We start from the raw sequence: 144,179 nt of genomic DNA on the forward strand, positions 1-144,179 counted from the left end.
CAACTCATTCAGAGTCAGGGGTGTAAACTTTTGAACAGGATGATTGGTGGACATTGATCTTATTTTATTTAAAGATTTTGTTCTGGGTGGTTGCTAGGCGGTTGCTGGGGTATTCTGGGTGGTTGATAGGGGGTTGCTAGGCTGTTGCTAAGGTATTCTGGGTGGTTGCTAGGGCATTGCTAGGTGGTTGCTAAGGTGTTCTTGGTGGTTGCTAGGGCGTTGCTAGGCGGTTGCTACGGTATTCTGGGTGGTTGCTAGGGCGTTGCTAGGCAGTTGCTAAGGTATTCTGGGTGGTTACTGGGGCATTGCTAGGTGGTTGCTAAGGTGTTCTGGGTGGTTGCTAGGGCGTTGCTAGGTGGTTGCTAAGGTGTTCTGGGTGGTTGCTAGGGCGTTGCTAGGCGGTTGCTAAGGTATTCTGGGTGGTTACTAGGATGTTGCTAGGTGGATGCTAGGGCATTGCTAGGCGGTTGCTAAGGTATTCTGAGTGGTTACTAGGGCGTTGCTAGGCGGTTGCTAAGGTATTCTGGGTGGTTGCTAGGGCATTGCTAGGCAGTTGCTAAGGTGTTCTGGGTGGTTGCTAGGCGGTTGCTAAGGTTTTCTGGGTGGTTGCTAGGGTGTTGTTAGGCGGTTGCTAAGGTGTTCTGGGTGGTTGCTAGGGCTTTGCTAGCCAGTTGCTAAGGTGTTCTGGGTGGTTGCTAAGGTATTCTGGGTGTTTGCTATTGTGTTGCTAGGCGGTTGCTAGGGTATTCTGGGTGGTTGCTAGGGTGTTGCTAGGCAGTTGCTATGATATTCTTGGTGGTTGCTAGGGTGTTGCTAGGCAGTTGCTAGGGTATTCTGGGTAGTTGCTAGACGGTTGCTAAGGTATTCTGGGTGGTTGATATGGTGTTGCTAGTCAGTTGGTAGTTGTCACAGATGGTTACTATGGAGTTTTTATAGAGTTCTTAGCATGTTCTTAGCCTGATTTAACACTTAGCTAATCACTATTAGCATGTAGCTATTTACTGCTAGCATGTGTAGCATGTTGGAAGTGCTGTTTGCTAACATGACTCAAAAGACCCAACCGCTATTTCTCTATGATGTTCTGATGCAGAGATGTAGTTCTTGCTAAACGGTTGCTAGGGTACTCTGTTTGGTTGCTATGGAGTGGCTTGGCCGCATCCAATGATGAAACTCCAAAACCTCCTTGTCAGTATGAATGATATAAACCAACCCCCATGCCTCTATGACATTCAGATGTGAAGATATCCCTCTGTGGATTTGGGTTGCTAGGGTGCTCGACAATGGTTGCTAGGGCGTGGCTAGGAAGTGTTGAAGGTGATTTGTGATTGGCTGTTGATGCCCTAAGTCACACAAACCCACCCTCATATTTTTATGACACTTCTATCAAAAGATATCCCTTTGATCTCTTTGAATGGAAGTCTATGGAACGTGTTGCTAAGGAGCTGTAAATGGTTGCTAGGGCGTGGCTTGATAGCTTTATGATGATTATGAGATAGTGATTGGTTGCCTGAGTAAATTGAGCCCACCCCCTTGTCTCTGAGAAACTGTGATCCAGAGCCCACCAGTCTTTTTCGAAAGAGGCGTCTGTGCCATTGTTGTTGTGCAATGAGGACTGTGAAACCGTTAATCTTCTCGGGTCCAAGACTGCAGTTCACAAGTTAGGATTGATATATTTCATCCTGAAGAGTTTGCCACCAGATCTCCTGTCCAATTTACAGTCACACTTCCGGCTAGCAGTTTATAAATCCGACGCCGCAAAGACCTCCGGCATTGATGCAGTGTTGCGCCCAATCGTGGATGAATTAAAGTGTCTCCAGAAGGATGGCATCCCTGTTAACACCCGAGACTTTCAAGGAGTAGTGAAATTCACAGTTGTCCAGGTCGTCGGGGACAATTTGTGTATAAATGCTATTGTTGGGTGTAGTGAGAGTGTCAGTGGAGATCATGTGTGTGGGCTGTGTAGAGCACTCAGAGATGTCCTGAGAGCACAGACACAGGAAGATCTTGCCCTTTTGCCTGATGCCAATACTCACAGGGCAGATTTGGAGACAGGCAACCCCTCTAAGACAGGCTAATTCTAATTACTTCTTTGCAGAAGGCAAACATGGGTTCTTCAAACGTGTAACTGCGACTTCCTAAACATCTGAACAAAACAAACTGTTTACTTATTCATTTTGCACTACCACACCGTAACTGGATTATGCTCATTTGCACTGCCGACTGTTTTTACAGTACCAACTGTTTACATTTGTATTTTGCACCGTACTTCTAACTGTAATATGCAATCACTTTCCACTGCACTTTTACACTTTCTCGGATAGCTTCTGTCCATAATTTATTGCACTACCTTAATCCACTGCCATATTCCTCATTTTAGCCTAACATATCATTGTATACCTCTATCTTTAAAATTCTGTTTATAGTAATAGACATCTGTATATTATATTATATTCATAGTACATATCCACCTGTAAATTCTGTTTATGGTAATAGCCATCTGTATATTATATTATATTCATAGTACATATCCACCTGTAAATTCTGTTTATAGTAATAACCATCTCTCTATTTATAGATATATTTATATATATTCAGTACATATCCATGTCCTGCACTTATGCAAACGTTGTATATCCTGCACTTGCTGCTATTGCACTTCTGGTTAGACCTAAACTGCATTTCGTTGCCTTGTACTTGTACTTGTGTAATGACAATAAAGTTGAATCTAATCTAATCTGTAAAACAATGGGATTTTTTTTTTTACTAAGATGTGAATGCACTTAATAAGTAATGGTGTCTAATGAGATGAGGGGGTCATACAAGACATAATATATTGTATGTGTACATGTATCATTTTCGTTCATTTTGCTTTTAACCCTTGTTTCTCTTAATTGTTCCTTATCTGTTCCTGATGTGTGTTATTTGTTCCTGATGTGTGTTATCTGTTTATATCAGTGTCATATAAGAGCATCAGCAGGAAGGGACGGGTAATGAGTGTGTGTTTGGATCTAATGATCAGTCCTGGAGTTTGATCTGCACTCCTGACAGTTACTCATTCACACACAATGACACTGAAAGCCCATCAGCACTAACACAAAAGTACACGTGTTTATATATGAGTTTTATTTCAAGAGAAGAGTAGGAGTGTGTGTGGATCCCAGTGCAGGAACTCTGTCCTTCTACAGCGTCTCTGGAGACACAATGAGCCTCATCCACACAGTCCAGACCAGATTCACTCACACACTCTACCCTGGGTTTGGGGTTAGTTCTGCATCATCAGTGGAACTGTGTTGAGGAATCAGGATAGACTGAAGAGAGATTCTATCCATAATGCTTTGAGCTCATGATAAATCAATGACAGTGAGTGTTATAGAGTCTCTTCATAACATTAATACTACAGCTGAAATCCTGTCACTGAAACAACATGTGTGTGTGTGTGTGTGTGTGTGTGTGTGTGTGTGTGTGTGTGTGTGTGTGTGTGTGTGTGTGTGTGTGAGTGTGTGTGTGTGTGTGTGTGTAATAAATGCTCATATAGACAATAAGAACTGTGTGTGTGTGTGTGTGTGTGTGTGTGTGTGTGTGTGTGTGTGTGTGTGCTTTTCTCAATGTATCTGTTTGTGTTGATGGAGATCAGCCTCATTTAGTATCATTGTTTTAAGTATAATTTATGTATGTAGAATTGTGATTTATTAAACATATTTTAATCAAAAGTGTGTTTTAGGGGTTCAAGCACTGAAGCTGCTGCAACATTAGAGTGCTTGTGCTGTTTTGTCTATTATTATTTTCAATAAATATATAAATAAAACTGATTGATCTAATCCCTGTGAAGACATGAACGGTCAGGCATCACACGTTTATGTGTTGACCTGTATCTGCTGATCAAACCTAATGAATTCTGATACACACAGATGACGGATAATCTGAGGAGAGACACCAACAAGATGCTCAAGTCCGGCTTTAGGGGGCGCTACAGCTGAACAACACCACAGATCTGTCGAGTTAAACATTTATATTCATCTTCTGTGGGTCAAATGATAACACATTCTCAAATTGTTGTAAATTGACCCATTTGTTTCCTTTTCCCCCCTTTATTTATCTTTGTACTATGTTTCTCACAAATCCTGGCAATTTACATTAACATATGATGTACTACATTACCCATAATCCCCTGATCAAGGTCTATCAATAGACCTCACTTCCTTCCTTTGTTCTTTTGCATTGGTGAGATGTGCGTGTTTGAATGGACACCCAACCATGTCCTTTGAGTAGTGATGGGCAGACCGAGGCTTCGTGAAGCACTGAAACAGTTGAAGCAAATGAGCCATATTGTGTCGAAGCTTGAATCAATCCCACACCGTCTCTACGGCGACACCTAGTGGTCAGTTGTGGGACCGGTCTGGATCTTCGCTCTGCGTTGGGTTGGCAATAAGGCAAACCGGACAACAGAAACTCCGCAGAACACTTTTTATTCTGGGTGAATAAAAAAAGGACTATTTATGAGAAAGAGGCCTTTCTTCACAGTTTTGCCATTGGCCTGTCAGTCAAAACTGATCATTTTAGCCACAGATCTTGGTTAACAAACACTCTCAAAACGAATACATACTTTGTGCTCCATTACCCTTCAATAAGATTCAACTACATTTTTAACACAAAAATAGATATTTAATGGCAAGAAACTAACTCATATTGAGCTTTTTAGAGAGAGAGAGAGAGAGAGAGAGAGAGCAAACCTCACCTTTCCCGTGCAGCGCTTACCGCGAACTGAAGGAAAGCAACTGGAACGTATTTCTTAACACACTATTTCAACCGCTGGTCATGATAAGACGTTCCCATATGCAGACTTCATGCAGCATTGAGTGTAGTTTTGGAAAGGGAACAGTGGCAGTCTTACCTCTGTTCCTCTGAGAGACTCATCTTAGAGAGAGCGTCCTTTCCTCGCTCCTCTGACATTACTGCAGAGAAACTGCCACTGAAAACAGCTCAGCGCTGGGATCTTTGTGTGGCTGAAGACCATCAGATGCTCAACATGACCTGGACATGACAATGAGTCAGTGAGATTAATATCATGAGAGTTCAGAGCAGGGGCGATTCTAGGGTCAGAGCTTTAGGGGTGCTGAGCACCCAATGAGCCTCACTGCCACCACCCACCCTCTTTCACACAAAAACAAAAAATTACAGATTCTAAGGATATGATCAAAAGGCACACAGAGGCGTGTCATTTTAAATGTCTTTATTATTATTATTATAATTGGGCTTAGAAACTTTTTAAATGACAAATTCATTTCACAAGAGAAGCTTGTGAGTTTGACCATTGCCTAGATAAGTAATTTGATACAACTACAGCTGGTTTGCATTATCTGTTACTCTAGCTTAACACTTTTCAGAAGAACAAAAAACAAACAAAAAAAAAAAAAAAAACAAGACAGAGGTCATTATGGACTGTCCCTAGTCTCTCACCTGAATCTGTCTTTTTTCTTTTAAAGAATTGTCGTATGTCCATTGCTCACTGCCAGGCCACAGACACACACAGAGAGAGAGAGAGAGAGAGAGAGAGAGAGAGAGAGAGAGAGAGAGAGAGAGAGAGAGAGAGAGAGAGAGAGTTATGCTAGGAGTTCAGGAGTTAAGCCTGGTTCAGGTTAAATCCTGTGTGTGATGAATGAATAAATACAGCAAAAGAAAAACATGAAACTTTCTTTTATTGTCTAGTTTGATTGTCAGCCACAACTGAAAAATAACATATAAATCTAGGAATTAATAACAATTCATTTAAAAAGCCACAGTGAGTGTTTTCAGTGATACGTCGTTTGTTTTCACTCCAAACGCCAGGGCTTCATGTTTCCGTGACGACTGACCAGAAAAGACGCACGTGACGTCATGTTTACATGACTCTCGATTGTTAAAATGAGTATCAAAATAACGATAAACTACTTACTTCTCTCCGTTTATGACTATCAGGGCTCGACATTAAGCATGTTCACATGCTTGTCCTTCGGACAAGTAAATCTGTCATCCACTTGTCCGAGCAAAAAATGTGCTTGTCCGAAAAAATAAACAAATAATTTGTGTGTGTTGTAAATAAAATGTATTCTGAGGCAATATTCTCACCAGTGTTCAATCAGCCTTGACATATGCATGAAAAGATTGAAAATAATCAAAGATATTTGATATTTGAAATCCAACAAAGAAATTTGCTTTACTGGTGTCAACACTAGGGTTGGGAATCGTGAGAAATTTTCCGGTTCCGCTTCTGGTTCCGGTTCCGCCTAACGATTCCGGTTCCGATTCTGGTTCCATTAAAATTATTAAACAAATAGTGGTAAAGGAAAAAGGCTCAAAACGCAACTCAAACAATCCATTTTGTGTTTATTACTTGCTCTAAAATTTATTTACAGGTTGGCAATGTCAAAAAAGTCCTGTACTGTACATATATTACAGTATTAATTAAGCCATTCTTGCAACACATTTTTTTTCAAATGAACACCTCTGAAATTGTCTTGTTACATTTTATCTCTCTGTCTCTGAATAAAACCAAGTTATAAATTATATTTATTAGTTATATTTATTTATTAATTAGTTGTATATTAATTTAATAGTAATTCAGTTATTCAGTGAACTTGTAAATAATAAATTGCAATTCAGCATTACAAAAGGTAATTGTGCCTAAACGCTTACCTAAACCATGGTGACTCAACGGTTGACAAATATAAATATATATATATATATATATATATATATATATATATATATATATATATATATATATATATATATATAGATCTTTCACTATAAATCTGGTATAAGCCCTGAGGCACTCTGTGCTGTAGCAAATGTTTTGTCAAATTGCTAGTGCAGCCTCCTTTGCATGTTATTAACTTTTCACATGTGTTACATTTTGCTTCATTATCATTAATTCTTTGGAAATTAATCCATACTTGTGACTTTCTCTTCGCCATGCTGGTGGTCAACGAGAAAATATCTGACGCAAAACCATAAATGTGTAGCGCGAGGGCTTTCAGGCTGAACTGCGTTGCACTCCTGGAAGCGGCAGGCAACGTAATTAATATTCATGATGAGGTGAGCCAGGGTTGCCAGGTTTTCACAACAAAACCTGCACAATCGATTCAACCCGCGGACATGAAACACAGCCCGCGGCAACAGTGTTTAAGATTCCGCGGGAAAACCACGGACTTGGCAACACTGGCTGTCACTCGCTATTAAAGGATACGCTTCCAGCGCTTCGCACACACATTGCACCAGAACCGTTTTCGGAACCGAAACTTAGGAATTTCGCGCGGTTCTGGTATTTTTCAAAAATCAGTTTCGGTTCTGCATAAGAACCGGTTCTCGGTTCCCAACCCTAGTCAACACATTTGCTTATCAGAAGGACCTGGAAGACAAAAGGCAGGCCTGTAGGCCACATGAGGTGCCCCACCTTTATGTGTGACAGTGGGGGAAGTATGGTCTGATTGTTCAGTTTGAATGTTATGTGTGAGTTTGGTCTGATTGGTCAGTTTAAAAGAATGCATTTGGTTTCAGTCACATGGTCAAGGAATAGATAAAAGAGGAATTGGAACAGTGGCTCTCTCTCTTTTCCTGTGGCTCTTGAAGTCATCTGGGCTTCTCTTCACTCTCTCCCCCTCTCTCTCTCTCTCTCTCTCTCTCTCTCTCTCTCTCTCTCTCTCTCTCCGCTCTCTCTCTCTCTCTCCCCCTCTCTCTCTCTCTCTCTCTCTCTCTCTCTCTCTCTCTCAGGTAACATTGTATTCATGCTGTGTACGGTTAATGGTATAAGTTTATCATCTCATTCATCCATTTTGAAACTATTTTAAAGCAGCACTAGGTAACTTTTGCTCTCGGGGTCCCCCTACAGTTGGGAAACAGTATTGTCCTCTACTACTGTCGTAAACTGTCATTCTACATCAGCGGATGCATCGCACGTGCATTTGTTGACATGACAGCTATGATAGCCCTGAACACTGCAGGAGTTCACATGTCTATGGAGTTCACATGCAGGTGTTCTGCTTGCGTCGCGTGTGAAATGTCTTCATCCCAGGTACAGTGGCATATGTTTCAGCATGTCATATGAATATAATTTCATGGGTTTTATTTTTTTCAAACGCCAAATGATCGCGATGCTCACGTTTACAAGCCAGCGTCATTATAGTAGCCTAGTCTATTGGTTCCCGTTTTACAGAATCTATATGATACTTCAATTCAATGTTTGAGTGGTAGGTAATAACCATATATCGTCAATATTATAATATCAAGCTACCCTAGATGAATCTGCAAATTTGAAAAATCGATTTGCATTATAGCTTGAGGAAAGACAAATAAACCAATACCACAGACATGTTAGGTATCCTAAAATATGATTTTGTACGTCTTATGTATTTACTTGCAAGAATGGAGCCCCTCCTCCTTCAGCTCACGCCAACGAGCAAACGCTGCCCAATGTTGATCCTCGTCCTGCCTTTAATCCGACCACTTTCTCGTTTCCTCTTTTTGCTTTCCTCCGACAAAACCTTTGCTTTCTTATTTTTCTGTGCTGCTTCGGCCATGACTATAACATTTGGCAAACAATTATAGTTTTTCTCGCACGTCCGAATTTAAGGAAGTGGGGATGGGGGTGGAAGTGACGTATATGCTGTAAAGCAGTCGAATTTTGTAGTTCTTTTTTTTCTCGGGTTACTACCCGAAACCCGAAGTTTAAAAGTACGATTAAAAACGATACAGACCCCGTCAGGCTATGGCAGACGTGTCATTCAACCTATTGTAAGTCGATGTATCATCACAAGAGTTTTGAAAATATATTATGAAGGTTGAAAAGTTACCTAGTGCTGCTTTAAGTGTAACCATAACCAGATTTTGTCATTAAATCCTTTCTATTACAAATACTCTGCTAACTAGTTTTGATTTAGTATTGACTTTGAAGTGCTCCCTATTGCAATACAATATAGTCATATTATAGCAACGCTCTCCCACATATTTTGCTATTGTAACTGCGCTCATCTCCGTCGTTGGTATGAGTTGCAGTGGGTGGAAATAGACAAGAAATGTACAGTTTTCTTCCATCTTTCTGATAACGTTTTTTAGTCTAATGGCAACCCTGTAGATTGAACCATCTACAGGAGTCCACTCTTACATGCATATTTGTGATATTTTTACCTTTTATAAAGGGCATTTTCCCCTAATCTTATTAAATATAGGCTATGATTCAGATTTCCTTTTATATTCTTAAATTGGATCAATAAATTAAATTAGAAGACAACATGGCTGTTACCAGTCAAATTAAATAATTTACACTGAAAAATTACAACTGCATTAAATAATGTTATGAGATTGTTTTAAATATTTTTTGAATATACAAATAAGAAATGTTGGAAAGATGAAACTAAACCACCAGTAGGTGGCAGCATGTGACCGTCTGAATGAGCGAGTCATTGAGTCGATTCGTTCAAACGCTGATTCATTCAAGAATAAGGCGGTCGTTTATGAATAGTTCATTGAATCTTTGATTCTATCGATTCATTCAAAACGCTGAATCATTCACTAACACGTTGTTGCTGTGACACTCGTTCTGCTGTGATCTTTTCGAACTATTTTCGCTGCTGAAATAGAACAAAAACACTCAATATTGCATCAAAATGTAAGTGACTTAATGTTAATAATTGTTTATGGAGCTGTCATTTGAAATCAGTGTCCTTTTCAGTCGTGATGTTATTATTCAGGAAAACAGCACTCTTGGTAATGTGATGTTGCAACTGTATCATGTTATAAATATAAATAAACTCCACATTTCTACATTTTTACGGCAGTGTGTTAACTGAGTTTCTCTGTGTGAGCGGTGCACATTTGTCTCGATTTCTCCTCGAGAGGCTGCGCGAGCGTCAACAGTGGGTTAGTTACCATCAGTTCATTATACATTATTATCATTCACTGTCAATCGCCACTTACAGTAATGAATGCAGAATCATTCTTGCATTTGGGTGATTCCCTAGTTATTTTTGTTAATGACGTTTTATCAGGATACTTGTCCGTCGGGCAAGTAAAATTCTCTTTCACTTGCCCCTTCAAAAAATCCACTGGTCCCGGACAAGTGGACAAGCGTTAATGTCGAGCCCTGACTATGGACGAGTCACCCAGGTCCTGTGCTACTTCACAGCGGCGGCGACCCGCCGGACTAAAAAGTCAGAGAATAAACACTTATTAGGTGTACCACCATGGTGATTCAGGATACTGACTCCAGTAACGTTACTCACCGATATGGTTTCGAAATCGGAACAACTCTTGGTAAAAGGAAAGAAGTGTCAGACACCGCTTTCAACCGATCACAACACTACTGCACGTGTTCTCACTCTGCGTGTGTTTCACGCTGGATGACGGTCGTGCTGAGCGGTGCAGGTACAGAGGAGTAAAAGACTAACAAAAATTTTAAATAACACAATTTCTTACTCCAAGTTTCAGGGGTGCTGAGCTCCTTTTAAAAAGAGGCTAGCCTCGCCCATGGTTCAGAGGGAGAAATGAGGAGGAAAAATAACAACTAATGACCAATGCTCAGCTAAACAATAAGACAAAGAAAATATACTACAACTATGTTAAATATTAATATATGATGTTATTTATGTCTTCAAAGTGACCATAAACTGTCATTCAATTCTTTGGTTTTAGTGAGAAACAGCAACAGTGGATATGAGATAAAATGTTCAAAACACTAAATCACAAACTCTAGTTCATAAGTATGGTTAAAATATGAAGATGTTTTTGTTGCTTTGTCGTGGTGTCCACTTTAGTGGACATGTTTAAAAGGGACCTTCGGGACAAATGTGGGCAAAATCTTATTTTTTTTATTTTAAAAATTCTTCCCTTAATCTGGGGTGCGTTTCCCAAAAGCATCGTTAGCCAACTATGGTCGCAAGTTCGGTCGTTATCAACATAGTTCAACCAGTCGGTGTTTCCCGAAACCGTCATTCCAACGAACGTTCGTATACAGCGTCGCAAACTTGTGTGGTTGGAACGACAGCTCTCCACCTGTGGTTAGAAGCAGAGTTTCTTGTTTGCATGACATGTGGACTTAATAAATCCTTACCTTGAGCAAAATAAGCTAGCTGACACTCAGTACAACCAATATCTTTTATTTAGAATACATAAAAATGTCATTTATGTCTTTTAGTTTGTCAAGAGATTTTAAGCACCGTTTTTGAAGAGTGCGCATGTGCGGACGTGTTTTAGTGTGTAAAATCGAGCTTGTGATTGAATCTGAAAATAAAGCAAAATAACTGAGAAAAATGAGAATTAATCCTCAGATGCCATGTCTGTAATATATAGCAAAAAGTCTAGCATTAATTTGATCTCAAACTAATTAAATACAATAAGTTAATACTCCACCACCTGCGTGACATCATTAACCAACGTGGTTGAACGACAGATTTGCGACAATACGGTTTCGGGAAACAGTCGTGACTAGCTAGTTGATTTCTTCAACGATGCATCGTAACATGGTAGTTAAGCAGTGAGTTACATCGTTGTACGGGAAATGCACCCCTGAGCGGTACAAGGCTTGGCTACTTTTTCTAAGTTTGCCACCTGAACACACAAAAAAAATTGACTCGATTTTACAATGTTAAGTGGTTGAAAAAAAAAAACCCCTCCTTAATTGGGCCTTGGTGGACAAAAATGGGCCCCCATAGGAATTAATGGGAATTTAATAGATTTCAGAGATTTTGTTGTTTTATTTGTCCAAAAAATTAAATAAATCCAACACAATGCAGATCATACATACACATAAATGAAGGGGTGAGTCTGTACAACATTCTGAATGTGGCAAACACTCACACACACACACACACACACACACACACACACACACACACACACACACACACAAACATTCAATGAGGCTATAACAAAGGTTTCTTTTATTCACTGTGTCACTCACACATACAAAAACAAAGAATTGAATGAGCCAATGACAGAGAGCATTTTTTTTTGTGAATGTGCCAATCAGCCACTGTGAGTGTGCGTGCACACCCGAGGTGGACAGTAACGAAGTACATTTATTTGAGTACTGTACTTAAGTACATTTTTTGAGTATCTATACTTTACTGAAGTATTTTTTTTAGGGAAACTTTTACTTTAACTTCACTACATTTGAAAGACAAATATCATACTTTTTACTCCACTACATTTCTATCAAGGTCCTCGAAGTCGAAGGTCATTTCTGTAGCAGCTTTGCAAGTCAGTGGATGAATTTTAAAATGTTTTTTTTTTTTTGTGCAGACAGCCTATAAGTAATCCCTTTTTTAGGGTCATATGAAGTTTCCCAACATTTTTTGAACACTGATCAGTTTATGGCAAAATGAAAGAAGACAGTTCCTCTGCACAGTGTGTCCATACTTAAAAAGTAATTTTCAGTTTTCTGAAAAGATTAAAGATTAGTTTTGTTGGCATACACTTGATGGATGTCTCATAAAATGTTCAAAAATGTAAATGAAGAATTGACATATGGATGAATCTGAAAAAGTAGTATTATTAGGCAAGACGCTACAGGTGAATAGGGTTTACTATGTATTTTCCTCCGTATAATAATCACAGTATATTAAAATGGTTCACTATTTTTTTGTTGTTGCAATAAAATGTTATAAATCAGGCAAATGTTAAACGAACAAAGCGGGGCGCATAACCCTTATCTGCCTGTGGGGGGGCGACGACTTGTTCATCATCATATTGCTGATGCTAAACTACACTCATGGTAAACTGAGCTCAGTTTCAGGTGCTGACATGCTCCTCGGCTGAGGCCATCTCTTCTTTACCCTCTCACACTGGGAATGATCGTCTGGATCTGGTTCTAATGGATCATGACCCTGAGCTTTACCTTCAAGACCTGCTGGCCTTACAGAGAGGGAATCTGCTCTCTACCTCCTGTGTTGTGTTGATCAACAGAGCTCTGACGCCTGGAGCTCGAGACCTTCTGGAGTATGTGACGGCCAGACCGCAGAGCTTCAGTGTGGGCAGACACATCGATGGACTGATGGAGATACTCGTCCATACGGCTGTCTGACCTCAGGCGTCTGAGAGCTGCAGGAATGAGTCCTGAAACCCAGAACTGAGAGAGCATTTGACCACTTCTGGCTCCATCGTCCTGAAGTCAATGGGTTTTGGTTAAATCCCTGAAATATGGTGTGGTTAAAATGCTTGTTTATTTATTTAATTGTGTCTTCTGATATGATCTTGCAGATGTCTTCCAAGTCGAGTCTCAGGACTAAAAAGTAGTGATGTTAATTCTGTTCAACTAATATTTATTGCCCTATTGTTGCACTTTACAGTGTATTTACCTATTTGGCTGTTCATTATATAAATAAAATTTATAAATAAAAATCGACTACCATTTTGTCAAGAAAGTATAACTACAATGAATAATTTAAGTGGAGACTGAAATTTTACTTATAGAGGTAAATGGGAATATTTGAAATTTAACCCAGATAGCAAGCAATTACTGAAACATGTTGAGTCAATGTTGAGGCGTCAGTGCTAGTTGCATTGAATTAATGTTGAATGCTGAAACAATGTCAAGTCAAGTCAAGTCAACTTTATTTATATAGCGCTTTTCACAAAGTTGATTGTTTCAAAGCAGCTTTACAGTGTTAAACAGGAAAATAATGCAGCATAATTTTATTCAGCTGTATAGCCATTCTGGAAAAAACGCTGATGTCATCAGTTCATTTCAATTATCATACAGTGACAGTGTGGGCTTTAGATCAATAATTCGATCAGTAATTTAGTTTATTATTTAGATTTATTTCGATGTTTAGTTGAAAAATTTAGTGTCCCCAACTGAGCATGCCAAGCCAGAGGCAACAGTGGCAAGGAAACCAAAACCCCATTAGGTGACCTAATGGAGAAAAATAAACCTTGGGAGAAACCAGGCTCAGTCGGGGTGCCAGTTCTCCTCTGGCCAATTAACAAACAGCGTATGATTATTATTATTATTCTGGCAGCTTTACAGCTCAGAGGTCATAATAGATCAGAATATTCGAGGGACTGGGGGCAACATGCTGGAGACGGGTTTATTGAGATGCCGTGTCGATGAGGCAGTTGCAGGGGGAGTCTAATCACGGTCTCTGCAGACACTTCAGGGTCATGTATTGGTCTTCTCTGGGCGCAGGTCCACCATCTGATCTGGATACGGCCCGGATCCAGCTGACTTTTGGACCAGCTGGAGTTTATTTATTAAGCGAGCAGGGCAACCACCCAGTAGAGCATTACAATAATCTAGCCTTGAGGTCATGAACGCATGAACTAACTGTTCAGCATTTTGCATTGAGAGCATGTGCCGTAATTTAGATATATTTTTAAGATGGTAGAAAGCAGTTTTACAGATGCTAGAAACGTGGCTTTCAAACGAAAGATTGGTATCAAAGAGCACACCCAGGTTCCTCACTGACGACGAGGACTTGACAGAACAGCCATCAAGTGTTAGACAGTGTTCTAGGCTACTACTTGTGGAGCTTTTTTGTCCAATAATTAAAAATTCAGTTTTTTCTGAATTGAGTTGCAAGAAATTACCGGTCATCCAATGTTTTATATCAGCTATGCAATCCGTTAATCTTGTGAATTGGTAAGTTTCTTCAGGGCGTGAAGAAATATAGAGCTGAGTATCGTCAGCATAACAATGAAAACTAACGCCATGCTTCCTAATGATATCTCCCAGTGGTAGCATGTACAGGGTGAAGAGTAGCGGTCCTAGCACTGAGCCTTGTGGTACTCCATACTGAACTTGCGATCGGTGTGACATATCTTCATTTACTACTACAAACTGATAACGGTCGCATAGGTATGATTTAAACCATGATAAAGCAATTCCACTAATACCTACATTATTTTCGAGTCTATTCAAAAGAATGTTGTGGTCGATAGTATCAAATGCAGCGCTAAGATCGAGTAACACTAATAGAGAGATACAGCCACGATCAGATGATAAGAGTAAATCATTTGTAACTGATGAGAGCAGTCTCAGTGCTATGATACGGTCTAAATCCTGACTGGAAATCCTCACAGATACCATTTCTTTCTAAAAAGGAACATAATTGTGAAGACACTGCCTTTTCAAGTATTTTTGACAGAAAGGGTAGATTTGAGATTGGTCTATAATTGACTAAATCTGTAGGATCAAGTTGCGTTTTTTTAATAAGTGGTTTAATAATAGCCAACTTAAAAGTTTTCAGTACATATCCTAATGACAAAGATGAATTAATGATATTAAGAAGAGGATCTATAACCTCTGGTAGCATCTCTCTTAATAGCCTAGTCGGTATAGGGTCGAGCATACATGTTGTCGATTTTGACGATTTAACGAATTTAGCCAATTCTTCTTCTCCTATAGCAGTGAATGAGTGTAATTTTTCCTCAGTGACACTACAATGCTCTGTCTGATGTGATGCTGTAGTAGACGGCTGCATGGTTAAAAAATTGTTCCTAATATTATCAATCTTACATGTGAAGAAGTTCATAAAGTCATTACTGCTGTGCTGTTTACAATCATCAGAAGTTGAAGCTTTATTTTTGGTTAATTTAGCCACTGTATCGAATAAATACCTTGGGTTGTGTTTGTTTTCTTCCAAGAGAGTTGAGAAATAAGCAGATCTAGCAGTTTTTACGGCCTTTCTGTATGTGATCATGTGCTCTTTCCACGAATTACGAAATACCTCTAATTTTGTTTTCTTCCAGCTGCGCTCCATTTTTATGGCTGCTGTTTTAAGGGCCCGGGTGTGCTCGTTGTACCACGGCGTTGGACTATTTTCTTTAATTTTCTTTAAGTGCAGAGGAGCAACTGTGTCTAAAGTACTGGAAAAGAGAGAGTCAATAGTTTCTGTTGCAGCATCGAGTTCTTCTTTACTATCTGGGATGCTGAGGAGATGATACTGATGAGGGAGAATATTTAAAAAGCAATCTTTAGTAGCGGCAGTGATTGTCCTGCCATTTTTGAAGCGAGGGGGCGGCTTTGCAACCTTAGCTAAATTAAGTATACATGATACTAAGTAATGATCTGAGATGTCATCGCTCTGCTGCAGAATTTCAACGGTATCAACATTTATTCCATGTGACAATATTAGGTCTAAAGTATGATTATGGCGATGAGTGGCTCCTGACACGTGTTGCCTAACTCCAATAGAGTTTAGTGTGTCTTTAAATGCTAATCCCAATACGTCTTTTCCGTTGTCTACATGGATATTAAAATCACCAACAATTAGTACTTTATCTACGGCCAGTACTAACTCTGATAGAAAATCAGCAAATTCTTTGATAAAGTCTGTATTATGCCCTGGTGGCCTGTATACAGTAGCTAACACTAATGTTGAACGGGTTTTATCATGTACACTACATAGCATTACATAAAGCACCAAAACTTCGAAGGAATTATATTTGAAACTAGACTTCTGAGTAATACTGAAGATATTATTATAAATTACAGCAACTCCTCCCCCTTTACCTTTCAGACGCGGCTCATGTTTATAACAGTAATCTTGGGGGGTGGACTCATTTAAGGTAATGTAGTCGTCAGGTTTTAGCCAGGTTTCTGTCAAACAGAGCACATCTAGATTATTATCTGTAATAATATCATTAACAATAAGCGCTTTTGGGGAAAGGGATCTAATATTCAGCAACCCAAGCTTTATCAATTGTTCATCTGTATTATATCTTTTGTTTATTTGTTGGACGTCAATTAAATTTTTACTGTTGAATGGTTTTGATGTTTTTTTGTATTTACTAATTCGGGGAACAGACACAGTCTCTATATGATAATATCTAGGTGAAAGAGTCTCTATGTGCTGGGATTTGTCTGACTCCGGTAACGTGAGACAGCTAGCAGACGGTCGGTTTAGCCAGTTTGTCTGCTTCCTGACCTGGGCCCTAGTGAGTCAAGGTGAGATTTCAACAAAAAAGTAAATGAAAATGTAATTAAATCTACATTGAAATTAACAAAAAGAATAATATTGTGTGATCAATGTTACAAATGGATAAGCAGCTTGAATATCTGATTTCTACATGGGTGGGAATGAAATGCCCCTTTCCACCGATTGGTCAACCAAACTCTAAACCCTGTCATCATCAGGGAGCGCCTTGGGCGTGACCAATCCTGGAAGCACCAATTACACCACATCAGTTGACAGACCAATCACAACAGTGTCTCCTCATAAATATTGCTGTAAGCGGCCCCCACTTCACTCCTTTTTCTCCAGAGGGAATATTCACTGTCAAAGTGAATATTTTTTCTTCTGCTGTCTTTAGCGGAAACTAACGCGTTTAGTTGAGTTCTATGTTTCCCCCAAAGACTCTCATCTTCTATGCATTGTGTGTCGGGGGGTTAGACACACGCAGGCCGTTCTCACTGATCCCGAGTGCTGCCCGCACAGCTCTCTTTTCCCGTTAAGGGTATTCGAGAATAGAATGTCATGGGGAAGATCCAAGCTTTTCTGCACCATTTGCAGAGAAAGACGGACCTGCTCAGCAAACCCAGTAAAGCTGGAGAGTTAATGGATGAAATCTCTCCCCAACTTCCCCTTCTCTTTGAATCAGACCCTTTGGCAGAGGATAAAGAGGAGGAGGAAGCTGATGAGATGATTGCTCATCTCTTGGAAATGCAGATGCAATTCTCCCTCCTAATCTCTCCTCCAGACCCAGCAGTGCGACAGGTGAGTCTGTCTGTTTGGGAGAGTTGAGAGAATCGGGGCGTGAGACGGTGAGTTTATGTACACACTCAGACATGAGGTCAGGTGCTGGGGTATTACCGAAAGCCATCAGAGGCAGACGGTGGGTGATAACTCCACTCCATTAAGGGTTTGGAGGAACACTGGAACCCAACGGTGGCAGAGGCAAAAATATATGTTTTTGCAAATGGAATTTTTTTTGTAATGATAGTAGTTTATTTGAGTTTTTATGACCAAATAAGGCATCAATGCTGTGCTGGGTGTAACTCATTCTTGCTATAAATTGAGAAGCTTATGACTGTTCAAGGCCGAACCTCGAGGTGAAGACTTTTAGTTTTTATGTTGATTTTTTTATTCTGAAACTTTGTTATTAAAATTAAGTGAGTCGTATACCTCTCTAAACAAGTCTTCGAGTAATTTTTCTTCATGTCTATTATCTGAACCCGAATTTTAAAACACATCGAGCTTGGCACAGACTCCCCTGAAATCTCTAACCAACAAACAGCACTCTCAACTTGCAGGTAAGGACAGATATTTTGATTTAAATGAGTTATAGAGATGTGTGTTGGGGTACTTAGTTATTTTAGGGGAGCATAAATATAACATACACAAGATATTCCGACAAGGAGTTGGGAAACCCAAGGAGAAAATGACCCATGGGAACAATCAGAGAGGGGTTCACAACCCAAAGAGAGGAGGACGAATAAACTCTAGAACCAAGTGCTCTGCCACCTGATAACCCGAAAGCACAAGTGATGAATCCTCGTAAGGGACCAAATTGTTACAAACAGAGTTAGACACGGATAACAGAGGCAGGTGAAAGCAGAGTTTATTTCGGAACCAGGAAGTGAGCAGCTGCGGTGAGAGTCTGAGTGAGAGTATCTGGTAATGCTGGATAGGTTGGTAATACAATACGTCTTGGGATCTTGAACACAGGAACAATGGATCGAAGGAGACGAGGACCAGGAGACAGGACGAGACGAGGAGACACTCAGGGTTCGTTTGGGGATCAGGTAAGTAGTCAGGTGAGTCCAAGGAAGCAAGCATGTAGGGTCATGTGCAAACGATACCGGACAGTGACTGAGTGTGAGCGTGGGGCTTAAGTGCAGGTGGTGATTGCAGTGATGATGATGTGCAGGTGTGTGTGCTCAGTATTCAGGTGACAGGGATCGTTGTGGTAGTGAGGGGGTGGAGCCTGGCGTGCATGTAACATTACCCCCCCCTCCACGGTGGTCGACCTCTACCCCGTGGTGCTGGTCGATCAGGGCGGGTAGCGTGGAATGTCTCTAGTAGATTCGGATCAAGGATGTCATGCCTGGGTACCCATGATCTTTCTTCAGGGCCGTACCCCTCCCAGTCTACCAGGTATTGTAGTTGACCACCACGACGCCGGGAGTCCAAGATGTCCTGGACCTGATATGCTGCGCCGTCGTCAACGAGAAGTGGAGGGGGAGGCTCCGGAGTAACGCCAGGCTCTGGGGAAACAGAAACAGAGGGGTAGTGAGGTGTCAGGAGAGACAAGTGGAAAGTGGGGTGAATCCGGTACTGAGGTGGTAGTTGGAGTCTATACGTCACCGGATTGATCTGCTGCAGGATCTCGAAGGGGCCTATAACTGTTACCCCTTGTCGGCTTATGTTATATAACAGAGTAGGGATGGCAAGGCTCGATATTAACTAAGGTATAGGTAAAGAAACTAGTTAGCTTTGGTTTGCTCAATTATAATTCTGAAGGATCAGACTCAAACTGTACATTACACAAAATCAACAAAAACAAAACAATAAACAAAGGTAGAAAACATCAGTGACACCAGGCATCAAACAGGAAAAGTTCAGTGTTTGGTGAATCTTGACTGTTAAAGCAAATGTCAACACTTAGCTGATGGTGGAGCTGACCAGGTTTGATAGTAGTGGAAATGTCCTTGCAAAAGTCCACTCTTTTAGGTAACCCAGATCACTCAGAGATACTTCCAATGCTGAAGAAAGGAAAGGAGTCTTTCGGCCTTCTTTCCACCCGTACAATTCAAACCCTTGTTGCTCTCGTTAACCGTCCAAGCGTCGTGATCCAAGCAACAAACACAAAGTAGACTTAGCTGACGCAATCTTAAGCAACTACTTTCCCCTCATGAAAGAAAGCACAGGAACAAAAAGGTCCATCTAAGTAGAAGACAGTCACAATTAGCCTGAATGGCTCCTTTCTCAACACACCCAAAATCATAATTATACATTACATACATGCTCTGGTTTAGATAACTGTTGAAAAATAAAACATAACTTACTGATTGACCAAAAAGGAAACACATTCCTCAATCATAGGACCTTGTAAAATCAGACGGAATAGCCCAGGAAAGCCATTGCTTCCTCTATCCACATGCTGGTCTACTTCTTCAGGTATAGTACCTGGCTAAATACTCATCTATTAAGATGATTAGCGCCCCCTAATGGTGTGGGAAAATATAACCACTAAGGTAACAGAGTTAAAGCTGTTACATACCCCCTCGCTCAGAGGAAAATTGGTCATAACCATGGCAAATTTTAAGATTTTGGATATGATAGGTGTCACACTTATCAGGGTCTGAGATAAAAACAACTGCATAGTTTACAGGTCCCAACTTTTTCTTAACTCTGGCCGGACCTTTCCACTTGGCAGATAATTTAGCCATTACACCTTCCTCAGCTCTAGATAGGGGATGAGCCCGTACCCAAACCACATCCCCTTCCTGGAAATGAGCTGGTTTTCGACGCTGGTCATAGTACTTCTTCTGTTTTGCCTGAGCTCGTTCCACATTACACTTGACAATGTTAAGAAGCTCCCTTTGTTTGTCCAGTGTGGTATAGGCAGGGTGACTAGGATCGGGTGGTCTCTGAAACATGCGCTCCATTGGGCCTTTAAGTTTCCTTCCTAGTGCTACTTCCGCAGGAGTGAATCCAGTGCTTTCATGAAAGGCGGTATTGAGGGCAAACCTGAATTCAGGAATCCATCTGTCCCACAATCTGTGATGGTCACCTACATAGGAGGCAATCATTGTCTTCAGATTTCTGTTAACACGCTCAGTAAGATTAGTCTGGGGATGGTAAGCGGTTGTTAATTTTTGAACAACACCCCACTGTTTGCACACAAAACTGAGGAGTTGAGAAGTAAACTGTGTTCCCCGATCAGACACTAGATATGCTGGTGTCCCCCATCGAGTAAAAATCTCTTCCACCAAAATCCTTGCAATCTGCGGAGTTTTCGCTGATCTAAGTGGGAACATCTCCACCCACTTAGAACAGTAATCTACAATTACCATAAGATACTCATTTTGTTTGCTGCTTTTAGGGAAAGGACCCATTAGGTCAACCCCTAGCATGAAACCCGGTTCGACTACAGGTGTAGATTGTAGCTGACCAGAGAGTTTAGAAAGTGTGGGTTTGTATCGCTGACATACCTGGCATTCTTTGCAATAATTCCATACATCTTTCCTTATGGTCGGCCAGTAAACTGTTTCCAAAAGCCGGAGAAGAGTTTTAAGTTTACCAAGATGCCCACTAAGCGGGTTATCATGAGCATACTGGATGAAAGCTTGACGATGTATTGGTGGGATAATGAGTTGAAGCTTCTGCCTGTTTTGTCCATCAGGAATACTTCTGAAAAGAAATCCATTTTCAATAATATGATGCACTCTAGAAGTATCAGGAGGCTGGGACCGATCACGGATGGCAGAAACTATGTCTTGTATGTCTTGATCCTTATTTTGGGCAACAGCAATCTGCGTTAGATCGACTGGCATGCTGGCAGACGGAGGTACTTGATTAAGGGCAATGAGATTAGGTGAGCCGTCACAGTTTGGAATTCTGGAAAGCACATCAGGAACTATGTTACATTGGCCCTTTCGGTACTTGACCACAAAGTGGAACCCTTGGAGGCGAATGGTCCACCGGACCAGTCGTGATGACGGCTTGGGATGGTGAAAGGCCCACGTCAAAGCTGCATGATCGGTAATAATTTCAAATAGGCTGCCCTCTAAATAGGGGCGCCACTTTTCCACCGCCCAAACAACTGCCAAGCACTCTTTTTCTGACACTGAATAGGCTCTTTCTGCCCCCCTCAATAACCGGGATGCATAGGCAATGACACGCTCAATTCCTTCTGTTTCCTGGGTAAGTACAGCTCCTAAGCCCACTTCACTCGCATCTGTCTGGACTCTAAAAGGTTTCTCGAGATCAGGTGCTGCCAAAATGGGTGCATTGGTTAAATCCATCTTGAGTAGATCCAACGATTGCTGACACTGGTCTGACCAAATCCAGGTGGTATTTTTTTGTTTTAGTGCATGAAGGGGTGCTGCCTTTTCTGAGAAGTTGGGGATAAATCTATGATACCAACCAGCTAATCCCAAGAATCTTTGTACTTCTTTCAAGGATTGAGGAGTGGGAAACAATCGAATGGCTGAAACTTTGTCCGGATCAGTTCTTATTCCGTCTCCAGACACTAGATGACCGAGAAACTTAAGGGATTTCTGAATGAAATTGCATTTTTTCATGTTGAGGGTGAGCCCAGCTTTGGATAGGCAATTGAATACCTGTTGGAGGTGCTTGAAGTGCTCTTGTTCGTCTTTGGAGTAGATCACCACATCGTCAATGTATACCATACAACACTTCCCCTTCAGACCTCTTAATACATGCTCCATTAATCTTTGGAAAGACGCTGCGGCATTTTTCAGGCCGAAAGGTAAACGTTGGAATTCAAATAACCCTGAAGAAGTCACAAAGGCTGTTTTATGAATGCTGTCATGATCCATGTCTAGTTGCCAATACCCGCTTTTCAGATCAAGGGTACTGAATACTGATGCACCATGCATAGACTCCAAAATGTCTTGAATTTGTGGCATTGGGTACGCATCCAAAGGTGTCTTGGCATTAAGACCCCGATAGTCCACACAAAAACGCGTCCCACCATCTTTCTTTGGTACCACAACTACCGGTGAAGCCCAAGATGAGGTAGATGGACGTATGATATGTTTATCTAACATCTCTTTTACCTGTTCATCAATGAAATCTTGCTTCATCTTTGACACTCGGTAAGCTCTTTTTCTTACAGGCACCTCATCAGTGGTAAGGATTCGATGTTTAACCAATGTTGTATGACCGATGTCATGAGTACAAACTGTAGGCCAACCCAACATCAGCCCTTCCAACTGAATCTGCCCCTGTATGCTAGTGTCTGCTTTGGCAGTCAGACTATGGATAGCCTGAAGATCCTCTTCATTGCGTGGTGGTAAAGCCAGGGCAAGGTAGAAATGGACAGTATGTGTCATCGGAATGGTATCCTGCCAGATAAAGGGACGAGTAACTACCTCTTCCCCTTTTGTGGGGAAGGTATACTGAAAAAGCTGAAAGTCTATCACCATTCCTGACTTCAACAAAAAATCCATTCCCAATATAACAGGTACCGCCAGGTCAGAATCATTCATTATGTAGAATTCAACCACCACTGGAACATCATGCACTTTTGTTATCCAGACTACTTTCCCTACTGCAGCTTGATGATGGCCATTGGCCAGAAGAAATGTTTGTCCTCCGCTTGACAACAAGACTTCCTCCTTACACAACTGTTTCCAAAGGGACTTTTGCATTAAAGATAACGTACTACCAGTATCAACGAGTGCAGCTATCTGTTTACCTTGAATGTTAAGCGGAATGGTGAGGTTTCTGGGACTAGGCTGCAAATCCTCTTTAATGTTTTGCACAACTCTCGTATAGGATGGAGTGTTTCTTCTTTGTGACTCCTGACTCATGACATTCTTCTTCCGCTGCTCATCAGCGTTCATCATGTTCCAGTACTTCTTTGACTCACTAATGTCTCTTTCAACCTGCATTCCAACCCGAACCAGTTCGTGGACTGACTGCATGTTCCCTCTTAAAAGACTGGCAAGCCGAGGGTTGCAGTTCCTCAATATGGCCTGAATCATCTCCTTTTCAGCCATTCCCTTTTTCCACCTTAAACACAAGGCACGGTAATGGAAAGCGTAGTCCCTAAAACTTTCATTTACCCCTTGCCTCCTTTCCATTAGCTTTCTCATGGCCACTACTTCATAGTCTTCATTTAAGAAGGCTTGAAGGAAAGATTCTTTAAACTGCTGCCAATTACGGACCCTCTTCTTCTCCGCAGTCCACCAATCTTTGGCCGTGTGACTCAAAACAGCAGTAAGGGAAGCTATTGTTTCTTCGTCTGTTAACGGGCGGACAGCGAAATACTCCTCACAGCGTTCAATGAAGGCAAGTGGGTCTTCCTCTGGGTGATTACTGAATTTAGGGAATTCAAGCTTGACAGGCGGATTAAACTGGCTTCCTGACATACTGTCAGCAGTACAGTAGGTATTAGAATGAAAGTCTTTAGCAGGTTTGTGTACCACAGGTCTACTCGTGGTTTGATGAGGGGTTGAACTTGTTGGGTGGTTCATCTGTAGTTTATAATCTATCTGCTTGTCTCGCCTTTTTAGACAATCCACCATAGATTTACCCAGATCTAGCACCATCATCTCTAGGTATTTTTTTACCCGTTCACATTCACGATCAACATGATAGGACACTTTTTCTTCCGTGGCTCTACACAGTTCCTCACAATCCTGTACGGATATTTGGTCTCTCACCTGTTGTCGAAGGTTACAGAAATTTTTTTCCAGAGCATCAAGGCGGTTGCTAAGCTCATTAGTTATGGTTGATTTAAACTCTGGTTCTGTAGTCTCAGGACCTTCATAGACCTCTGGGGGTGGAGGAGGAGGTGGTAGTTGAAAACCTTCCTCAGGATCCTCCACACCAGCTCCATCTTCCTCATCTGAAATATATAAATCGCTAAAAGTATTGATCAGCTCCTTTAATGGCTCTCGATGTGCTCTAAACGGCGATGTGGAAAAGTCTGGGTCGGGTACAGGAACATCCCCGTCGCAAGCCTTTGAACTAGACATGACTTAACTGAAACCAATCTGTAGCAAACACATACCTTAAAGCCTTCCCAGTCCCTGTTCGGGCGCCATTTTATATAACTGTTACCCCTTGTCGGCTTATGTTATATAACAGAGTAGGGATGGCAAGGCTCGATATTAACTAAGGGATAGGTAAAGAAACTAGTTAGCTTTGGTTTGCTCAATTATAATTCTGAAGGATCAGACTCAAACTGTACATTACACAAAATCAACAAAAACAAAACAATAAACAAAGGTAGAAAACATCAGTGACACCAGGCATCAAACAGGAAAAGTTCAGTGTTTGGTGAATCTTGACTGTTAAAGCAAATGTCAACACTTAGCTGATGGTGGAGCTGACCAGGTTTGATAGTAGTGGAAATGTCCTTGCAAAAGTCCACTCTTTTAGGTAACCCAGATCACTCAGAGATACTTCCAATGCTGAAGAAAGGAAAGGAGTCTTTCGGCCTTCTTTCCACCCGTACAATTCAAACCCTTGTTGCTCTCGTTAACCGTCCAAGCGTCGTGATCCAAGCAACAAACACAAAGTAGACTTAGCTGACGCAATCTTAAGCAACTACTTTCCCCTCATGAAAGAAAGCACAGGAACAAAAAGGTCCATCTAAGTAGAAGACAGTCACAATTAGCCTGAATGGCTCCTTTCTCAACACACCCAAAATCATAATTATACATTACATACATGCTCTGGTTTAGATAACTGTTGAAAAATAAAACATAACTTACTGATTGACCAAAAAGGAAACACATTCCTCAATCATAGGACCTTGTAAAATCAGACGGAATAGCCCAGGAAAGCCATTGCTTCCTCTATCCACATGCTGGTCTACTTCTTCAGGTATAGTACCTGGCTAAATACTCATCTATTAAGATGATTAGCGCCCCCTAATGGTGTGGGAAAATATAACCACTAAGGTAACAGAGTTAAAGCTGTTACAGGCCAATGAACCTGGGACTCAACTTCTTGCACTGCAGATGCAGTCTGATTTCCCGGGTGGACAGCCAGACCTTCTGCCCCACCTGGAATGTTGGAGCGTCGGAGCGGTGAAGGTCGGCTGTCAACCTGCGTCTGCAGAGTGCCCGTTGTAGTTGGTGATGGGCTGAGTCCCAGACCCTCTCACTCTCCCGGAACCAGTAGTCAACCGCAGGAACGTCGGAGGGTTCCCCAGACCAGGGGAAGAGGGGCGGTTGATAGCCGAGTACGCACTGGAAAGGTGTCAGGCCGGTGGTGGATTGTCGAAGTGAGTTCTGTGCGTACTCTGCCCATCCTAGGAACTGGTTCCAGGAGTCCTGGTGGCCGTGACAGAAGGTACGGAGGAAACGGCCAATCTCCTGGATCTTTCTTTCCGTCTGCCCGTTCGTCTGAGGATGGTATCCGGACGTGAGGCTGACGGTCACACCTAGGAGTGCAAAGAAGGCCTTCCATACCTTAGAAATGAATTGAGGACCTCTGTCAGATACGATATCTTCGGGAATGCCATAATACCGGAAGACGTGGTTAAACATGGCTTCCGCGGTCTCTAGGGCTGTGGGAAGTCCTCGTAGTGGGAGCAGCCGGCAGGACTTCGAGAAGCGATCAACCACTACGAGGATAGAGGTGCAGTTCTCTGAATTGGGCAGGTCTGTGATGAAATCCACCCCTAGGTGTGACCACGGACGGTTGGGAACGGGCAGAGGCAGGAGTTTCCCAGCTGGCAGGTGTCGAGGGCTTTTGGCCATGGCGCATTCCCGGCATCCCCTCACGTACCTTCTGACATCAGCTGGCATGTGTGGCCACCAGAAGCGCTGGCGTAGCAGCGAGAGGGTTTCATTGACCCCAGGGTGACCAGTGCCCAGTGATGTATGTGAGGAGTGAATCAGAGGGATGCGTTGTGCTCGAGTGATATATTGCAAGCCCGGAGGACAGCCCGGCGGCACGTTGGTGGAGGCATTGGTAGAGGACAGGGTCTCTTCTGACCATGTGATGGGACTGAGGAAGAGCTTCGTGGGGAGAATGGGTTCCTCTTATTCCTCGGAACGTTCCTCTGGGCCATGGATGCGGGAAAGGGCATCCGCCTTGATGTTCTTGGCCCCAGGTCGGTAGGATATGTGGAAGTCGAACCTCGTGAAGAAGAGTGCCCAGCGAGCCTGTCAGGGGTTGAGTCGTCTTGCCTCTCGGAGATACCCCAGGTTCTTATGGTCAGTCAGGACCAGGAACAGATGTTTGGAGCCCTCTAGCCAGTGCCTCCACTCCTCCAGTGCGAGCTTGATGGCAAGGAGCTCTCGGTTGCCGATGTCATAGTTAACCTCCGCCGGGCTGAGCTTGCGGGAGAAGAAGGCACATGGATGGACACGGCTGGGGTTCCCCTGCTGCTGAGAAAGGACCCCACCCACCCCGGTGGTAGAGGCGTCCACCTCCACGACAAAGGGAAGCTCAGGATCAGGATGGACCAGGAGGGGAGCTGTCGTGAAGGTGTCCTTCAGGGTCTGGAATGCTTGGGTGGCGACTGGGGTCCAGGAGAGAGACTTGGGCTTGTTGCGGAGCAGGCTGGTGAGGGGACTGGCGATGGAGCTGTAGTTTTGTATGAAGCGTCGATAGAAATTTGCGAAACCCAGGAAGTGTTGTAGTTCCTTCACAGAGGTGGGAGTTGGCAAAGACCGGATGGCTTCCACCTTCCTCTCATCCATCCGGATGCCACTGTGATCTATGTTGTACCCGAGGAACTGCACAGTGAGCTTGTGGAATGAGCACTTCTTGGCCTTGAGGTAGAGCTGGTAGTTCCTTAGGCGTTGTAGGACCTCCGCAACGTGACGGCGATGGTCGGCCATGCTCCGGGAGCAGATCAAGATGTCATCTATGTAGACCAGCACGAACCTGTGGAGACACTCCCGGAGCACCTCGTGGATGAAGTCCTGGAATACGGAGGGGGCGTTGGTGAGTCCATAGGGCATCACTAAATACTCGTAGTGACCAGTGGGCATGACAAAGGCGGTCTTCCACTCGTCCCCCTCACGTATCCGGATGAGGTTGTAAGCGCTGCGGAGGTCCAACTTCGTGAACACAGTGGCACCACGGAGATGTTCCAGGGCAGCTGGGACGAGAGGAAGGGGGTAACGGAACTTGACGGTGATGTTATTTAATGACCGGTAGTCGATACAAGGCCGCAAGCCTCCGTCCTTCTTTGCCACGAAGAAGAAGCTCGAAGCAGCAGGGGAGGTAGATGGACGGATGTAGCCTTGCTCCAGCGCCTCCTTGATGTACTCCTCCATGGCCTTCTCCTCCGGGAGAGAGAGGGGATAGATTTTCCCACTGGTTCACCTGGCAGCAGATCGATGGCGCAGTCCCATGGCCGATAGGGAGGCAGCTTGGAGGCCCGTTGGGGACAGAAGACGTCTCTGAAGGGGGCGTAACAGGAGGGGACATCCACCGATCGTCTCTCTACCGGACTCTCAAAGGACGTGGCACAGACGGGGAGATCTTGGGGACGCGGAGAGGGACGAATCGGTGGAGATGGGAAGCAGTCCGGGAAGTAGCTGTAGCCCCACTTCAGGACCTCTCCTGTCTTCCAGGAGATGACGGGGTTGTGCTGCTCTAACCACGGGCGCCCTAGGAGAATGTCAGCGGTGGATTCCTCCAGAACCAGCAGGTGTAGTCGCTCCATGTGGAGGATTCCGACTTGCACTCCGATGGGGCCCACGGAGCGACTAACCTGCCTCCGACTGAGTGGTCTGCCCGTTACCGTCTGGACCTGGTAGATCGTCGAAGTTGCAGACGTGCGGAGCTTGAGCTGGCGGCAGAGGGTTCCCGAGATGAAGTTCCCGGCTGACCCAGAATCGAGGAGGGCAGTAACTGAAAGGGAGATTCCAGCAGCAGTAAGGTTCACAGTTGTGGTGAGTGGCTTCATTTTAGAGAGTGACGGAATGATAGCACTCACCGTGGGTCGAGGAGGACGGACTGGGCATTCTGAGATGTAATGCCCAGGTAGACCGCAGTAGAGACAGAGATTCTGGGTCAGCCATCTCTGCCGTTCAGCTGACGTCAGTCGGGAGTTCTCCAGTTGCATGGGCTCGGGGTTGGGTTCTGGAGTGCTGACATCACCTGGTCGGCGGAGGAACAATGACGACTGGCCCTGGTGCTCTTCGATGCACGACTGCATATGAGAGGCGAAGCGGATGGAGAGTTGGATGAAGCGTTCTAGCCCGATGGTATCCTCGTATGCAGCGAGATACAGCCGCACCCGAGGATCCAGACCCTGTCGGTAGGTCGTAAGCAAGGACTGCTCATTCCATCCACTAGCAGCAGCGAGGGTTCGAAACTGTAGAGCATACTCATTAACTGTGGAGGTACCTTGTTTCAGATGGTATAACTGTTCTCCGATCGCCGAATCCCATGATGGTTTCCCAAAGACCTCCTTAAAGTGAGACAGGAACCCCGACAGGGTCTGGATCACTGGACTGTCTGTGGACCACATAGATTCCGCCCAACGGAGCGCTTTACCGGAGAGTTGAGATGTGATGAACGCTACCTTAGCGCGATCGTTGGGGTACAGACGCGGCTGCATCTCCAGGACCAGAGAACATTGCAGAAGGAATCCGTTGCAATCCTCCACCGAACCAGAGAAGGGCGCCGGTCTGGCCATGGGACTGGCGTACTCGGGGGGCGAAGAAGTGGTTGTGTGGATCCCGGAAGTGCTCGCCGGTGAAGGTGCAGGTGAGCTGGTGGGAAGAGCTCGCCGAACGGCGTCGACGAGCTCTTGGAATGGATCCGGGGTGCTCATCCTGGTGCGCTGTGTTGGTCCGGTATTCTGTTACAAACAGAGTTAGACACGGATAACAGAGGCAGGTGAAAGCAGGTGGAACCAGGAAGTGAGCAGGTGCGGTGAGAGTCTGAGTGAGAGTATCTGGTAATGCTGGATAGGTTGGTAATGCAATACGTCTTGGGATCTTGAACACAGGAACAATGGATCGAAGGAGACGAGGACCAGGAGACAGAACGAGACGAGGAGACACTCAGGGTTCGTTGGGGATCAGGTAAGTAGTCAGGTGAGTCCGAGGAAGCAAGCATGTAGGGTCATGTGCAAACGATACCGGACAGTGACTGAGTGTGAGCGTGGGGCTTAAGTGCAGGGGGTGATTGCAGTGATGATGACGTGCAGGAGTATTCAGGTGACAGGGATCGTTGTGGTAGTGAGGGGGTGGAGCCTGGCGTGCATGTAACACAAATGTAATTATCCTGAAACAAGGGCGTTTAAAGAGGGAGGAAGAAGCAGATGTATTAGTCAATGTGGCTGTGGCAAGCAGCGAGGCTGAGGGACTGAGAGAACGGACGAGGCCAGTCGGGAGTGATAATGTCTCATGGAGGAGCTCGGACACATAAAAAGAGGAGCGACAACAGTGAAGGACAAAAGAGGCCTGGACTTTATGTTGTGTTTTATTATTGTGTGTGTGAGGCAGTCATCCGTGAGGGGCTGACACTTTTACTTTCAGTTTATTTGTTTTGTTTATTAAAGTCTTGTTGAACACAGGGGGTATGCCATAGGGCATGAAAAAGGTGAAGGCCATGACTTGAGCGAGGAGTTAAAAACCATAATGATCCTAGACACATTAATAAATAAAATCAGTGTCTCTGCTAAAGACAACAAATATCACGCAGTGGCTATGCCAATAATTTCAGGAGGGGAGTTTGGATTTAATGAAGTCAAAATATGGGCATCCATTATAGCCGAACAAAGACAATATACTGTATATCTGAGCATTAGCAACAGACACAGAGCTAACTTAATATACAATACAACAGAAAACAAATATATTCTGTGCATACAATGTAAGAGATCATGTAAAAATATTGCATTCAAATATCACATTGTAGACTTTTTATCATATGATACATTTATGTGCTATACTTGGCAATCACATTTATGATTAGAAACATTTAAATCATTATGGATGAGTTCAGTCAAACATTATTATATTTGTAGGCCTGATACTGAAGAGCCTGAAGATTTCTGCTGACAGACTCATCTGAGCTCTTCCTCTGTTCCTCCTTTACATAAAACAAAACCATCATTTGGTTGAACACTAAACCAACATTAATCCTCAATATCACATGTTTCTGATACGCATGCTAACACACACGCTGCTTTATTTAACTGTAAAGTCTGAGTCTCTTCCAGCTGTATGAGACACATTTACACATTAATCACACATTTATTTCTCCTCATAGACACAGTAGTGAGGCTCTTCTGTGATCACCTGATGCTTTCTGATCCTCTCATGACCGTTTCACAGATTTAAACCATGATCTAATTGATCTATCAGGGACGTTTGGTGATTGATCTTCATCTCTGTAAGGAGGAACCAGAAGAGAAAACAATCAGTGTTCAGTTATTAAATTATATTTCAATGACTGTTTTTGAGTAAAAAGAAGTGACATTAAATTTCTGTAATCAGATTAATTACTGACTTTACATTATCCTGCAGAGATATTCCTAAAACAATATTTGTGTATTAAATACTCTAGATTTAAAATATGAATGGCATTCATATGTGTGTGTGTGTGTGTGTGTGTGTGTGTGTGTTGGTGTGACTGCAGAAGGACCTGCGACTCCTATTGAGTCACTGTAAAGGAGAAACACATGCTAATGAGTGTACGGCGTATGGAATAAACCACAGCGAGCAAACACAAATGTTATCTTCAGTTCAAACCTGTCAGTTAAACTTCCACTAGTTAAAGCCGTTTGCCCTCTAGTCTACACATGTTTGTAGGGCTCTTAGTAAATCACTGACAGTAAAGTGAGTGTAAAGTAGTGTGACGTGTTGCTTGTCACAGTAAAAACACACTCGAGACAGAGACATTTCTCATGTGCGGCTGGACGGCTGTGAGCTGAAGCTGAACTGATTTTAGCAGCGTTTTCCTACAATCTGACCAAGTCTATTTTCAAACTGAAATGATTCTCTATTACTGACACAGTTAATAAAGCAGGTGTTGCTGTGTAAAGCTGTGACTGTGTGCTTTTGTTCTCTTTCCTCCTTTGTGTTAAACATTTTAATCAACTTTACATTTTGTTCTCACACAAACCCTTTGTTGCAATAAAGCTCAATGATAATTTCCTTTCATGAATATTTGAAAGGTTTGTTCTCATATCAGAGGTAAATGAAGCTCTCTTTAATATCACAGTGATGTTTCCTCACCTCAGGACACAGTTTGAGTCTCGTAGCTCGTCTCTGAGCCGCTGCTTTGAGTCTCCGATATTATTGCGTCTCAGATCAAGCTCTTTTAAAAACTGTAGCGCTTTTGAGTTAGTTAAAGACTGAGTTAAAGAAGAAACATCTGTAATGCCACAGGCCTGTAGACTAGAAAGACACAAACAGAGGAAGAGAGATTATCTCACAAACAAATCATTAAGATGAAGAATTTTACACAAATATAATGTGAACTCAGGCTCTTCATGAGATATTGAGTATAAAGTGTTTTAGTTTAACCTGTTAAAGTGATTTTAAGCATTTTGATTCTTGTTTGTGAATGTGACTGACCTCAATCTCTCCAGTTTACAGTGTGAATCCTTCAGTGCGTCACATAAGGGCTTCACTCCTGTGTTTTCTAGTTTATTCCCGCTCAGGTCCAGCTCTCTCAGGTGTGATGGGTTTGATTTCAGAGCTGAAGTCAGGATGAGACACTGTTTCTCTGTAATACTGCATCCACTCAGACTGAAGACAGAAAGAGAAAATGACTCAGATCTGTGACGATCATCTTATTGAAGAGCTACAGCATATAGTCTGTCATTTAGTCTATAGTTTCCATATTCAGCTTGTAATCGTGTCACATTAGTTCTGTTTGCTGGAAACTGTTGTTTCTTCTTTCATTTTGTAAACAATATTGTTTTAATCTCTGTTGTTTATTGTAGCAGCAGATGCAGATCTCATGATATTTCTGCAGAACAACATGTAGGGGAAGATGGGGAAGATGCCCCCCTTCAGAACAATGTGGATTTACTGTTAAACTGTAACATATTTAAAGAGAAGTTTAGCATGTGCAGGATATGATGATGCATCAGCCCAATAAATGTAAATTGTAAATGTAAATTACTTCTGATATAACTTTTAATAATATTTATACACATTTTAAAGTGTCATTAAAGGGTGCATAACACACAGTTTCTGCCTGTTATAAAAGATGATATAACTTAATATACAGGTGCTGGTCATATAATTAGAATATCATCAAAAAGTTGATTTATTTCACTAATTCCATTCAAAAAGTGAAACTTGTATATTATATTCATTCATTACACACAGACTGATATATTTTTGATATGATAAATGTAACAAGGTCAAAAGTTACTAAAGTTATCACTGGACTGATTGATCAAAGCTCGGTGTTAAGGGACTTACACTATAGCATGTTTCATACAATACACTAGCCCTTTAAGAAACGTGACTGTGTGACGTTCTGGAAGTGTCGCGAGAGTCGCCTGTAAACAGCGCGTTGTCACAACGTGGTTTGAATGCTGCTCATGCGGTGGAGAGTCGAAGCCATAAAAGCCTGCTTTACTATCAAAATAATGAGAAATATGCACATATAGTGGGTTAGGGTTAGGGTTAGGGTTAGGGTTAGGGTACATTCTTACCGATGTGAAGAAATCAGATCGACAATAGATCTCGAAGCATAAGTGTTTAACTATCATCAATGACAGTTTATCATTGAGATTATTTTGTTGTGCATGATGTGATTTGAACATTAAGTGATTGGTGGTCATTTTGGTTGATTATAGAGGGGAGAAGAGAGCTCTTTAGGTCTTCTGTTTCCTCGGGCCGAGTGTGAAGCAACAGAGTAAGTGTTATTAACTAATCAATTCTAAAAATTGTTTATTACTCATGTACATGTGTGTTTTATTGTAACCAGTAGATAGTTCTGGTGTTGTATGTTCCAAATGTTAAGGACTAGTGTTGTATTGTGTCTATTACTGTCCACAGAAGGGAAATTGAGTTCATCATTCCCTGTGGAAGTGTGTACAATGCTATAGTGATGCTATGATGATGAACAGTACGTTTGAATTATTTGATTTTTGAAGTGTTCAAGTGTTAATTCACTGTGATTGAGCTTGAGTGAATATTAGCCGATGTAATGCATTAATGTTACTGGGAAATGTGGCTTCTAATTTCATTTTTATGCATGTGTTATGTTACATAAGCAGCATTATTTGATCTTCTGTGCATGCTGACAAATCTTGTAACAATCTGTGTATTGGTTTTTTTCAGAATAAGAGTCCCCTATCTTTGTCTATGTTGGTTATATTCCTGTAATAGATTTGTTAATGTGGTGACTGAGAACAGAAAGACAAGAGAGACTCAGTTTGATGTAAAAAAAAAAAAGAACATCTTTATTGATTTCCACCACTGTAACAAGCTTTCCGACTAAACACCCTTAAGATTTGCATAGTTAACGCTGCGCTGTTCTAAGTGCAGTCTGGAATAAACAATCCCCTTAAATAATTTTAATTCCTGTGTCCGGTTTCGTCACTAATACTCTCACACCGGGACACACAAAGAAAGGATTTTTAGAAATCTTGGCCAACTGAAAAGTATGAACATGAAAAGTATGAGCATGTCCAGCACTCAATACTTAGTTGGGGCTCCTTTAGCCTGAATTACTGCAGCGATGCGGCGTGGCATGGAGTCGATCAGTCTGTGGCACTGCTCAGGTGTTAGGAGAGCCCAGGTTGCTCTGATAGTGGCCTTCAGCTCTTCTGCATTGTTGGGTCTGGCATATCGCATCTTCCTCTTCACAATACCCCATAGATTTTCTATGGGGTTAAGGTCAGGCGAGTTGGCTGGCCAATTAAGAACAGGGATACCATGGTCATTAAACCAGGTACTGGTTGCTTTGGCACTGTGTGCAGGTGCCAAGTCCTGTTGGAAAATGAAACCTCCATAAAGTTGGTCAGCAGCAGGAAGCATGAAGTGCTCTAAAACTTCCTGGTATGCGGGTGCGCTGACCTTGGACCAACACCAGCAGATGACATGGCACCCCAAACCATCACTGAATGTGGAAACTTTACACTGGACCTCAAGCAACGTGGATTGTGTGCCTCTCCTCTCTTCCTCCAGACTCTGGGACCCTGATTTCCAAAGGAAATGCAAAATTTACTTTCATCAGAGAACATAACTTTGGACCACTCAGCAGCGGTCCAGTCCTTTTTCAGGCGAGACGCTTCTGACGCTGTCTGTTGTTCAAGAGTGGCTTGACACAAGGAATGCGAAACCCATGTCTTGCATACGTCTGTGCGTAGTGGTTCTTGAAGCACTGACTCCAGCTCCAGTCCACTCCAGTGAATCTCCCCCACATTTTTGAATGGGTTTTGTTTCACAATCCTCTCCAGGGTGCGGTTATCCCTTTTGCTTGTACACTTTTTTCTACCACATCTTTTCCTTCCCTTCGCCTCTCTATTAATGTGCTTGGACACAGAACTCTGTGAACAGCCAGCCTCTTTTGCAATGACCTTTGCAAAGACCTGTGTCTTGCCCTCCTTGTGCAAGGTGTCAATGGTCGTCTTTTGGACAACTGTCAAGTCAGCTTCTTCCCCATGATTGTGTAGCCTACAGAACTAGACTGAGAGACCATTTAAAGGCCTTTGCATGTGTTTTGAGTTAATCAGCTGATTAGAGTGTGGCACCAGGTGTCTTCAATATTTAATTTATTTTACATAACGTCTCGGTTACGTATGGTAACCCTCGTTCCCTGAAGGAGGGAACGGAGACGTACGTCGGACGTACCGACGAATTGGGATCACTTCTGGGAGCCCCTATCAGCTTCGAGCTATCTAGAACCGGCCAATGAACAATTGGCGTGCGAGATTTGCATCTCGCGCTCCGCCCCGCGCCGCGGGTGTAAACAGGAAGCGAGAGCGAATGCACGCTGTTTTTCACTAAGGAGCCACACGTAGTGGCTCGACCTGCAGTGATGGTACAGCAACTGTGGCGACGGGACGTACGTCTCCGTTCCCTCCTTCAGGGAACGAGGGTTACCATACGTAACCGAGACGTTCCCATTCAGTCGGTCACGTTCGACGTACGTCGGACGTACCGACGAATTGGGATCCCCTATGGAAAACGCCATAGTTACTACCACTTCCAGCGCCCAGCGAGAGCCCCACAGACCCCGATCTGATGCGGGCGGGTAGGTTCACGCAGGGAGAGCCAAAGCTGCTGTTCCGCAAGACCCACTCAGCTGACTATATTGGATAACGCTGGGAAAGCGTGCCTGTGAAGGCAGCTGCGGAAGCCACATCATGCCCGGAGGGAGTTAACATGTGGAGAATACACGTATGGGCTGGCCGTGGGCAGCACAACATACGGAAGTCCCAGGGGTGGCCCCGGCCAACTAGGAGGGAGACAACACGTACCTGAGACGGCAGAGGAACTCTGCCGAGGGAAAGACACGGGCTCGCCGTAGGGAGCCGTACCGTGGAAGAATACACATATGGGACCGCCGTGGGGGTCACTACATACGGAACCCAGCCTAACACAAGTTCCACCAATGCATACGAGTGTTAGACCTGGCGTCGAACGCTCCGCCACGTCCGACTGCCGCGGGTTGCGGAGGACTCAACAGGGTTCGCCGTTCCGGGGAACTCGACTGGAGCAGAATAAGCGCACGCATCCGTCTACCATAGGGGAGGGAATGGCGCAGCAAGCCGACACTAGAACGGGCACTTCGGTGTTACTGACTATGGGAAGTGAGCACACAGGAAGAAACCGGCTCTACACGGAGGCTATAGAATCTAGCAAACGTGTTAGGTGTCGCCCAGCCCGCAGCTCTACAAATATCTGTCAGCGAGGCGCCACGAGCCAGCGCCCAGGAAGAGGCAACACCCCTAGTGGAGTGGGCTCTTAACCCGAGCGGGCAGGGCACGTCTTGGGATTGATAAACCAAGACGATGGCATCCACTATCCAGTGGGCCATCCTCTGCTTGGAGACAGCCTTTCCCTTCTGCTGTCCTCCGTAACAGACGAAGAGCTGCTCTGAGGTCCTGAAGCTTTGCGTTCTGTCCACGTAAGTCCGGAGAGCACGGACGGGACAGAGAAAAGCTAGGGCTGGGTCTGCCTCCTCCGAAGGCAGCGCTTGCAGGCTCACCACTTGGTCCCGGAAGGGAGTAGTGGGAACCTTGGGCACGTATCCAGGCCGGGGTCTCATGATCACATGAGAGTTACCGGGCCCGAATTCCAGGCACGATTCGTCGACCGAAAATGCCTGCAGGTCCCCTACCCTCTTGATGGAGGCCAACGCAATCAGGAGTATAGTCTTTAACGACAGGATTTTCAACTCAGCTGACTGCAGAGGCTCAAAGGGTTCTCTCTGTAGTGCAGTAAGCACCAGAGCTAAGTCCCAAGAGGGTATAGAGGGAGGACGAGGAGGATTTAATCTCCTCGCTCCCCTAAGGAACCTGACGATCAGATCGTGCTTACCTAGAGATTTTCCATCTACGAGTTCATGATTAGCGGCGATAGCGGCGACATAGACCTTGAGGGTGGAGGGAGACAGCCTTCGCTCCAACCCATCCTGTAGAAAGGTAAGCACAAAAACGATCGAACATCTTCGGGGGTCTTCTCGGCGAGAAGAGCACCAGTCGACGAACAGGTTCCACTTCAACGCATAGAGGCGCCTCGTAGAGGGGGCTCTAGCGGAAGTGATGGTGTCAACTACCGCCTGCGGTAGGTCACCTAGAACCTCCGCGTCCCGTCCAGGGACCAAACATGGAGTTTCCAGAGGTCCGGACGCGGGTGCCATAGGGTGCCCCGTCTCTGAGTCAGGAGGTCCTGTCTCAGAGGAATGGGCCAGGGAGGTGCTGTCGCAAGGAGCACTAGTTCCGGGAACCAAGTCCGGTTGGGCCAATACGGAGCGACCAACAGGACCTGCTCCTCGTCCTCCCTGACTTTGCACAGTGTCTGCGCAAGAAGGCTCACTGGGGGAAACGCATACTTGCGTTCTTCCCGGGGCCAGCTGTGGGCCAGGGCATCCGACCCGAGGGTCCCCTCGGTCAAGGAATAAAACCACTGACAGTGGGTCGTCTCTGGGGAGGCAAACAGGTCTACCTGTGCGGCCCCGAAACGACTCCAGATTAGCTGGACCGCCTGGGGATGGAGTCGCCATTCTCCCGGAAGTACCTGCTGACGTGACAGCTCGTCGGCCGCACGATTGAGCAGGCCCGGAATGTGAACGGCACGAAGCGACCTCAGATGCTTCTGACTCCATAAGAGGAGATGGCGGGCGAGTTGTGACATGCGACGGGAGGGTAGACCACCCTGTTTGTTGATGTACGCTACGGCCGCAGTGTTGTCCGTCCGGACCAGAACGTGCTTGCCTCTGAGCGGCACTTTGAAGCGGCTGAGTGCAAGACGAACTGCTAACAACTCGAGGCAATTGATATGCCATTGCAGTTGAGGCCCCGTCCACAGACCCGAAACTGCAAGCCCGTTGTACGTGGCACCCCAACCCGTGGATGAGGCATCCGTGGAGACAACGGAGTGCCTGGACACTTGTTCTAGGGGAACTCCCGCCCGGAGAAACAGAGGGTCCGACCACGGGCCTAAGGTTTGGCGGCACCTCGGAGTCACTTGGACGCGGAGGGAACCGCTGTGCCACGCCCATCTCGGGACTCGATCGTGTAGCCAGCGTTGAAGCGGTCTCATATGAAGCAATCCGAGCGGCGTTACTGCGGCTGCGGATGCCATATGCCCCAGGAGCCTCTGAAAATGTTTCAGTGGAACCGCTGTCCTGCCTCTGAACGAATTCAGGCAGTTCAACACCGACTGGACGCGCTCCTCGGTGAGGCGCGCTGTCATGGCGACTGAGTCTATCTCCATACCAAGAAAAGAGATCCTCTGCGTGGGGCAGAGTTTGCTCTTCTCCCAGTTGACCCGAAGTCCCAACTGGCTGAGGTGACTGAGCACCTTGTCCCTGTGTTCGCACAACTGCTCTCGCGACTGGGCAAGAATTAGCCAGTCGTCGAGGTAGTTGAGGATGCGAACGCCATGCTCTCTCATGGGAGCAATGGCCGCCTCCGCAACCTTCGTAAAGACGCGGGGCGACAGGGACAGGCCGAAGGGTAAGACGCGGTACTGATATGCCCGTCCCTCGAACGCGAAGCGCAGAAAGGGCCGGTGTCGAGGGAGAATCGAGACATGAAAGTACGCGTCCTTCAGGTCGATCGCTGCAAACCAATCTCGGGGACGGATGCACCTGAAGATGCGCTTCTGCGTTAACATCGTGAACGGCAGCCTGTGAAGGGACCGGTTCAGGAATCGCAGGTCCAAGATCGGTCGTAACCCGCCGCCTTTCTTGGGTACAATGAAGTACGGGCTGTAGAACCCGGACCTCATATCGGCTTGAGGGACCGGCTCTATCGCGTCCTTCGCCAGTAGGACAGCGATTTCCGCCCTGAGCACGGGGGCGTTCGCCTCCACTACAGTCGTGAAGTGAACGCCCCTGAACTTGGGGGGACGCCGGGCGAACTGAATCGCATAGCCGAGTCTGATGGTACGGATGAGCCACCGAGACGGGCTGGGAAGCGCTAGCCAGGCTCCCAGACTCCGAGCAAGGGGGACCATCGGCACCACAGACGTACCCGCAGCGGGGCAGCGAGGCGGAACGCAGGGATCCGGCTCGGACGACATGGGAGCGGCCCGAAGCGGGATCTGAGTGTGCTGTGCAACACTTACCTGCATCCGCGGAGGGGACGTGCGAGTGTGGGGAGGCCGCTTGTGTGCGTCCCGACAGCCGGCGTCCCCTGCTGGCGAAGGGAGAGGTACTTGAGGGTGGCGAGGCATGGGAGCGTCGACCACCGCCAAGCGCGCTCTCTTGGCACCCAGAGATATTGGAAACTGCTCTTTTATTGATGTTTTGGGTGCCGCTGGCACTGGGACCAGAGGCGGAACAGACAAACAAAAGATTTTACCCCGACCCTCCTCCGGGGGAAGGAGTGGTGCTGCAGCCATCTCCCTCAGAGCAGTTTCCTCCATCTCTGGGCGGCCCGTCTCAGGGTCGCTTGCGACGACGCTTGCCACCTGGCTTGGCAGCGGCCTGAGCGGGCTGGACATCCTTCCCACGGCCGGCCCCACGCCGTCGGCTGGTGGAAGGCTGCTGCGGTGCCTTGGCGGGGGCGGAGGCGGCGGCGGGTGGACTCGGAGGCGCTGCCGCCGGCGGCAGGGTGGAGGCAGCAGCGGGCCGCCGGGGCAGGATGTGCTTGATCGCCTCCGTCTGCTTCTGGGCGGCCGAGAACTGTTGGGCGAAGCTCTCGACCGCGTCGCCGAATAACCCAGCTGACGAGATGGGGGAGTCCAGGAACCGATATTTATCGGTCTCCCTCATGTCAGCCAGGTTAAGCCAGAGATGACGCTCCTGGACCACAAGCGTGGACATCGCCTGACCGATGGAACGGGCGGTGACTTTCGTCGCCCGGAGGGCGAGGTCCGTCGCCGTCCGGAGCTCCCGGAGGAGCTCTGGGTCAGGCCTACCCTCGTGCATGTCAAGGAGCGCTTGGGCCTGGTGGACCTGAAGCAGCGCCATGCCATGCAAGGCGGACGCAGCCTGCCCACAGGCCTTGTAAGCCTTCCCAGTCAGACTGGAAGAAAACTTACAGGCCCGGGACGGGAGACGTGGGTCACCGCGCCAGTTAGAGGCGGTCGCCGGACACAGTTGCATCGCGACGGCGCGCTCCACTGGCGGGATCCCCACGTAACCCTTGGCTGGCCAGGGTAGTGAGGGGGGAGGAGTCACTCGGCCGGTTTCTGGCAGAAAAAGGTGCCGTCCACGACCTCGTGAGCTCCTCATGCACCTCCGGGAAGAAAGGTGTCGGGGCGGGACGCTGAGAACCAGCGCGACCCACCCCGAGGAACCAATCGTCCAACCTAGAGGGTTCGGGACACGGTGGAGGGTTCCACTCGAGCCCAACCCTTTCGACGGCCCGGGCAAGCATAGCAGCCATCTCAGGGTCCGGGGCAGCCGTTGCCACTCTCCCAGAGGGAGGCAGTACAGCTGACCCTTCATCCTCCGAGGACTGAAACTCCCCCTCCGATGCAGCGATCGACATCTGCTCGTCTGCTGGAGCTCCAAAAGTCACCACTGGTCTCCCGTGGGAGGGTCCAGCGGGTTCTCTCGGAGGCTCTACCGGCTGCGGAGCTGAGGGATTAGGGGCCTGCGGAGGGTCACTCGGCGGGTTTGCCCTAAACGTAATCCTCAGATCACCCTGGCCATCCAAAGAAGCAGGTCCGCCCGGGTTAGGGGCAGCCCTGGTTCGTGGGATGGGTAAGGGGACTCCCCCAGCCCGGAGGTAGGAGAGTCTCGATCTTAGCTCCGAGATAGTCATGTTCCCGCAGTGGGAACACGAACTATCCACAAACGCCGCCTCAGCGTGCTGTGTGCCCAAACACGTGAGACAGCGATTGTGACCGTCAGCAGGGGACAGGGAACGACCGCATCCAGAAACGCACGGGTGGTAAGACATCCTGAAAAGGACGGCACGTCACCCGTGAACTCTTTTGTGAGGAAACGCTCTGCGCTGAAGCACTCAGGGGGAAACGCGACAGCGCACGGGATTGTGTGCAGCCCGTGCCTGTACTCAACAGGAAAAACGGCCAACCAGACCAACAGATTTGCTGTTGCTGTTAAAACAGCAGTTTTTCTCTGCTTGCAGAGGCAGCGATGAGTCAGCGCGGATCCCTGCTGAAATGTGCCGTCTCTCCAACACCCGTTTCCTCTGGATTCTCCGGTTCAGGAACAGTCTTGCTGATAGCAGCGATAAACTCAAGCGGTTTCGTTTGAGAGTCGTCTTCATCTGCCGTGTGGCTCCGAAGTGAATGACAGCGTGCATTCGCTCTCGCTTCCTGTTTATACCCGCGGCGCGGGGCGGAGCGCGAGATGCAAATCTCGCACGCCAATTGTTCATTGGCCGGTTCTAGATAGCTCGAAGCTGATAGGGGCTCCCAGAAGTGATCCCAATTCGTCGGTACGTCCGACGTACGTCGAACGTGACCGACTGAATGGGAACATTGGTTATTGCTAATGACATACAGAGTAATTAATCTACACTGTGAGCCCGGACAAGTTGAATCTACTTAAAAAATTGGAGCAAACTGGTTGCCCTAAAAATTTAGTAATGTGAACTAAAACGAGTACATTTAACTTAAATTTAAGTTAACATTTTAACTTAAACTTTAAACTTGTTTTAGTTAAAAAAATTCAGAACCTAGATAAAACTCCCCCTGCTGCTACTCTGATTTGCATTTGTGTAGCTCACAGCATGTTCATTTACATGATAAAGCCTCCCCTAGAATTAAGGGGAGGGGGGGTCATGGGGGGACAACTGCCAAGCAAGGCCCACGTCAATTTACGACAATTTACGGCAGTTTTCGGTGTTGCCTGCAAATTGCCGTGCACAGTCGTAAACCTGAAGTTCCACGGCAATCTACAGTGCCACATACTGACGAAAATCCCACTTTTCATGCAGTGAGGATTACCAAGGTACACTGGGAAGCATATCCCAGTGAGGGAATGCCAAGATGCCTACCCGTAGGGAGGACTTAGAGAGTACACATATGACCCGCTGTGGGCTGCATATGGGAAACTCTAGGGTACCAGCCGAAGGTGGATTTTTAACCCTAGGGGTGGCAGGGGCTTGCCAAGGGAAAGACACCTGCTCACTGAGGAGGCTTACGGTAGAAATACTCGTGTGGGGGTCGCCGGAGGGGAACCATGCACACGGGGCACCTGGCCGGACATGAGGGTCTGGGCTCGAAAGGGCAGACTGAACTGATGTCGGCGTCGACAGTGCTGGAGGAGCTCAGGGCTCTTGGGGAGCTCACCTGAGGAGAATATCGCACGTATCCAGTCCGTGGAGTGGAGTGGCGAGCAAGCGAAGACACCAGAGCCTGGTCCATTACCGGCCCCTCGGGGGGGCGAGTACATAGTCGGACACTGGCTCCACTCGGAGATTGTAGAATCTGGCGAATGTGTTAGGTGTCGCCCAGCCTGCAGCTCTGCAGATGTCTGTTAGCGAGGCGCCATGCGCTAGAGCCCAAGAGGAGGCCACACTCCGGGTGGAGTGTGCCCTCACACCAAGGGGACATGGTCGACCTTGCTGCTGCCAAGCCAAAACAATGGTGTCCACTATCCAGTGAGACAACCTCTGCTTCGAGAGAGCTCTTCCCTTCTGCTCTCCACCATAACAGACAAAGAGCTGGTCTGAGGTCCTGAAACACTGCGTCATGTCTACGTAAGCGCGGAGAGCGCGTACTGGACAGAGCAATGCCAAGGCTGGGTCTGCCTCCTCCAAAGGCAGCGCTTGCAGGTTCACTACCTGATCTCTGAAGGGAGTGGTAGGAACCTTGGGCACATATCCAGGCCGGGGTCTCAGGATCACGTGAGAGATAGCCGGCCCGAATTCTAGGCACGCTTCGTCAACCGAAAATGCCTGCAGGTCCCCGACCCTCTTAAGGGAGGCCAATGCGGTCAGCAGAGCCGTCTTCATCGACAGAAACTTAATATCGACCGACCGCAAAGGCTCAAAGGGAGGCCTCTGCAGAGCACTCAAGACTACTGAGAGGTCCCAAGAGGGTACGAGAGGAGAGCGAGGAGGATTCAGTCTCCTCGCCCCCCTTAGGAACCTGATGATCAGGTCGTGCTGACTTACCTTCTTGTCTCCCAAGGGGTCGTGATGGGCAGATATTGAGGCCACATAAACTTTCAGGGTGGAGGGGGACAGCCTTCGCTCCAGCCCCTCTTGGAAAAATGAAAGCACGGACCCGATCGGGCATTTCCAGGGGTCTTCTTGGCGGGAAGAGCACCAGGTGACGAAGAGGTTCCACTTCAACGCATAGAGGTGTCGTGTAGACTCTGCCCTAGCGGAAGTGATGGTGGCGACCACCGTAGGTGGCAGGCCACTCAAACCTGCCGCGTCCTGTCCAGAAGCCACACGTGGAGCTTCCAGAGCGCTGGACGCGGGTGCCAGAGGGTGCCCCGTCTCTGAGAGAGGAGGTCAGGTCTCAGAGGGATAGGCCAGGGAGGGGCTGTCGCAAGGAGTAGCAGTTCTGAGAACCAGGTCTGGCCGTGCCAATACGGGGCGACCAACATGACCTGCTCCTTGTCCTCCCTGATCTTGCACAGTACTCGTGCGAGAAGGCTCACTGGGGGAAACGCGTATAAGCGCAGGCCCTGGGCAGGCCCCCATCCGTGCCGAGCGTGCCTTCTCCCGGGATGTGGATAGCACGAAGGGACCTCAGGTGCTTCTGACTCCATAAAACGAGATGGCGGGTGAGTTGAGACATACGGTGGGAGCGTAGACCGCCCTGGTGGTTGATGTACGCTACAGTGGCCGTGTTGTCTGTCCGGACAAGTACGTGTTGACCCCTCAGCAACGCTCGGAAGCGATGCAGGGCGAACTGTACTGCCAGCAACTCGAGGCAATTGACATGCAGAAGGCGCTGGGGTCCTATCCAGGAGCCTGCGGCTGCTTGTCCATTGCATATGGCACCCCAGCCCGTGGTGGAGGCATCTGTTGATACAACAATATGCCTGGAAACTCGTTCTAAGGACACACCAGTCCGTCGAAAGCTGAGGTTCGACCACGGGGTGAGTGTCTGTGAGCAGGCCCGGGTTACTTGGACCCGGAGCGTGCCAGACCGCCATGCCCATCTCGGGACTCAATCGCGTAGCCAGTGCTGAAGCGGTCTCATATGTAGCAATCCGAGCGGCGTCACCGCGGCTGCAGATGCCATATGCCCCAGGAGCCTCTGAAAGTGTTTCAGTGGAACCGCACTCTTGCTCTCGATTTGACGGAGGCAAGTCAGCAGAGACTGCGTGCGCTCGCTCGTAAGCTGCGCGCACATGGCGACCGAGTCGATCTCCATACCGAGAAAAGAGATCCTCTGCACGGGGCAAAGTTTGCTCTTCTCCCAGTTGACCCGAAGGCCCAGACGGGCTAAGTGGTGGAGAACCAGATCTCTGTGTTTGCAAACCTGCTCTCGAGAGTGACTCATTATGAGCCAGTCGTCGAGGTAGTTCAGGATGCGAACCCCGTGCTGCCGGAGGGGCGCAAGGGCTGCCTCGGCAATCTTCGTAAAGACGCGAGGGGACAGAGATAGCCCGAATGGGAGGACCGCGTACTGGTATGCCCGCCCCTCGAAAGCAAACCGTAGGAACGGTAGGATGGAGACATGGAAGTAGGCGTCCTTCAGGTCGATCGCTGCAAACCAATCGCCGGGACGAACGCATTCAAAAAGGTGTTTCGCTGTCAACATCTTGAACGGAAGCCTGTGTAGGTAACGGTTCAAGATGCGCAGGTCCAGGATTGGTCTTAACCCACCGGTCTTTTTGGGTACAATGAAGTAGGGGCTGTAGAACCCGGACTTCATCTCGGCTGGAGGGACAGGCTCGATTGCACCCTTCGCCAGTAGGGTGGCAACCTCCGCTCGCATGACAGGGGCATTGGCCCCGACCATAGTAAAGCGGACTCCCCGGAAGCAGGGAGGAGCCGGCGCGAACTGAATCGTGTAGCCGCGCCTGATTGTCTTCGGACCCAGCGGGACAACACTGGAATCTGAAGCCAGGCTCCCAGGAACTGCACCAGCGGGGTCATTCGGACTACAGACGTACCCGGTGTGGGGCAGCGATGCAGCGTTACCGACCCGGAAAAGGGAGGCTGTTGGGCGTCCCGGTGTAGGGGTGCGGTTAACGGCTACGTCCTGACAGAGGAGACCAGGGAAGGACGCATGTTCCACTGGGGTCTGCTCTGCCAGGGAGCTGGCAACAGAGAGGGATGCGAGTGGCGGGACCCGTGGGTGGCGCGCACTGTCATCACCGATCTCTGGGGGCTCAGGGTCCTGCTACCATCTCCTGGAAAGAATTTCCCATCCCTGAGCCATCCGTCTCATGCGCCACTTGGCCTGGCATTTAGCAGTGCGCGGGGTGGCCTGAGGGGACTGGGACGCCTTCCTACGGCTTCCTCCACGACCCGGCCCGGGTGATGGCTGCTGCTTGGGCCGGGCGGGAGGGGCGGGAGCCTTAGGAGGGCGTCCTCGGCGGCGAGCAGGCTGAGGCGACTGTGCCGGCGGCTGGGTGGAGGCAGCATATGGCCGCCGGGGCAGTATATGTTTTATAGCCTCAGTCTGCTTCTGGGCGGTTGAAAACTGTTGGGCAAAGTTTTCAACCGTGCCGCCGAAGAGGCCAGCCTGGGATATGGGGGCATCGAGGAAACGTGTCCGCTCGGTGTCCCGCATATCGGCCAGGTTAAACCACAGATGTCTCTCCTGGACCACGTTTGTGGACATCACTTGACCCAGGGAGCGTGCAGTCACCTTCATCGCCCAGAGAGCGAGGTCGGTGGCGGAACGCAGCTCATCTAAGAGCCCCGGATCAACTCCTCGTGCATGTCCCTGAGGATCCTGGCCTGGTAGACCTGGAGGATCGCCATGGCATGTAAAGAGGCGGCAGCCTGCCCCGCAGCTCTGTGCGATTTCGCCACCAAGGTTGATGTGAATCGACAGGCTTTGGAGGGGTGCTTAGGATCACCACGCCACGTTGAAGCGCTCTGCGGACACAGTTGCATCGCAACAGAACGTTCAACCGGGGAGACCCCAGTGTACCCGTTGGCCGCGGCCCCATCAAGGGTGGAGAAGGCGGAGGAGACTGCAGATCGATCACGGGAAGACAACGGGGACTTCCAGGACCGGGCAATCTCCTCATGCAGCTCGGGAAAGAAAGGTATTGGGGGCGGGGACTGACGTGAGTCAGCGCGGGGGTAGGTCCCCAAAAACCAATCATCGAGCCGCGAGCGTTCGGGACAGGGTGGAGGGTTCCACTCTAAACCTAGACTCGCGGCTGCCCAAGACAGCATGGCTGTCAGCTCTGGGTCCGACTCGGGCAATGCTGGCGCGCCCAAAGGCGGCAGCACAGCCGAGTCATCATCCTCAGAGGACTCGAGCCCACCTTGTGATGCAGTGACCGACATCGCATCATCCTCTGGAGCACCAAACGAGATGCGCGGGGTGCCGGAGCAGGCCCCGCGATCTCAGCCTGGATACTCGCGGGTTGCGGAGCGCTAGAGGGGGGTGTGGCCCGAGGCATGAGCGTCGGGGCTTTGTTCCACACCGTGACCCTCAGATCACCCTGACCACCTGCCGAAGTACCGCCCACGGGGGGCACGGTAGATCGGGGTGTGGTAGAAGGGACTTTCACTTCGTTACGAAGATCCGTAAGTCTTGACCGCAGCACCGCGATGGTCATGTTCCCGCATTGGGAACATGACTCATCCACAAACGCTGCTTGAGCATGCTGAACGCCCAAGCATACCAAGCAGAGATTGTGCCCATCAGAAGGACTCAACGACCGGCCACACCCAGAAGTACACGGGCGAGACATCCTGAAAAGGACGTGCCACGTGCAAGCTCTTTTATGAGAGGAAGCTTCGCAGAGACGCCGAAGCGCCCAGGGACCACACACCAGCTGTCAGACGGACCACTGCGCAGATCAGCAGGCAGGCAGTATGATGATCACTGGAACGCGCCGTAGACACCAACGCCTCTGGAAAGCTGTTCGCCTCGAAGGCTGACAAAGACTCAGTTAGCAGGCTTGAAGGAGTGAAGAGATACTCTTGGCTCCAAAGCAGAAACATAATGCGATGTTGCTAGCGTACTTCTTTATATACCCACGCGGTGGGGCGGAGTTACGCATGCAAATTCCGCATTCCCATGGCATTGGCACGCCATTGGGCGCTGTTAAACACCTCGAAGGTAATTGGCTTCTAGGCGAAACCCCCATTCGTTAGTCACTAACGTACGTTGTAGTGACTGAACGAAAGGGAACTTTGTATTCAACATATTACAATGTCACTGATAAATATTTTCCAGACACACAAAATTAGATAAATTAACCTCAAAACCATTTCAGCTGATTAAACCTCACAAATGTTGATTTTCAGAGGAAATTAAAATGTTAAAAATAGCATAGCCATTCATCAAAAGTGTTGAGATGAGATTTTGTCTCGTCTATGGTCAGGAGAAAAAATGAAGGTTGTGGTGGGTCATCTTGCCCCGGGGGGCATCTTACCCAGACTTACACAATCAGTTCCTTGTTTCAAATACTTGAAATGCAATTATTTACTAGTTCAACACTTAATTTTAATTGTGACCAATGGCAAAGGCCAGAATATGCAATGCTACAGTATAAATGATGTGACTTGAACTAAACAGTGAACTGTAATCACACTGTAACTGTACAGTATAATGATACTAACTGTAGTTTCTCCAGCTGTGATTGTGGGTTCATCAGTAGATCACTGAGGTTTCTCACTCCAGAGTCTCCTAGTTTATTCCAGCTCAGGTCCAGCTCTCTCAGGTGTGATGGGTTTGATTTCAGAGCTGAAGTCACAGCAGAACAACCTTCATCTGTCATATAACAGGAGCTTAACCTACATTAGGAGAAATGAGAAAAACAAACTCTTTATTCTGTTTCATTCAAATATCAAAACACTTTTTCTTTCTTGTCTGTGAATGTGACTGACCTCAATCTCTCCAGTTTACAGTGTGAATCCTTCAGTACGTCACATAAGGGCTTCACTCCTGTGTTTTCTAGTTTATTCCCGCTCAGGTTCAGCTCTCTCAGGTGTGATGGGTTTGATTTCAGAGCTGAAGTCAGGATGAGACACTGTTTCTCTGTAATACTGCATCTACTCAGACTGAAGACAGAAAGAGAAAATGACTCAGACCTGTGATGATCATCTTATTGAAGAGCTACAGCATATAGTCTGTCATTTAGTCTATACTTTCCATATTCAGCTTGTAATCGTGTCACACTAGTTCTGTTTGCTGGAAACTGTTGTTTCTTCTTTCATTTTTTTAAACAATTCTGTTTTAATCTGTGTTGTTTATTGTAGCAGCAGATGCAGATCTCATGATATTTGATGGGGAAGATGCCCCCCTTCAGAACAATGTGGATTTACTGTTAAACTGTAACATATTTAAAGAGAAGTTTAGCATGTACAGGATATGATGATGCATCAGCCCAATAAACTTTTACAGAATGTGTAAATGGCTTCTGATATAACTCCTAATAATATTTATATACATTTTAAAGTGTCATTAAAGGGTGCATAACACAGTTTCTGCCCGTTATAAATGAAAAGCTGAGAAAACTTGCATAACACCAAGTTGTCTGGTGGAAAACAATTAATCACTGAGAGGACACTTTTTCACAGACGACGTCGCACAGCGAATCAACTGAAAATAGCCTTAATTTATATGAATTTCCCTTCTCCTTTTTCCCACATCCCACTCAACCTCATGCTGAGAGATCACCCAAAATCTGTGTGATTTGGATGTAGGTTCTCACTGTACAATATTATATGTGTTTGATATCGTTTGAAATGTCTCAGTGCGACTGGTACAACAATCTCGTCCCCACAGAAATATACAAGAAGATTAGAGTTTTTAGAGCTTAGAGATATTTTGCATATTATGATGGGTGTGGCTTTTGGAGCCATTTGGTCTCTTCTTCAATTCAGGCAAATGGGAACTTGATCCAATTTAAATTCCCTTTATCATCATGTATTTCCATTTGAAAGAGGTTTCGGTCTGGTCTGAGTTACTTAAAGCGATACAGCAATGAGTTCGGGGCGCAACACTTTAATAAGTTTGGCCCGTAACACAGCGAATGCTCTGTGTTACGTAATATTCAAAAAGTCAGTAAATCTTTCAGTCTTTAGGCTATTTTGGAATATTTGATGTTATGTATGGATTATCTTTGAATTGATTATGTAATTGGCATTATACATTTACCTGACTGTTCATAAAATTGTTACATTTTGATCCTTTCTGAATTACTCTGTAATTAATCTCCAGAACGGAACGAAATAATTGCAACAAAAGGTTAAAACAGAATGATTAAATGTGTGACTAAATATTAAATATAAATGACCAAACAACCAATTGGCATTCTATCCTAAATTCGACAATATGATAAATGGAGTCAGATAAAGAATATTATAATCAAATCCATTTTGCCCAGCGGAAACACAAACGCGCAGCGACCTTCAACCGCAGCTCGTTACCGTTCATTGGAGCGAGATTTTAGCGGCCTTACATAAAAGACAAATACGATTCTTTCAGAAAACAGCCGAGCTTGTGGAGGCGTGCAGAAGAGTCACGAGCATGCACACACACACACACACACACACACGCGCGCGCGCACCCGCACAAACTATACGTTGGTGTTGTTCACATTATATGCACTTAATGCACCGATTGCCAACAAAACACACATTTGATGCAGCTTCACTCACTGTCTGCGGTTTCCACTTATGACCGGTAACAAACACACACACTCACACACACTCACTCACTCACTCACTCACTCACTCACTCACTCACTCACTCACTCACTCACACACACACACACACTCACCGCCTGCAGTTTCCACTCATGACCGGGAACAAACACACACACTTGCAGAACGTCTCGGGTTATGACTATAACCCTTGTTCCCCGAGAAGGGAACGAGACACACTGATGACACTTTGGGGAACGCCCCTCGCGTAAAGCGTCTGAAGAAACAGTAGAATCAGTAGAAATGGGTGTTGCGTGATGACGTAGTATGTGACGGCATACCTGGAAGATACAAAGAGACGTCTGAACGCAACAGAGATAGCGTTCTTTGCGATGAAGCGAGCGCTCTGATGATTGGGTGGACAGGAGACGCAGTGTCTCGTTCCCTTCTCGGGGAACAGGGGATATAGTCATAACCCAAGACGTTCCCCTTCGAGGGAACTCGAACTGCCTGACTGGGAGGCAAGATGGCCCTTACCATGCCAGGGGCGAACTCCAGGCAAGTCGGCGTGATAGCCAAGGCCTGGAGGTCCCCCACTCTCCTCAGAGAAGTGATGGCAAGGAGAAAGGCCACCTTGAAGGTCAGTATTCTCGCCTCAGCCGACTCCGGCGGCTCAAAGGGGGCCTCAGCCAAACCCTCGAGCACCGCCGACAGGCCCTCTTCTAGGTACTGGGCCCCCTCAAGGGCCAAACCCAGAGACCCCACACCTCTGGCCGGGGGTAGGCTTAAATCGTGCCCTCGGCCTGAGATAGCAGGTCCCTCCTCAGAGAGACCTGCCATGGGGGACCGTCCCGCAGGTAGATGATGTCGGGGAACCATACTCAAGTGGGCCACCGGGGTGCTACTAAGAGAAGGCTGATGCCCTCCCGGTGGATACGCTTCAGAACTCCTGGGAGCAGAGTGATCGGGGGAAAAGCGTACAGACGTAGCCTCGGCCACATCTGTGCCATGGCATCCAGCCCCAGCAGGGCCGGATGAGTGATGGAGAACCACAGCAAGCAGTGGGACGTCTCTTGAGACGCGAATAGATCCACTTCCACCGGGCCCAACCGCTCGCACATAGCCTCCACCACCTTGGGGTGGAGTCGCCATTCCCCGGGCCTCAGCCCCTGCCTCGACAGGATGTCTGCTCCCTAGTTTTGGTCCCCGGGGATGTACATCGCCCTAAGGGATGACAACCTCCCCTGGAACCATAGGAGAACCTGATGCGCCAGTCAGCAAAGAGGGCACGACCTCAGGCCCCCTGGTGGTTTAGATACGATACTGCCGGCATGTTGTCGGATCGTATCAGGACATGGTGGCCACGGAGGTCCGGGAGACAGCTCTACTTTAGAGCTTTGTAGACCGCCAGCATTTCCAGGCAGTTGATGTGCCAGGAAGAACGCCGGGTGTCCCACAGACCTCTGGAAAAGCGGCCTTCCATGACCGTGTCCCAACCAGTGAGGGATGCGTCTGTCGAAATGGTTTCCCGGCAACATGATGCTCCCAGCACTAGCCCCCGGGACAGGAACCAAGGTCTCTTCCATATGACGAAGGAACGAAGGCATCTGATCGTTACCCTGATCATACAGAATGGTCTTCCCCTCAAGGAAAACCTCCCTGGTTCCCAGCCACCACTGTAGGGGTCTCGTGCAGCAGGCCAAGATAAATTCTGTTGGACGCAGCTGCCGCAAGTCCCAGCAGTTCTAAACTGCTACACAGTGATGCCCGAATGGAGGAACCTGATAATGATACGCTTCGCCCCCGAAAGCGAACCTCAGGAATCCCCCGTGACACAGAAGGATGGAACATGGAAGTATGCGTCCTCTCTAGATCCACCGTGACAGACCAGTCCTCAGACTGGATCTGAATCACGACACTCAAGCATCTTGAATCTGAATCTCCTTAGAGAACGACCCAAGTACCTCCGATCTAAAGTTGGACGCAACTGGCCATCCTTCTTAGGAACTATGAAGTACCGGCTGTAGAACCCGGACTCCCTGACTGGTGGAGGAATACGTTCAAAGCCTCCTTAACCAACAGGGAGTGTACTTCCTGTTCCAATACCCGCACCTGCTCTGGGCCGACCACAATCCAGACCACCCCGTTAGACTTCGGGTGAGGGAACTGAACTGCGGCCTGTAACCCCGTTCTACAGTACGCAGGGCCCATGCAGATATATTCGGAGGCATAACCATGTGCCGAGATAATCTGCTAAGGGAACCAGCCTCTCGAGGCCGGCCTCGGGTGTCAACCGAGCCTCCTCCCCGACCCCCTGAAGCGGCTAATCGGCAGGGCGAAATCGAGGAAGATTTTCGGTGTGCGTACACGTTTGCTGGACCGCCGCAGGTCTTGCTAGAGGCGGCTGGTGCAGCGCGCGTGTGCTGATAAACGATGTGGCCCGAAGCGTACTAGATGGCGGGAGCACAACATCGATTCCCAAAAGCTCCACAGGGGAGGCGACCTCGATCGCTCCTACCCGGGAGAGGGGGCCGGCCAGCAGGGGCCTCATCTAAGGGAGCAGCTCGACAGGGCCGCAACCTCCAATCTTAGATGGATATCCAGACAAGTCAAACACGCTTGGGTGACAGACTGATTAAAGTATCTAACTTAACAAAGTCAGATAACATGACACTCAATTCCTCAGAATTAAATGTCATCATAATCACCCAACCCGTGCAACGTGGTCTGAATGATAGGCTGAGTAAAAAATATATCTAACTCCTCAAAGTCAGATAATATTTTAATTGAATTCCTCGGAATTAAATGCAGCCATAGTAAGGTGAAACATGGTCTGAATGATAGGCTGAATATCTAACTCCTAAAAGTCAGATTTTATTTAATTCCTCAGAATTAAATGCAGCCATAATCATCAGACGATACTGTTTTATTGTATTATATACGGCTCGAAAATCACACGTTGCCTCAGCAACGTGGCTCAAGCAGTTATAATACAGTTGGCTTTTATCCCTTGAGAAGAAAGCCAAACAGTATCACATTTCACAAATACGGTGAAACATGGTCTGAATGATAGGCTGAATATCTAACTCCTCAAAGTCAGATCATATTTCATTTAAATTCTCAGAATAAAACGCAGCCACAATCATCAGACGATACTGCTTTATTGTATTATATACGGCTCGTAAACCACATGTTGCCTCAGCAACGTGGCTCAAGCCGTTATATATTACAATTGGCTTTCATCACTCGAGAAGAAAGCCAAACAGTATCACATTTCACAAATACGGTAAAACATGGTCTGAATGATAGGCTGAATGTCTAACTCCTCAAAGTCAGATCATATTTCATTTAATTCCTCAGAATTAAATGCAGCCACAATCATCAGACGATACTGTTTTATTGTATTTAAACGGACTCATAAACCACACGTTGCCTCAGCAACCAGGTTCAAGCCGTTATAATACAACTGGCTTTCATCCCTCGAGAAAAAAGCCAAACAGGCGCGAGGCTGAAACACCCGAAAGGCGCACGGCAGTACGCGTCGAGATATTTCTCAATGAAAACAACCCGCCCCCTCAGGAGCTGACTGCATGCCTCGCACCCACAGTATCCCTCCTCACCGTGTCACGTTGTATCACTCTAATAGCAGACCAAAACCTGCGTGCCGCATCTGCAACGCAAGGTTGAATCTGCATTAGGAATTAGGAATACGGAGCCCATCTAATTCCTCAGAATCAGACAGCTCACGCATCGGGTCCTCCACCCCGGGGGAAGAAGCTGCAGAGCGGGCTTCCACGCGGGGAAGGAGAACAATGGAGCTGTCACCGGGAAGGAGAAGATGCCTAAGCACTCTCAAGTTCCCTTGACAGACCCATCTGCGAGTCCATGATAGATAAACCATGCTGCCTCAACAGCACGGGACCGGCCATGGAATTCGCGAGCCCTGCATGCTTGTGAAAACAACGTTGGTAGATAACAACACCAAATACTCTCAGACTGGTAACACAGAGCGCTAACGCTGAAGAGCAAAAAAGCTATCTCTGTTGCGTTCAGACGTCTCTTTGTATCTTCCGGGTGTGCCGTCACATACTACGTCATCACGCAACACCAATCGGATTAGGCTGATTCTACTGTTTCTTCAGACGCTTTTATGCGAGGGGCATTCCCCAAAGTGTCGTCACGATGAAGCAGTTCAAGTTCCCTCGAAGGGGAACTCCGGAAACACAAACTGCATCCACTGTTCCCTTAACACTGGGTTATTTGTGAAGCTGAACAAGGTGAGCTTTCCCTCACACACACACACACACACACACACACACACACACACACACACACACACACACTTCTTTAGTGACATTGTTAATCTCGTGTCTAAAAACACAACGCCAGCACCGCCGATGGCTCCCGTAACCCGAACGAACCTCAGTGATGGACGCCCTCTTGCTCTCACCCTGGGTGATGTGTGTGTGTGTGTGTGTGTGTGTGCACGCATATATCAAGAAGAAGTGCACACAGAAGGAATCCCGCCCTTTATGACGTCATACAGGGCCATACTCAAACTTTCTGAAGCTTGTTTGAATCCTGAAGGAGTGTATTTTGCACAGAAATATTCCGTCATGCGTCCAAATCTTTTTTTATTTTTTTATTTTGTCTGTGTTTGGCATGAGAATCAACTCTTTAACAGTAAATAAGGGAGAATGCATGAAATAGCAATAGACCCCTCCTTTAATGTAAAATACTAAATCATCAATTCTATTTAACATTACAAAATCAGGAGAAAAAAAATGAAGGTTGTGGTGGGTCATCTTACCCAGGGGGGCATCTTACCCAGACTTACAGTGTATACAATCAGTTCATTGTTTCCAATACTTGAAATGCAATTATTTTCTAGTTCAACACTTAATTTTAATTGTGACCAATGGCAAAGGCCAGAAGATGCAATGCTACAGTATAACTTGAGCTAAACAGTGAACTGTAATCACACTGTAACTGTACAGTATAATGATACTAACTGTAGTTTCTCCAGCTGTGATTGTGGGTTCATCAGTAGATCACTGAGGTTTCTCACTCCAGAGTCTCCTAGTTTATTCCAGCTCAGGTCCAGCTCTCTCAGGTGTGATGGGTTTGATTTCAGAGCTGAAGTCACAGCAGAACAACCTTCATCTGTCATATCACAGCAGCTTAACCTACATTAGCAGAGAGAGAGAGAGAGAGAGAGAGAGAGAGAGAGAGAGAGAGAGAGAGAGAGAGAGAGAGAGAAAATAAAATAAAATAGTCTTTATTCTGTAAAGTCACATCATCTTCATAAGCAAATAAAACAGAGGGAGTGAGATCATCATTATTTCACCAGATCACAAAATACTAAAGTGAAAAATGTTGCACAAATATAATGTGAACTCAGGTCATGTCAGGAAATGTTATATCAGCTCCAGTAACATTAGTATTAAGAGTAAAGTAAGATTATAAATGATCAATCCTCACGTCAGTGTGTTGAGTTGACAGTGTTTATCCTGCAGTAGAGCAGCGAGCTGATTCGCTCCTGTGTCTCCAAGTTCATGTCCACTCAGATTCAGCTTCCTCAGGAGTAACGGGTTTATACCCACAACTCTATTCACATACTGACAGGCTTCATCTGCAGCAGGACTCAAAAACCTGCAGAAGGGAAGATGAAGCGGATTCAGTTCAGTTCTCAACTAAACCTGCTGTAATGAACACATCCAGCCGTTGCTGCTGAGGAAAACCATTTTACATGATCTTTGTCTTCAAATCACAGTCAACTGTGATGCAACAACAGATTGAACAGCTTATTGTTTTACTGAAATAATATTTCTATAATTTATTTTGTATGTTATTTGATCCGGTTTCACCTCAGTGTCTTCAGTTGAGAGTTTGGATCCTCAAGTAAATCATGGAGTTCCTTCACTCCTGATGGTCCAGGATAATTTCCTGTGAGATCCAGCTCTATCAGGTGTGAAGGGTTTGATCTCAGAGCTGAAGCCAGAGCTTTATAACCTTCTTCTGTTACACTGCAGTTAGAGAGTCTACAACAGAGAGGAACATGTTACATTCGGCTGATTAATCAGTTATTCTGAACACCACCAGAACAATATAAATCCATGTAAAACCCTAATCCTCCATTTACTGTATATCTGCAACGGAAAATACTAAATAATTTAATTTGACCTCAGATTTTGCATGCGTTGGTTTTCTCTGTTGCGTTCACGGAAGATGAGCGAGGTGAGGGAGGATTTTGAAAGTTTACACAAAAGCTTTCCATTTTTTTTATGTCATGTCAAACTAGTATAATTAAGCTTTCTTATTGGGTTGTTATACTACCCGTTAGGGATGTCTCGGTACCAAAATTCCAGTAGTCGGTACCAATACCATAACATTTTTATGGTTCTCTGTACCAATTTCAGTACAACAGCTATTTTTTTATTTTTTTATTTTACTATGTAATTTTTTTAAAAATGTGTTACGTTTCTTATTTATGATGATAATCATTATAATTAAATAATACATAAACATTTTGAAAGACTGTAAAAAAGCAAGGCCAGATTGTCTGACTGAGGAGCAAGGACTGTCTGAGAAAATAAAAGAGATTAACATCTGAATCCACTCGTTCAGTTATCACTCTGATACAACGTCACACTGAGTGAATCAATTGAGAATGACCTTAATTTACATTCCCCTTCCCCTGTGTAGCGTCTGGAGTCTCTCTCTCATAGGATCAAAGGGATGAGTCGTTTTGAGAAACATCAGAGATGCTTTTCTCTTCCTCAGCTCTGCATATTAATTAGTATCCCTGCTACAATGGCTCCAACAAGTCTGAGTTAGATTACACCACTGACTGGTTTATGACCAGCTAGAGTGTGACCAGAAGATACGATGATGGCCCTGTGAGAGCTTCAATCAGATCCTAATCAGCCAGACCTCTAACTCAACCCTCAGTTGAGAATAGCCGGAGAATCACCTCAACACGCACATACACAAGCATTCCTCTTTATATAGCCTTTAATTAAACTATCCCAGAAATTACAGATATGATGATTTCTTAAGTATATGCATGCTTCCTATATTGTATATGTTCATGTTATGTAAAAGTCATCTTAAATGCTCAAAATGGCTCTGTAAAGAAGTTATACTGCTTTTATGTGTTTAAACCAAGGCATGTTTGATGTCTAAAGGTTTCTTTTTACTTGTCTTAGTCAATGGTTCAAAGTATATGATTATGAGATGTACCGTTAGTATGTTTAGTCCTTTTGGAGTAAAACTTGACTGATTCTGGCCTCCCACAAGAACATTCCATCGAGTTATAAAGTCAGAACAAAGAAATTCTCTCCCGCCTGAAATTCACACCAATGATTGGTCATCTCAGGAAAGATAGGCGTAGGTTAATGGACTTTAAAGGACAGTTACACAAGCATATCTTTGCTCAGTCAACTTGCAAGGACTCCGACGAGACAAGCTTTCTTTTCCTCCCGTCACGTCCGCGTGGCTCGCCGGCTTCGGTCCCGAGCTCGCGCGGCCCAGCGAAGCCGGTTGTTTCCTTTGAAGATCGACGCGCTCCGCGACACGGCCTGCGGCGCGCTCCATCCAGGCAGCGCTTGAGGAACTTCCCCAGCTTGGACGAGATGAACTTTCCCTTGCAAGACACTCGCTTCTAAACACCTTTAAATCTCCCGCGGACCGACTAAGCTCCAGAAGGACCAAACGGAGAGAGAGCTTCAGCGCATGAACACTCTGAGAAACGCCAACGCACAAATCTTGCTTTACACAACACAAAGAAACCATGCAAGTATCAATTCTATCGAAATTTAGATACGTTTTAAGATTGTACCCTTGTTTAAGGTGATAATGATTCTTGCTGGCTCTAGTGGTTACGTTTGGGAAAGTGTCAGATCGGACCCGATCATACCTTTCCTCCCTTCCTTTCTTCTCATCCTCTTTCTTTACTTTTCGTTATTCTGTATATACATGTATTCCTTATTTAGTCGCATGTAATCATAGTAGCCTATCAATTATTAAAGCCATTGTATCCACGCTTGATTGTCATTGTTGTCGCTCACAAAACACGAATCCCTTTTATGTAAGGTCTAAGCTACGAGCTCTTATAAGTATCTTTGAATGCTTTAATTAATATCATAGTTCGGAAAGTTTATCCTTTGTGGCCAAGGGGATAAGCTTCCCGAAAATTGGGTAGAAAGAATAGACCTTGTGAGAGTGGATAAAGGATTACTGCTCGTTCGTTAAACAGAACGGATCAGAGGAATTTTGAATCAACTCCTTCAAGGTTATTCTGTGATTATTTAATATAGATATATATCCGTAGTTAATTGCAATAAATTGTTGTTAACTATATATATATATATATATATATATATATATAGCATAAACACCTAGGTTAGGTATCCCCCTTTTTGGGTGATTTTGGAGATTTATGATTCGAATTTAACCTGATATGATTAATCATAAATCCCTAAATATTAATACCCATAATTCCCTATTGAGCTAATTTAATTTAATAATATATGTAACCCTAAAACGCTACACCTGAATCTCCCCCATCCTACTCCCCCTCATGCTGAGATCACCTAGAATTCACCCAAAACCTGTATGATTTAAATGTCAGTTCTCACTATACAGTATTATATGTGTTTGATATCGTTTGAAATGTCTCAGTGCGACTGGTACAAAAATCTCATCACCACAGAACTATACAAGAAGATACTAAGAGTTTTTAGAGCTTAGAGATATTTTGCTCATGACGGTGGGTGTGGCTGTTGGAGCCATTTGGTCTCTTGTTGATACAGGTCATTTGGGATAGTGATTAAATGTAAATTGCCATTGTTAACATGTGTTTCCATTTGAAAGAGGTTTCTGTCTGGTCTGAGTACTTAAAGCGATGTAGCTGAAAGATCGGGCTGAATACTGTAATGAGTGCAGCCCATAACGCAGGGGGTCTATGAAGACGCTCTGCGTTATGTAATATTCAGAAGTCTGGTATCAATATATCATTCTTTGCTACAGAGTATTTGATGTTATGTATGTATTATCTTTGAATTGATTATGTAATTGGCATTATACATTTACCTGACTGTTAATAAAATTGTTACATTTTTGATCTATTCTGACATAATCTCTAGTGGCTTATGGAACAGTATAATTACAACAAAAGGTTAAACAGGATGACTAAATGTGTGACTAACTATTAAATATAAATTACCAAACAACCAATTCGCATTCTAACCTAAATTCGAGATTATGATAATGATGGAGTCAGATAAAGATTAATTAAAAATAATCCTTTCTACCCAGCTGAAAACACCGAATGTGCAGTGTCCTTCAACCGCAGATTGATAGCCTGGAACGAATTTAGTGGTCTTACAATTTAAAGGCTGTATGCTGTTTAAAAGTAAACAGTTTATAAAAAAGATCAAGTGAAAAAAAATCAACCATCTAGGCATAATTATTATTATTAGTAAAGACATATTATTATTATTATTATTGTATAGAGGCGTAGCTAAATCTACTGTAGGCTACAACAGTGGCCTAATATATTTTGTTAATTTCAATTTTTTTAAATAAAAAATTTATTTTGACGGGTTGCTGTGAAGACCTTTGAGTGTCTGTGTTCATGATATGACAGTTTTCTCAAATTAAACGGTAAATTCTCATGAAGTGACGGTTTATGCGTTTGTGTCCTCATATAGGGACATGGCAGAGACTAACAAGGGAGCGAGCGAGTGTGACCACCCGTCATTCACACAGAGAGAGACGCAGAACATGCAGGAGTAATATTTAAATAGTATTTTGCAGTTTAATATACAAATATACTAGTATATATTTGGCTACAGTCTGGAGCCCTGAGCTTAGATAAACACGGATGTGACTGAACGCAGCTGCGGGTTCTGAAAATACTCAGGTCAGAAATGCTGGTATCGTCACATTTTTATAATTTCAGTACCGACTTGGTACCGAAGTCTGGGTACTTGTGACATCCCTACTACCGGTTATGAGGGACGATACAGTATGATATTTTATTTAGGGTTAAAGGAGAAACATTATGAAACTTACTTGACACTTGAACAGTTGCTATATCAAATGGTAAATGGTAAATGGATTGCATTTATACAGCGCTTTTAACAGACCAATGGCTATCCAAAGCGCTTTACACATTGCCTCACATTCACCCATTCACACACCGACAGCGTCAGCAAATGATAATGATATCAACATTCTAAAGATAAGAAAATACTTAATCAATATATTAAAATTTATTCAGTCAAGCATGACCTTTTCTATTTTCTTTTGTTTGATTAACAAACAGAACAAAGAACTCTGTGCTAGAGTAGCTTCTTTGACTAAGAATTTGAACCTCAACAAAGCTGTAGAGAAAACTGATGTGAATGAAGTTAGTCAGACTGATAACGCTTATCCTGACTTGCAAGCTTTCTTTGAAACAGATATAGCCATTCAATCAGTATCTGATGTGCCTGTTGATTCAGTGAAATTTAGCGTCACAGCCCCGAACATTGTTTTACAGCGTAAACCAGTCACGAACCCATCCTCATGTACGTCTGCAATGACTGAAGTTTTGTTAGAGGATGAAATGACTCATGATTGTGTTACGCTTACATACGCAACTACGGATGAAATAGCAGAAACTCCCATTGAGAATGCAGAATTGGAGTTGTTTGTTGATGGTTCAGCTCAAGTGATTGAAGGTAACATTACAGCAGCTGCAGTTTTGTGTCAGGGAAGGAAAACCTGGATCATGTGTCACACTATAAAGTTGTTCCCCCACCAACAGGGATAGGGTAGGACACAAATCAGTGAGGAGCCCAGGAAAGAACTGAATGCAAAAAGCATTCGGGGGCCAAACCTGCGGCGAAGATTCCCTTGTAGGCATCCCCATCCACTAGTCCATCCTTACCTCACTGTTTCTTTAGGTGTCACAGGAATTAAGAAATAGGGAAAGAAAGAACAACAATAGCGGACTCAGATAAAAACCGAGACAACCCTAACGTTTGCAGTCTTTTAGAACAAGTACTGCTCTGTTGTCTTTTGTTTTTCTTTGTGCGGATACCACTTGATGGCTGTCCCCAGACCCATATGCACCGATCCTCACCTGCGTATGAAGCCACAACCTCTGAAGGACAACTAGACCCACTAATGAGTCAACTGTCACGAAAGAAAAAAAATATATACACAACGCAGAGAATGATCTAAGGGAACTTCATTCTTCCATCAACATGATCAAGATTGCCCTGCTACTACTCATCATGGACATCGCACAAAGTGTAGACTCCAGAAACAACATATTCTTAGAGCTGATGAATATGTCAAGAAACACCTTGTTTGCTGGAAAGAACGTTTGCATGCCACACCTGCCTTCAGTAGGAGCAGGAATCCCATGGGTGGCACATGATGGGAGGAACATCTGTATATAACATCCTGCTCAGCCAATTCAATGGCAGGTGCACCCTGGTTGCTCTCCTACCACCAACAAAGAAGATGGCTGCATTCAAGGACTCACTTATGCACAAACATGGTGGTCAAGGACTCTTGAACAAAAATCCAACAAGACATTCTTGATTTTTCAGCAAAATTACATCAGATGACTGAAGATAATTCTTCATGGTTCAGAAACCTGTAAGGTCAACAAAGGACTCACAAGGACTGTTCCAACAACAAAAGAATATTACCCGTAATGAACTACACGGACCCTAGTGGCATGTTTGTTTCTGTGGCAGCATGTCATTCGTCACTACAGACAATCAACACAGAGAAAGTGATATGTGCCTGTAACTTTTTCCAAGTTACATGACTAGACGATGGGGCTTATGCTAAAAAACATAAGCTATAGAATGGACTGATGAAGGTTTAAATTTGTATTATGTGGTAGTTATTAGAACTCCCAAAGGGGGGATTGTTGAATTACAAATTTAAGAAAGTACATTGCATTTAGCATTTTAGGTAAAAATGATGATATCAGATGAATTAGTCTGCTATGCAAATCTTCCAGACCTGTTTTACTGATTTTCAGAGGCTCTAGCAAGAGTCTCCTTTCCTGCCAGACCTGTTTTCGCTATTGTGTTTTAAATGAGTCAGATTACTGAGATCCCACCTTTTCGGAGCCCAGACATTGCCCCTTTTGTCTTTAAAGGCTCTGGGATGGCTCTTGGAATTGGAGTTCCTGGCTAGCATTAGCGTTTGAATAGTTATGCTGATTAGGAGTGGGTGATACTCTGTCTGGGCAGGTTTTCCCAAAACCTGTATATTTAATTAACATGCTTTGTTCAACCTCAATGTAAATCCCTCCCCCTTTGGAATGTATATAACCTATCAGGTATACAATTAAATCAGACTGTTTTCGGACGACCTGCAGCACAGAGAGTGCTCATTAAAAGAATCACTTCTGTCTTGATCCGACGTCTCCTGGTCTCTTCTTCACGAAACAACTGAAGTTCACAACAGCTTTCAAATGACACCTATTTTATGTTGATTCATGCAGGAGTTTAGAAAAATATGACAATTTTTTCACAGCTAGGTGGCGCCCGCGGGCGGTACACTCCGTTTTAGATGAATAACTCACCGCTCGTTTAGAGTTGCCGAAAATGGATAGATGCATTGAAAAGCTGATTCTTTAAAAGAGAAGCTTTAAAATGATACCTATTTTATGTTATTGCATTGAGTGGTTGCTTAGTAACCGCGGGTGGTACACTTCGGGTTTAAGGGGTTAAAGTACCGGTACTAATTAGAGGTCGGCTGATATATCAGACCGATATTTGTCATTTTGTAATATATCGGCCGATATCCGTGTTTAGTAGCGCCGATTTAAAGTCGCGAATATTCATACAAAATTATGTCAAAATGCCTGTCTTGTCGAGTAGCATCGTAAACATAGTCGGGTATGTCTTTTAAGTGAACGTAAACATGAAATATGCCAGTCACCGAAATGTTTTGTCATTTTCACAAGTTTCATGGCCCACAGTATGAAAATCTGAACATGCAATATATCAAAAGAACAGACTCTGTTTTATTCTCACTTCAGGCATTATTTTCTATCAACACTTGAATGTGTCATGAAAAAAGAAAAATTTTGAGTAAAAATGTTGTCAAATACTAACGTTAGATCTGGATCGGATTCATAACAATGAAAACACAGATAGAGTCAATGGAGTCAATCAACACCTCAAAGCTTCACAGTCCTATAACTTGTCCTGGGTCGACATCAAAACAGCCGTTTTGATTTAAATGCTGTTTATTACTGAGGAGACCGCATTATTTTCATACGCATCTGCTTATATGAGATTGCTCGTTCTGCTTCTTCTTCATCTGTGTTTTGATCAGGAGAGATTCTGTACTCATTCAGGAGATGCGTCACAGCGCCCCCTACTGCTCTTGACTGAATAACTTTAATAAGAGTTCAATCATGACAACTCTCGGAGGGAAATAGATTCAACCAGCATTTTATTAGCATAGAGCATGGAATGTACATAGGCTTGATTTTGGCAGACGAGATCTGCTACGCTGCTGCTGCTGCTGAGCAAATACATAATGTTCAGCTTAGTCAAGATAACAAAAAGGAAGGCTGCTACAGAATGATGTAACCCCAAGCAGATCTCTACAGGTGGCGCTGGGGAGGAGGTGGGATAATCGGAGTTCTCATGATTGCGCAGTATGCGGAGAGCTGCTAGGATACGGTATAAGTAAAGCCACGTAGATGAGGAAGTACCTCCGATTGGTTGGTGTCGTAGAACTGAAAGAACCAATCGGCGATTAATAGAGTTTCATGACTGAACTTTGTATTTAATCTATATTTATACAGTGAAGACTTTGCAGTGATATTTTATATTTTTGATTTCTATTTCTGTACCTGAAAATCTAGTTTAGACCCACATCAAAACACAGAAAATAACTGTTTTTCAATTGTATGTTTGTTCTGTTGTATTGATTTGTGTTGTTGCTCGTAATTCTATTTTTTGTTTATTTCATTACATACTATCTTTTAACAATATTTTAAATTTATATGAGATTATATTATGTTAGACTTTTTCGACCTTATTTATTAAGGTTACATGGATCAAAAACAATAACTAGGCCTATTTTATTTATTACTTTTTTGTGGTGGGGCCAGTAACATTTTTGGCAGGGCAAGTAAAACCTTTTAACCACTAGAAAAAATCCTCAGCGTGAGCCCTGATTAGTGTGACATTTTAGCATGCAAATAAAAGGGAAAACTTCAAGATATCAGCACTAAAAATCGGCAGCACATATCGGCTGACCCTGACCTCTAAACATCGGCTATGGAAAAACACATATCAATCTATCTCTATTCTTGAGTGTATCGTTTCATTTTGTGAGCTAAATGTATCGTCACACCTCTAAATAAGTTGTACACTTAGTAACATGCAAACAATTCATTATTATACGTATATTTAAAATATATATTGTTGTCACACAACTTACCTCAGTATCTCCAATTTACACGTTATATCCTTCAGTCCAGAGCAGAGCAGCTTCACTCCTGAATCCCGCAGATTATTATTGCTCATGTTCAGCTCTTTCAGATTGGTATCTGATCCAAGAACTGTAGCCAGAGCTGAACAGCTTATGTCTGTTAAGTCACAATCATTTAGCCTACAAGACAAATACATTACATCACAGAATTAGGTGGATCGTTTTTTATATACAAATATTAAAAATATTTTCCTTTTTTTACATAAATAATACACACACACACACACACACACACACACACACACAAAGTGAACATATGTAAAAATAGAAGGGTGAGCTACACTGGAAAAGGACTAGCATTTATTACTTTTTTATTCACATTTATTATATATATGATAGATTATTTTTGTTTCAGTGACAGATTTGCTAGATAAAATTAAGCATGATTAAATTAAATATTCTTAAGATGTATAGTTTAAATGACAATGAGTTATATATTTTGTCTTGAGGTGGAGATGCTGGGGGATTAATGATTTCAGCATTGAAGTTATGTAAAGCCAGGCACACGGTGCAATTTTTGCCATCGTATGAGCTTGCAGGTGATTTTTTTTTCTCTTTGGGGAGAAATCATGTGGAAATCATTGATGCTTGTATCGTCGTAGCTCACATTTTGTGAGAGAAATTATGAGACAAGACGAGCATCTCACTTCCTTTCAATAATTTTCAAATGTTGAAAAAATTTGGGGAGTCGGGCCGATTTTGACCAGCGTATAGGCTGTCCCTTATTGCCATATCATACTCAGCTACGTCACATAGGCTAGATCTATGAGTATTATTATAGCCCAGTGACTGCAACCCTACAGCGTGTGCATACACTGACACACACACACAAATACACTCACTGTAGTCGTGTTCGTTCAAAGGAATGGTTAAAGGTGTCATGAACTGGCTTTTTTATTTTTTATACTGTTGTCTGAGGTCAACTAATGACGTTTGCGTGGTTTTTACATTCAGCCTTTTTTTTTAGGCTCTCTGAAAAACGATTGGTTTAGATGGGCCGCACTGAAGACTTGGAAGTAAATGCCTACGGCTAGGATTGGATAGGATTTGCATATTTAATGTGCTTCTGCTAGGGTTGGGTGATGTCCCCTAAATTGGCAGTTGACGATGTTTACAGTAAAACATTGTGATGGTCGATGATATCGTCGTTTTTTTTTGGGGGGGGGGGGTATATTATTTATGTAGATATAATATACTATATCTACATAAATACTATTTTCTACTTAAAACTATCATTTCGTTATTTTTACTAACCCAAATAATGACTCATCCGCTAGGTTGCACGTGAGGGGGAAAAAAATAGCTTCCTTCCACTTAAGAGTTGAGCTCTTTTTATTTTAATATCTTTACACAAATACTACTTTCTACTTAAAAAAAATAATTTTGTTATTTTACTAACCCAGTGTTTTGTATGTGAATGCTGTTTCACGTGAATATTACCTCAGGAGTGAAGCACAAAGCTTTGTTTAGCCTAGAAAGGAAATAATGGTCAGATAGCACTTTTTCATTCTGTTTTGCGATCTGGATCTGGTCAATCGATTTTCCGTGAATTTTAACAATAGGCCTAATCCATTTTATCCCAATGGACATGGAAATCTGGTTTCTTTTCCCAAATCTTCACTCACAACGCACCCATTTTCGCAGGGGATTATAAACGTTTCTTCCTTTTGTTTGCTTATAATTAAGTCTATTAAAACTATTCACATCCTTTACTGTGGTAAAGTATAAAAAACACTGTAGGTCGAATACCTTTTTACTTCAAATTTTATTTAACACAGTTTGTTCTTGTTATTAAACTTGGTAAGGCGCATCAGTTTTGGTTTATTTGAATAGCGCATTTCACACACACACGTTTCACATACACCGGCGGTGATTTTAGTTTTGTTTTCTCTGGCAGTGAATAATCAAACATTGCCTAAATGTCTTGACCCTGTGGAAGATAAAGTCCGCTCTTCAGACCTTTTACAACAAGTGTACTTGCAACATCAGGAGAAAACATGAAGATATTCGAGAAGGTGTCTATCCAGCTCGTGTCCCAAAGCACAGAGCGGTATATGATGCATCTTTGCAGGGAAATAGTAGGCCTATGAATCAAATATTTTTCTTGAGGTTACCATTATTTACTGAAAATCGTTTAAATGTTTTATAGGCTGTAGTGTGTTGTTTCACAGACGGAAGTGCTAAAATAAACATGCATGCTTATGTATTTTTAAGCCTCAAATTATTTCAAAATGTAGGCTATATATCTGGCATAGACTACTGTATTTAAAAGCGCATATATATATGCATTAGTTACATTCTCAATTTAATTTACAGAGCAATCCCTGCTAAGTTTTTAGTTTAACTAATACTATAGAAGAGGATTAGTGTGTGTCGCACTCACAACAGACTCGCAACGGGGGCGTGGCATCACGATGGTGGCACTCCATCGTGATGTCGGTCAGCCATCATCGTCCATCAGCACAACTCTAGCTTCTGCTCCCCTGTCAGTGACAGCGTGCGGCAAACGGCAACCGGAATGAATTGCCCAGCCCACAGCCAGGGCGCGCAAAATGTCTTTATCAAACAAACACAATGATTCATCTCTCATCCACCCGCGATTGATTGGAATATAATTTTTTGTATCATTTCGCTCGATCATCAGTGAATATAACCGCACACTGTACACACACACACACACCACGCAAGCCCGTCTGAAAAGCACATGAGCCCAGGTCTTTGGGCTTTGCGTGCTGGCATTACAAATCCGAGTCTGATCACGAATGAACCAATAACACCTTCTCCAGGCTGTGACTGCGTGCTAAGGTATATAATCAATAGATATCAAACGATCTGTAACAATGCAATACTAACACATAAAAAAACATGTTTTACTCATATAAGTGTGTTGCACTGTTCCTGTCGGATCCAGAAGGCACAGCATTGTGTTTTAATCTCAATATGTCTGCAAATCCAGTCTCAACCTCTATCGTGTTTACAATCGATTCTGCATCGTTTCGCTCCACGAGTTGGTGGGCGGGCTTGAGGCGGTGCTTCTGCGTCCTACTACATCAGTGGTCGACATATTCTGAAATCTCTCGTTTTCTGGGCCTGGTGTCTATAAAAGCTTTTCTTTGACTAACAAGGACGTTTTCAGCTCTGAAACTTACAGGATATTGTTATATCACGATGAACTTTTATATACCAAAGGCTGAAAGGAAAGTGGATTCCTCAATTCATCACCCCTTTAATGGTTAATGCTTTTCACCAAATCATTTGCACACTCGTCTTTATTTTCTTTATTTTTTTCTATCCAAAGCTATAGCAGCAACATTGAAAGCTCCAGTCTCTGTGTTTGTAAAATTATCCCATAATTTACTCTGCCTCAAGCCATCCTAGGAAGGCCTGTGGCGATAATTAAAAAACTGTCTGATCGCGGTTATTTGATCAAACCTTAGTTGTTTCATACAACTGCGATTATTACGCTATTTTATAGGCCTAGGGCACAAGGGAGAGTTATAGACCAAAGTAAATTTCTCCGTTTTCGTGCACTATATTCAAAGTCTTCTGAAGACATTCCATAGCTTATGTGAGTGACAGAAGAATATTTACATTGTTAAATTAAAGTTGATGAAAACTCATCTTCCCTCCACTGCCACGGTCAATCATTCAGCATTCAAACTGCATGCCTTGTCTGGTCACGGCAGTCAGCAGTACAGTAAAGCTCACTCCAAGATGATATAGACCTCGCTCTCCGGGTGACGAAAGTCACTGCACGCTCCCTGGATCAGGCGATGTCCACACCAGTGGTCCAGGAAGCTGGGGCTAAACCTGGCAGATATGCGTGAGCCCGACGAAGTTCGGTTCCTCAACGCCCCTGTATGTCTGGCTGGCCTCTTCGGCGACGCCAACGAGAACTTCGCCCAGCAGTTCTTGGTGGCCCAGAAGCAGACGGAGGTGGCTAAAAAAAAAAAAAAATCCTGCCCCGACGACCAGCTGCTGCCTCCACCCAGTCGTCGGCTGCAGCACCTCCATCTGCTTGTCGCCGAGGGCGCCACCCTGCGTCCGCCTCCGCCCCTGCTAAGCCAAGCAGCAGCCTCCACCCAGGCAGCAGGTGACCGGGCGCAAGGGAGGCGCCCAACCCGTCCAGGGTCCCGCGAGCCTGCTATCAAGCACAAGGGCAAGCGACCCTGAAACGGGCAGCCCAGCGAGAGAGGAATTGCTCAGAGGAGGACCGGGGGGAGAATATTTTTTGGTTTCGGTCCTGCCGCTGGTTCCCCGGAGTCCAGCGGTACCCACATTCTCAGAGTAGTTTCTTCCCTCCCTGAGCCCCGAGAGGGACAGGTTGGCAGTGTGCGACGCCCCCGGGCCTTGCCACTCCTTTCCTCCCCTCTCACCCCTCGCCAGGGGGCAGCAGATTGGGCACCGAGGACGCCCCCGGGCCTTCTCACCCACTCTCTGCCCCTCCTGGAGTATTCAGGCAACACTCCGGGCCGCCTCCGGGCCTCCCGAGTCGGGTCTGAATACTCCACCTCGCTGCCTCACCCCGGGTACGTCTGTGGTGCCGTTGGTCCTGCTAGTTCAGTCTCTGGAGGCCTGGTTAGGTCTCCCCAGGCCGTCTCGCTGGCTCATCCGTACCATCAGACTCGGCTATGCAATTCAATTCACACGCCGGCCTCCCAAGTACAGGGGCATCCTCTTCACCAGCGATGCCCATGTCTTGCGGTCCGAGATCAATGTCCTGCTGGCGAAGGGCGCGATCGAGCCGGTTCCTCCTGCCGATATGAGGTCGGGGTTCTAGAGCCCCTACTTCATTGTACCCAAGAAAGGGGGTGGGTTAGGCCAATCTTGGACCTGCGCATTCTGAATCGGGCCCTGCACAAGCTCCCGTTCAAAATGTTAACGCAGAAACGCATTTTCCAATGCATCCGTCACCGAGATTGGTTCGCAGCGATCGACCTGAAGGACGCGTACTTTCATGTCTCAATCCTTCCTCGACACAGACCGTTCCTACGCTTTGCGTTCGAGGGGAAGGCATATCAGTACAAAGTCTTGCCCTTCGGGCTGTCCCTGTCGCCTCGCGTCTTCACGAAGGTCGTGGAGGCAGCCATTGTTCCGCTCAGAGAACGCGGCGTTCGCTTACTCAACTATCTCGACGACTGGCTTATACTCGCCCAGTCTCGGGAGCAGTTGTGCAAACACAGGGACATGGTGCTCAGTCACCTCAGCCTGTTGGGACTTCGGACTTCAGCGCTAAGTGCCCGTTCTAGTGTCGGCTTGCATACGCCACTCCCGCCCTCTGGGCCGGATACGTGCGTCTATTCTGCTCCAGTTGTGTTCCCCGGAAACGGCTAACCCTGTGAGTTCCTCCGTCACCCCTTCGGTGTCAGACGTGGCGGCCGTCTGACACCAGGCCTGCACCCGTATGCTTGTGGAATGTGTGTGTAGGCTGGGTTCCATATGTTGCGGTCCCCTCACGGGGATTCGTGTATTCCACCTCTCCTTCCATTGAAGGACATGGCTCCGCAGCGTACCATCTCCCGAGATGGGCACGCTTTCCCAGCGTTATCCAATAGTCACACTGAGTGGGTCTTGCAGGAACAGCAGTGACTGTCCTTCCTGCCCGGATCCCTGACTTCCACTCTAACATAGGAGTGGTCCAGCGAGCTCAGGCAGGACGCTGGAAGGGCCAGCATCCTGGCGTGTTGGTAGGGATCCCAATTCGTGAAAGGGAACGTCTCGGTTACGTATGTAAACCTCGTTCCCTGAAGGAGGGAACGGAGACGTACGTCCCATCGCCAGGTGCTGTGCTTCAGCTGAAGGCCGAGTCACTTATCTCGGCTCCTCAGTTGAAAAGCAATGATGCGGTATTCCACTTCCGTATTTATACACGCGCTGCGGGGCGGTGCGTGGAATGTGTGAACCGCATGCCAATGTCCATTGGCTCGTTTTAATCACTCGAAGTAGGTCGGTCTCTGGAAACAGATCCCAATTCGTCGGTCAGTTCCGACGTACGTCTCCGTTCCCTCCTTCAGGGAACGAGGGTTACATACGTAACCGAGACGTTTTTCTCTATAGTGTGTATTTAGTGGATTTCAGTTAACAATAAAAAAGTGACCATTAATTCATACGGTATATCAGTGTTTCCCAATCCTGGTCCTGGAGAACCCTCAACACTGCACATGTTTGATGTCTCTCTTATTGGACAGATTCGTTTGATTAGGGAGTTTTATGGCACATTTTATGGCCTTTTTGAGATTGGCCAGTGTGTTGTGATTATTTCAGTTGAATAAATTAGTTTTTTAACAACAGAGCATTGACAAAAGTGCTGTACAGTAGTACTTTTTTTTTTTAAATACAGAGAAGACACCCAAAAACAGTAATGAAAAAAAACAATGCCTCGACACACTGCAGTCTCAAAAGCTAGATAAAGAAGATGTGGCTTCAAACATCTTTTAAAAATGTTTAGAGTTGGAGCGAGTCTAATGTGAAGTGGTGGACTATTCCATCTCATTGGTGCTGTCACAGCAAAGGCCCGCTCACCCCTTCGCTAGTTCTCTGACCTCAGAATCCTAGGAGGCTTGTGCACCTGTAAGAAATACCAGGAGCTTAAAATCTATCCTGTACTGGACTGGCAACCAGCCCAGTGAAGACAGAGTTGGAGAAATATGATCTGTTTGGCAGACACCCACGTACAAACAGTTGCAATAGTCAAGCCTCGTAAAAACAAAGGAATGGATCACCTTTTCAAGATCATTAAAAGAAAGAAAAGGTTTAACCTTAGCCAATAGATGTAAATGGGGGGGAAATGGATTTCATGACTGTATTGATCTGTTGAGCAAATTTGAAGTTATTGTCGCGTACCCCTCGATTTTTGACCACAGGTTTACAAAATGGGGTCAGCTCACCTATATTTGACAGCTCAGGTGAAGCAAGACCCCAATCCAGATAAGCTCCGTTTTGCCCGCATTAAAATTTAAAAAGTTCATTGACATCCAGGCTTGTCTTCATATACATTATGTTTCTTGAGTAAAGAAAATGCTGTACTCATTCAAACAACCAGTTATTTACCCTTGCATTGCAAACAAGCAGAAACAGTCCAAACTGCGTGCAGCACTTCATCCACAATAGAGACGGGTGGAGTTATGAGGTTTCACTGACAGTTTGAAGATCTAATGGAGTTACGACGTTCAGTCTCAAGGTCTTTTTAACTCTTTCCCGCCATTGACAGATATTTCCACTGCATGAAAAGTGGGATTTTTCGTCAGTATGTGGCACTGTAGATTGCCGTGGAACTTCAGGTTTACGACTGTGCACTGCAATTTGCAGGCAACACCGAAAACTGCCATAAATTGTCGGAAATTGACGTGGGCCTTGCTTGGCAGTTGTCCCCCCATGACTCCCCCTCCCCTTAATTCTAGGGGAGGCTTTATCATGTAAATGAACATGCTGTGAACTACACAAATGTAAATCAGAGTAGCAGCAGGGGGAGTTTTATCTAGGTTCTGAATTTTTTTAACTAAAACAAGTTTAAAGTTTAAGTTAAAATGTTAAAGGTCCCGTTCTTCGTGTTTTTTTGAAGCTTTGATTGTGTTTACAGTGTGCAATATAACATGTGTTCATGTTTCGCGTGTAAAAAAACACAGTATTTTTCACACAATGTACTTATCTGTGTACCGCTGTTTCCACTGTCATAAAAACGGCTGGTGACTTCCTCTTCTATGAAGTCCCTCCTTCAGAAATACGTAACGAGTTCTGATTGTGCCAGCGTTTACCGTGTTGTTTACCGTGCTGTGATTCGACCGCAGCTTAGCGCAGGTGCCAGCAGGTCCTGTGTTGTGATTCTACAGCAGCTTAGCGCACTGGAAAGGTCACGCCTCTTAACGGAGAGATGTATGCGTTCAATAATCTCTACAGCGTCCCTGGGAAAGCCAAACAAAGGTGATTTGACTCCTGGATGAAAATAACAGCGTCTCGATGACATGGCGATAAACACACTCAACGCAACAGTTCCTTTTCTCCACGCGACCGTCCGCTTCTCCACGTGGGACAGCAACAAGACCGCGCCCCCTTTTTCGCGTATTCTTTGTGGGCGGAGGTAAGTCTGTTCTACTGCTCTACTGACGTAATTAAAGAAGGAAGTACCAGGATGTAGTTCAAGCCGGCCGTTCGCTGTAGGCTTTGAAAGGGAACTTCTGTTAAATAAAATATCTCGCTTGGCATTGAACTTTGAGCTTTATAATTTTACAGGTATTATTTATGCTCTAACAGCAACATTACACACTAACTAAAGTTTGAACAATGGGATCATGCGGAATGGGACCTTTAACTTAAATTTAAGTTAAATGTACTCGTTTTAGTTCACATTACTAAATTTTTAGGGCAACCAGTTTGCTCCAATTTTTTAAGTAGATTCAACTTGTCAAGATTAATTAACTTGTGTAGATTAATTACTCTTTATGTCATTAGCAATAACCAATGTTATGTAAAAAAAACTAAATACAGGACAGCAGTTCATGTCTTCAACCTTTAGAGAGGTTATGTGATGCAACAAGACAATGAACCAAAGCACACAAATAAATCAAGTAAAGCATACAGTTTACATACCAAATTAATTTTTCCACCCTGCACTGTGAATGATTTCTAAATGGCTATTAATCATAAATGTGAAAAGTACAAGTTTGTGTGTTAATAGTTAAATCAGATTGTGTTTTTCTGTAATTGTCATTTAAATTGAGCTCACACCACATTTTATGAATTATCAATGCAGATTTTCAAGAGGTGGTTTCCTGGACAGGGTTTAAATTATGCCAAGAGTAGGCCTTAATCTAGTTAATCGTGAGTTAAAAAATTGTTGCCTGGAACAAAGATTAAGCACAGATTACTAACAACTGGACTATGAGTCCTGAACTAAAATAAACTGGATTCATTTACAGTTTTATCTAATTGCTTACACACAATTTCTGAAAATATGGCTCCATTTCTTGTAACTCTACACACAAAACACACAACAAGCAAAACATCAGACATCACTTGCAAAAGCAACACTTTGTGCAAAACTATTTTAACTCTTCCAAAAATGTTGTTTTTGCATATATCTAACTACACACAAATATGCACAACTGAGGAATTTTACAGTTGAACTGAAATCAACTGAACTGAATCAACACTGAAGTCACTTGAGCTGAAAATTGACACTATTTTGGCTTGTTAGAGCCGGTTTACAGCAGAATTTGTTTTGAACTTGTTACTGAAGCTGCTATGAAACAATATATTTTGTTGTATGCATATTCTTTCTTTCTCAAACCTTAGTTTTGATTTCTAAGTGATCAATTTATGTATAAGTGTTTTCACACATGATCATTGGCTGTATGGGTCCTCAGTAAATTAATGTGGCATTTAAATGGCAAAAGTTATTCTTGTCTCTATAACTTATGGCTTCCTAAAGACACGTTTATGGGTAAATAAAATATTAATAATATAAATAAAATGAATATAAAAACATATTTTAAATATAATGAAGTCATTTTATTATAGCACTCATCAGATGTTCCTGGAAACAAAACAGAGACAGAACAGTATAAACAAACTATACAACAAACTAAACACCAAATTACAAAAACATTATTATGTGAAAGTGAATAAAGTTGTGTGTGTGTGTGTGTGTGTGTTTTCAGTTATAAATATGTGCTGTGTAAATTAGCCTATTTATACTTTTAGAAATTATATATAGCCTAACTTTAAAAAACAAACAATAACCCATATAGATAAATTATAATAATTGTATAATATTAAGCATTTGCTTAATATACTTTGTAACATTAGGCTACTTTACTCTAGCACAGTAGTCAGTTAAGCAATTAATTAATATCTTATATTAATATGCATGTAGCCTAGGCTACATCTAAAGGTAAGTCTGCTTTAAAAAAAACAGAATGTGCGCGTTAAGAAACACGTTCAAATGTGTCTTCTTAACATGTTAAAACTGTGCGTCGACTGTGCGTGTATGCCTGTTACACGACCAGAATGTGCTTGTCTACACATACAAAAGAAACACGTGAAAAATTGCTGCTTCACGCGGACAAACAGTGCGTGTTGACACGGTCATAGTCACGCGTTTCGTATAAAGAGATTTGGCCCCGGGCGCGTTCCATAGTGGAGCCCTACTTTCCTTTTTCGTGATCAACAATGAAAGAACGCCGTCTTCAACTCTGCATGGAAGCGGCCAACTTTTTGGACTCATTTTCAGGAGGCTGTCTTCGTCTTCACAACTCTGAGGCAAACTGCAGGCGCTATGAACCACAGCAAGGGTAAAATAGCGTTACGATTTAAAGAATATGCTTTTATTCAGTTGTATAAGGAAATGGATGCGTTAATAGATCCAAGCTTAAAACTGCACATTTTGTTTACACAGACTATCCTCGCCTCATAGCGAAGCAGTGAGCTCTTATCTGCTTGGAGCGATTTCCGCGAGTCCAGATTTAACCGCTGACCACGACGACATTGTTTGTAAGTATAACTTCCAATGTTTTTCTCATTCCTTGTTTAATTTTACCGTGACTGTTTTTATTAATACCAGTCTCATGTAATTGTTTTCCAGCTGCCTGTAAGACGTATTATGAATCGACACGCCGGAGCTTCAGATACAAACAACCTGAACTTACATAGCAGGCGGAAACTGCGAAGTTTAGCTCGGAGTCGATCAAGAAGAAAAAGGGTAAGATTTATTATATTAGATCCGTTTTTTGTCAATGTGAGTATTTCTCAGGTTACTTATTGTCTTTATGGATTGTATTACAGTTGCTGGAAGCGAGACAAAGTGTGCTGGGTGAGGATGAGATGGACTGGAAGTGCGCGACCATTGAACTCCCATCTGATGAGGAAGACGGCATTGTTGACGGGGTGTCTGGATGGATTGTGCGGCCACCGCCATATACGCCTGTGTTTCCCGAATGTTTTGGGCGCTTCTTTTTGACGTTTTTGGAGGACAACATAAGAGACATTACTGCTGCACTGTACATAGTTGTGTGTTTGACAATAAAGCTCTTTCTTTGAATAAACAGCTGTGTGTTTATTAGCTCTTTCTTTGAATAAACGGCACGGTCCGGGCAAATTTTCCCATATATTCCTTGATGGTATGAATAGAGTTGTTCATAGCACAATAACATTAATATAAAACATAAATTATTACAACATAAAATATATATTTATTATTATTATTGGGGTTTACATTTATAATGAGCCAGGGTGACCAATAATGATTGGTTTGCAGTGATCTGCCAACCAATCACGAGGGATTTTTCTTTTTTAAATGTAGTGGCTTCAGCCAATACTGAGTGAGTAAATTCAAGTCTGGCCGTTGACTCTCTGGTTTCGCTGCTATTCATATGCTAATTAGAGGCGTTGCACCTCCGCGCGGTCTCTCAGCGGGGGGCTCTCCACCTACGTCATGGTTCGTTTACGACAATTTGTGGCACAGACGAACGCGACGTTCGCTGCCTCTAAATTGTCGAAAACTGCCGAAAATTAGGGAGATTTCCGGGAGTCTACAGGCGTTTACGGGGTCGAAAATCCCACTTTTCATGCAGTGTTCCGTCATTTATGAGACAACGCTTCTCTGTCATTGCCGGAAATTTAATTGATTAAATATTTGCAAAACCCACAGACAGTAATCTCGTCTGGACATGCGAGTATAAGCACTTGTCTAGAATGCCTTTGCATAGATCCGGCCCTGGATGAGACCAAAACATATTAATTGACGAGAAAAAACAAATGAATTGACTTACAGAGCTCTTCTGGAGGTTTTGATGACTGCTGATAATCTAATGAGACACTCGTCTGATTTCTTGAATTTCTGAAGCTCAAACTCCTCCAGCTCTTCCTCTGATGTCAACAACACAAAGACCAAAGCAGACCACTGGGCAGGTGAAAGGTCAGATGAGAGACTTCCTTTGCTAAGGTGGGTCTGAATCTCTTTCACCAGAGTTTGGTCGTTCAGTTCATTCAGACAGTGGAACAGATTGATGGATCTCTCTGCAGGCAGATTATCTTCTAATTTCTGCTTGATGTACTGAACTATTTCCTTGTTGCTCTGGTCATTGTCGTCTTGCTGTGTTATCAGTTCTCGTAAGAGTCGTCGATTGGACTGGAGTGACAGACCGAGGAGGAAGCGAAGGAAAAGGTCCAGGTGTCCATTGTCACTCTCGAGCGCCTTGTCCACTGCAGTCTTGAGAAAATCAATCATGGTTACATTTGTGTTTTCCTGTTCTGTAGACTCATGATCAAACACACTTGTCTTGTTGATGTCTAGAAACAGATGTGCATAAATGGCTGCAATAAACTCTTGTACGCTCAAGTGAACAAAGCAGTACATGGTGTCAAGAGTGATCCCTGTTTCCTCCTTAAAGATCTGGGTACATATGCCTGAGTACACTGATGCCTTATAGACGTCAATACCACAGGCTTCCAGGTCTGTGTCATAGAAGATCAAGTTGCTCCTTTCCAGCTGATGAAATGCCAGTTTCCCCAGTGAAAGGATGGCGTCTTTATCCCAGGAAACATCTGGTGTGTATTCTCCATCATACTTCCGGCGGCTCTGCTGGATCTGAAAGCGGAGAAAGTGTGTGTACATTTGTGTCAGAGTCTTGGGAGTGTCTTCAGTGTTTGATTCCTGCTGTGTTTGAGAGATCTCATCAGCCTGAGTGTTTTCCACATCATTGTTTCTCTTCTCCTCCAGAATGTTCTGGAGAACAGTGGCTGAAATCCAGCAGAAGACTGGGATGTGGCACATGATAAAGAGACTCTTTGATTTTTTAACATGATCAATGATTGTGTTGGCCTGATTCTCATCCGTGAATCTTTTTTTGAAGTACTCTTGCTTTTGTGCATCACTGAATCCTCGTATCTCTGTCAGCCGGTCGATACAGTCAGGAGGAATCTTACTGGCCGCTGCTGGTCTGGTGGTGATCCAGATGAGAGCAGAAGGAAGCAGATTTCCCTTCATGAGGTTCGTCAGGAGAACATCCAGAGAGGCTGGTGACGATACATCACACCACGTCTCATTACAGTCAAACTTCAGAGGAAGGCGACATTCGTCCAATCCATCAAGGATGAACAGGACTTTGAATCGATTCCTTCTTGTAAGGTTCAGTCCTTTTGTCTCTGGGAAAAAATGAGTCATAAGATCCATCAAACTTAGTTTTTCTTTCTCCTTTAAGTTCATCTCTCTGAATGGAAGAGGAAATATGAAGCTGATATCTTGATTCTTTTTTCCTTCAGCCCAGTCCAGAACAAACTTTTGCACAGAGACTGATTTTCCAATGCCAGCGACTCCTTTTGTCAGAACAGTTCGGATTTCCTCGTCTTGTTCAGATGCTTCAAACAAATGTGTGCAGTCCACCTGTATCTCTTGAGATTCATGACGCCTGGAAGCAACTTCAATCTGTCTGACCTCATGTTCAGTATTGACCTGTTCACTGCCACCCTGAGTGATATAGAGATCTGTGTAGATGTTATTCAGAAGTGTGGAGTCGCCTTGCTTCGCAATTCCTTCAAACACACATTGATACTTCTTCTTTAGGCCACACTTTAGCTGAGGAATGAAGAGCAGCTCATCTAAACACAAGAACAGAAAACAGATAGTTTTAGTCTTAATCTTCTCTCCTACATTTATAAGTGTCAATCTGACAGATGGTCATGAGTCTCAGACCTTCTAGAGCATCAGCAGCTTCATCTTGCTTCATCTCTCTCAGATACTGTAGCGTGAGATCAAGAGCTGCTGCTTTGATACTGCATCTATTTTCATTAAAGTCCTTCACTAAGGATTCTGTGTTCTCTTTTTGTAATATTTTCTTAAACTTTTCCAGTTCATTCTTCAGAAACATGATCATTTTGTTCTCAAGATCCTACAAACAAAGCAAGAAAAATAAGAGCATAATAATAACACAATTTAACCAGATCTACATCCACATTTGGTCAAAACTATTTATTCAGAATTGTAAAATATTTGTAATGGATACCAGTTAAAAACCAAACATGTTAATTGGCTGCCATTTAACACACAAAAAATATTTATACCTAAATATGAAAATATATATAAAAAACAGGTTTTTATTTTTTATTGGATTTTTTATGGGTTCTTAAAGTTATTATCCTATTATTTCGGCAAGAAATGTTCAGTATAATCATTAACATGTATGAAAATGTGTTTTCCTACCTGGAAGATCCCAAGGAGATTGTGTTTGAAACGCTTGTGTTTCCTGTGAGTCTGAACGTCTGAGTCTAATGTCTCACATTGAAGCCTGTTAGCCAATAAAATAAAATACTGCATTTATTGTTCAAGCTAAATATTATAAGTAATTTTAACAGAGAAAAAGAGTTTATGCTGTTAAAGTATAGGATCTATTTAGGTATAAATATATAGTGAGTTCTGCAGTGATGATGGGTGTTTTAATATGTTGCGGAGCAGATATATCAGTGCACCAAAATTAAATGGGTATTACAAAAATTATAATTATAATTTAAATAAAATAATTTCAATCTTTTTGCTACTTGTAGGAATGATAGGAATGATATTTTGAACGATAAAGTTTAATGATAAATATTTTTCTGAAATATTTTCTAACAGTGTGTGACCAACAATAAGAAACACATGAAATACCTTTTGTTAGTTGATGGTTTTCTCTCACTGAAGTTTTGTGGTACACCTCCTTTTGACCAGTCACTCTTCATAGACACAGAGCTGAACACATGTGAGCCTGATCTTACACTAATGACAGAGCAGAAAGATAAAACACATCACTACAGGAGATACTTCAGTCCCAATTGAAAGGGTTTAATGTTGCAAATAGTAATTAAATGCATTATAGCCATACTTTTGTCCATCTATGACTAAAGATGGATGGAAGGACATGTTCATGTTCGGTTGTAAGATCTATTTTCCATGGTGAATTTATGCCTCTTTGTAATTGTATTACTGTAAAGATTCTCCAGACTGAGTTCAATAAAGAGGAAAGCAGACTATAGGGCCCTAAGACTAGCAGACATTGGGTCGTATTTATCAATCTAGCGTAGAAACGAGCGCAGATCCAGTTTACGATTAAGACATGGAGAAACATAACCCGGCCAAGAAGAGGAAGTGATCTCATGAAAGAAATTGATCTTTCTCCAAAAACACCCGTTAACCTCGTAATTGCAAACAATTACATTAATTTATATGCTAATTAAATACTAATAAATAAATCAAAACATTTACAAACATTTTAAACAGCCTAGACTACTGTAGTTTAAGGGTACTATAGTAAGTGTAACGGTATTCAGAACAGAACTAGAATGAAAAATAAGACGCTATAAAATTATATATTAAACTATAAAATAAAACATAAATTAGATAGTCATAGTGGCATTCATTATAACAACACAAGTCAAGCCAAAAATTAATTAATTTAAATCGAAACTGACGGGCTCAGCTCTCTCATTTGGCAAGAATACAAATATGTTTCTATATTTGCCATGTATCATTTTGGTTGCTAAATATTATTCATTATTATTCAAACAAGGCTTAGTTTGTGCTTCACTCGTGTTCCAATATCCACATAAAACAGCATCCTCCACATGCGCAGAAATGTGTTTGGTTGGGCACTGGATTAATTTATACAGCGGACCATTTACTTTGAGCAGTGTAACTTTATGTTTGTTTGACTGCATTAGTTTGATGATGAATGGCTGAAATGTCAAGCTAACAATGCTAGAGCTGTGTGATCACTTGGATTTAATAAAATAAAGAAATAAAGAGAACAAATACAATGCATTAGAGTGTCACAAAAATGAGCATCACAGTTTTTCTCTATTGTTAATATCTTAATTATTTCAGTGAAATATATTTTGTGTAGTCCTGTTAATGTTATTCCTTTATATAGTTAATTTTATTCTGTTTTTTTGGTTCACAGAAGCGCTGTGGGTGTGTGATGTGTGAATCCTCATGTTCTGTTGTTTATGCTGATATTTGCGCATGTAAAGTTAAACCCCTAAAAAAAAAAACACTTGTGGTATTTTTAATTGATCACAAACACCCATATATTATAAATTAATTCAATTTGAACTTGAAATTCTTATCTTAATGTTTTATGATCGACTGATGAGCTTTGGTTGTTTGTCAGGAAAATAATCTGAATGATCAAAATGCTCTCATTTCAATTCTTCACCAGATTTGCTCACACTAGTTCACACTATCTCAAAAACTAGCGTACACGAGCTGAGACCTGACGTGAGATTTGATCATAGCCATCGCTCACGTCCATATTGATAAATGCACAGTTTTCTGTTGTACGTTCATTTCATAAATCATGCCCATTGTGTTCTCTAAGGGTTCGATTGCCTGGTTGAAACCAAGTTTGATTGGTCCCCCCTCCCCCTCCCCCTAAATGCTAAATGCTCTAAAGAACGCTAAAGGCTAGCATAAATAAGATTTACTTGTAGTATGTAAGTCACGCTCGGCAGGAAAATGAGTGAAATGCACACAAACGTCTCGGTTACGTATGTAACCCTCGTTCCCTGAGGAGGGAACGGAGACGTACGTTAGTGACTAACGAATGGGGGTTTCGCTTAGAAGCCAATCATCTCCGAGAATTCAACAGCGCCCAATGGCAGTGCCAATGCCATGGGCATGCGGAATTTGCATGCGTAACTCCGCCCCACCTCGTGGGTATATAAGGAAGTACGCTGGCAACATCGCATTATGTTACTGCTGCAGGAGCCAAGACTGAACTCCGCGTTCCAGGTAGCACAGCTGACGTGGCAAAGGAAACGTACGTCTCCGTTCCCTCCTCAGGGAACGAGGGTTACATACGTAACCGAGACGTTCCCTTTCGTTCAGTCACTACGACGTACGTTAGTGACTAACGAATGGGGGTTCCAATACAACAACGCCACTCAGCTGTCATCCAGTGCCCTGCGTAAGTGTGAGTACCCTGTCGTAAGACTAGTACGGACGAAGGACTCCCACTTATCACAGGATTACCAAGGTACACTGGGAAGCATATCCCAGTGAGGGAATGCCAAGATGCCTACCCGTGGGGAGGGCTTAAGAACACACATATGACCCGCTAAGGGCTGCATATGGAAGATTTCTAGGGTACCAGCCGAAGGTGGATTTTTAACCCTAGGGCGGCAGAGACTTGCCAAGGGAAAGACACCTGCTCGCTGAGGAGGCTTACGGTGGAAATACTCGTGTGGGGGTCGCCGGAGGGGAACCATGCACACGGAGCACCTGGCCGGACATGAGGGTCTGGGCTTGAAAGGGCAGACTGAACTGATGTCGGTGTAAGCAGGGCTGGAGGAGCTCAGGGCTCTCGGGGAGCTCACCTGAGGGAAAATATTGCACGTATCCAGTCCTTGGAGTGGAATGGCGAGCAAGCGAAGACACCTGAGCCTGGCCCATTACCGGCCACCCGTAGGGGCGAGTACATAGTTGGACACTGGCTCCACACGGAGATTGTAGAATCTGGCGAATGTGTTGGGTGTCGCCCAGCCTGCAGCTCTGCAGATGTCTGTTAGCGAGGCGCCATGCGCTAGAGCCCAAGAGGAGGCCACACTCCGAGTGGAGTGTGCCCTCACACCAAGGGGACATGGTCGACCTTGCTGCTGGTAAGCCAAAACAATGGTGTCCACTATCCAGTGAGACAACCTCTGCTTTGAGAGAGCACTTCCCTTCCGCTCTCCACCATAACAGACAAAGAGCTGGTCTGAGGTCCTGAAACATCGCGTACTGTCTACATAGGTGCGGAGAGCGCGTACTGGACAGAGCAATGCCAAGGCTGGGTCTGCCTCCTCCAAAGGCAGCGCTTGCAGGTTCACCACCTGATCTCGGAACGGAGTGGTGGGAACCTTGGGCACATATCCGGGCCGGGGTCTCAGGATCACGTGAGAGTTAGCCGGCCCGAACTCAAGGCACGCTTCGTCAACCGAAAATGCTTGTAGGTCCCCGACCCTCTTAAGCGAGGCCAATGCGGTCAGCAGAGCCGTCTTCATAGACAAGAACTTAATCTCAGCCGACCGCAAAGGCTCAAAGGGAGGCCTCTGCAGAGCACTTAAGACTACTGAGAGGTCCCAAGAGGGAACGAGAGGAGAGCGAGGAGGATTCAGTCTCCTCGCCCCCCTCAGGAACCTGATGATCAGGTCGTGCTGACTTACCTTTTTGTCTCCCAGGAGATCGTGGTAGGCAGATATTGCGGCCACATACACTTTAAGGGTGGATGGAGACAGCCTTCGCTCCACCCCCTCCTGGAGAAACGATAGCACGGACCCGATCGGGCATTTCCAGGGGTCTTCTTGGCGGGAAGAACACCATGTGACGAAGAGGTTCCACTTCAACGCATAGAGACGTCGCGTAGACTCAGCTCTAGCGGAAGTGATGGTAGCGACCAACGCAGGTGGAAGACTACTCAAACCTGCCGCGTCCCGTCCAGAAGCCACACGTGGAGCTTCCAGAACGCTGGACGCGGGTGCCAAAAGGTGCCCCGTCTCTGAGTGAGGAGGTCCGGTCTCAGAGGAATAGGCCAGGGAGGGGCTGTTGCAAGGAGTAGAAGTTCTGGGAACCAGGTCTGGCCGTGCCAATACGGGGCGACCAGCATGACCTGCTCCTTGTCCTCCCTGATCTTGCACAGTACCCGTGCAAGGAGGCTCACTGGGGGAAACGCATACTTGCGTAGCCCTGGCGGCCAGCTGTGCGCCAGTGCATCCGTGCCAAGGGTGCCCTTGGTCAGGGAATAATACAGGGAGCAATGGGAAGAGTCCTTGGGAGGCAAAAAGATCTACCTGTGCGTCGCCGAACCGTTCCCATATCAGCTGGACCGTCTGGGGGTGGAGTCTCCACTCTCCGGGGAGAGGCTGAATCCGTGAGAGCTCGTCGGCTGCACGGTTCAGGTCTCCCGGGATGTGGACAGCACGAAGGGACCTCAGGCGCTTCTGACTCCACAAAACGAGATGGCGGGCGAGTTGAGACATACGGCGGGAGCGTAGACCGCCCTGGTGGTTGATGTACGCTACTACGGCCGTGTTGTCTGTCCTGACTAGTACATGTTGACCCCTCAGCAACGCTCGGAAGCGGTGCAGGGCGAACCGTACTGCCAGTAACTCGAGGCAATTGACATGCAGAAGGCGCTGGGGTCCTATGCAGGAGCCCGCGGCTGCTTGTCCATTGCACATGGCACCCCAGCCCGTGGATGATGCATCTGTTGATACAACAACATGCCTGGAAACTCGTTCTAAGGACACTCCGGTCCATAGAAAGCTGAGGTTCGACCACGGGGTGAGAGTCTGTAAGCAGGCCCGAGTCACTTGAACCCGGAGCGTGCCAGACCGCCATGCCCATCTCGGGACTCGATCGCGTAGCCAGTGCTGAAGCGGTCTCATATGAAGCAATCCGAGCGGCGTCACCGCGGCTGCAGATGCCATATGCCCCAGGAGCCTCTGAAATAGTTTCAGTGGAACCGCACTCTTGCCCTCGATTTGACGAAGGGAAGTCAGCAGAGACTGCGCGCGCTCGCTCGAAAGCTGCACGCACATGGCGACCGAGTCGAAATCCATACCGAGAAAAGAGATCCTCTGCGCGGGGCAAAGTTTGCTCTTCTCCCAGTTGACCCGAAGGCCCAGACGGGCTAGGTGATGGAGCACCAAATCTCTGTGTCCGCAAACCTGCTCTCGAGAGTGACCCAGTATGAGCCAGTCGTCGAGGTAGTTCAGGATGCGAACCCCGTGCTGCCGAAGGGGCGCAAGGGCTGCCTCGGCAATCTTCGTAAAGACGCGAGGGGACAGAATGGTAGAACTGCGTACTGATATGCCCGCCCCTCGAAAGCAAACCGTAGGAACGGTCTGTGTCGAGGTAGAATGGAGACATGGAAGTAGGCGTCCTTCAGGTCGATCGCTGCAAACCAATCGTCTGGACGAACGCATTCGAAAAGGCGTTTCGCTGTCAAAATCTTGAACGGAAACTTGTGAAGGTAACGGTTCAAGATGCGCAGGTCCAGGATTGGTCTCAACCCACCGGCTTTTTTGGGTACAATGAAGTAGGGGCTGTAAAACCCCGACTTCACCTCGGCTGGAGGGACAGGTTCGATTGCACCCTTCGCCAGTAGGGTGGCAACCTCCGCTCGCATGACAGGGGCATTGGCCCCGACCATAGTAAGCGGACTCCCCGGAAACAGGGAGGAACCTGCACGAACTGAATCGCGTAGCCGCACCTGACTGTCTTCGCGACCCAGCGGGACAGCCCTGGAATCTGAAGCCAGGCTCCCAGGAACTGCACCAGCGGGGTCATTCGGACTACAGGTGTACCCGGTGTGGGGCAGCAATGCAGCGTTACCGACCCGGACAAGGGAGGCTGTTGGGCGTCCCGGTGTGGGGGTGCGGATAACGGCTGCGTCCTGACAGAGGAGACCAGGGAAGGACGCGCGTTCCACTGGGGTCTGCTCTGCCAGGAGGCTGGGCGACAGAGAGGGATGCAAGTGGCGGGACCCGTGGGTGGCGCGCACTGTCATCACCGGTCTCTGGGTCCTCAGAGACAGGGACATGAGTTCTTCCCAAGCGCTGCTAGCCCGGGGGCCAGCAGCAGAAGGATTTTTCCCCCGGCCCTCCACCGGGGGAAGGAGAGGCCCTGCTACCATCCCCTGGGAAGAACTGGAAACCATCTCTGAGTTGTCCACCTCCAGCCTGGCGTTTAACCAGGCTGGGGAGCGGACTGGGCGCCATCCTCAACCACCTCCCAGGTGAAGGCTGCTGCTGGGGCCGGGCGGGAGGAGGGAGGGCGCCCTCGGCGGCGAGCAGACCGAGGCGACTGAGCCGGCGGCTGGGTGCAGCAGCTGGCCGCCGGGGCAGTACGTGTTACACCCTCAGTCTGCTCTGGAGCGGCAGAGAAACGTTGGGCGCAGTTCTCAGCCGCGCCACCGAAGAGGCCAGCCTGGGATATGGGTGAGTTGAGGAGGCGGGCCCGCTCAACGTCCTCCACATCACCAGGTAAGGCCAGGTGTTCTCCCGGACCACAGCTGTGGACATCGCCCGACCCAGGGAGCGTGTGGCCACCTTCACCGCCCGGGGGCGGGATCAGTTGCGGCACGCAGCTCATTGAAGAGCCCTGGGTCGGCTCCACCCTTGTGTATGTGCAAAGGGGCGGCGGCCTGCCCGTAGCTCTGCAGGACCACGCCACCGAAGTAGACGAGCCCACAGGCTTTGGGAGGGTGCTTAGGACAGCCACACCACGCCACGTCAAGCCCTCTGTGGACACCGTAGTGCGCAACAGAGAGTTCAACAGTGGGGGGGGGGGGGGGCCCAGTGTACCCTAGGCCGCGGCCCCATCAAGGGCAGAGAAGGCGGAGGAGGCCACCAAACGATCGCGGGAAGCACGGGGACTTCCGGGACCGCGTGATCTCCTCATGCACCTCGGGAGCGAAAGGCATTGGGGGCGGGGCCCAACAGCTGTCGGGTGCCGTCCCCAAAAACCAATCGCGCAACCACGAGCACTCGCGACTGGGCAGAGTTCCACACCAGCGCGAGACTCGCGGCTGCCCGAGATAACATGGCTGTCAACTTTAGGTCGGATCAGGCAGCGCTGACACACCCGGAGACGGAGCACAACCTAATCGTCATCCCCAAAGGACTCCAGCCCACCTTGGGATGCGGCGATCGACATCTCACTGCTATCTGGAGCGTGAACGAAACGAACGAGGCGTCAGAGACGGGCCGCTGTTTCAGTCCAACACTCGCGGGTTTAAGCAATGTGCGAGAGGGGGCGTGGCCCGAGGAATGATCGTCGGGGTTCTTAATACCACGGCACCGCCCTCAGGTCACCCTGGCCACCAGCCAAAGTACCACCTCTCTCGGAGACGGTAGATTGGGGTGTGGCAGAGGGGACTCTCTCTCCTCACGGAGATACTGAGTCTCGACCGCGACATCGCGATGGTCACGTTCCCGCAGTGGGAACATGACACATCCACAAACACTGCCCTAACGTGCTGAAGCCCAAACACATCGAGCAGTGAATGTGCCCATAGCAACGGAGATCGATCGCACCCGGAAGTGCACGGGCGAACCGTCTTGAAAAAGACGTGCCACGCGCAAGCTCTTTTTGTGAGAGGAAAGCTCTGCAGAGTGCCGAAGCGCCCAGGGAAACACACACACAGCTGTTGCAGATCACTGCACAGATCAGCAGGCAGGCAGCATGAGATCGCTGGAACGCGTCGTTACACCAACACCCTGGAGAACCGCTGGTCTCGAAGACTGAAGAGAAGACTTCAGAATTCAGGCTTGTAGGAGTGAAGAGATGCTCTTGGCTCCAAAGTAGAAACATAATGCGATGTTGCCAGCGTACTTCCTTATATACCCACGAGGTGGGGCGGAGTTACGCATGCAAATTCCGCATGCCCATGGCATTGGCACTGCCATTGGGCGCTGTTGAATTCTCGGAGATGATTGGCTTCTAAGCGAAACCCCCATTCGTTAGTCACTAACGTACGTCGTAGTGACTGAATGAAAGGGAACACAATTTTTATCAGATCATACGTCATTAATAGCGGTTTGCTTCCGCAATTTAGTATGATTGCGTTCACATCAGCAGTGAACTGTACCAGAGTTCACATGAACCATACCGCAGACAACACTTTTTTAAGTGGACTTGGGTACGGTTTGCGGGTGCGCACCCGAGTTCGGAAAACAGCGTTCACATCATCCAAATGAACCAAACTCTGACGTCAATCGAAAGTGCTAGTATGAAAGCACCCTGAATTGTTTTATTTAATTTCCATCAATATTATCTTAGCTAATACAATGTTGTAACACAAGACACCATGAAATAGCCAATGGCACACCAAAATTAAATGGGTATTAAAAAAAAACTATAGTTATATTTCAAATCAAATAATTTCAATCTTTTTGCTGATTGTTAATTGGAACAATATTTGAATGATAAATTTTCATGATAAATATTTGCTGAAATATTTTCTAACAGTGTGTGACCAACAATAAGAAACACATGAAATATCTTTTGTTAGTTGATGGTTTTCTCTCACTGAAGTTTGTTCCTTCACCTTTTGATCTTACACTAATGACACACAGAGCAGAAAGATAAAACACGTCACTACAGGAGATACTTCAGGTTTCATGTTTAATTAAGCCCAGTTTAACAAATTAATTCCTGATCAGAGGATTCTTTTAGAAATATATCCGCTGATTTAATAGTGAAGATTTTAGGGTTTTTAATCTGTAATAATTCCGTAAGAGAAGAGCAAACTGTGTCCCACACAGAGAATCTCTTATCTCGGTATGGAGCTGGATTGGGTCAACCAGACTGCGTGCCTCACAGAGGAGCGAGTCCGGTCATTGTTGAACTGCTTGAATACGTTCAATGGCAGGACAGCGGTCCCACTGAAATTTTTTCAGAGGCTCCTATGGCATATGGCATCTGCAGCCGCGGTAATGGCGCTCGGATTGCTTCAGCACTGGCTTCACGGCCAAGTCCCGAGGTGGGCGTGGCAGAGCGGCAAGTACCGGGTCCCAGTTACTCCGTACTGTCGCCAAACCTTTTTATGGGTTTATGTTTCTATGGGCGGGAGTGCCCTTAGAACAAGTGTCCAGGCATGCTGTGGTCTTCATGGAGGCCTCATCCACCGGCTGGGGCCACGTACAACAGGCATGCAGTTTCGGGTCTGTGGACGGGGCCTCAACTGCATTGGCACATCAACTGCCTAGAGTTGCTAGCAGTACGTCTTGCACTGGGCTGCCACAAAAATCTGCTACGTGTCAAGCACGTTTTGGTCCGTACGGACAGCACTGTGACCGTTGTGTTCATCAACCGTCAGGGTGGTCTACTCTCCCGCCGCATGTTGTAACTCGCCCGCCATCTTCTCCTTTGGAGTCAGAAGCATCTGAGGTCGCTTCAAACCATTCACATCCCTGGTGCGCTCAACCGGACAGCCGACGAGCTCTCACGGCAGCCGGCACCTCTGGGAGTGTGGCGACTCCATCCCCAGGTGGTCCAGCTGAACTGGGACCTCTTCTGAGCCGCACAGGTAGACCTGTTTGCCTCTCCGGACTCGACCCATTGGCAGTTGTACTATTCCCTGACCGGGGGAGCCCTCGGCACGGATGCACTGGTGCACAGCTGGCCCCGGGACCTACGCAAGTATGCATTTTCCCCATTGAGCCTTTGTGCAAAGTCAGGGAGGACGAGGAGCAGGTCTTGTTAGTTGCGCCCTACTGGCCCAACCGGACCTGGTTTCCCGGACTAACACTCCTCGCAACAGCCCCTCCCTGGCCCATCCCTCTGAGGAAGGACCTACTTTCTCAGGGACGGGGCACTCTTTGGCGGAGGTTCTAGGTGGCCTGCCACTGGCTGTGGTAGACACCATCACTTCTGCTAGAGCTCCCTCTACGAGGCGCCTCTATGCACTGAAGTCGTCTCTGATGGTGTTCTTTCCCCTCGGAACCAGGTTGGAACCACCCCAGAGATATATGTTGCACTACCCTGTTAGGTTAGTCCTTTTGTGTAATTGCCACCTCTCCTTCCATTGATGGACGTGGCTCCGCAGCGTTTCCTCTCCCGAGACAGGCACACTTTCCCAGTGTTTTCCAATAGTCACACTGAGTGGGTCTTGCAGGAACAGCAGTGACTGACCGTCTCTCCTTAGAGCCATAACTTCCCGCTCCAACAAGGGGGCCGTTCAGCGAGCTCAAGCAGAGTGCTGGAAGGGCCAGCTTCCCTGGCGTGTTGGTAGGATCCCAAATTCGTTGGTCAGTTCCGACGTACATTGAACGTGACTGACTGAAAAGGAACGTCTCGCTTACGTATGTAACCCTCATTCGCTGAACGTCCCGTCGCCAGGTTCTGTGCTTCCGCTGAAGGACAGAGTCATTAGTTCGGCTCCTCAGCAGAAAAGCAAGGATGAAGGTATTCCACTTCCTTATTTATACCCGCGCTGTGGGGCAGAGCGTGGAATGCGTGAACCGCATGCCAGTGTTCATTGGCTTGTTTTTAAACACTCGAAAAATTATCCAAAATTCTACGTCTCCGTTCCCTCCTTCAGGGAACATACGTAACCGACACGTTCACAGTTCCAAAGCATCTCCAGTCATGGCAGAAGCTCTGTACGTTAGTTAGATATTGTCTATAAAGCCCTTTTACATTATTTAAAGTTTCCACTTTATTCACATTTACTATCCACTAATGTGCACCTTTAAATCGTAATGCAATACACTTTAATCTGGGTTTGTACAGGACTTTACATATATGGTGCGTTCCTCTAAACTAAATATGAAACCAGTTTCAAGCCATTTTAACCTGCGACAATCTAAAACATTTATAGGAAGTTCTCAATTGTTTTGCAGAGCATTTGTCACGGCAATGGTGAGAGAAACACTGGTTCTTGGTCAGGCTTTGCTCTTTACAGGACAAACCTGAAGCTCCAGTAGTGTTTAAAATGATTGAGTGAAAACAGTCGCAGTCTTACCTCTGTTCCTCTGAGAGACTCATCTTAGAGAGAGCGTCCTTTCCTCGCTCCTCTGACATTACTGCAGAGAAACTGCCACTGAAAACAGCTCAGCGCTGGGATCTTTGTGTGGCTGAAGACCATCAGATATTCTGCATGACCTGGACATGACATTGAGTCAGTGAGATTAATATCATGAGAGTTCAGAGGGAGAAATGAGGAGGAAAAATAACAACTAATGACCAATGCTCAGATAAACAATAAGACAAATATAATATACTACAATTTATTTTACCAATTTTACTTTGGTTTTAGTGAGAAACAGCAACAGTGGATGATCTTTTTAACATTTTCAACACTAGATCACAATTATGGTTAAAATATGAGGATGTTTATGTGGCTTTGTCGTGGTGTCCACTGTAGTTGACGTGTAAAAAAAATGTTTTACATGACTTTCTACACAAATGCAAATATTTATTAGACTCAATTTTTTCATGTAAATCAGTCCAAAAACAGGCTATAAGCAGGATCTATGAATTACTCAGCATGTATGATTCAACACCTTTAAATTCACTCAAAAATAAAATGGGAGGCAGATTTGGATGAACTAATCTCAGAGAGTCTGGCACAAAATAATACAGGTGAAGGAATTGAAAATAATCAAAGATATTTGATATTTGAAATCCAACAAAGAAATTTGCTTTACTGTTGTCAACCCCCATTCCTTATCAGAAGGGCCATCTGGAAGACAATAGAGAGGCCTGTGGGCCCCATGGGTGCACACCTTTACAGTGGGGGAAGTTTGGTCTGATTGGTCAGTTTGAGTGTCATGTTTGAGTTTGGTCTGATTGGTCATTTTGAAAGAATACATTTGGTTTCAGTCACATGGTCAAGGAATAGATAAAAGAGGATTGGAACTGTGGCTTGCTCTCTCTTTTTCTCTGGCTCTCTTACTCTCTGGCTCTTGAGGTCATTGGGGGCTTCTCTTCTTTGTTCTCTTCTTTGTTCTCTTCTTCTCTCTCTCTCTCTCTCTCCTCTTTCTCTCTCTCTCTCTCTCTCTGAGTGCATGCTGGGAGTGAACGGAGCGTGGTGAGGGTGAGTGTGTTTGTGGCTGAGTGCTAAAAAACGTTTCTATCTTCTATCTTTGTGTGTGTTTGTTTTTATGTGCTGAACTTGTTCGTTCGATCAAAGTTTAAAGGTGTTTAAACGTCTGCAACCAGCGTTGTGCTGGGAGGCATGACGAACCAAAACACAATGAGTTTTAAAGATTTAACCCGCCGCCATGGAGTGAAGGTGGAGTCTAAAATGAATGTGGAGCAGTGTTGTTTAGTGGTGGGAGAGATTGTGGGACATGATCATATTGTCTCGGCATCGCGAATGAACAGTGCAATTTTTTTTTTTTTTAAACAGTTGTAAAGGCAAATTACGTTGTCCAGAGCGGCGTTGTGTTGAATGGTTCACTCGTGACCGTTTTACCTTTGAGGACCCCATCCAAAAAAGTCATACTGTCCAACGTACCTCCGTTTATCAAAGATGAAATACTGGTGCAAGAGTTATCTAGGTATGGAAAACTGGTTTCCCCTATAAAGAAAATCCCTCTCGGGTGCAAGTCACCTTTAGTGAAGCATCTAGTCTCGTTCAGAAGACAGGTTTTCATGGTGCTAAAAAATGGAATTGATGAGATCGATCTGGTTTTTAAATTCAAAATTGATGGGTTCGATTACACAGTGTTTGCAACATCTGACACGACAATTAAGTGTTTTAGTTGTGGTAAGATCGGACACTTAGTTCGAGATTGTCCACAAAAAAAAGACAGTGCAGGTGCGAGCACTAGCACGGTACAGGCCGCTTCTGTTGTTCCCACGGCTGAGATCGCGAACATTGACATTGACATGTGTGGTCGAGGCCGGTGAGATTGAGCTCGGGCCGATCGCAGTTGCGGCTGTTGAGAATAACCCTGAGACAACTGAGATTGTTACCGAGCCTAGTAAAAGTCTCGATGAACAGTCTTCGATGTCTGAGGAACTGACTAAACATGCTGAAAACGTTTGTGTGGCTGACGGAATTAATGTGGAAGACAATGTTGATTTTGAGAAGGAAGCCAAATCTGTCTTTAAAATACTAGTTAAGAGAAAGAAAAAAAGCAGTGGAAAAGCTTTTAAGCAAGTAAAGAAAGATGAGGGGGGTAGCGAGAATGTGGGATCTGACAGTGATGGAGATTCATCTGATTCAAATGTGTCTCAGTGTTCAAATCCGTCTATAAGTTCTCAAAACGATAACTTGATCTGTTTGTATAGAGCTGATGACATTAGTAAATTTATGCAAGAGACAAAGGGATTGAAAGGAGTGCAAGTTGAAGATTTTTTCCCTGACTATAAACAATTCATCAATGATGTGAGGTTTTTAATGAAAGAGGGAGCTTTTCAAGATGTGGAGATTTATCGTCTTAGAAAAATTGTGAACAAACTAAAAAAAAAAAAACAATACTAAAGATGAAGAGCTTGTCAACTTCTAAAAATCTGCCAAAAAATATTTTTTGGCAGCTCTTCTTATCATTTTTGTTCTGGTCTTTAAAATAAATATGACAAATTTTAAAATCGGAACTTTAAACTTAAATGGTGCCAGAGATGGTCATAAAAGAATGATGCTATTTGAGTCTTGTAGACAAAAGCAAATTGATATTCTGTTTCTGCAAGAAACACACAGTGATTTTAAAAATGAGACTGACTGGAGAAGAGAATGGGATGGACAGATTGTCCTGAGTCACAAATCTTCTACTAGTGGAGGTGTGGCTGTTTTGTTTTCAAAGCATTTTTTACCTTTGTCTTGTGAAGTTGAGGAAATAATTGGTGGTCGATGTTTAAAGATCAAAGTGAAATTTGAGAAAACCACAATGGTGCTTTTAAATTTACATGCACCTACAAAAGGGTTAGAAAGAGTTATTTTCTTAGATAAGGTGGATGCTGTTTTGAAAGAGTTAAATCCAGAAGACATGTTATTTTTAGGTGGAGATTTTAATTGTACTGCTAATGACAAGTTTGATAGGTATCATTTAGAACCACACGCTGCTTCTCAGAAAATACTTATACAGCTCATTGAAACTCATGATTTATGTGATGTGTTTAGAAGTATGAATGAAGATGTAAGACAGTATACTTGGGCTCATAGTACTGAACATACCATCTCTTTGGCACAACTTGACAGAATTTATAGTGTTCAGCACCAACGTAATCTTTTTAAATTTTGTAAAATTATTCCAGTGGGATTTTCTGATCACAGTTTAGTTCTGTGCAGTGTTTTAACCAAGTGTGTTAAATATAAAAGTGCATACTGGACTTTTAATACTTCATTGTTAAATGATAAACAATTTATAGATAACTTAATTTTTTTTTGGGAAACTTTTACGCAGTAAAAGCATTTCTACACTTCTTTACTGCAATGGTGGGACTGTGGAAAAGTTCTTATTAAAGACTTTTGTCAAAAGTACACTGTGAATGTTACTCGAGACATAGCCCAGTTAATGAAGACTCTAGAAACAGAAATTATTTTTCTGCAGGATTTATTAGCATCTAAAAAAAAATAGAAAACATATTGATGACTTGAAGGGAAAAAAAGCCATTTTGTTAGACCTGTTGGGAGTTAAAGCACAGGGAGCTTTAGTCCGTTCACGGTTCCAAACTGTGACACAAATGGATGCTCCCTCAAAATTCTTTTTTAATTTAGAAATGAAAAAAGGTCAAAGTAAAATGATGCACACGTTACATTCAGCTACAGGGCAAGAACTAACTAAGCCTGCTGACATACGTAGTCGTGCTGTAGATTTTTTCTCAGACCTTTATAAATCTGAACTGAGGGAATGGGGTGCAGATGCTGATAGTTTCTTTCAAGGACTGCCAAAGGTGGATGAAGAGTCCAACAATGAACTACAACAGACTCTGTCACTAAAAGAACTTTATACTGCCATGATGAGCATGGAAAATGGTAAATCTCCAGGAATTGACGGGTCACCTGTTGAGTTTTACAAGACTCCATGGCCCGTCATAGGAGAAGATCTGCTGACAGTTCTTAATGAAAGTCTGGAAAGAGAACTATTACCTCTAAACTGCAGGAGAGCAGTCATCACACTGTTACCTAAGAAAGGGGATCTTCAGTGTATCAGCAATTGGCGCCCTGTTTCGCTCTTATGTTCAGAATACAAAATTTTGTCTAAAAGTTTGGCTACAAGACTTAGTAAAGTTTTAAGTAAGTTAATACATTCTGACCAGTCTTATTGTATTCCCAACAGGTCTATTTTTGATAATATTGCTTTAGTTTGAGATGTTTTAGATGCTTCTAAACTCCTGGGAATTAACTCTGGTCTGATTTCTCTTGATCAAGAGAAAGCCTTCGACAGAGTTGAGCATTTGTTTTTATGGAACACTTTAGAGGCTTTTGGTTTTAGCCATGCTTTTATATCTATGATTAAGGCTGTGTATTGTAACATTGAGAGTGTTCTTAAGATTAATGGTGGTTTGTGTGCTCCGTTTAAAGTTGAGAGGGGAGTTAGGCAGGGATGTGCCATGTCTGGCATGTTGTATTCCCTTGCCATCGAACCTTTACTTCAAAAGTTCAGAGTTCATCTAACAGGTCTGATTTTCCCTGGTTGTAATAATTCTTTACATCTTTCCGCTTATGCTGATGATGTTATTGTTTTTGTAAATGGAAAGAATGATGTTATTATGTTAGAAAAAATAGTTAATGATTTTAAATGTGTTTCCTCTGCCAAAGTAAACTGGAAGAAAAGTGAAGCTTTACTAGTGGGAAATTGGAGTAGAGATCTTCCCGCATTACCTTGAGGATTGATTTGGAAAAGAGGAGGGTTAAAATACCTTGGTGTCTATCTAGGAGATGAAAACTTCATTAAGAAAAATTGGGAAAGTCTAATTGAGAAAATAAAAGGTCATTGGATAAATGGAAATGGTTGCTCCCTCAGATATCTTATAGAGGACGTATTCTTATCATTAATAATCTTGTGGCATCTTCATTGTGGCATAAACTTGCTTGTGTCGATCCTCCGAATGGACTGCTTGTCAATATTCAAAGAGAACTGGTGAACTTTTTTTGGGACAAATATCATTGGACTTCTCAAAGCATTCTGTTTTTGCCCAAATAGGAAGGAGGTCAAGGTCTGGTAAATCTCGAAAGCAGAAGAGCCACTTTCCGTCTCCAATACATACAGAAACTGTTAATGGGACCTTATTCACTTACGTGGAGACCGTTGGCTTTACACATCTTGAGAAGAGTGGGCAATATGGATATAGATTTATCATTGTTTTTAATGGATCATAAAAGATTGACTTTTACTGGAATTCCTCCTTTTTATCAAAATTTGTTTAAAGTGTGGGGTCTCTTTAAACATCGCTGGATGGAACCAGCAATTTTTCTTTATTGGTTGTTGGAAGAACCAGTTATATTTGGAGCTAAGTTTGATACTTCAGGAGAAGATGTTCCTGGGTTAACAGAGATATTATGTAATAGAAAGCTTTTTAAGCTAAAAAATATCATAAATTAATCAGGATATAATTTACTGAAAGCTGAAAAAGTTGCTACCCTTCTGAGAGTTAGATCAAAACGTTTTGCTCAGAAGGTTCTCCATAAACTAACTACAATTTTAACTGTTGAAGAGAAGGCACTTTTAGAAGAGTTTGGTGCAGGGACTTTAATCCCTGATAGTAAAGATCTTTTTCCAGATCTTGAAATCTGCCCTGTTATAGAAGAGTCTTGTTTTAATAGCCCCCTGTTAAAATGTGGATTTAATGAGTATATTGATTTTTGTACAGCAGAAGGGAAAACATTGTATAAATGCACTGTGAAAGTTATTAATCAACGTAATATAAGTATCAAAACAGATACAGTATGGAGAGAAAAATTAGGAATCAACACTGAAACTAAACCTCTTTGGAGAGCACTTTACAAACCACCGTTAAAAAAAAAACTTGGTGATTTGCAATGGAGGATTTTACATGGAGCTATCGCTGTAAATTAGATTAGATTAGATTAGATTCAACTTTATTGTCATTACACAAGTACAAGTACAAGGCAACGAAATGCAGTTTAGGTCTAACCAGAAGTGCAATAGCAGCAAGTGCAGGATATACAACGTTTGCATAAGTGCAGGACATGGATATGTACTGAGTATATATAAATATGTCTATAAATAGAGAGATGGTTATTACTATAAACAGAATTTACAGGTGAATATGTACAGTGAATAATATACAGATGGTTAATACTATAAACAGAATTTACAGGTGGATATGTACTATGAATATAATATAATATACAGATGGCTATTACTATAAACAGAATTTTACAGATAGAGGTATACAATGATATGTTAGGCTAAAATTAGGAATATGGCAGTGGATTAAGGTAGTGCAATAAATTATGGACAGAAGCTATCCGAAAAAAAGTGTAAAAGTGCAGTGGAAGTGATTGCATATTACAGTTAGAAGTACGGTGCAAAATACAAATGTAAACAGTAGGTACTGTAAATAACAGTCGGCAGTGCAAATGAGCATAATCCAGTTACGGTGTGGTAGTGCAAAATGAATAAGTAAACAGTTGTTACTGTAATAAAGAGTCGGTAGTGCAAATAACAAAGTGAAGGTGGATGTGAGGTAGGAGAGTTATCAGTATATGAGGGGAGTGGATCAGCGGGGGTTTGAGTTCAATAAAGAGACAGCTCTGGGGAAAAAACTGTTCTTAAGTCTGCTGGTCCTGGTCCGGTGGATCCTGAAACGCCTGCCGGAGGGCAGGAGAGAAAACAGTCTGTGGGCTGGGTGAGAGGAGTCCTTGAGGATGCTGCGAGCTCGATGCAGACAGCGTTTCCTCTGGATGTGCTCGATGGCAGGCAGTGGAGTCCCTGTGATGCGCTGGGCAGTTTTCACCACCCGCTGCAGTGCCTTGCGCTCCGCAACAGAGCAGCTCCCATACCATACTGCGACACAGTTGGTCAGGATGCTTTCTATTGCGCAGCGATAGAAGTTCACCAGGATAGCCGAGGAGAGCTGATTCTTCCTCAGTGTCCTCAGGAAGAAGAGGCGCTGGTGAGCCTTCTTGACCAGGCTGGAGGTGTTGGTCGTCCACGACATGTCCGCCGAGATGTGGATCCCCAGGAACTTGAAACTGGAGACACGTTCAACAGCCATTCCATTGATGTGGATGGTGTCGTGTGTGCCTCTTGACTCCTTCCTGAAGTCCACGATGAGCTCCTTCGTTTTGGTGGTGTTGAGGAGCAGGTTATTATCAGCGCACCATGTGGCCAGGTGCTGGATCTCCTCCCTGTAGGCAGTCTCATCGTTGTTGCTGATGAGCCCAATCACCGTTGTGTCGTCCGCAAACTTGACGATAGAATTAGATCCATACACAGGCTTGCAGTCGGAGGTGAAGAGGGAGTAGAGAAACGGACTTAGCACACAGCCCTGTGGTACACCAGTGTTGAGTGTGATGGATGTGGAGCAGGTGGATCCTGAACGAACATTCTGGGGTCTGTCAGTTAGGAAGTCCAGAATCCAGTTGCACATTGAGGTATTGATGCCCAGGTCTCCAAGTTTGGCTATTAACTTGGTTGGGATGACAGTGTTGAATGCTGAGCTGAAGTCAACAAACAGCATGCGTGCATAAGTGTTCTTATTGTCCAGATGGGTGAGCACAGAGTGCAGTGCCATGGAAACGGCATCCTCTGTGCTCCTATTGCTGCGGTAGGCAAACTGGTGTGAGTCCAATGTGGATGGTAGAGAGTCTTTTAGGTGTTCCAGGACCAGCCGCTCAAAGCACTTCATGACGATGGGTGTGAGTGCTACAGGGCGGTAGTCGTTAGGGCACCTCGGGTTAGAGTGTTTTGGCACTGGCACAATGGACGTGCGTTTGAAGCATGAAGGTACAGCTGCTTGGGCAAGAGACAGGTTGAAAATGTCTGTAAAAACCTCAGCGAGCTGCTCCGCACATGCCCTGAGAACACGACCAGGGATGTTGTCTGGTCCAGCAGCCTTGTGCGCGCTGATCCGGCTCAGTGACTTGCAGACATCTGTGGAGGAGAGTGTGATTGGTGGGTCAGCTGAGGGTTTGAGCTTGGTGGCAGTTTCTCTGTTGTCTCTTTCAAAGCGAGCATAAAAGTGATTTAGCTCGTTCAGGAAGTTGACATCAGTGGCTGCGGGGGTGGAGTGGGTGGGTTTGTAGTCACTGATGGCCTGGATGCCCTGCCACATGCGTCGAGGGTCAGAGTTGGAAAAGTGACCCTCTATCTTTAGCTTGTAGCAGTGCTTGGCCTTTTTGATGCCCCTCTTCAGGTTAGCTCTGGATGCGCTGTAGGCTTGTGCATCTCCTGATCTGAAGGCAGTATTGCGTGACTTCAGCAGGAGTCGCACTTCCCTGTTCATCCATGGCTTCTGATTTGGGTATGTGGTGATCTGTTTCTGGGTTGTAACACTGTCAATGGTGGTATTGATATGATCCAATACAGAGGAGGTGTAGGAGTCAATGTCCGTGTGAGCGCCACTGGTGGCTTGAGAAGCAAACACACTCCAGTCTGTGTGTAGAAACCTTTCCTGGAGTGTGGAATCAACCCCCGCAGGCCACACCTTGATGGTCTTTACTGATGGCTTCACACGGTTGATGAGGGGTGAATATTTGGGGATGAGGAACAAAGAGATGTGGTCTGACTGTCCCAGGTGGGGGAGGGGTGTCGCAACGTAAGCACCAGCCATGTTTGTGTAAACATGGTCTAAGGTTTTGTTTCCTCTGGTGTGGCAGGAAACATGCTGGTGAAACTTGGGTAGCACTGACTTTAAGTTTGAATGATTAAAGTCACCTGCAACAATAAAAGCAGCTTCCGGGTGATCAGTCTGTTGTTTACTGATGGCTGCATGAAGTTCTTTCATAGCAAGCTTGGCATCAGCATCCGGGGGAATATAGGCTGCAGTTATAATGGTGGAAGTGAACTCTCGCGGCAGATAAAACGGTCTACATTTAACCATGAGAAACTCGAGGTTAGCTGAACAATGACTCCCAACAATAGCAGAGTTTGTGCACCAGGCTTTGTTAATGTAAATGCACAATCCACCACCTCTGGTCTTACCGGAGCCATCTAATGTTCTATCCGCCCGGAGCGTGTGGCATCCCGCTAGCTCAATAGCGGTGTCCGGTATTCCGCCGTTTAGCCAGGTTTCCGTGAAGATTAGGACGTTACAGTTCAAAAGTTTCTTACTGTGTGTGATGCTGAGTCGAATCTCCTCCATTTTGTTCACTAGCGACCGTACATTGGCAAGGAAAATACTGGGTAAAGAGAGCCGATGTGGGGTAAGCTTTAGCTTTAGCCTTAGCTTAGCTCTCAGACCACCGCGTATTCCCCGCCTTTGTTTACGATCTCGGCGCCGCCTGCGAGCACTTCCGCCCGGCCGGGCAGAGTGCATAGCCTCGGGTGTTCTAGCGATCTCAGGAAGGAGTCGAAGATTGTCCATAAAACTGTCGGAAATTCGCAAACCAATATCCAAAATCTCACCACGGGTGTACGATGTTAAGGCACAACTATTCTGAACGAACAGACCCGAGATGAGCAGGAAAAATACCGCAAAATTGCAGAATCTGGAGAGACCCAGAGCCTCGCGAACTACTCGCGCCGCCATCTTGGATCAGACATCAGACAGATACAATGCTTTTGTATCTATTTTAAATCCCACTGTAAGTGACAAATGTCCTTTTTGTCTGGAACGAGAGACAATTTTTCATTGTTTTATGTACTGTAGAAGACTTAATCTTCTTTATGATTTATTAAGTGTTTTTTGGATTCGTTTAATATTTGTTTTTCAAAGCAAGATTATATTTTGGGGGTTTTTTACAGTTCAAAACAAAAGTTCAAATGTCATGTTGTTAATTTTATTGTTGGACAAGCAAAATATGCTGTCTACTGTATATCACTAGGAGAAATAAGATAGAAGAGAAGTCAGGACAAGATGTTGTACTAGTCTTAAAAATATGGTAAAAAAACTAGAATTCTTATTTATTTTAATTTTCATAAATTGATGAGCACGATAAAAGCTTTTTAAATGCAGTGGTGTTGTAACTTTGCTCTGTGTTCAGTTGACGATGAAGAAATTGTTTTTGCAAGAGAGTTAATGTAATTTCTATTTATTTTTATTTTTTAGGTGTGTGTAAAATTATATAAATGTTAACAAACATTTTAATAAATTGATTGTAAAAATAAAAAAAAATCTCTCTCTCCTCTCTCTCTCTCTCTCTCTCTCTGTCCCTCAGGTAACATTTTATTTATGCTGTGTACGATTAATGGTATAAGTTTATCATCTCATACATCCATTTTGAAACTATTTTAAGTGTAACCATAACCAGATTTTGTCATTAAATCCTTTCTATTACGAATACTGTGCTAACTAGTTTTTATTTAGTATTGACTTTGAAGTGCTCCCTATTGCAATACAATATAGTCAACTTATAGCAACGCTCTCACACATATTTTGCTATTGTAACTGCGCTTATCTCCGTCGTTGGTATGAGTTGCAGTGGGTGGAATTAGACGAGAAATGTACAGTTTTCTTCCATCTTTCTTATAACGTTTCTTAAGTCTTCTGGCAACCCTGCAGATTGAACCATCTACAGGAGTCCACTCTTACAGTAAACTTCCATCCATTAGCCCAAAAACCGGATGCTAATGGCTTGGTCAAAAGGAATTCTGCGTGTAAGCCTTTTCAGCCTTTCGGTGAAGTTCTCTTAATTTATTGATATCTCATTTTAAATCTGACTCCATTAATAATTTTATCTGACTCCAATTTTATGTGACTCCATAAAGTGTGTTACGTTTAGAGTTTATCAGCTGATTTTAAGATTAGTTGCGATTTAGATCGTTGATTTTCTTTGTATCTTCCTAGTTTTCAAATTCGTTCATCAAGAGACCCAATATCGCACAGAACAGACGCGTCCGGACCGCGCGTTCACAAGCACAAAATGTGATCCTGAGATTAGTCAGAGGATGCAGAGTGAATATTTTACCTTTAAGTGGTTGCACATGCTCACTCAACAAAAAGTGTAATTTTAGTAATATCCACGGACTACAACTTGCCAATCCAGCGATAGTCAGAAATCGGAATATCGCGCACGCTGCGCCCCATGCTTCAGTCGTGCCGTCATCGGTGTGATCTATCATAACACTAGATTTTGTGGTAATAAAGGAGTCTACATCGATCCATACTAAAATAATGATTTCAGAATAATACAAGATAAATCAAGATTAACATTTATTTTGTCCAGACAGGAAAAGTAAATAAGTAAACAAGAATCCATGGTACACAACTGATCAGCATAAAAACATAAAACACAATTGCAAAGCAATATGAAAATAATTTAAAAGAGTCATCTTGTCTGGCTCATAGTCTACATGTCGTATATGTGTGTGCCCCAAAGACACAGACACAGCACCACATGGGGGGTCTGGCTACAGAATTTTTTTCCACTGAAAGCTCTGTTACCCTCGCTTAAATACTCCAACTAGAACAAAAGGGTTGTAAATATTTGCAACACAACCACCTGGTTTTGGGGGAGTGGATCAGATATCTTTGAAGAGACTGCTCAAAAGGAGAACTGAATTCTCATTAGTTTTCAATCTTTCTAAAACTACTAGTGACTGCAGTGAAACTGAGACCATTTTACCATTAGCACCGAGACCTTTAAAAGGACATCAAACATGAAAGGGATAAAACAATAGATTTACAAGATACATCATCACTGGTATATCTGCATTTGGTGACTTGAAAACAGGGCAAGGAGAGGGCAAAATGGGGAGGGGGGAGAAATGTTTCATCAGGGTGGTGTAACACAGTTTCTGTGAGATCTTCTCTCAAGATTAGTGACTTTTATTGTTCTATTGCTGGGGTGTGGATCTAAGATTTTATCTTAGCAGCAAAACCGATTCTTACACAGGGAATCTTTACATCATCCATTTGCCTAAGACATGGTGTAATACAATTGTACACTGTTTGCATTGGTCTAAAGTCAGACTTTCTAAGATTAATGCTAACATAGATTCCACATGTGTGATAGATGCAGGCAGGCTCCCGCAACACTACTGTATATGTTCTGGACATGTCCAAAACTTTACATGTTCTGGACTAATATCTTCGAGACCTTCTCTGGGCTATTTGGAGAGGTAGTAGAGCCATCTCCATTTATTGCATTGTTTGGTGTGGCCCATGAAAATACTAGTTTTACTAAAAGTAAAAGTAAAATATTGGCCTTCTGTTCTCTTTTGGCTAGAAGACTGATACTGATTAAATGGAAAGACCCTTTTCCACCTACATTTAGTCAATGGATAAGGAAAGTTATGTTCCATCTTAAGCTGGAGAAAATTAGGTATACAGTCAGAGGGTCTACTGGGGCATTTTATAATATCTGGCAACCTTTTTTAAATTTTGTGGAGGGAATGAAGCAGATAATATGACATTGTAAAAGAAAGAGGGAGGGGAATATTATTCATACTTACTTCATGTTGTTTATTTATTATTACTATTTCTTTATGGACGCTTGATCATGTATAGTATCTTTATGTTTATGTCTGGTGTTTGGGGGATGGGGAGTTGAGTTTTGTATATCTTTGTTCTTTTTGTATAATTTGAAAACAATAAAAAAACCTTGATCAAAAAAAAAAAAAAATGAGGATGTTTATGTTGCTTTGTCGTGGTGTCCACTATCCATTATGTTAAAAATGTTTTTTTGAGCATTTTGTCACCTGGATGATCAAAAGTTGCAAACATTCACTGATGCGCAAAACTAATGCCTAGTCCACACGTACACGGGTATTTTTATAACCTGAGTTTTTCCACACAAGCACGGTTTAAAAAAAATCTACGTCCACATGAAAATGCAAAACCACGCTAAGATTGGCTGCCCGATTTCCACATGGGTCCCATCCACGGCACCGATGCACTGAGGGATGCCAGTGAAACCCTTCTACAAGTTTACTTTGGACTCAGTGACAGACCAAAGTGGACTGAAGCTTCACACACTTGCCTTACTATGTTGTATTATTGCATTCTGGCGCCTCTGTTCTGCAATACATGAGATAACTGCGCATGTATCTGTATACATGTGATAAGCGCTGTTAGCGGAGTTATTAAAAGCTACGTCCGCCATTGCATAGACTCCACACATGTAAACAAAAGCGATAACGGCGCACAAACTGACGTCAAACAAAGGAGAGAACGGCGCACATTTCGACTTAACAAGCCGAAATCTCCGGTTTCACCATCTACACGACAACGCTGTAAACGGAGTTTCTAAAAAACGTTACCCTGGCCGGAGTTTTCAAAAAAGTCCGGTTTCAGTAACCGGATACTGCGTTTGCGTGTGAACGAACAGCCAAACCGTGTAGAAAAAGCTGCGGTTTTGAAAATACCCGTGTTCGTGTGGACAGGGCCTAAATGTCAAACAACATCAAATGTCCACTCCATCACACTTTATACCAGCTTTCAGTATCAAAGGCCAATCAAGGCCATCATCACATCTTTATTCCAGGACATGTGATATATGTTTAAAAGTTAAATGTTTTTTTATTTTTTTATTTCAAGTAGTCAAAAGTGGCTCTAATTAAATCCCCATTAAGAACATGCATGTTTATTAACCTTTATGACCTATAAATAATATTGAATGAATGTTTGTTGAGTATCAAAATAGATCATCCGTTTGTATCAATGATCATCATTGTGTGTCATTCAGAATCACAGAGACACTGTTAAAGAACGGTTTAGGTTGTGGACATTATTTGATCAGTTTTCAGAGAGATGATGATGATGATGGTGATGATGATGATGATGATGATGATGTGGTTTTAAATCTGGACTGATGACAGACGACAGTGAAGGGCGAGAGAGGACCACGCCTGGACATTTTACGCTGCTGTTTGTATTATGTTTATATGCCACAGTCGCCGCTGACGCTCCTTTCCTTTAGTTGCTTTTGTTTATTACGATTAAAGTTATGTTTAATGTTTGCTGGTTCCCGCCTCCTTCTTCCCTGATCTTGAACTTTATTACAGTCACGTTTGATCACTTAAATAAATTTGATTTAATTCTAATGAAACAGTCACAAGTTCTGAATTACTCCTCATACAGGTCACTTTATCTGATGAATTAACATTTCTGTCCATCAATGATCCAAACAGTTGCTCACCTGTCTAATAAAACACATCATATATTAAAGCGGCTTTGGTGTTTCCATGAATTCTACCGCAGTAAAACCGGATATCGAGGGTAAGGCGGATATACGACGCATTGACACGGGCCGTTACTCTGCTCAAAATAGAGGATTTATCTGGATTTAAACATTGTTGGAAACATTTGGAATAATGTAAGTACACAAGTCAACAAAAAATACAACATTGTTCTAGTGGTTTTTGGACATTTTAATCCAAAAATTTTACATATTGTGCCTTTAACTGAAATGAATGCCTGTCACTCAATGATGCACAAAAAGTAAAGGCTAGTATTAAAAACATTATAAACTGCTATGAAAATGTAAACATTTGTAGTTTAGACAAAAGTCAGCGCAACGCTGAAACTAAATATTACCTTTATGAAGTAATCAGAGCCGTAGGGGTTTATCATCAATGAGAGCCCAAATTTGAGTTTGGGCCGGTTCAGGGGCTCCCGGAGAAAATGTGAGATTTCTCTGATCCTCATATGTGCATTTCAAAACATCAATAATATCTTTAAAAGCATTTGAGATTACCTGTTCTCTCCTCATCTCCATCACTCTTTCTTTTTCTCTTCTCTTGCTCTGTCTCTTATCTCCTAAAGCTGAGTCTGTCAGTGAAGAAAGTAAACATTAGTATAGAAGCTTATGGATAGCAAAATTCAATTTGAAATGTAATATGCAAAATGATAATGCAGTATGTAAAATGGCATGTATTTCTGTATTTAAATGTACATTTCCCATACGTGCAATGTTTGGTGCAAGATTAAAATGAAAATTACATTATATAATTAAAGCTACACTGTGTGATATTTTCCCCCATCTAGTGGTGAAAAGGTATATGACCATCCAGTGAATTTTAGTTTCTGTTCTTCTCAATTTCGATTTCGTTTCAACTCCTACGGTGGCCGATTTAGTCCAAGATTAACATGGCTTCCAGTTCGACCTCGTCCACATTCGACACGGTGCCTGTGGGATATTCTGTGCGCAGTGGGATGGATGGAACTCAACTGGCCTAATTATTCGGCTAGAAAGAACTGCAGCTAATCCAGAGTGAACTTTGATGATAGTAATGTTTATTCAGTCATCCAATTGCAAGGCATAAACAGGTTTGCATGGATATGTACATATGTGGTTTCTGTGAGAGAACAAATAAGGTGTCAGGGTTGGTGAAGGGAAAGGAGCGAGGACTCAGATGCAGAGGATGTGGGCTTTTAATGATAATAAAACAAAAAAACAAGACAAACAAAACTACCCCGAGGGGGAAAAACAGACTTGACTTGACTTGGCATGACTTGACAAGAGCAGGGAAACAAGAGGTACATTCGACGACGATTAAGCACTAGACTGCAAACACAAGGAGATTAAATAGGGAACAAACAAAAGAGGGTAACGAGGGAAGACAGGTGGGGCAAATGAACCAATAATCAGGAAACAAGGTGGGCGGGGTTAGACAATGGACTCGAGCACATGGCACAAAGAAACACTTAACAAGACATGTGCTCACACCAAACATGACATGAACATGCAGCTAATGAGAACTCATCAGCTGCATATTCACAAAAAACATGACAACATGACGTAGCACGTAGCCAGTGAAAAACACCAACCACGTGCTACACAACATAAGACAAAACATAACATGAAAGCACACGGCCGATGTAAACATGAACCGTGTGCTACACAGACAGAAGAGCACACGCTCACGTGACAAGACAGTGACAAAACAAAACACGCGGAGCATGAATGTCCGAATCCCAACACACAAAACTGAAACCCAAACTAGACCGAAGTGCTGGGATCCGAACACCACGCCCGCACACAAAACACAAGGACAGAAGAGCACGCAGCTCGAGCATGCTCAAAGCTGCGCGCTCACACAAGACAAATACAGGAGTGTCAGGGCTCTGTCACAAACCAAGAATAAACTAGACCGAAGTGACAGAACCCTGACACTACCCCCCCATCAAAAGGGACGCCACCTGGCGTCCCTAACGAGGGACACCAAAACAAGACAGGAACAAGATAACACGACAGATACACAGACCGAAACACAAGACAGGACAATCAAAACACAGAGACAAAGAGGGGAGGGAGGGAGGGGAGCCAAGTCAGAGCCAGCAGGACAGAGCAGAACGTCTCTAGCAAAGACCAGGGAGGGACGGGAGGGTTGAGCCAGGGAGGCTTAGGCGAGTCTGGAGTCCCGGCAGAAGGCCAGGGCGGAGCAGGAGGGACGCACCAGGGTGACTCCAGCCAATCAGGGCCCCCGGCAGATGACCAGGGGCGGTGCCGGAGGGACAGTCCAGGCGGGCTCCAGCGGATCTGGAGTCCTGGCAGAGGACCAGGGCGGGACCCGAGGGATGGACCAGGGTGGCTTCGGCTGATCAGGAACCCCGGAGGCGGGCTCCAGCGGTGTCAGGAGTCCTGGCTGAAGGCCAGGGTGGTGCTGGAGGGACGGACCAGGCAGGCTCCGGCAGGTCAGGAGTCCTGGCTGAAGGCCAGGGTGGTGCCAGACGGACAGGCCAGGCGGGCTCTGGCAGGGTCTGGGATGGCTGACTGGGACCCTCCCAGGAATCAGGACAGGAGCCGGAGGCAGGACAGGACACAGGACGGGAGACAGAGTCATTACCAGACGTTGATCAGGGGCCGGAGACCTCACCGGCCTCGGGGTCAGGGGCTGTGGCTGGCGCGGGCAGCGCAAGACGTCTGGGTTGGCGCGGGCAGCGCAAGACGTCTGGGTGGCGCGGGGCAGCGCAAGACGCCTGGGCGGTGGCGGGCAGGGCAAGACGCGCGGACGGTGCGGGCAGGGCAAGACGCCTGGACGGTGCGGGCAGGGCAAGACGCCTGGACGGTGCGGGCAGGGCAAGACGCCCTGGGTGGCGAGGGCAGGGCAAGACGCCTGGGTGGCGCCTCTGGGCCGGCAGCAAGCTCTGGGATGGCCTCTGGGCCATGTAGGATGGAGAAAGTCCTTCCCTCCTCCTCCTCCTCCTCCTTCCTCCGAAGAATGAGGCAGTGGTCGGGTGCTTACCGCCTTCCGGGGGTGTTGCAGGCCTCTTCGGCCGTCTCTGGGGGAGCTGCAGTGCTGACGGCCGCCTCTGGGGGTGCTGCAGCCTCTTTGGCCATCCCTGGGGGTGCTGCAGTGCTGACGGCCGCCTCTGGGGGTTGCTGCAGCTTCTATGACCACCTCCGGGGAAGCTGCAGCCTCTTCGGCTGCCTCCCGGGGGCGCTGCAGCGTCTACAGCCGCTCTGTGGATGCTGCAGAGTCTTTCGGCCACCTCTGGCAAACCTGCCAGCGGACACACACGGACATGGGCAAACCTGCAGGGTGTGTTGCCCCCCACTGGATTGGAGACAGATGAGTCGGGCTGGTTCTTCTTCCCTCCTCCTCCGTTTCATCGGAGGGCTGGGCTTCCACTGACAGCCGCCGCTGGGGGAGCTGCAGCGTCAATGGCTGACTTAGTCACCTGGTGAAAGAGAAACTCCACAAATTCCCCCAAATGTCAGGTGATCCAGTGCTCTCATTACCCACCAGTTGCGGGGCTCATCAAAGGGCATAGTTAAAAAGGTCCTTGAGAGCAGCGTCGTTGAACCCCAGACCCTCAGCAGCGCTGCTGAATTCCAGGCAAACCTTCTTAGATCAGCCCCCTCTTGGTGAAGGGAGCTCAAGGCCCCTGAACTGGAGCATGTGCTGGTAGAGAGGGCTGGAGACAGTGGAGGCTGGTGGATGGGGTGAGCCCTTCTTCTGCTGAGTCCTCATTCTGGCTGGTTCGTTCTGTCAGGGTTGGTGAAGGGAAAGGAGCGAGGACTCAGATGCAGAGGATATGGCTTTTAATGATAATAAAACAAAAAAACAAGAACAAACAAAAACCTACCCCGAGGGGGAAAAACAGACTTGACTTGACTTTACTTGGCTTGGCATGACTTGACAGGAGCAGGGAAACAAGAGGTACATTCGACGACGATTAAGCACTAGACTGCAAACACAAGGAGATTAAATAGAGAACAAACAAAAGAGGGTAACGAGGGAAGTACAGGTGGGGCAAATGAACCTAATAATCAGGAAACAAGGTGGGCGGGGTTAGACAATGGACTCGAGCACATGGCACAAAGAAACACTTAACAAGACATGTGCTCACACCAAACAATTGACATGAACATGCAGCTAATGAGAACTCATCAGCTGCATATTCACAAAAAACATGACAACATGACGTAGCACGTAGCCAGTGGAAAAACACCAACCACGTGCTACACAACATAAGACAAAACATAACATGAAAGCACACGGCCGATGTAAACATGAACCGTGTGCTACACAGACAGAAGAGCACACGCTCACACGTGACAAGACAGTGACAAAACAAAACACGCGGAGCATGAATGTCCGTATCCCAACACACAAAACTGAAACCCAAACTAGACCGAAGTGCTGGGATCCGAACACCACGCCCCGCACACAAAACACAAGGACAGAAGAGCACAGCTCGAGCATGCTCAAAGCTTGCGCGCTCACACAGACAAATACAGGAGTGTCAGGCTCTGTCAACAAACCAAGAATAAACTAGACCGAAGTGACAGAACCCTGACATAAGGATGGTAAATATACATACACAGTTAAGAACTGTATAACTATACTAATAAGTTACATAATGTAACCGTAAACCAGAGCTTATTGTACCATATATAGGCGCTAAATGCAGCTGCATTAAAAGGAGCGGCGGAGCTGCCGCTGCTGCTGCTAACAAGCGGTGTCCGGTTACAAAAAGTGTGTGCGCAGCTTTAACGGTAGCACTGCAGTGCGCTCTGTATAACAATTGTTAATATGCCGATCATGACCTGATACATATTTCCATCAACATACATTACAAGCAAATATTTTCTAAAAACGAATAAACATTGTTGATAACAAAATAACTGAATGATTATTCAAATAGGTGAGCATTATGCTATTGTATGTTGACACAAAAATACTTCTGAGGTGACATCAACTGAATTACGCGATGGACATACTCTGAAACACATCTACAATGACAATAACTATTATTACTTACGGAGTTATTAACGCACAGAATTACCACACAAGGAAAAACAGACTTTTGAGGAATAAACAAGCAGGAAAACTCAGAATAACTCTGTTACTGGACGCTGCTGAGATGAAAACTCTCTGCCACATGCACCAGACAAGTCTGAACAAGTTGACGCGCACATGCGCGAGGCAGAGAATTTTGTACAGTGCCATCGAGTATTAAAACCGGTTAAAACGCGAAAGGCGAATCTTGAATTTACGGGTATGTCCCTCTTTGGCTAATGTACTTTCAAGATGGAGGGGCAACATGGCGACCACCGTTAGATCCCATTACCTTATGTATTTTCAATAGCATATTATAAACTTACGAGAATACTTTATTACTTGAAAGAAGTAAATATACATTAATGAGCACATATATTTTTGAAAGAACTTATTGTTTTTAGCTAAGAATAGACTAAAAAAGTTACACAGTGTAGCTTTAACATTTGCCATTTCCTACACTATTTTTAATATTTCAATAAATATGATATAGCTTCCATACCTATGATGATGGGTCAACTGATATTTATATGTTTTATGAATCAGTTTCTTCGACAAGTTAATTTACTGAAGGCTATGAGGAAAGCTAGGAAACTCAGTTTACTAAATTCATTCACAATATGTGCACAGTTATTAATCTTATGCTTCATTAATGTTTCTTTCACCTCACATCAACATACAGTATACTAATTATTACATGAATCACGTAAATTATATGACTAGGTACTGTATTTTCAATTCAAAAGAGGACAAAATTCAACAAAAGTTTATTCGTTTGCATCACTGATTATTGTTGACGGTTGTTTAACATTTATATAATAAAACAGATGTCAAATATGAAATGTTTAGTTTATCTCCTTACATCTTATCCAGCGCTTTATGACCGTTAACTGGAATTCGCGCTCAGCTTCTGTGAACATAAAGCCCGCCTACTTTGATTTGATTGGTCATCTCAAATATTGTGCTGTGCAATATCAATGCCGCACTTAAATAGAGTTAATAATTAGACATTTATTTCACAAACTGAACCTTTATACACCTTGTAAAAATAAAAAGGGCCGGGCCTCGGTGCTACAGCCATAGAAGTAAACCACTAAACGGATTGTCCAAAGAAAACGTTCAATCCCGCATTAATCACAAAACGATCCTAAAACTGGAAATAAACCTTTTTGGAAAAGGCATTATTAATTTCTACAAAGCGGTTTGTTTTAGTAATTCCTGGCCACTTCTTGATCATTTGTTATAGACTACATTTGCAACAATGTAGCCTATAAGTCATGACTTGTGTTATAACCTAATCATTATCACACTAACTCATATGAAATCCGAATAATTCCCCCAAAATAAGGTTAATGGTGTAAGTATTAAAGCTTACTTGCAGTAGTTCAGACGGTCTTGTCCTACAGGAACAGAATCCAGGGACGTTTCTGAATACCAAGTACGTGAACTTCAGACTCCTGAGAATGAACTCCAGAGGTTGGGAGGAGCTCAGCCGGTGATTCTGCAAATGGAGCTCAGCGTTCCTGATAGCGTCACTCAGCTCGAGCTCTGGCTACTCCGGTTATCTCTGTATGGATAATTTAGTCTACAATAAAATCAAAGAAGGTTGTTGCGCTCTCAGTTGGAAACAGAAAAAATTGCTGGCCAAACACTGAATCCAAAAAAGACAGAAGTCTAGGAAAATTCTAAATTTATTTTAGCAATTGCATGGTGCAATAAAGTGCAAAGTGCAAGCGTGTTAAAAACAGAGGAGCATGAGCAGACGTTTCAGCAGATTGCCATCCTCAGTGCTCAAAATGCAACAAACAATCACCCTCTTTTTAGAAAGACAAGCAATTCAGAGCCATCAGCTTAATCCAGTTAACACAATCCCTCAGACTAGAACTCCTAGAAGAAACACAGAGTGGTGGAAAATCAAATAAAAAAATAAAATACTTTCATCTTAAATACATATCTTAAATAGCCGAGAATCACTTTGAATGATGTACCAGTGAATTCACCTAAAACACAACCCAGTCTCTTTTTGTAAAATTTCAGTTGTAAATATCAAAAGCCATTATAAAGGTATAAGTAAAAAGGTATAAGAAGCTATACAATAATAAATAACATTTCACAAGTCCACAAGTACAGACAAGAACACATATTGAGAAATGGCCCAGAAGTCTGTCAAACACTTTCACTTTGAGATCGAGACTCACCTGTGCGATCCTTTAGGACTGTTGTTTGGCACGAGATACGATTCAATCTTTAGTACAATAGTCCAGTCTGTGGTAAAAGAGATTCTGCCTCATCATCTGAAGACTTTAATGTTCAACAGCGAGAGCAGGAAGATCTGAAACATTATATAAACGAGGTTACACCTGTGCTGTTGTTGTTCTAGGTTTAGGGGAGAATGGGGTAAGATGCGTTTTTTTAATTATGTGGTCCTCAAGATAAGAGAAAATAAGGCAGAAGTAATGAAAGTATCTAAAGTAATTTCAGGATGTTTGCTATAATTTTAAATGATCAGAATACATCTATGACAAAGGGTTCTAAAAATATGTCTTCTTATAAAAAAAGTGTTCATGTGGCTCAATTTACCCCAGGTTAGGGGTAAGTTGATCCGAGTCAGTGGGTAAATTGCACCATCTGGATGTAAACGGACCATCTAATTGAATCTGAATCAAACCCATGTGAGATTGTAAAGATAATTTATCTCTTTTAAAAAACTTCAATAATCAAATTTCCTTACACAAACAGTCATATTTTTTCTCTTAAAGCTAAACAACATGAAACCAACCAAATGAATTTAAATTTCAATATCGTTAATTATTTGCATTTCTGAAACAATAAGTTGAACACCAAAAATGTAATCGTCCCAAAAACAGACTAAACAGAGTTTGAGTGAAATTAAATCAAATAAAAACTGAATTATAATGAATAAATAAGTGCCAGTTTTTCTGTAATGTTGAACATGTTAGGCTATTATGGACTACAGGTGGAAAGATGTGTATGATTGAGCATCTTCTGGTTCTTATCAGAGAAGGATTTGCTGTACTTGTACATCCTTCCTATCAAATAAACTCAAATTATTATTATTTTAAGAAGAAAATGATAAACTAAACCAGTTATGTATCATTACATTGAAATGATACCAGTTTATACTTCAGAGATTTAACTCGACTACGGTGCCTTTGGTTGGGTAAGTTAAAACACTGGCTCAATTTACCCCACAGCATTTGGCTCACTTTGCCCCATAGCTGCCATTTTGGATAAAACTAGCCATCTTACCAATTCAGGCTAATATTTATCTAAATGATTTGCAGGGTTTTATACATTGCTAAATCCCCAATATGGGTCATAAATACTTCAGACCTGGACACATTTGCTTTGATGCAACAGTCGTTACATCTGTTATGATAAAAGTTCAGTTTCTAAAGTAAATGTGTGCCTTCCACTCCTCCTGTGTGCTTCTCGTGTTCACAGTCTGGCAGAAATGATGGGTGGGTCCAAAATATATGGTCATATGAAAATAAAAGTGTACAGATGCCAAGATAAAAGGGGTGGGTCCACTTACCCACTGGCTCATCTTACCCCACTCTCCCTACTGGTGTTTGGCGAACCAGCTTTGATGCATCACCGCCACCAACTGGACAGAGTTTGCAGCGCACTTCATCATTATTTTAATCATTCACACTTTGATTTATGATTCATACGCCATGTCTAAAGTATTTCCCAGAAGACAAAATAAGAACAATTTACCCCAATTATTCTGTGCAAATGTTTCCACCGCCTGATTTTCTCCCTTCATGAGCTTCAGTGAATGTGTTCACCTTCTGTAATAGTTGTGAATGAGTTCCTCATTTTGTCTTCAGTGTGAAAAGACGGATCTCAACATCTCACAGTCTCTGCTGGAAAGAGTTCAAATGTGCAGAAGATGCTGGAAAACCCAAGACTGTGCAGCACCTGCAGGATTTTTCTGAAGAACTGTGGACAGAACAAACTCAGGACAAACATGGACTTCATAAAAACAGCCGTGGATCCTCCAGGTAAAGACACACAGCACTGAGAATCTATTAAGAGCTTGTAAAGTAACGGCTTAATTTGTGTAAATGCAGATATTATCCTATCTTGTGGACTTTATGTAAACATCTGTTATAATGAAACATTTCTGTTGCAGTGCTGAATAAAAACATGTCATATATCATCTCGATTTTTAATTATTGATATTCTGCAAGGTGTGTGTAACTTATGACTTCAACTAGTAGGAAACTATACAACAAAGAGTATGATCAAATATTTTAGAGATGAGCATTACTGAGCAAAACTATTACATATTTTACTGGAATAGTCACATGTTTTTTAAAGTTTGTAATTTATTTATTTTTATGTTTTTTCATGACCTGGAAATCACATTTTTATTCTCAAAATATGTCCAGTTTTCCATGAGTGTGTGTCCCTGTATCATTGGTGTTCGCACCTTTAAATAGAGCCTGATAGTCAGTGGCCGTCCAGAGAAGAGATCAGATATGAGCTGAGCAGAAGTGTGGAAAACTGATCAGAAAACAGATGTGGACGAGGACATGAATGATTTATACACGGTTTAATCCTGTAATTACGGTAATTCCAGCATGGCATGAACACACCTGAAGTATAATAAAAATATAACTGCACAATGTTTCTAGTAATTCACTTATGTTACTAATTTATTGTATATATTTTAAATATTGTGTGCTATCACATAAAATGAGTTTCCTGGGGATGATGGAGGGACACAAGGAGAACTATTATGAAATATATCAGTAAAAGCTCTTTTTATGTAGTCGTGATGTTATATTGTGTCATGTTTATCAAAATAAGATAAAAACGTAGAGGCCACTTCATTGATATTTAAAGAATATAGGCTTATGTTGAACTTTACTCTTGTATAATCAGACGCTGTATTAAGCTGTACATAAAGTATTGGATGAACATGTCTCTGAAACATCTGTGTATTTGACAAACATTGCATTTATTTCACTTCAGCTGTGATAAAGTGAGCAAACACAGCACGAGCGTCACTACGGGAAGCAGAAAGTGTCAGGAAGATGTTTGAGGCTGGGCTGCTGTTTTCTTCAGGGTCGAGTGTTTAGGGGCCGTTTGGGACGGGTCTCTGTGTGCATCGGCCCCTGTTGAGCTCCTCAAATCAGTCATAATAAATAAATGTCATCTCTTGTGTTTTTTGTATCAGTATTTATTTATACTGATAGTGGAAGAAGACTACAGGCGTGTTGCTGCAAGAGGAACAGATGGAGAGAAGAGGATCTCCACTGGATGTCTTTATAGCCTTCGAGGTTGGCTAGAAATGTTGTGTATCCTGGACCAATTTCTGTGTTGTGACTTAACAAAGACCCACACATGAAACTGTAGCTCTGCATAATCTGGAGTCGATATGCCATTGTTTTGCAGATGTTTGGGAAGTCGCAGTTACACGTTCAGTCAAAGCTTGTAATGCGGTAGTTAAGCTGATCTAGTGACATGTGCTTTTGCTCAATTCATGATTTTAACACAAGCTTGTCTTCGTTTGCCTCTTCCAGAATGTCCTGAGGATAAATTGATCAAACGGGTTAACTCACTGTCGGCCGCTTGGTCGTCACTTTAAAAAACAAAAACTTTAATTTAACAAACAAAAAAAATGCTTCAAACATTTTCTAAATTAACTTAATAAAGAAACGAAACGAAATATAACTACTTTGACATTAAAAACAAAACTGAACTATTTTAATGGCTGCAACAGTGTGTAATGGGGAGGGGAAAAAACAACAACAAAAAACACGGGCTTCATGGGTGGTTGCTAGGGTGTTGCTAGGTGGTTGCAAGGGTATTCTGTGTGGTTGCTTGGGCATTGCTAGGCGGTTGTTAAGGTATTCTAGGTGGTTGCTATGGCGTTTCTAGGTGGTTGCTAAGGTGTTCTAGGTGGTTGCTAAGGCATTGCTAGGCAGTTCCTAGGGTATTCTGGGTGGTTGCTAGGGAATTGCTAGGCGGTTGCTAAGGTATTCTGGGTGGTTGCTAAGGTATTGTGGGTGGTTGCTAGGGCATTGCTAGGGTATTCTGGGTGGTTGCTAGGCGGTTGCTAAGGCATTCTAGGTGGTTGCTAGGGCGTTGCTAGGGCATTCTAGGTGGTTGCTAGGGCGTTGCTAGGCAGTTGCTAGGATATTCTGTGTAGTTGCTAGGCGGTTGCTAAGGTGTTCTGGGTGGATGTAAGGGTGTTCTGGATGTTTGCTAGGGCGTTGCTAGGCAGTTGCTAGGGTATTCTGGGTGGTTGCTAGGGCATTGCTAGGTGGTTGCTAAGGTATTCTGGGTGGTTGCTAAGGTATTGTGGGTGGTTGCTAGGGCATTTCTAGGGTTTTCTGGGTGGTTGCTAGGCGATTGCTAAGGTATTCCAGGGCATTATGTGGTTGCTAGGGCATTGCTAGGTGGTTGCTAAGGTATTATGGGTGGTTGCTAAGGGATTGTAGGCGGTTGCTAGGGCATTGTTAGGCGGTTGCTAGGGTATTCTGGGTGGTGGCTAGGTGGTTGCTAAGGTATTCTGGGTACTTGCTAGGGCATTCTGGGTAGTTGCTAGGGGTTGCTAGATAGTTGCTAAGGCATTGCTAGGTGGTTACTAAGGTATTATGGGTGGTTGCTAAGGTATTGTGGGTGGTTGCTAGGGCGTTGCTAGGCGGTTGCTAGGTTATTCTGGGTGGTTGCTAGGTGGTTGCTAAGGTATTCTGGGTGGTTGCTAGGGCATTCTGGGTAGTTGCTAGGGGTTGCTAGGTGGTTGCTAGGGCGTTGCTAGGCAGTTACTAAGGTGTTCTGGGTGGTTGATAGGGCGTTGCTAGGTGGTTGCTAAGGTATTCTGGGTGGTTGATAGGGCATTTTGGGTAGTTGCTAGGGGTTGCTAGGTGGTTGCTAGGGCGTTGCTAGGTGGTTGCTAGGGTATGCTAGGTGGTTGCTAAGGTATTCTGGGTGGTTGCTAGGGCATTCTGGGTAGCTGCTAGGGGTTGCTAGGTGATTGCTTGGGCGTTGCTAGGCGGTTACTAGGGTATTCTGGGTGGTTGCTAGGTGGTTGCTACGGTATTCTGGGTGGTTACTAGGGCATTCTGGGTAGTTGCTAGGTGGTTGCTAGGGCATTGCTAGGTGGTTGCTAAGGTATTATGGGTGGTTGCTAGGGCGTTGCTAGGCGGTTTCTAGGGTATTCTGGGTGGTTGCTAGGTGGTTGCTAAGGTATTCTGGGTGGTTGCTAGGGCATTCTGGGTAGTTGCTAGGGGTTGCTAGGTGGTTGCTAAGGTATTATGGGTGGTTGCTAAGGTATTGTGGGTGGTTGTTAGGGCGTTGCTAGGCAGTTGCTAGGGTATTCTGGGTGGTTGCTAGGTGGTTGCTAAGGTATTCTGGGTGGTTACTAGTGTATTCTGGGTAGTTGCTAGGGGGTTGCTAGGGCATTGCTAGGTGGTTGCTAAGGTATTATGGGTGGTTGCTAGGCAGTTACTAAGGTGTTCTGGGTGGTTGCTAGGGCGTTGCTAGGTGGTTGCTAAGGTATTCTGGGTGGTTGATAGGGCATTCTGGGTAGTTGCTAGGGGTTGCTAGGTGGTTGCTAGGGCGTTGCTAGGTGGTTGCTAGGGTATGCTAGGTGGTTGCTAAGGTATTCTGGGTGGTTGCTAGGGCATTCTGGGTAGTTGCTAGGGGTTGCTAGGTGGTTGCTTGGGCGTTGCTAGGCTTTTGCTAGGGTATTCTGGGTGGTTGCTATGTGGTTGCTACGGTATTCTGGGTGGTTACTAGGGCATTCTGGGTAGTTGCTAGGGGTTGCTAGGGCGTTGCTAGGTGGTTGCTAAGGTATTATGGGTTGTTGCTAAGGTATTGTGGGTGGTTGCAAGGGCGTTGCTAGGCGGTTGCTAAGGTATTCTGGGTGGTTGCTAGGTGGTTGCTAAGGTATTCTGGGTGGTTGCTAGGCGGTTGCTAGGGTATTCTGGATGGTTGCTAGGGCGTTGCTAGGCAGTTGCTAGTGTATTCTGGGTAGTTGCTAGGCGATTGCTAAGGTATTCTGGGTGGTTGCTATGCTGTTGCTAGTCAGTTGGTAGTTGTCACAGATGGTTACTACTAATCACTATTAGCATGTAGCTAATTACTGCTAGCATGTGTAGCATGTTGGAAGTGCTGTTTGCTAGCATTACTCAAAAGACCCAACCGCTATTTCTCTATGATGTTCTGATGCAGAGATGTAGGTCTTGCTAAACGGTTGCTAGGCTACTCTGTTTGGTTGCTATGGAGTGGCTTGGCAGCATCCAATGATGAAACTCCGAAAGCTGCTTGCCAGTATGAATGATAAAAACCAACTCCCATGCCTCTATGACATTCAGATGTGAAGATATCCCTCTGTGGATTTGGGTTGCTAGGGTGCTCGACAATGGTTGCTAGGGCGTGGCTAGGAACTGTTGAAGGTGATTTGTGATTGGCTGTTGATGCCCTGAGTCAAATAAACCCACCCTCATATTTCTATGACACTTCTATCAAAATATATCCCTTTGATCTCTTTGAATGGAAGTCTATGGAACGTGTTGCTAAGGAGCTGTAAATGGTTGCTAGGGCATGGCTTGACAACTTTATGATAATTATGAGATAGTGATTGGTTGCCTGAGTAAATTGAGCCCACCCCCTTGTCTCTGAGACACTGTGATCCAGAGCTATGGTCAATACAAAATCCCTATGCAAGTTCCCATAGTAGGAGAAACACATGCGTTTAATGGGCCGTCCCTCCCCATTATAAGTCAATGGGGCAACTTTGGGCAGCTCCTGCGCCCCAGGGGCACTTCAACATATTTCCAGTGTTGTGAAAGCAGCTGTAACAGAACATTTCCCTTCATCCGTTCTCATAGAAGGCCCTACATAGGGGACACGAAGAGAACCAGGCTCTGGCCCTGACAAAAGAGGCGTCTGTGCCATTGTTGTTGTGCAATGATGATTGTGAAACCGTTAATCCTCTCGGGTCCAAGACTGCAGTTCACAAGTTAGGATTGATATATTTCATCCTGAAGAGTTTGCCACCAGATCTCCTGTCCAATTTACAGTCACACTTCTGGCTAGCAGTTTATAAATCCGACGCCGCAAAGACCTCCGGCATTGATGCAGTGTTGCGCCCAATCGTGGATGAATTAAAGTGTCTCCAGAAGGACGGCATCCCTGTTAACACCCGAGACTTTCAAGGAGTAGTGAAATTCACAGTTGTCCAGGTCGTCGGGGACAATTTGTGTTTAAATGCTATTGTTGGGTGTAGTGAGAGTGTCAGTGGAGATCATGTGTGTGGGCTGTGTAGAGCACTCAGAGATGTCTTGAGAGCACAGACACAGGAAGATCTTGCCCTTTTGCCTGATGCCAATACTCACAGGGCAGATTTGGAGACAGGCAACCCCTCTAAGACAGGCCTTAAAAGGGACAGTGTCCTAAACAGCCGGTCTTTCTACCACGAGACAGACAATGTAGCTGTGGATGTAATGCAGGACATTCTGGAAGGGGCAAACGAAGTCAAGCTTGTGTTAAAATCATGAATTGAGCAAAAGCACATGTCACTAGATCAGCTTAACTACCGCATTACAAGCTTTGATTATGGCTTTTCTGATGTGGGAAACAAGCCATGGTTAATAAGCAAGAATATTGACAGTCCTCTGAGACAGTCTGCAGCTCAGATGTGGTGCCTACTTCGTTTACTGCATTTAATGATAGGTGACCTGATCCCCACTGATAGCAAGGAATGGAGCTTCTCCTACTTTTACTCATGTCCATGGAGATCATCTTCTCAGCATCTGTTACTCTTGCAGCAACACCTGAGCAACATCATTGAAGACCACCACTCTCTTTTCTTGGAGCTCTATCCTCATTTACATCTGCGGCCAAAACATCATTTCATGCTCCATTATCCAAAGGTCTTTCAAAAACTCGGACCCTTGATACACCTGTGGTCAATGCGTTTTGAAGGCAAACATGGGTTCTTCAAATTTGTAACTGCGACTTCCGAAACATCTGTAAAACAATGGCATATCGACACCAGATTATGCAGAGCTACAGTTTCATGTGTGGGTCTTTGTTAAGTCACAACACAGAAATTGGTCCAGGATACACAACATTTCTAGCCAACCTCGAAGGCTATAAAGACATCCAAACTGGTCTGATAGGGCTCCCACTTTTCACAGAGCTGTACGTACCGGCCAGGGTCACGGTTAAGGGTAGCACTTATAGATCAGGCATAATGGTGTTTATGTCCTATGACAAAGATGGGGACCCTCAGTTTGGGCTTATAAAAACCATTTTGGTTCTGGAGCAAATGGGCAGGTGGAGAATAAAGCTTGTTGTGCAGAAGTGGGAAAAACATATTTTTGCGTACAGTGTGACCCCCACTAAGGATTTGTTAGTTATTGATGTGGAAGAGCTACTTGATCATCACCCATTACATGCAGTTGAGTCACACAGAGAACATGATGACACTTCTTACATCTCTCTGCGCTACAGACTTCTCTAGACTGCAGTTAAGCGTGTGGACAGCCACTATTTACACTGATTTGATGATGTGAGATGTATTCCTCCATTCTGGCTCTTTCCTACTTTGCACTCAGATCTAGTGCTTCACCCCAGCATGCAGCAGCCCAGGGGGAGGTGGGAGAGACGCTTCTGCTCACATTCAAGGAAGTTGTCCCACCCAGCAAATGAAAAGTACAGAAATTGGCTTGTTTACTATTAAAAATGTCGACTTCATCCACACAACAGTACGTCTTGAACCCGGAAACTGACCCAGACAACAAAACACACAACCTGAAACTGAGTTTTAGCAGGTCCTCTAGAATAAGTATCCAACATTTTAAACATATTTATAAGTCTGAAAAACAGAAAAAAGCACAATAGGTCCCCTTTAAAGCTAGGCAACAGACTTAAACATAAGTGTTTTGTCTTCAGGTTCTCTGTCAATGCTTGCAAAAGTATTAGGTTCAGTATTTGAAATTCAATGTCACTGATATTTTCAGATGATCTTACTTCTGGAAATATTTAAATGTATAGGCTGTACATTCGTGTGTCACTTGTTTGTTTATTTACTGAAAGTGTTTTTTTTCTTTTTACATTTACAGGCCATCCACAAATATAAAAGAGGCCCTGGCGCTATCATCGGTGCAGACATTCCCGGCCATGAATGATGGATCAGACAGTGGATATGTGAGTTTAATTATCTTGGTTCATATGGAAATTGATGCTGATTTTAAACTTTAAAACTTTATTTTTATTTTTTTTTAAAGATGTGAATGCACTTAATAAGCAATGGTGTCTAATGAGATGATGGGGTCATACAAGACATAATATATTGTATGTGTACATGTATCATTTTCATTAATTTTGCTTTTAACCATTGTCTCTCTAAATTGTTCCTTATCTGTACCTGATTATCTGGTGTGTTATCTGTACTGCAAAACTTTGTAAAAGATTAAAAATATCCCTCTTGGATAAGGAAAGTTATTTTTTTCCAGGAAATATGGTACACAAAAGCCAGGAAAGTAATGAAGGATGGAGGAGTGATCCACTACCCAGCCACGGGCTTCCTCGAAGAAAGACTAGGGGACGTTAGAAAGAGATCAAACCGTGGGTCCACCCAACAAATGCCTGAAGTCACCCAGTCACGAAGGGCATAAATACCAGGTGACACAGACTCCCAAAAGTTTTTTATTTACATTATCAATGACAGAAAATGTATGCAATGTAGGAGTGAAAGGATCAGATTTGTATGTTCGTCTCTCTTGTTTGTTTCTTGATATTGTCAGATAAAGAAAAAGTGAAAATAGCTGACGCCACAACAACAGGCACTTTGCATTTTTGACACTTCCCCCTTATGCATATTGAAAAGGTTTTCAAAGTTGTCATATTGAACTTGTGCCAATACCATGTATCAGTTTAACAGTGAAACAGTGAAACGCACGACCCACACTGAAATTAATTGAAAAATGTCACTGGCTTCCCTGTCCTTGTCTGAACATGCTACAGGAAGAAAACTCATAAACTTATTTGTAATCTCTTGTGTTTGTCTGGAGAATCAACCGTTCCAGAAGAAAGGACCCTCCAACAGAAGGAATGGCTGAAACACAATTCAGAGCCTTTCACCCAAGTGCAGTCCTACATGAAGGACACAGTGTTATGCAGAGCCAACTGGATCCGGGCTAATAGCTCCAAGGACCTCCTGGAACTCCTCTCAGAGTCCCCTCATCTCACCAGTCCGGGCATGGGATGGGATGGCTCCACTGGAACATATAGTAGCAATATCTTATTTACATTTTGTATCAAAGGAGCGGATATCATTTTTTTTTTTTTGTTTCCTGTTTTTTTTTTAGATTGTGCAGGACTTCCAGGTGCTGCATGGTGAGGCTGCACCTAAATTATTTGAGACCTGGATCCCTGAATAAGCTGAAAAGGTCCTGTACTTGGCCAAGCAGGACAATAAACTACCTTCACTTACTGTTGAGGACATGACACTGGGTAAGTCAAAACTGACCTTATGTGTGTTCTATGGCAAGGGTCCTGTGATTCCTTTCCTTTTGGTCACATTTGTCTGTATGTTGAGACACAAATATCTGTTCATTTACATATTTCTATACAGTCATTTTATTTTCCACACACATACTGATACCTAGAATATTGTTAACCTACAGATGCCAAAGGGGAATTAGCTCTAACACTGCTATCCACCATGGTGCCACAGGCTGTCTACAGGGTTGGGAAGAAGAGTATCCAGCACTCCACTGAAGAGTCCCGGACAGCGTTCATACACCAAATGCCTGTAAGTCCAATGGACCAGTTTCTCAGCACCACTCTGAGAGAGAATATTCTTGATTCTAACTATACTGTACAGATGAAAGAAGGCAATCAAAGTGACATGTTTCATGTGAAAGCTAAAGGGTGAATCCTGATTTTTTTTAAAACAACTCCAAGGTTCCTCGCAGTTGTATTTCAGTTTTGGGCGATGCCATCTAAGGTAGCAATCTGACTAGAAAGTGAAGTTAAAGATGTTAAGTTTTATTACTCAGTGGTTCTCAACCCACATTTTCTTGTACACATTCATGACCCACTCAAAATGAACACACCAATTACGAACCACAGCTCATTTGGCTTCCTCGTACAGTTAGTATCAGCATTATAACACAAACTGGTAGTTTATTATCTTGCTTACAATTCACCTTCTACAAAACATTCACTTTCTTTTGTCTATATTTCTGTCTCTGTCTGTTTTAGGTTGGAACAAATATGGTGGAATACCTCCAGCAATCGAAGCCATTCCCCTCTGTCCTGGCGCTGGGAGATCCCCATGTGCTTCTCAGGCATTAGTGATATTAGCTGGTCAGGCTCTCCCTCAGAGAAACAGCAGTTGGGCAGTTGACATGTGCTTCAAGGCATTTTATGTTCTTGATATCAACTACCCCAAGCAGTTTGCTTCCGCATGGGAGTTTCTGCAGCAAGTTGTGTATCAGATTGAGGGATCTGAATCAAAACCTGTCAAATTTCTTAAGACTGCCTTGCTTAATTGCAGAACTGTTTAATTGTGTTGCAGTAAATGACACAACCAATGTTTGAAGACTTTAAGCCTCAAGTTCAATCCAGTTATTGAATGTTGTCAAATGTTTGAGAGTTGTTTAATTTTCTATTTTTTCTTTCTAATGTTATTACAGTGTGCCCTAAAATAAATAGGAAAATAAAAAGGTCCAAGGGTGTGTTTTTTATATAGAGTTTAATTTAAAACCCAACTTAGGTTATTTTTGACCTTTGACCTTTGGTTAAAAAGGGACCTACTAATTTCTGGGTTATTTCAACCCAGATATTGGGGTTGTTCTTTTGACCCAGAAGTTGGGTTATATTAACTACAAGGTTGGGTTATTTTTAGCCCAACATTTGGGTCAGGTATTTAACCCAGAAGTTGGGTCAAAACGAATAACCCATTTTCTGGGTTGAAATAACCCAGAAATTAGTTGGTCCATTTTTAACCCAGGATTTGGGTAAAAAATAACCCATTATGGGGTTATTTTTGACCCAGGAGTTTTTAGTGTGTAGGGAAAGTAACAATAATAAACTATTACAATCCATGTGAACAATTATCACTGTTAGAATTAAACACAATGATAGAGATCTGTAGAACCAGAAATATACCGTAATAACTAGAGAAGGAACAACAGCTATCACAGAACAGGACAAGGCAGAAATATGAGTTCAATCTGTTCAAAAAGCTCACAGTAAAGAAAATCTAGAGGAGAATTATAGAAGGAAAAGACAGGAAATATTAACGCAAAATCTAAATATATATAATAAACAACCTGATGGGAGAGGAGCATTAGATTTGAGGTACTTAAAAGAGTAGTATGTCGAGTTTTACAAACTGCATTTATATTAAGTTATATTATGCTTATATATGCAGATGATATAATTCTTAAAGCAGTACTGGACTTATTTAATAAGATATGGAGAGATGGGAGGCTACCAAGATCATGGAAACATGCCATAATAATTCCGATAGCTAAGCCAGGAAAATATTCATCAACAGCTGGGAATTACAGGCCAATAGCACTTACATCCAATTTATGTAAGCTGATGGAAAACATGATTGTAAATAGGGTGAATTATGTTTTAGAGAGTAAGGGAATGATAGCACCTTATCAGTTTGGTTTTAGAAAAGGTGGATCAATATTGGATGCATTAATAAAGATGGAAACAGATGTCAAGAAAGCTTTATCAATGAAAGAGGGATTAATGGCAGTTTATTTTGATATGGAAAAGCCGTACGATATGTTGTGGAAAGAAGGTTTATTACTAAAATTGAAGAAGATTGGAATAGATGGAAGAATGTATAATTGGGTTTGAAGTTTTTTATTAGATAGAACAATTCAAGTTCGGGTGGGCAATAAATTGTCCGAAACTGTAAGTGTGGAGAACTGAACTCACCAGGGAAGTTTGATAAGCCCTATATTATTTAATATCATGATTAATGATATATTTACATGCGAATATACAATAAAACAGAACACAAATATATTATGTGCATAAAATGATCATGTAATATAGATCATATATACGGCTTAGAGGGTTGCAAAGGTCAAGAGTTCCAGTGTCACATGTTGTGTTCATAACAAAATAATAAAATAAACATAAAAAGGATCATTAAAACAGTTATAATAAAAATTAAAAGAAATAAAAGCATGATATAGCTATAAAGTAATTAAAAGAGTAAAAAGATGCGGACGTAAAGTGGCACAGTAAAAGCAGTAACAAAAAGAATTCAAAGAATAAAGAGATGATCCATTAAGATAAAGGGCCATCAGTGGGACGTACAGTGGCACAGAGCTCATTCAGTAAATGCTCAGCTAAACAGTTGTGTTTTGAGTCTGGATCAGAATGTGGCTACTGTTGGAGCACATCTGATCTGTTCAGGAAGCTGGTTCAGCTACGGCTGGCATAAGAGCTAAAAGCAGACTCCTTGCTTGTATTTATAAACTCTTGGTATTTCTAATGGACTTGATCCTGATGATCTGAGTGATCTGTTGGGTTTGTATTCAGTGAGAATATCTGCAGTGTACTGAGGTCCTAGGCCATTGAGTGATTTATAGACAAGTAACAGTACTTTAAAATCAATTCTGAATGTAAGTGGAAGCCAGTGTAAAGACCTGAGGACGGGTGTGATATGGTCATATTCTCTGGTTCTGCTCAGCGTTCTGTCTAATGGTCTTTCTGGGAAGGCCAGTCAGGAGTTAATTACAATAGTCCACACTACTGGTGATGAAAGCATGAACGAGTTTCTCTAAGTCTTGTCTGGAGACAAAGCATCTTATTCTTGCAATATGTTTGAGATGATGATTTAGTTATTGCTTTTACTTGACTATTGAAACTAAGGTCCGACTCTAAAATCACACCAAGATACCTGACTTGATTTTTAGTTTTTAGACCTCTAGTGTCAAGGTATGCATTCACCTTGAGAATTTCATCTTTGTTTCCAAATGCAGTGAGTTCAGTTTTGTCTTTGTTAAACTGAAGAAAGTTTTGGCACATCCAGTTGTTAACTTCATCAATGCATTTGCACAGGGAGTCGATGGGGCTGTAGTCATTAGTGCTAAGTAGATCTGGGTGTCGTCAGCATAGCTGTGATTTGGCAATTTGGTTCTCTCTCATGATTTGGCTCAGTGGGAGCATGTACAGGTCCCAGAAAGAAGTGATGAATGTTCCACTTCTAGCAGATCTGCTTCTAAACAGTTAAACACACTTTTTAAAAAAGAAGTGGGAAGTGTGTCGAGGGAGCAAGTTGATGTTTTGGTGCTGTACAGTTTCTTCCAAAATTTTACCATCAATTACCTCGAAATCAGACATAGTGACTAATAGAGTCTGTCTGACCTCAGCACAACATGAGGATATACTGATCACCTGTCTGCTATTATTGATTTATATCAAATCAAAACTTATCATATTGTAAATGAAAATGTCATTGAATCAACATTGAAATGAACAATGCCCTCATAAATATTGCTGTAAGCGGCCTCCACTTCATTCCTTATTCTCTCAAGGGAATATTTACTGTCAAAGTGAATATTTTTTCTTCTGCTGTCTTTAGTGGGAACTAACACGTTGAGTCGAGTTCTATGATTTCCTCAAAGACTCTCATCTTCTATGCATTGTGTGTTGGGGGTTAGACATGCGCAGGCCGTTCTCACTGAACCCGAGTGCTGCAAGCTTTTCTGCACCATTCATGGAGAAAGACGGGCCTGCTCAGCAAACCCAGTAAAGCTGGAGAGTTAATGGACCAAATCTCTCCCCAACTGCCCCTTCTCTTTGAATCAGACCCTTCGGCGGAGGATAAAGAGGAGGAGGAAGCTGATGAGATGATTGCTCATCTCTTGGAGACGCAGATGCAATTCTCCCTCCTAATCTCTCCTCCAGACCCAGCAGTGCGACAGGTGAGTCTGTCTGGTTGGGAGAGTTGAGAGAATCTGGACGTGAGACGGTGAGTTTACACACACACACACTCAGACGTGAGGTCAGGTGCTGGGGTATTGCTGAAAGCCATCAGAGGCAGACGGTGGGTGATAACTCCACTCCATTAAGGGGTTTAGAGACTCTTTCAGACCTAGCAGTGCAACAGGTGAGTCTCCTCATACAGGGAGACTTGAACCGTATTAAAATGTGTAGGAGAGCAGCTGCTAACTCTCTATGGACTGGCCATCACAACAGGAGGAACCAAACTATCATACTCTTTCACTGCAAGCCTAAAATAAAGCATAAGGCATGAAAAAGGAGAAGGCCATGACTTGAGCGAGGAGTTAAAAACCTTAATGATCCTAGACACATTAATAAATAAAATCAGTGTCTCTGCTAAAGACAACAAATATCACGCAGTGGCTATGCCAATAATTTCAGGAGGGGAGTTTGGATTTAATAAAGTCAAAATATGGGCATCAATTATAGCAGAACAAAGACAATATACTGTATATCTGAGCATTAACAGACACAGAGCTAACTTAATATTCAATACAACAGAAAACAAATATATTCTGTGCATAAAATATGAGATCATTTAAAAATATTGCATTCAAATATCACATTATAGACTTTATATCATATGATACATTTATGTGCTATACTTGACAATCAAATTTATGATTAGAAACATTTGAATCATTATGGATGAGTTCAATCAAAGATTATTATATTTGTAGGCCTGATACTGAAGAGCCTGAAGATTTCTGCTGACAGACTCATCTGAGCTCTTCCTCTGTTCCTTCTTTACATAAAACAAAACCATCATTTGGCTGAACACTAAACCAACATTAATCCTCAATATCACATGTTTCTGATACGCATGCTAACACACACGCTGCTTTATTTAACTGTAAAGTCTGAGTCTCTTCCAGCTGTATGAGACACATTTACACATTAATCACACATTTATTTCTCCTCATAGACACAGTAGTGAGGCTCTTCTGTGATCACCTGATGCTTTCTGATCCTCTCATGACCGTTTCAGAGATTTAAACCATGATCTAATCGATCTATCAGTGACGTTTGGTGATTGATCTTCATCTTCATCATCTTCATCATCATCCTCATCTTCATCATCTTCATCTAGTCTGTAAGGAGGAACCAGAAGATTAAACAATCAGTGTTCAGTCGAACAAAGTGTAAATTAATTATATTTTAATGACTGTTTGAGTAAAAAGAAGTGACATTAAATTCCTGTAATCAGATTAATTACTGACTTTACATTATCCTGTAGAGATAATCCTCAAACAATATTTGTGTATTAAATACTCTAGATTTAAAACATGACTGTCGTTCATATGTGTGTGTGTGTATGTGTGTGTGTGTGTGTGTGTTGGTGTGACTGCAGAAGGACCTGCGACTCCTATTGAGTCACTGTAAAGGAGAAACACATGCTAATGAGTGTACGGCGTATGGAATAAACCACAGCGAGCAAACACAAATGTTATCTTCAGCTCAAACCTGTCAGTTAAACTTCCACTAGTTAAAGCCGTTTGCCCTCTAGTTTACACATGTTTGTAGGGCTCTTAGTAAATCACTGACAGTAAAGTGAGTGTAAAGTAGTGTGACGTGTTGCTTGTCACAGTAAAAACACACTCGAGACAGAGACATTTCTCATGTGAGGCTGGACGGCTGTGAGCTGAAGCTGAACTGATTTTAGCAGCATTTTCCTACAATCTGACCAAGTCTATTTTCAGACTGAAATGATTCTCTATTACTGACACAGTTAATAAAGCAGGTGTTGCTGTGTAAAGCTGAGACTGTGTGCTTTTGTTCTCTTTCCTCCTTTGTGTTAAACATTTTAATCAACTTTACATTTTGTTCTCACACAAACCCTTTGTTGCAATAAAGCTTAATGATAATTTCCTCTCATGAATATTTGAAAGGTTTGTTCTCATATCAGAGGTAAATGAAGCTCTCTTTAATATCACAGTGATGTTTCCTCACCTCAGGACACAGTTTGAGTCTCGTAGCTCGTCTCTGAGCCGCTGCTTTGAGTCTCCGATATTATTGTCTCTCAGATCAAGCTCTTTTAAAAACTGCAGTGCTTTTGAGTTAGTCAAAGACTGAGTTAAAGAAGAAACATCTGTAATGCCACAGAACTGTAGACTAGAAAGACACAAACAGAGGAAGAGAGATTATCTCACAAACAAATCATTAAGATGAAGAATTTAACACAAATATAATGTGAACTCAGGCTCTTCATGAGATATTGAGTATAAAGTGTTTAGTTTAAACTGTTAAAGTGATTTTAAGCATTTTGATTCTTGTGTGTGAATGTGACTGACCTCAATCTCTCCAGTTTACAGTGTGAATCCTTCAGTGCGTCACATAAGGGCTTCACTCCTGTGTTTTCTAGATTATTCCAGCTCAGGTCCAGCTCTCTCAGGTGTGATGGGTTTGATTTCAGAGCTGAAGTCAGGATGAGACACTGTTTCTCTGTAATACTGCATCCACTCAGACTGAAGACAGAAAGAGAAAATGACTCAGATCTGTGATGATCATCTTATTGAAGAGCTACAGCATATAGTCTGTCATTTAGTCTATAGTTTCCCTTTTTTTCTTATTAATATTTTTATTTATGTGTAATGCACTTTGAGTTGCTAGTAGATAAATTAGCCATTCATCAAAGATTATTCTTCTGAGACTAAATTTCTGACAGTATCTCCTCCTAGAGCTTTAAAGCCACAACCACCAAACTCGGCTCAGACCTTCAGATCCGACTCACGGTTTTCCTAAAAATGACGATTTAAGAATTAAAAATCCCATTGACTTTCATTGACGGAATGTTCAGATGAGCCAAGACTATTCAAACTCCAACTGTCAAAATTCAAAATCTGACAGTTGGAGAGGCTCGTCAGACTCTATTAACAGCCATTCTACAGTGTGTGTGTGTGTGTGTGTGTGTGTGTGTGTGATGTGTAGGTTTAGGGGCAGGGCCTGTGTGTGTGTGTGTGTGTGTGTGTGTGTGTGTGTGTGTGTGTGTGTGTGTGTGTGTGTGTGTGTGTGTGTGTGTGTGTGTGTGTGTGTGTGTGTGTGTGTGTGTGTGTGATGGGTAGGTTTAGGGGTAGGGGCAGTGTGTGTGTGTGTGTGTGTGATGGGTAGGTTTAGGGGTAGGGGCAGTGTGTGTGTGTGTGTGTGTGATGGGTAGGTTTAGGGGTAGGGGCAGTGTGTGTGTGTGTGTGTGTGTGTGTGCGTGTGCGTGTGCGTGTGTGTGTGTGTGTGTGTGTGTGTGTGGGTGTGTGATGGGTAGGTTTAGGGGCAGGGGCAGTTTGTGTGTGTGTGTGTGTGTGTGTGTGGGTGTGTGATGGGTAGGTTTAGGGGCAGGGGCAGTTTGTGTGTGTGTGTCTGTGGGCATGTTTTTGTGAAATATCAGGACACAAATGACATGGGTATTGATAGATTTTGTATTTAAATCTTCCAGGCCAGTTCCTGTTTGTAAAATGAGCACCATTTGTCTTTAATGGCCCTTGGAGCCCATGAGTGTTTGGATTAGCATCTATGCATTTGAATGTCACTGTTATGCTGATTGGATCAGTATCGATGGCAGGAACGTTTGGGGTGTGTAAGAACGATCTCCTGTGGGAGGTCCTAACAGTTTCCCTTTGTCTGAAGCCCTTTGTCTTCCCTGTATAAAGTTCTGTCTCAGAACACAGAACGTTGGGTTAAGATTGTTGAAGGGCGGCATGATAACATCGATGCTGAAAGACTGCTACACTACAAACCTTCAATAAATTCTTCTCCCCACAAGAACTCTGGTCAAGCTTACTTATTTTATGTATTGGAGAAATCTAATACATTGGCGAGCCACCCAAACGATTGCTCGGCCAAATACACCAAAATCTAACAGTATGACACAAAGAGGGTGAAATATGAGGACGTTACCCATGTCCTCACTTTTCAAAATGCTTATAAATCACACAGAATGAGTTTTTTTTTCACAGAAAGTGAACTGCACAGTCTCCTGTGATGGGTAGGTTTAGGGGCAGGGGCAGTGTGTGTGTGTGTGTGTGTGTGTGTGTGTGTGTGTGTGTGTGTGTGTGTGTGTGTGTGTGATGGGTAGGTTTAGGCGCAGGGGCAGTGTGTGTGTGTGTAAAAGGGATAGAAAATACGGTTTGTACTGTATAAAAACCATTACGCCTATGGAATGTCCTCACATTTCACAAAAACAAACATGTGTGTGTGTGTGTGTGTGTGTGATGGGTAGGTTTAGGGGCAGGGGCAGTGTGTGTATGTGTGTGTGTGATGGGTAGGTTTAGGAGCAGGGGCAGTGTGTGTGTGTGTGTGTGTGTGATGGGTAGGTTTAGGGGCAGGGGCAGTGTGTGTGTGTGTGTGATGGGTGGGTTTAGGGGCAGGGGCAGTGTGTGTGTGTGTGTGTGTGTGTGTGTGTGTGTGTGTGTGTGTGTGTGTGTGTGTGTGTGATGGGTAGGTTTAGGCGCAGGGGCAGTGTGTGTGTGTGTAAAAGGGATAGAAAATACGGTTTGTACTGTATAAAAACCATTACGCCTATGGAATGTCCTCACATTTCACAAAAACAAACATGTGTGTGTGTGTGTGTGTGTGTGATGGGTAGGTTTAGGGGCAGGGGCAGTGTGTGTATGTGTGTGTGTGATGGGTAGGTTTAGGAGCAGGGGCAGTGTGTGTGTGTGTGTGTGTGTGATGGGTAGGTTTAGGGGCAGGGGCAGTGTGTGTGTGTGTGTGATGGGTGGGTTTAGGGGCAGGGGCAGTGTGTGTGTGTGTGTGTGTGTGTGTGTGTGTGAGGGGTAGGTTTCGGGGCAGGGGCCGTGTGTGTGTGTTTGTGTGTGTGTGTGTGTGTGTGTGTGTGTGTGTGTGTGTGTGTGTGATGGGTAGGTTTAGGGGCAGGGGCAGTGTGTGTGTGTGTGTGTGTGTGATGGGTAGGTTTAGGAGCAGGGGCAGTGTGTGTGTGTGTGTGATGGGTCGGTTTAGAGGCAGGGCAGTGTGTGTGTGATGGGTAGGTTTAGGGGTAGGGGCAGTGTGTATGTGTGTGTGTGTGTGTGTGGGCATGTTTTTGTGAAATATCAGGACAAAATGTGTATAATGACATGGGTATTACAAAAAGAGGGTGAAATATGAGGACGTTCCCCATGTCCTCACTTTTCAAAATGCTTATAAATCACAGAATGAGGTTTTTTTCACAGAAAGTAAACTGCACAGTCTCCTGTGAGGGTTAGGTTTAGGGGCAGGGGCAGTGTGTGTGTGTGTGTGTGTGTGTGTGTGTGATGGGTAGGTTTAGGGGCAGGGGCAGTGTGTGTGTGTGTGTGTGTGTGTGTGTGTGTGATGGGTAGGTTTAGGGGCAGGGGCAGTGTGTGTGTGTGTGTGTGTGTGTGTGTGTGTGTGTGTGTGTGTGTGTGTGTGTGTGTGTGATGGGTAGGTTTAGGGGCAGGGGCAGTGTGTGTGTGTGTGTGTGTGTGTGTGTGTGTGTGTGTGTGTGTGTGTGTGTGTGTGTGTGTGTGTGTGTGTGTGTGTGTGTGTGTGTGTGTGTGTGTGTGTGTGTGTGATGGGTAGGTTTAGGGGCAGGGGCAGTGTAAGGGGATAGAAAATACGGTTTGTATGGTATAAAAACCATTACGCCTATGGAATGTCCCCACATATCACAAAACCCCCTGTGTGTGTGTGTGTGTGTGTGTGTGTGTGTGTGTGTGTGTGTGTGTGTGTGTGTGTGTGTGTGTGTGTGTGTGTGTGTGTGTGTGTGTGTGTGTGTGTGTGTGTGTGTGTGTGTGAGAGAGAGAGAGAGAGTGTGTGTGTATCTGTCTGTCTACTCACTCGCTTCAAACTTTATGGTCCAGCTTTCTCAAGCCAACTTCAAAGTTTGTTTACAAAAATAATAAAGAGTGGTTCATCTTACCCCGGGGGCATCTTACCCAGACTAACACAATCAGTTTCAAATACTTGAAATGCAATTATTCACTAGTTCAACACTTAATTTTAACTGTGACCAATGGCAAAGGCCAGAAGATGCAATGCTACAGTATAAATGATGTGACTTGAGCTAAACAGTGAACTGTAATCTCACTGTAACTGTACAGTATAATGATACTAACTGTAGATTCTCCAGCTGTGATTGTGGGTTCATCAGTAGATCACTGAGGTTTCTCACTACAGACTCTCCTAGTTTATTCCAGCTCAGGTCCAGCTCTCTCAGGTGTGATGGGTTTGATTTCAGAGCTGAAGTCAGGATGAGACACTGTTTCTCTGTAATACTGCAGACACTCAGACTGAAGACAGAAAGAGAAAATGACTCAGATCTGTGATGATCATCTTATTGAAGAGCTACAGCATATAGTCTGTCATTTAGTCTATAGTTTCCATATTCAGCCTGTAATCGTGTCACTAGTTCTGTTTGCTGGAAACTGTTGTTTCTTCTTTCATTTTTTAAACCATTCTGTTTTAATCTCTGTTGTTTATTGTAGCAGCAGATGCAGATCTCATGATATTTCTGCAGAACAACATGTAGGGTAAGATGGGGAAGATGCCCCTCTTCAGAACAATGTGGATTTACTGTTAAACTGTAACATATTTAAAGAGAAGTTTAGCATGTGCAGGATATGATGATGCCTTAGCCCAATAAACTCTTACAGAATGTGTTGTGGTGAACATCAGTTAGGATGGTATTCCAGACACCAGTTTATATCCTTCTCTCTAAAAGCTGACTTTAACCACCAAACTCATTCCTAAGGTTTAGGCAAGAGCTGCGATAAAAGATCCTTCAGGACCTCCTGGATGCAGCAGCAAAAGAGAGGCCACAGAGATCTATCTAAATCCATTCATACACATGTTTGCAGGCCTTACATTTATATAAACTGCAACATCCACTTCATCTTCATATAAAGCACAGTATATGTTAATGGTTATTGACTATAAACACAACAGTCCACGGGAGAGATCCATTAACAGATAAACAAATGCGTGGACGATGATTTAACCGTTTATAATCATGTTTGGTCTCTAAATAAATGTTTAGGCATCGTATGGAACAGATAATCACCATTTGCCAGAACCATTAGGTGGTTTCCATAAGAAGCATTCCCATACAATTCTCTTCCATTGCTCCTTTCTGTTCAACAGCATTTATCCATTCTGTGTTCACATCATTTATTGGGTTTATTGGTTCATTCAGTACTTTTCTTTTTGGTTATTAGTTAACTATCCTTTAGAAGTGCATGTTCATTACTACAATTAATAATCGTTGAAGTATTTACTCTTGCATATCTATTGTTAATACATTTCATTCATTTTATTACACTGTGTCTTCATTGTGTTGATGGTCAAAGACTCTACTAGTTGTCCAGACTCGCAAATCCTTCAGATAAATCCGCTGACCAACTCTAGTTTACAGTGATTCTGAATGACTGAACAGCTCTTTTGGGAGTGTTCTTATATTGTTAAGAGAGTATTCTTAGCTGGTGACCCGTATCAAAAGCGGGAAGTGGTCATCTGATACACTCATAACCACACCTTAAGTGATATGTGATCTAAAAATGCTACAGTATAAATGATGTAACGTGAACTAAACAGTGAACTGTAATCACACTGTAACTGTACAGTATAATGATACTAACTGTAGATTCTCCAGCTGTGATTGTGGGTTCATCAGTAGATCACTGAGGTTTCTCACTCCAGAGTCTCCTAGTTTATTCCAGCTCAGGTCCAGCTCTCTCAGGTGCGATGGGTTTGATTTCAGAGCTGAAGTCACAGCAGAACAACCTTCATCTGTCATATCACAGCAGCTTAACCTACATTAGGAGAAATGAGAAAAACAAACTTTAAAAAAAAAATACTCACAAAGTATGCAAAAAAAATCAACTCACCCTCAAAAACAGATCACAGAGACTCATCGTAACACCAAATACATTAAAATGTGACTAAATCATCAATAGACTTATAATACAGAAAATCAACCATAACTTGATTTCACCAAGTTGGAAAACAATGCAACTAAGTTCTGATTTATATTTTATATAAAGATTTACCAATACTTGAGAAAAGGATGACACACAAAGATGCACCACTTTCAATGAAAGGGGAGGTAATCCCTTCAACATTTATAGACAAAAACAAACAAAGAAAAGAGTCTTTGGGATTAAGAACACAGGAGCCTACACAATGTCAAGCATCTGTTTATGATTTCCTGGCATGATCATAAATTATGCTCCCATAGTCCAAATGGGACCAGATCAATATCACACCATGGCACAAGCTGATTAGCCTCTGCTGATCCCACAGCCAATGAGATTGCTTGCTCAACATTTAAATAGTCTGGTTCATTGGTAGCAGTAGGCTGAGTTCCACCTCCCTCTGCTAAACCTGCCTAAATCTGCTACAGGATTTATGAATGTATATTTGTGAAGTAGCAGCAGCATACACTGCATCCGGAAAGTATTCACAGCGCTTCATTTTTTCCACATTTTGTTATGTTATGGCCTTATTCCAAAATGGATTAAATTCACTATTTTACTCAAAATTCTACAAACAATACCCCATAAAGACAATGCGGAAGAAGTTTGTTTGAAATCTTTGAAATCTTTTGAAATATAAATTAACATATACATAAGTACATCCTTTGACATGCATATCAAAATTGAGCTGGCAGTCAGACTTGATGTCACAGAGACGAACTCTGTGATTCCCTCCTCTGGCCATCGGAGGGAACCATCTCCCGAAAACTAACTCACACTTACACTGACGCACAACATTCCCCACAAGCCTTTGCCTTGCACTGATTACATCCCCAGCTGACACTCATTACCAGACTCTTTAAATACCCACTCTCCATTCAGCTCTTAGCAAAGTCTTGTATTACCCTGGTGACCATTTCTGAGCATTATCTCCTTGCCTGACTACCTGTTACTGATCCTGCTGTTATCCGCTCTTGACCCATTGCTGCCGGCCTTTGACCCTTGCCTGTTACACCGTTCTGTGAGTGATATCTGCCTGCCCTGACCTCTTGCCAGTTTTCGACTTACCATACTGCCTGTCTGTTATCCCTGTCTGCTACCGTTTGACCCTGCCTGTACGACTTAGTGATGGGCAGACCGAGGCTTCGTGAAGCACTGAAGCAGTTGAAGCAAATGTGTCATATTGTTTCGAAGCTTCGAATCAATCTGACACCCGTCTCTACGGCGCCATCTAGTGGTCATTTCCATGTGTTGATCTGAAATACCTTGACAATGATCCATGTAAAAAAAATTTTTTTTAACATCTGTCTGACAACTACATGATCTTGGTTTTGTAACCTGTAGCCTCGTCATTGTAAAGAACTATATATATTTTGTTTGTTATACAAAATGAACATTAATAAAATAAATAAAGCCACAATGTGTCACATTTGTCGCAAAACATTTTTATTCAAAAATATGAATTGCTCTGCTGTTGAAGGACTCAGCTGACTTCTTTTTTTACATATAATTTCTCCAGCCTTTGAAAAAATCCTCTCACATGGGACACTTGTTGCTGGCATGCACAAATATTTTTGGATGATGTAAATACATGGATGATGTATTGTTGCAGAAGGCTAGCTGCCTATCACAATACACACATCTCACTTTGGTGCTTCCAAATGGAAATGCTCCCACACCACAGATGTACGGCATCTCTTGCGTGCAGCCTCCATTTTTATATATTCTATTAATATATCTATCTATATATCACCTATGAATCTATATCTATATAATTCTATATATCTAACTTATGCTGTGCTATCTATCTGTCACTATCTAACTTAGCCTATATGAATGTGTCACTATATCTATACTATATGTCACTGTCTATACCTATCAGTCAATAGCCTATATCTAATTTAAATCTAGCCTAAATATAACTAACCAAAGCGCACTATAAATCTCACTGCTATCACAAAATCACCGCTATCACAAAATCACTCTCCTCTCACAAAAACCCACGAGGTGAAGATGGATTTACTTCACTTTTAAACTGTGGTGAATTAGGTTTATACAGATGTGTGACTATGTGGCTTGTTCCCGCCCCCTTTAATCAACGCAGTTTCGGAAGGCGCCACCTGATGAAACACTTTGAAGCTTCATTTAGCCATAGTCACGTGACATGGGTGTTTCGAATCACAGTTCGGAGCAGTGTTTCGAAACATCTGCGCTTCAGGATCTCGGCAAAGCCCTGAAACGTCTGTTTCGCGTCTGCCATCCCTAGTACGACTACGTTCTTACTAATACAGCATGCAAATGGATCCCTGCCCAAAAATAGGTGTGCCAAGCTTGTAGCATCATACTCAAAAGACTTGAGGCTGTAATTGGTGCCAAAGGTGCTTCAACAAAGTATTGAGCTGAAAAAAGTAAAGTAAAGGCTATGTATACTTCAGTACATGTGATTTTTTTTTTTTTTTTTTTTTTTTTCTATTGTATTTTATACATTTACAAAGATTTCAAACATAACAACATTTTGGGTCTATACTATTTTGCACATTGTCTGTATATTTGTTTATTTTTATTATCTGTGTCTTGTCACTGTCATTCTGTGCACTGTGGAGCTTCTGTCACTACAACAAATTCCTAGTATGTGTAAACATACCTGGCAATAAAGCTCATTCTGATTCTTCTAATTATTATTTCACATTGGCATTATTGGGTATTGTTTGTAAAATTTTGAGGAAAATTAAGGAATTTAATACATTTTGGAATAAGGCTGTAACTTAACAAAATTTGAAAAAAGTGAATCGCTGTGGATACGTTCCGGATGCACTGTATTTTACATGCTCACAGCAGTGTGTCTGTGTATCTATTAGCAGTAGCAAGTACATACTTGCTCTACAGCATCAGAAATAATCAACAGCAGCTGCGTAGCAGATCTAGTCTGCCAAGACCAAATAGTCAAGTTTATTTATATAGCGCTTTTAATAATGTAAACTGTTTCAAAGCAGCTTCACAGTGTTAAACAGGAAAATAATGCAACAGAATTTTATTCAGCCGTCTAGCCATTCTGGAGAAAACTGTGATGTCATCAGTTCATTTCAATTATCATACAGTGACAGTGTGGGCTTTAGATCAGTAATTAGATCAGTAATTTAGTTTACATGGTTAATTTAGTTTAATAATTAGATTTATTTGGATATTTAGTTGAAAAATTGTGTCCCCAACTGAGCAAGCCAAGCCAGAGGCAACAGTGGCAAGGAAACCAAAACCCCATCAGGTGACCTAAAGTAGAAAAATAAACCTTGGGAGAAACCAGGCTCAGTCGGGGTGCCAGTTCTCCTCTGGCCAATTAACAAACAGCGTATGATTATTATTCTGGCAACTTTACAGGTCAGGTCATAATAGATTGGAATATTCGAAAGATCGGAGGCAACACGCCGGAAACGGGTTTATTGAGGATGACATATCGATTTCCTGTAGCTCAAACAGTGGCGTGGCACTAGCAACGCCAAGGTCAGGGGTTCGATTCCCAGGGAAAGCAAGAACTGACAAAATGTAAAATGTGTACCTTGAATGCAATGCAAAGTCGCTTTGGATAAAAGCGTCTGCCAAATGCATAAATGTACTGTAAATGTAATTTAACAATTATTAAATAGGAATATTTGAAATAATATAGTCATCACACTGGAAACGGGTTTATTGAGGATGATGTGTCGATGAAATAATTATTAAATAGGAAAAATCGAAAAGCGTCATCACGCCGAAGACGGGTTTACTGAGGATAACATATCGATTTGACAATTATTAAATAAGATTATTCTAACAATCGGAGTCATCACGCCGGAGACGGGTTTATTGAGGATGCCGTGTCTGTGAGGCAATTTCAGGAGGCCAATTGACACGGTCTCTGCAGACACTTCAGGGTCATGCGTTAGTCATGTCTGGGCGCAGGTCCACCATCTGATCTGGACACGGACTGGATCCGGCTGACTGCAGTAAACCTCGGGATAAACAGAGAGACTATCATTAGCGTAGATGCCATTCTTCTGATGATGTAACAAGTACATCAGGTGTTATGGGAAGTGTTCCCGGTTCCGGCTGACCTAGCTAATGCAGCCTAACAATCATTTAATTAAAAAAGTGTTTTATGTGTATGCCACAGTAAAGAGATGTGTTTTTAGTCTAGATTTAAACTGACAGAGTGTGTCCGCTTCCCGTACAATGCTAGGAAGACTATTCCAGAGTTTAGGTGATAAATAGGAAAAGGATCGACCACCTGCAGTTGATTTTGATATTCTAGGTATTATTAACTGGCCAGAATTTTGAGACCGCAGTAGACGTGATGGAGTATAATGTGTTAAGAGCTTGCTCAAGTACTGGGGAGCTAAACCATTTAGTGCTTTGTAAGTAATAAGCAATATTTTCATTGTTTATTGCATGACAATGAAAACTAACGCCATGCTTCCTAATGATATCTCCCAGTGGTAGCATGTACAGGGTGAAGAGTAGCGGTCCTAGCACTGAGCCTTGTGGTACTCCATACTGAACTTGTGATCGGTGTGACATCTCTTCATTTACTACTACAAACTGATAACGGTCAGATAAGTATGATTTAAACCATGCCAATGCCGTTCCACTAATGCCAACATCATTTTCGAGTCTATTCAGAAGAATGTTGTGCTCGATAGTATTGAATGCAGTGCTAAGATCGAGTAACACTAATAGAGAGATACAGCCACGATCGGGTGATAAGAGTAAATCATTTGTAACTCTAATGAGAGCAGTCTCAGTACTATGATACGGTCTAAATCCTGACTGGAAATCCTCACAGATGACATTTATTTCTAAAAAGGAGCATAATTTTCAAGACACTGCCTTTTCAAGTATTTTTGACAGAAAGGGTAGATTTGAGATTGGCCTGTAATTGACTAATTCTATAGGATCAAGTTGCGTTTTTTTAAGAAGTGGTTTAATAATAGCCAACTTAAAAGTTTTCGGTACATATCCTAATGTCAAAGATGAATTAATGATATTAAGAAGAGGATCTATGACCTCTGGTAGCATCTCTTTTAATAGCTTAGTCAGTATAAGGTCGAGCATACATGTTGTTGATTTTGATGATTTAACGAGTTTAGCCAATTCTTCTTCTCCCATAGCAGTGAATGAGTGGATTTTTTCCTCAGTGACACTACAATGCTCTGTCTGATGTGCTACTGTAGTAGACGGCTGCATGGTTAAAATGTTCTTCCTAATAGTGTCAATCTTATATGTAAAGAAGTTAATAAAGTCATTACTGCTGTGCTGTGTAAAAACAAAAGTTGAAGCTTTATTTTTGGTTAATTTAGCCACTGTATCGAATAAATACCTAGGGTTGTGTTTGTTTTCTTCCAAGAGAGTCGAGAAATAAGCAGATCTAGTTTTGTTTTCTTCCAGCTGCGCTCCATTTTTCTGGCTGCTGTTTTAAGGGCCAGAGTGTGCTCGTTGTACCACGGCGTCGGACTATTTTCTTTAATCTTCTTTAAGCGCAGAGGGGCAACTATGTCTAAAGTACTGGAAAAGAGAGAGTCAATAGTTTCTGTTGCAACATCGAGTTCCTCTAGGCTATCTGGGATGCTGAGGAGATGATACTGATGAGGAAGAGTATTTAAAAAGCAATCTTTAGTGGCGGCAGTGATTATCCTGCCATTTTTTAAATAAGGGGGTGGCTTTGCAACCTTAGCTAAATTAAGTATACATGATACTAGGTAATGATCTGAAACGTCATCGCTCTGCTGCAGAATTTCAATGGTATCAACATTTATTCCATGTGACAATATTAGGTCTAAAGTATGATCATGGCGATGAGTGGGTCCTGACACGTGTTGCCTAACTCCTGTAGAGTTTAGAATGTCTTTAAATGCTAATCCCAATGCATCTGTTTCATGGTCTACATGGATATTAAAATCACCAACAATTAGTAATTTATCTACGGCCAGAACTAACTCTGATAGAAAATTAGCAAATTCTTTGATAAAGTCTGTATTGTGCCCTGGTGGCCTGTATACAGTAGCAAGACTTCTGAGTAATACTGAAGATAAAAATACCAAAAAAATACATTGCCAAAATTACATTGCCAGATTTAAAAACATGCTAAAACCTATTCTGAGAGTTGTCATGATTGAAATATATTTAAAAGTAAAGAACATCTAAAAATGTCTTATATTGTACCACAACTTACCTCAGTATCTCCAATTTACACGTTATACTCTTCAATCCAGAGCCGAGTAGCTTCACTCCTGAATCTTGCAGATTATTATTGTTCATGTTCAGCTCTTTCAGATTGGTATCCGATCCAAGAACTGTAGCCAGAGCTGAACAGCTTTTGTCTGTTAATTTACAATCATTTAACCTACAAGACAAATACATTACACCACAGAATTAGGTGCAACATGTGTATATACTATTATAATAGTCTTAAATTACTACATTGTTTATTAATACATTGTTAGCTAACTGTGTATATGTACTATTCTGAAATCCATAACTTGGACAAAGTCTCTAATAATAAATCACTCTAAATTGTAATGCATGCATTTTCTGTAAAGCTGCTTTGAAACAATACGTATTGTGAAAAGTGCTATACAAATAAATGTGAATTGAATACTTAACATTATTTTATATATATTTACATAAATAGTAACAATTAACGCAGCATCCATTTTTTCTGTCATCCTTTGGCTAGTGTTACATTTTATGATCACGCTCTCATTCATGCAAAAGCTTTTAAACAATTCAAGCGCGACAAGGAAAAAAAGAGTCTGGGAAATGTCCTGACACACACACACACAACACACAGAAAGACGCACTCCAGTATCGAGTTCTCTTTCACGCTTGAACAAACAATAACACACAGAATTGTGCCAAAATGTCAGTTTTGTCAAGAATTCTCATAAGTGCTCAAATGATCTGAGATGCACATTAGATCTGCGTCATGTTCAACAGTGGCTAATGCTGTCTGTCATTAATGTTAATCAAAGAACAAAGGGAACAAAGCTAGAACAAAGCTGTAACAAAACTGTAGCTTTAATAATCATTAATCTAGGTTTAATTTATAATTCATGCAGCTAAGACTGTAAAGTGTTTGATATTCAATTTCTGTATTTTTCCTACCTGTTAGAAAGGAAGGCCACAGGTAAATATGACATTTATAATAATGGATTTATGTGAAGATTGTTTTAAGTTCAATTAAATTAAACAATATTTTTTACAACCTAATAAATGTTGAAATTGATAGCTTTCAATTATACTGTAATGTTGAATGTCAATCGTTAATGTTTAAAAAACTCATTTTCATAGAGACATCAGTGTTAGTATCAGTGATAAATATTAAAATATTAAAAACAGCAAAATATTAAAACTTCAAAAAAAGCTTTCAATTGCGATTAATCGTAGGGTGAGCTACAGTGAATCAAAAATAATATATAGGAAATGCTAGTTTTTGTCAGTGACATATTTGCTAGATAAAATGAAGCATGCTTGAATAATATTTTTGTTCAGATTTATAGCTCAGATGACAATGATACATTAGTCTTGAGGTAGAGATTCTGGGGGTTTAATGATTTCAGCATTGAAGTTATGGAAGAGCATTTGTGCTTTATAGCAGAAGCCGAAGAAAACTATATAGTGGAACTTAGTTAAAATAACTAAACCAATGTGTTATATGACAACAACACTGTTGTGCTTCATCCTCTGCTAACTCAACCCTATAAAACCTATTGTATCGTATGTGATATACTGTATAAATGTCTAAGACCTCTAAATGATCATCAATATGATCAACACTTTACTGAAAATGCTGAAAAACAGCTACAGGCCTTCTATCGTCTGATTGATAGTTTACATTATGTTTAAATATAGTTAAAACTACAGAACTAAAACTATTATGAAGTTTAGCGTTTAAAATTTTGTTTTATCTGGAGATATAGAATGACAACTGATAATATATGAACTTTAAATGGTCTGTTATAGCCTGGATGACGCCAAAACATGACAAAACATTAATTGACTTACAGAGCTCTTCTGGAGGTTTTGATGACTGCCAATAATCTAATGAGACACTCGTCTGATTTCTTGAATTTCTGAAGCTCAAACTCCTCCAGCTCTTCCTCTGATGTCAACAACACAAAGATCAAAGCAGACCACTGGGCAGGTGAAAGGTCAGATGAGAGACTTCCTTTGCTAAGGTGGGTCTGAATCTCCTTCACCAGAGTTTGGTCGTTCAGTTCATTCAGACAGTAGAACAGATTGATGGATCTCTCTGCAGGCAGATTATCTTCTAATTTCTGCTTGATGTACTGAACTATTTCCTTGTTGCTCTGGTCATTGCCGTCTTGCTGTGTTATCAGTCCTCGTAAGAGTCGTCGATTGGACTGGAGCGACAGACCGAGGAGGAAGCGAAGGAAAAGGTCCAGGTGTCCATTGTCACTCTCGAGCGCCTTGTCCACTGCAGTCTTGAGTAAATCAATCATGGTTTCATTTGTGTTTTCCTGTTCTGTAGACTCATGATCAAACACACTTGTTTTGTTGATGTCTAGAAACAGATGTGCATAAAGGGCTGCAATAAACTCCTGAACGCTCAAGTGAACAAAGCAGTACATGGTACCAAGAGTGATCCCTGTTTCCTCCTTAAAGATCTGGGTACACATACCTGAGTACACTGATGCCTTATAGACGTCAATACCACAGGCTTCCAGGTCGGTGTCATAGAAGATCAGGTTGCTTCTTTCCAGCTGATGAAATGCCAGTTTCCCCAGTGAAAGGATGGCGTCTTTATCCCAGGAAACATCTGGTGTGTATTCTCCATCATACTTTCGGCGGCTCTGCTGGATCTGAAAGCGGAGAAAGTGTGTGTACATTTGTGTCAGAGTCTTGGGAGTGTCTTCAGTGTTTGATTCCTGCTGTGTTTGAGAGATCTCATCAGCCTGAGTGTTTTTCACATCATTATTTCTCTTCTCCTCCAGAATGTTCTGGAGAACAGTGGCTGAAATCCAGCAGAAGACTGGGATGTGGCACATGATAAAGAGACTCTTTGATTTTTTAACATGATCTATGATTGTGTTGGCCTGATTCTCATCCGTGAATCTTTTTTTGAAGTACTCTTGCTTTTGTGCGTCATTGAATCCTCGTATCTCTGTCAGCCGGTCGATACAGTCAGGAGGAATCTTACTGGCCGCGGCTGGTCTGGTGGTGATCCAGATGAGAGCAGAAGGAAGCAGATTTCCCTTCATGAGGTTCGTCAGGAGAACATCCAGAGAGGCTGGTGACGATACATCACGCCACGTCTCATTACAGTCAAACTTCAGAGGAAGGCGACATTCGTCCAATCCATCAAGGATGAACAGGACTTTGAATTGATTCATTATTGTAGGGTTCAGTCCTTTTGTCTCTGGGAAAAATTTAGTTAAAAGATCCATCAAACTTAGTTTTTCTTTCTCCTTTAAGTTCATCTCTCTGAACGGAAGAGGAAAAATGAACCTGATATCCTGATTTTCTTTTCCTTCAGCCCAGTCCAGAACAAACTTTTGCACAGAGACTGATTTTCCGATGCCAGCGACTCCTTTTGTCAGAACAGTTCGGATCTCCTCGTCTTGTTCAGGTGCTTCAAACAAATGTGTGCATTCAACCTGTATCTCTTGAGATTCATGACGCCTGGAAGCAACTTCAATCTGTCTTACCTCATGTTCAGTATTGACCTGTTCACTGCCACCCTGAGTGATATAGAGATCTGTGTAGATGTTATTCAGAAGTGTGGAGTCGCCTTGCTTCACAATTCCTTCAAACACACATTGATACTTCTTCTTTAGGCCACACTTTAGCTGATGAATGAAGAACAGCTCATCTAAACACAGGAACAGAAAACAGATAGTTTTAGTCTTAATCTTCTCTCCTACATTTATAAGTGTCAATCTGACAGATGGTCATGAGTCTCAGACCTTCTAGAGCATCAGCAGCTTCATCTTGCTTCATCTCTCTCAG

The 144,179-nt window shown here is 43.7% G+C and overlaps 2 protein-coding genes across 2 annotated transcripts in view; both read right to left on the reverse strand.

Moving 5' to 3' along the window:
- Positions 1-30,303: 30,303 nt before the first annotated feature.
- On the reverse strand, positions 30,304-110,681 carry LOC307139816 (NACHT, LRR and PYD domains-containing protein 12-like). Its single transcript, XM_079838926.1, has 14 exons — positions 110,610-110,681; positions 89,949-90,088; positions 79,115-79,222; positions 78,671-78,755; positions 78,164-78,359; positions 76,242-78,069; positions 64,426-64,596; positions 55,818-55,991; positions 55,432-55,602; positions 54,963-55,136; positions 48,190-48,363; positions 47,923-48,096; positions 31,829-31,990; positions 30,304-30,981 (listed from the first exon to the last, which is right to left on the reverse strand). The coding sequence occupies exons 2-14, from the start codon at positions 90,005-90,007 to the stop codon at positions 30,909-30,911; spliced, it is 3,549 nt and encodes a 1,182-aa protein (XP_079695052.1). The 5' UTR covers positions 90,008-90,088; positions 110,610-110,681; the 3' UTR covers positions 30,304-30,908.
- A 15,752-nt stretch (positions 110,682-126,433) lies between these two features.
- Positions 126,434-144,179, reverse strand: part of LOC307139462 (NLR family CARD domain-containing protein 3-like) — a gene marked incomplete at its 3' end in the record, with an annotated part of 17,752 nt that continues 6 nt past the window's right edge. Inside the window, exons 1-8 of the mRNA XM_079838462.1 lie at positions 144,137-144,179; positions 142,215-144,042; positions 140,383-140,553; positions 133,845-134,018; positions 132,327-132,500; positions 128,553-128,726; positions 128,212-128,373; positions 126,434-126,491 (exon numbers count right to left, since the gene is read on the reverse strand). The exon at positions 144,137-144,179 is cut by the window's right edge and continues 6 nt beyond it. Coding sequence (XP_079694588.1) covers positions 126,434-126,491; positions 128,212-128,373; positions 128,553-128,726; positions 132,327-132,500; positions 133,845-134,018; positions 140,383-140,553; positions 142,215-144,042; positions 144,137-144,170 — 2,775 coding nt within the window. The 5' untranslated portion in view covers positions 144,171-144,179. The remainder of the gene's footprint in view (positions 126,492-128,211; positions 128,374-128,552; positions 128,727-132,326; positions 132,501-133,844; positions 134,019-140,382; positions 140,554-142,214; positions 144,043-144,136) is intronic.

Source organism: Gobio gobio, assembly GCF_949357685.1.
Source record: "Gobio gobio genome assembly, chromosome: 16".
Classification (NCBI taxonomy): domain Eukaryota; kingdom Metazoa; phylum Chordata; class Actinopteri; order Cypriniformes; family Gobionidae; genus Gobio; species Gobio gobio.

What these genes read in the sequence shown, in the direction of transcription:
- LOC307139816 (XM_079838926.1), bottom strand. Translation starts at nt 90,007, where the DNA reads ATGTCAGAGGAGCGAGGAAAGGACGCTCTCTCTAAGATGAGTCTCTCA. An exon ending in AAACCATCAACTAACAAAAG is followed by an intron (nt 78,756 to 79,114) that starts GTATTTCATGTG and finishes ATTGGCTAACAG; the next exon opens with GCTTCAATGTGAGACATTAG. An exon ending in TCACAGCTGGAGAAACTACA is followed by an intron (nt 48,364 to 54,962) that starts GTTAGTATCATT and finishes TTCTGTCTTCAG; the next exon opens with TCTGAGTAGATGCAGTATTA.